The sequence below is a fragment of the Neophocaena asiaeorientalis genome, unplaced genomic scaffold (genome assembly GCF_003031525.2).
Source record: "Neophocaena asiaeorientalis asiaeorientalis breed wild unplaced genomic scaffold, Neophocaena_asiaeorientalis_V1.1 scaffold16, whole genome shotgun sequence".
Lineage (NCBI taxonomy): Eukaryota > Metazoa > Chordata > Mammalia > Artiodactyla > Phocoenidae > Neophocaena > Neophocaena asiaeorientalis.
In genome coordinates, this window is record NW_020175446.1 from 4,152,736 (window position 1) to 4,296,914 (window position 144,179).

At 44.1% G+C, this 144,179-nt stretch overlaps 2 protein-coding genes and 1 pseudogene across 3 annotated transcripts in view; 1 reads left to right on the plus strand and 2 right to left on the minus strand.

Moving 5' to 3' along the window:
• Positions 1-33,673: 33,673 nt before the first annotated feature.
• Positions 33,674-95,694, plus strand: AGPAT5 (1-acylglycerol-3-phosphate O-acyltransferase 5). 2 transcript variants are annotated; one of them, XM_024768076.1, is made up of 8 exons: positions 33,674-34,165; positions 51,359-51,428; positions 56,596-56,711; positions 59,839-59,928; positions 69,974-70,064; positions 84,201-84,362; positions 90,635-90,758; positions 93,161-95,694. In XM_024768076.1, the coding sequence occupies exons 1-8, from the start codon at positions 33,947-33,949 to the stop codon at positions 93,384-93,386; spliced, it is 1,098 nt and encodes a 365-aa protein (XP_024623844.1). In that variant the 5' UTR covers positions 33,674-33,946; the 3' UTR covers positions 93,387-95,694. The 2 variants fall into 2 exon arrangements, with proteins under 2 accessions (XP_024623844.1, XP_024623845.1); XM_024768077.1 differs by lacking the exon at positions 59,839-59,928.
• On the minus strand, positions 65,653-67,985 carry LOC112415207 (protein SEC13 homolog; annotated as a pseudogene).
• Positions 95,695-137,583: 41,889 nt separating the features above from the next.
• Positions 137,584-144,179, minus strand: part of XKR5 (XK related 5) — a 22,508-nt gene continuing 15,912 nt past the window's right edge. Inside the window, exons 6-7 of the mRNA XM_024768080.1 lie at positions 142,234-142,345; positions 137,584-138,713 (exon numbers count right to left, since the gene is read on the minus strand). Of these exons, the coding sequence (XP_024623848.1) occupies positions 137,584-138,713; positions 142,234-142,345 (1,242 nt within the window). The remainder of the gene's footprint in view (positions 138,714-142,233; positions 142,346-144,179) is intronic.

Genomic DNA, 144,179 nt, shown 5'->3' on the forward strand with positions numbered 1-144,179 from the left:
AATTGGACAATTCACAAATATGTGGAGATTACACATGTTATAAACAACCAATGGGTCAATGCAGAAACAAAGGAGAAGTTGAAACCTACCTTGAGACAAATGAAAACGGAAATAAATCATATTCAAACTGATGGGATGATGCTGAAGCAGCTTTAAGAGGAAGTTTATAGCAGTAAATGCTTATATCTAAAAACAAGAAATCTCAAATAAATGACTTAACTTTACAACTCAAAGATCTAGAAGAATAACAAAGAAAGCCCAAAATTAGGAGAAGGGAGGAAATAAAGGGCATAAATAAATTTTTAAAAAACAATAGAAAAGATCAATGAAACTAAGAACTTATTCTTTGAAAAGATAAACAAAATTGACAAATCGTCAGCAAGATTCACCAAGAGAAGGGACTCAAAATCAGACATGAAAGAGGAAACGTTATAACGAATACCAAAGAAATAGAAAGGATTGTAAGAGACTACTATGAACCATTAAATGCCAATAAATCAGACTACTTAGAATAAATGCATAAATTCCTAGAAACATGAAGAAATTATGTGAATTTGGAGAAAATATAAAATTATGAATTATGAAGAATAGAAAATCTGAACAGACCAATTACAAGTTAGGAGATTCAATCAGTAACGAAAAAACTCCCAAAAAACAAAAGTCAGGGCCCAAACGGCTTCACTGGTGAATTCTAACATTTAAAGAGGAATTAACACCAATCCTTCTCAGTCTCTTCTGAAATATTTAGGAGGAGGGAATGCTTCCAAACTCATTTTATGAGGCCAGCATTACCTTGATACCAAAACCAGATGAGACACCACTAGGAAAGAAAATTAGAGGCCAACATTCTTGAGAAACATAGATGCAAAAATCAACAAAATATTATCAAACTGAATTAACATTAAAAGGATCGTACACAATGATCAAGTGGGATTTCTTCCAGGGATTCAAGATGGTTCAACATCTACAAAAATCAATCAATGTGAGATGCCACGTATGACAAAGCCACTGTATCATATTGAACAACGAAAAGCTGAAAGCTTTCCCTCTAAGACCAGGAACAAGTCGGGATGTCCACCCTTACCACTTGTATTCAACATAGTTGGGAGGCCTAGCAAGAAAAAATAGGTAAGAAAAGGAAATAAAGTCATTCAAATTGGAAAGAAGCCAAATTGTCACTAATTGCGGGTGACCTGATGTTGTGTATATAAAACTCTAAAGACTCCACCAAATAACTGTTAGAATAAACAAATTCAGTACAACTGCAGAATACAAAATCAATATACAAATCTGTTGCATTTCAATACACTAAATAACAAACTATCAGAAAAGAAGAAAACAATTCCATTTATAAACGCATCAAATAAAATGCCTAGGAATAAATTTAACCAAGGCTGTGAAAAACCTGGACACTGATAAATAAGATATTAATGAAAGAAACTGAAGACACAAATCAATGGAAAGATATTCCTTACTCAGGGATTGGAAGAATATTGTTAGAATATCCATACCACTAAAACAATAAACAGATATAATGCTATCCCTATCAAAATTACAAAGACACTTCACAGAAATGAAACAAACAATTCTAAAATTTGTATAGAACCACAAAAGACCCCAAACAGCCAAAGCAATCTTGAGAAAGGAGAACAAAGATAGAGGAATCACACTTCCTGGTTCCAAACTATATTACAAAGCTAGAGACATTGTATTGGCATAAAAATAGACACATAGATCAATGGAACAGAATGTAGAGTCCAGAAATAAACCCATGCATCTGTGGTCAATTAATTTAAGACAAAGGAGCCAAGAGTATACAATGGGGAAAGGACAGTCTGTTCAATAATAGTAATGGGAAAACTGGACAGCCACATGCAAAAGAATGAAACTCAATAGTAATTTAAACAAACTTTTAACACAAAAATTAACTCAAGGACTTCCCTGGTGGCACAGTGGTTAAGAATCCTCCTGCCAACGCAGGGGACATGGGTTCAAGCCCTGGTCCAGGAAGGTCCCACATGCCGCGAAGCAACTAAGCCCGTGCACCACAACTACTGAGCCTGCACTCTAGAGCCTGCGAGCCACAACTACTGAAGCCCATATGCCACAACTACTGAAGCCCTCGTGCCTAGAGCCCATGCTCCACAACAAGAGAAGCCACCAGAATGTAAGCCTGCACACCGCAATGAAGAGTAGCCCCTGCTCACTGCAACTAGAGAAGCCCACGCGCAGCAACAAAGATCCAACGCAGCCAAAAATAAATGAATAAATAATAATAAAAAAAGATTAACTCAAAATGGATTAATGACTTGAAACCATAAACCTTGTAGAAGAAAACATAGGGAATAAGTTTCTTGACGGCAATCTTGCTAATAATTTTTTTTTGACACCAAAAGCAAAGGCAACAAAAGCAAAAATAAACAAGAGGGACCACCTCAAACTAAAAAGCTTCTTCACAGCAAAAGAAGACAAAGAAAACAAATATAAACAAAAAGAATAGGCACTCCAAAGAATGGGAGAAAATATTTCCCAATTATATAGCTAATAAGATTAGTATCTAAGGTTAGTATCTAAGGTATATTAAGAACTCATACAACTCAATAGAAAATAAAAACCCTATTACTATCTCTTTTTTTTTTGCGGTACGCGGGCCCCTCACCACTGTGGCCTCTCCCGCTGCGTAGCACAGGCTCCCGACACGCAGGCCCAGCGGCCATGGCTCATGGGCCCAGCCGCTCCGCGGCATGTGGGATCTTCCTGGACCGGGGCACGAACCCGCGTCCCCTGCATTGGCAGGCGGACCCTCAACCACTGCGCCACCAGGGAAGCCCTATTTTTTAATATATTTTAAAAAACGGGCAGAGCCTCATTTTTCTTAAAGATGTACTGATGTCCAAAAAGTAAATGAAAATATCTTAAACATCATAATCATCAGGGAAATACAAATCAAAACCACCGTAAGATATCGTCTGACGTCTGTTAGAATGTCTATCATCCGAAAGACAGGAGATAACAAGTGTCGACAAGGAAGTGGAGAAAGGGGACCCCTTGTGCACTGTTAGTGGGAAGGTAAGTTGGTGCAGCCGCTGTGGAGAACAGCATGAAAGATCCTCAAAAAATTAAAAATTGAACTACCATATGATCCAGCAACTCTGGGTATTTATCTGAAGAAAACATCACTAACTGGAAAAGACATATGCACCCTGACATTCATTGTAGCATTATTTATAACAGCAATAATTATTATATTATCCCCAATTATATAGCTAATAAGATTAATATCTAAGGTTAATATCTAAGGTATATTAAGAACTCATACAACTCATAGAAAATAAAAACCCTATTACTGTCTTTTTTTTTTTGTGGTACGCGGGCCCCTCACCGCTGTGGCCTCAGTGGTGGCCACCGAAACAATCTAAGTGTCCACTGATGGATGAATGAATAAAAAAATGTCATATATATACACATACACACAGACACACACAATGGAGTGTTATTCAGCCATAAAAAAGAATTAACTCTTGCCATTTGCAACAATACGGATGGACTTTGAGGGCATTATGCGCTAAGTGAAATAAATCAGGCAATTACCATATGATCTCACTGACTGTGGGCAAAACACTGAACTCAGGGACAGAACATAGATTGGTGGTTGCCAGAGGTGGGCGTGAGGCTGGGGATTGGGAGAAATGGGTGAAGGTGGTCAAAAGGTACAAGCTTACAGTTAACAAACAAGTCATAGGGATGCAATATACAGCGAGGTGACTACTGTTAATAAAATGTATGTTTGAAAGTTGCTGCGAGTGGCTCTTAAAAGTTCTCATCAAAAAAAATGTTTTTAACTGTATGGTGACAGGTGTTAACTAGACTTACCATGGTGATCATTTTGCCATATATACAAATATCAAATCATTATATTGTACACCTGAAAATAGTATAAGGTTTTATGACAACTATACCTGAATGAAAAATAAAAGGGTGTCTCCAGGATGACCCGGGGACCAATGAATCTAGTGCCTTTTATATGTATCCCATCTTTTATTCCCTACTATTTCTTTTCTCAGGTAATCGTTTGTGCACTGGTGACTATGTTTTGTTGTTGTTGTTAAAGATTTTTCTTCCCTTGAAAAAACCGCATTCTTCATTCTAGTTACGTTTACAGCTTGTGCATATCCTCCCACCTTCAGCCCACACAGGTCCGAAGACATTCTCCACAGGCACGTAAAGTCCTACTTTAAACATCTGTTAGGAAGTCAGAGCAATAAGTAGAGTAAGTCTCTGATTGATTTTAAGCAGAATGATTTAATTTTGAGCTTTATTAACCTATAATGAACGCTTTATTAACCTATAATCTAAACCATGAACTTTGCTGATGTCCATCTTATAACTGAGCTTCATTCTCCCCTGCGGGCGGTAAATGTTTGCTTTATGTTGTGTTTTTCTGGTGATTTTATGGTATGTGGCAGAAAATCAATTTCCACCAGTGTACTTTGGGGCAAAGGTATCTATCTACATTGGGGGAGGGGAGGGAGACAAGGAATGATCCTTCAGCCGTGCCTTATTTTGAGCCAAGTCCAAATGCAAAAGGTTTTGAAAGGAATGTCAGATGACTCTCCAGGTAGTCAATAGTCTATAAATAATGACAAATGGGAGACTGAAAGGAAAACCTTTCTGTGTAATCTGAGCCATCCACTGCAGAAGAATATATCATGACTTAATATTAACTATTTTAATTTGTCAGTGAATTCAAAGTATAGAAAACATCTTCTATCCAGAAAGTGATAACTGATTTGTATATGTCACAGGATGCATTGTCACTTAGACTGACAGTCACCCAAGCCCAGGTACAGACCAGGGGGAATCAGAGAACCTCATTATCATTGTCCTGATATAACATTAACCCATGGCTGTTAGGCACACACATTTTAAAGCAATGCCATTACATATTAAGTGGTAATTGAAAGTCAAAATTATAGATGCTCATTTTTCTAACTGTGATTTAGAGCTACTTGGTGGGTGTGGGTGTGTGTGTGTGTGTGTGTGTGTGTGTTCTTTTCTGTTGGAATTACTTGAGCCTTTTATCCATGCTATAAAGCCCAATTTGTTTCTAGAATCAAGGATTCCAGATAAATGGGAAATTTTTCTTCTAAAAAAATAGCAAGGTGGTAGACTAAACATTCCAATTAAAAGGGAATTGTCAGAGGGAATTTTTTTTTCAAAGGCTCAACTATGTACTATTTATGAGAGACATACATACTCTAAATATAAGGACAGATTGAACTGAAAAGGTAAGAAAATCAGCAAACATGAAGCAAAAGAAAACTGCTGGGTCTTCATGAATCTCAGGTAAAGTATCAATATTTCTAGAGATAGAGAGATGTCCCAGTAATTAGAGGAGTAAATTCAATGGGAAGATGAAACAGTTTGACTGCAACCAATACTATAGCTTTAAGAGATATAAAACAAAAATAGAATAAAAAAGAAATAGATACATCAGCAACCATAATTGGAGATTTTAAGACACATCTCTTAGTAAATCATGAATTGAGGAAACAAAAGAATCAGTACGGATATAGAATATTGGACCCGATACGCTAGTTAACCTAACTGACATATACAGGACATGATACCCAACAACCAAAGAAAACACGTTATTTTTGCCATTACTTGGAACATTTATCTAAATAGATTACGTGTCGCACCACAAAGCAAATCACAACAAATTCAAAAGATCACTATCATACAGAATAATTTACGTGGCAATAATTAAGTTTGAAATCAACAAAATAGCTAGAAATTTTCTGAATGTATGGAAATTAAGTAATGCAATTCTAAATTATCCTTGGTGATGAGTGACGTCACTAAGATGGCAGAGTAGGAGACCCCCGTCTCTGCCCTCCCACAGCAAACTACAATTAGACGCTCTCCGCAAATGAACATCGCTCGGGGAGAGCTCAGGGATTCACTTAAGAAGCTTCACCAATACAGTGGAACAAAAACCCTCAGAATAACGGCACAAAAAGGGTAAGAGGAATAGTTTCATTAGCCCGCATCATCCCACCCCTCAGGCTGTCACTGCTCAGCGCCACGAGGGAGCTCACCGGCTGGAAAGGCTTCCCCTCTATGGGAAAGGGAGAGCTGGATCAGGGACAAGCTTCCCCGCCTTTCAGGGCCCCTCATGAAGGACCTGCTTCAGTGTCGCCACCCAGAGACTGGCATAGCTGAGACGTCTAGAGATGGCCAGGAACAGGGAAGAAGGGCAGAGGTATCCATCACCAGCCGTGCGGTGTAAGTGATGGAGCCCCCACTGCGGTGCTCTGCAGAAAACCCAGTAGCTTTCACCGCGGAGCAGACCAGGGGCCAGCGTAACGGCAGCGGACCCTCTGCAGGGTCCGCTGCTGAGGGCCTCACAGCAGTGCACACGTGTAGACTCCAGCTGCCTGAGCTGACCCAGCTCGCACCACGGGGGGCACCCTGGGTGCGAGGCTCCAAGCCAGCAGGCAGCCCCGGCCTCTGGCGGAGTGCGTGCTTAACAGCAGTCTAGTCCCCTGTGGCTGCCTCACGGCGGTGCACGCAGCCGCCGCTCAGCCCTGTAACTGCACGAGCGCACACCAACAGCACAGGCTCCCACTGCTGCTGGGGCACCCAGCCTCAGCCCGCACCACCACTGGCACGTGAACAGGGCGAGGCCCTGCGGTCGCCCGTTTGTAAGAAGCCGCCCTGACGCCTGGCACAGATACCCACAGCTAGCCCTGCAGCTCCCAGCAGCTGCCCGTGCCCCTGGATCCAGCCCCAGTGACAATCCTGTCACTGGCCTACCCTGCCACGTGTGCCCAGTTAAGTCTTGCGTCTTTGTGCCTGCGTGCAGCAAGCCCCGATTCCCGTCACCACTTCTCACCGTCACGCACACACCTACACCTAGCTCCTCCAGCTGTGTGAGCGCACACCCACAGCCCCGGCCCCTGCAACTGCTTTCACATCCCCAGCTGGCCCCAGGCCTCACTGCTGGACCTGGCCCTCACCACAGCCTGTGTGCCAGCAGCCCTTGCCATGACAAGTCACCTGCCCTGATCCCACACCACTGACCTGGAGGCATCACTGAAAACCCCAACTGAAGCCATGGACCCTGGTGGCCTGAGCCAGCGCGACACCATGTCCACCCCCAACTCAGTGCTATCGCGTGCCCTCACGCTCGGTGCCCTGCACCACTCGACACAGGGCCACAGTATGCTAAAGCACGTCCCCACCCGCAGAAGGTGGTCTTTCCTCACTAAACTCAGCCCGTAAAGTCTGGAAGAGGTGACTGCTTCTTCAAATGTGCAGATACCCATGGAGGGCTACAGGGCTCATAGGAGTCACGGAAACAGACCACCAAAGAAACACAATAAACTACCAGTGACTGACCGCCCCCCCCAACATGGAGTTGCACAAGTTGCCTGATAAAGAGTTCAAAACAATTGATCGGATGAAGCTCAGACAGCTACAGATGACACAGATAAACAATCTAAATTTTAAAAATACAGGAACAAAGTAAGTTTGACAAAGAGATAGGAAAAGAAACGACACAAATTTTGGAGACCAAGAAGGCTCATATTAGAAGGGTAAGAAGAGCAGCTACATTCGGACCACGACGCCCCTCCTCCAGGCCGTTGCAGCACTGCCCCGAGACGGCATCCCTGGGCCTACAGATTCCCCAGTGGGAAAAAGAAAGCCCAAGTTGGACACCGAGTGTCGTGAGTTGCTTCCCAGGAAGCCCGTTCACGCCCACCTCTCAAGGGGAGTCCTGTGAGGCCTGGTGACTGCAGATCGGATTGTGGCAGAAGGAGATGGGGCTTTATGGCAACCGGCTCTCAGATCCTGACAGAATGAGTACCTACGCACTGCGCCCAAGTAGTCGTATGTACCAGCAGCTCCGCACATCTACACAGCCCAAGTGGTGGCTCAGTCTGACCAGGGAACTTCAGTCCTGCCTGGTTTAGGGCCCCAAATGGCTAGCCTTGCCAGCCTTGGAGGCTCTTCTGCTGACTTTCCCAGGTAGGGAAACTTAATTCATAGCCCCATCTACAGCTAAGTATACACTCCCTGTCCCACACGACCAGGAAGCCTGGTTGGGGCACCTGAGAAGCTACGTAACCCAGCGTACTCAAGCTGAGAGCCCGGCCAGCTGCTCTGCAGGGCAGCAAAGCCAAGATGGTGGCCCTGCCTGGCAAGGGAACTCAGCGCACAGTTCTGCCTCATTTGAGACTTTAAACAATGAGCATTGCCAGCCCTGGAGCATGTTCATTGCCACTGCCGTCTTGGGGCCTGTTCTGCCGGCCCGCCCCAGGCAGGAAAGCTCATTCATAGCCCAACTTATTGCTTGCTGCTGTCCCCAGACCTGCCTGGTAAGGAAACCTAGCCAGTGCACCCAGGAGGCTGAGTCGCCCATCCTTCAGCCCCACTTAAAGTGGCAAATGAGCAGAGAGCCGCCAGCAGCTCTGTCTGTCTGCAAAGTCGGCAGCCCCATCTGGCCAGGTAACTCAGTGTGTGGTTCTGCCAGATCTGAGTCCCCAGACAATGAGCCATGCTGGCCTTGGGGCCCATTCTACCACCCTCCCCCAAACAGTGAGGCTAATTCATACCCACCCAACTGGGAAGCCTGACCAGAGAATCCAGACAACTGCAGGGCCCATCCACACCCTGTGTGTGGGCAGGGAACCAAGCCAGCAGTGCTATCTACCGGTTCTCAGTCAGCCCCACCCACCCCGGCCCCCAGACCTCAGAGCTCAGGCAGCAGCTTCACCTAAAAATAGGTCCCAGCAGCAAACGCCATGTGCCCGAGGATGCTACCAGCTGCCCCGTTCAAAAACCCAAGCAGAGTGGACTGGAGAAGAACTGTCTCTGCCAAAGTGAACCTGTGAAGTCTGGTACAGGAGACTGCTTACTCAGATGCTTAGATACCAACGTAAGGAATCAAGAATCACACACACGGGCTTCCCTGGTGGCACAGTGGTTGAGAGTCCGCCTGCCGATGCAGGGGACGCGGGTTCGTGCCCCGGTCCGGGAAGATCCCACATGCCGCGGAGCGGCTGGGCCCGTGAGCCATGGCCGCTGAGCCTGCGCTCCGCAACGGGAGAGGCCACAACAGTGAGAGGCCCACACACCGCAAAAAAAAAAATCACACACACACAAAATCAGGTAAAGATGACACCACCAAATGAAACTAACAAAGCTCCCGTAACTGACCCTGAAGAAACTGAGATCTATGAACTGCCTAAGAACTCAAAAGAATCTTAGTTTAGTAAAATACAAGAACACAGAGACACACAAATAAAAGAATTAAACAATGCATGAACAAAATGAGAAGTTCAACAATGAAACAGACAAAATCAGAAATTACAGAGCTGAAGAATTCAATGACTGAAGAACTCAACAGAGAGCTTCAAAGGAAGATTCAACCACACAGAGAAAAGAATCGAACTCAAATACTGAATATATGTCATGTAAAATTATTCAGTCAGAAGAGCAAAAAGAAGAGTGAAGAAAGCCTATGGAACTTTCTGGACACCACACACACACTATATACATATAGCGCCAGCATGCTGAACTGCAAAAGCCAAAGTAAACGAATAATTCCTTAATGAAGAAAAGTGTTTCCTACATCAAATGTGAAGGCAAAGGTACTATTTCATCAAACATTTTGAAAAATCACAGTATTATGGCATCATAAAAAGAAAATAATTCTACAGCAACCGAACTCAAAGGCACAGAACATTGAGATCTAACAGATATTCAAAATAGCTATCATAAAGAAATGCAACAAGCTACAAGAAACTCAGAAATGCAATTCAATGAACTCAAAAATAAATGTACGGAAGGAGATCTTTACCAAAGACATTAAAATTATAAAAATAAACCAACAAATTCTGGAGCCGAAGAAATCAATGAATGAGAAGAATTCATTAGACAGCATAGGTAAGAGCACAGATCAGATGGAAAAAAGAATGAGAGACTCAGAAGATGGGAAGTTAGAAATGATTCAGTTGAAAGAGAAAAGAGAACTAAGATTTTTTTTTTTAAGTGAAGAAACCCTATGAGAGTGACGGGATTCAATCAGAAAAGCAAATCTAAGAATAATTGATGTACCAGAAGGACAAGAGGGCAGAGAGTTTATTTAAAGAAATAATAGCTGAGAACTTCCCAAACCTGGGGAAGGAACGGGACATTCAAATCCACAAAGCTGGTAGAACATCTTATTATCTCCATGTAAAAAAGATCATCTGGGCAGTTCCAGTTCAAGATGGTGACGTAAGAGGATTCTGAACTCACCCCCTCTCACAAACACACAAAATCTATGGCTACCTATTGAACACCTTCCTCTGAAAAAGCCTAACACCTGGCTGAGTGACTCCTACACACTGCACAAATGAGACAGCCCACCCTGAAGCAGGTGAGAGGGGCTGGGACACCATCTCGCCATAAAGCCCCACCTCCAGAGCCGAAACCCACGGTCAGAAGGGAACTCAGCAATCCCTGAGGAGCGAAGGGCTTAAACCCCACATCAGCACTCCAACTTTTAAGACCTGCCCCTGAGAGGCAAGCCCCCAAACCATCTAGCTTTCAAAACCAATGGGGCGGGCTTCCCTGGTGGCGCAGTGGTTGAGAGTCTGCCTGCTGATGCAGGGGACACGGGTTCGTGCCCCGGTCCATTGTGTCCCCAACAAGGCTATAGACAACCTGAGAAACAGCTCTTAAAGGGCATACACACCTGGATTCATGTGCCCTAGGGCCCAGCGTGGAAGTGGCTGATCGAGGGGTGCCCAGACTTTGTGTTGGGGAGACCCATCTGCTTGTCTTGGAGCATCAGACCAGGGCCGGCTTCTGATCTAACGTACACTTGGGGACTGCCTGGGGACAGAGGATTCTTGGGCGCCGTCTCTGGCTCTCCCTCTGCCTTGCTACAGCTGTGGGTGCCATTGTCTTTTAACTAGGCTTTTCTTTCCTGGGGGCACCGTCTCTATACTCTTTCTTTGACTTACTCTAGCCAGTGGGCACCATCTCCACAATCACCCTGCCTCGTGCACTAGCTGGTGAAGGCCTTTTTTCTTTTTTTCATTTCTGTTTCCCAGCAGATGCCATCGTGTTGCTCACCCTCTGCTCCACCCAGTGGTATCATCTTTGCACTCCAGAGCACAGATACTCCCAGAGGGGACCTTTTACGTGAATCTGGTGGGCTGGTTTTATGCCTGGTGCCTAGTTTCTGCAGCTGCCACCATGGGACATCTCTGTTTTGCCTGGCTCTGGTTTGTCAACGGGGCTTACACTCAGGGGTCCCACAGAACTGTAACCAACAGAGAACGGATTCTTTAAAGGCCACCACTGCTGTGGCACGACAGGAGTGAACAGACCCAGGAGCTCAGTCTTTCTGTGAAAGATTATTAGCTTATCATCATAGATGCATTAATTAGATTAATTAAACACACATCTAACTATAATCCTTCCCAGAGACCAGGTGCTATCTTCACACTCTCTCTGCTGTGCTACAGAATACCGATATCTCCTAAAGAGAAGCATTTACACTAATATGGTGCCCTGGCTTTTACATCTGGTGCCTCAGTCTTTGCAGCTGCTACCCGAGGATGCCCCAGCATCTTTTGGCACTGGTGGCCAGGGAGCCTTGTGATCCTGGGTCCCATGGGACTGTAACAACCTGAAAGATAGTTCTTGGCATGCTACCACCACCAGGGCGCTGTATAAAAACAAGACTGAAACACATCCTTGGTCTCTCTTTAAAAGAGGCCTATTTGCTTATCTTGGAGCTTCTGAATACAGGGCAGGCTTCCAGTTTAGCACACATCCAGGGGACTGCAGATGTGTTTTCAGGGGATGTAGACCAGTGCATGCCATCTGTGCACTCCCTCTCACTACAGCTCATTGGTACCCCCAGACCAGAGCCCTGACTTTTGTGACTGCTGCCCAGGGGACACTTCTAGTTCATCTGGCACTGGTGGCCAGAGTTGTGGTCCCATAGGACTGTATATATTGCATATTTAAAGAACTGCTGTCAGAGGGTCTGGCTTACAATCAGCCTGAATCTAGGTGCTGACTGAGATCCTGGGACACTGACAGGTCTTGGCATAGCCTCAAATAAAAATAAAATAGAGTGAACCATCAGAAATAAAAGAATGTTGGACACTCAGAAGGTCTGAGAGACAACCAAGTGTGAGGGTAGTGTTGAATGACAAGGTGTATCATCTATATGAAGCCACTCCTGCAAGACTGGGAAAGGGAGCTGTTTTATCTAATGCACAGAAACCAAAACAGAGAGTCAAGAAAAAATGAAGAAACACAGGGTGTGTTCCAAGCAAAAGAAAATAAAATCTCACTAAAAGAAAAACAAAATCTTTATGAAATGGAGAGAAGTAATTTACCTGATAAAGAGTTTAAAGTCATGGTCACAGAGGTGCTCACCAAACTCAGGAGAAGAATGGATGAACACCATGAGAATTTCAGCAAAGAGAGAAAATATAAGAAAGTACCAAATAGATGTCAAAGAGCTGAAGAACACAATAACTGCCCTGAAAAATACACTAGAGGGGTTCAAGAGCAAACTACATGAGGCAGAAAAAATGATCAGTGAACTCAAAGAGCAGTGGAACTCAGAGCAGCAAAAAGAAGAATGAAAAAGAGTGATTAATATTAAAAATTTAATTTAAAATTTTAAAAAATAAAAAACAAGACTATGCTGCCTACAAGAGACTCACTTCAGATGTAAGAACACACACAAGCTGAAAGTGAAGGGACAGAAAAAGACATTCCATTCAAATGGAAACCAAAAGAAAGCTGGAGTAGCTATACTTATATCAGACAAAACAGACTTTCAAATAGACTGTAATAAGAGACAAAAAAGGGCATTACAAAATAATACAAGGGTCAATCCAACAAGAGGATAAAACTGTAAATACTCAGGCACCCAGCAGAGCAGCATCTAAATATATAAAGCAAACATGAACAGACCAGAAGGGAGAAACAGACAGCAACACAATAATAGTAGGTGAGTTTAATGCCCCACTTTCATCAGTGGAGAATAAGTAAACATTAGCCTTAACCGACACAATAGACTAGACTTAACAGATACATATAGAACAGTCCATCCAAAAGCAGCATACACATTCTTCTCAAGCGTACATGGAACATTCTCCAGGATAGATCATATGTTTGGAGACAAGCCAGTCTTAATACATTTAAGAAGACATGTCATATCAAGCATCTTGTCTAACTACAATGGTATAAAACTAGAAATCAATTACAGAAAGAAACAGGAAAATTCACAATATGTGATTATACAACAAGCTCCTTGAAAAATCGGTGGGTCTAAGAAGAAATCAAAAGAATAAAAAAAATACCTTGGGACAAATGAAATTAGAAATACAGCATTTCGAAACTTTTGTGATGCAACAAAACAAGTTCTAAGATGGAAGTTCATAGCAAAAATACCTACGTCAAGAAACTATTTGAAATTAACTTCATACCTCAGGAACAAGGCAAAAAGAAGATTAAACAAAGGCCAAAGTTATAAGGGAGGAAATAACAAAGATCAGAGAGGAAATAAATAAAACAGTGTTTTAAAAGACGATAGAAAAGATCAGTGAAACTGAGAACTGGTTCCTTGAAAAGATAAAATTGACAGATGAGTAGCTGGACTCACCAAGAAAAATAGAGAGGACTTAAATGAAAAAAACAGACCTGAGAGAGGAAATGTTACTATTGATAACATAAAAATGCAAAAGATTAAGAGACTACTATAAAAAGCATTATACACCGACAAATATGATATTTAGAAGAAATGGGGAAATTCCTAGAAACATATGACTTACGAAGACTGAATTAGAAAGAAATATAAAACATGAACAGGAAGATTACTGGTAAGGAGAATTCAATCAGTAACGAAACCTCCAAACAAAGTTCAGCCTTTACTGGCGAATTCTACCAAACATTAAAAGGAGGATTAATACCAATCAATCCTCTAAAACTCATCCAAAAAATGGAAGAGGGAACACTTCTAAGTTCATCTTCAAGGCCAGCATCACCCTGATGCCAAAACCAGACAAGGATGACACTAGCAAATTACAGGCAAATATCCCTGATAAACATAGTTGGTAAAATCCTCAACAAAATATTACCAAACTCAACATTAAAAGGATCATACACCATTGCCTGTGTAATTTACTCAAGGGATACAATGATGGTTCAATATCTGTGAAATCAAGGTGATATACAACTTCATTAAAAAAAATGAAGGACAAAAGTTATATGATCAATATGATTTACAAAATTAATGTAAAATTGGTGCAGTCACTATGGAAAACAGTAGGGAGGCTCCTTAAAAAATTAAAAATAGAACTACCATATGATCCAGCAATTCTACTTCTGGGTATTTTTCTGAAAAAAAAGAAAAACGCAAACACTAATTTGAAAAGGTACATGCACCGTTAGGCTCATTGCAGCATTATTTACGATAGCCCAGATACGGAAACAATCTGAAGTGTCCATCAGCAGATGAATGGATAAAGAAGATGTGATATATATATATATTTATGTATATACAATGGGATATTACTCAGCCATAAAAAGCCATTTGCAACAACATGACTGGCTCTCGATGGTATTATGTTAAGTGAAATAAGTCAGAGACAGAAAGACAAATACTGTATGATTTCACTTACAAGTGGAATCTAAAAACACAAGTAAACAAACATAACAAAACAGAAACAGACTCATAGATACATAGAACAAACAAGCGGTTGCCAGAGGGGAGATGAATGAAATAAGTGAGGGAGATTAGATACAAAATAAACGAGTCATGGGGGTGTAATGTACAGTTGTAGGATACAGTCAATGATAATGTAATATGTCTGTGTGGTGACAGATGGTACTAGATTTATTGTGGTGATGATTTTGTAATGTATAGAGATACCGAATCACTGTTGTGCGCCAGAAAAGAAATCACATGGTCATTTTAATAGATGCAGAAAATCAATTGACAAAATTCAACATATGTTTATAATAACAAGTCTCAACAAGTGGGTATTGAGGGAATGTACCTCGACATAATAAAACCATACATGACAACCCATAGCTAACACCATACTCAATGGAAAGCCGAAAGCTTTTCCCCTAAGATCAGGAACTCGACAACGATGCTCACCCCTACCACTGCTGTTCATCATAGTACCGAAAGTCCTAACCAGAGTAATGAGGTAAAAAAAAAAAGAATGAAGGGCTTCCCTGGTGGCGCAGTGGTTGAGAGTCCGCCTGCCGATGCAGAGGACACGGGTTCGTGCTCCGGTCCGGGAAGATCCCACACGCCGCGGAGTGGCTGGGCCCGTGAGCCATGGCTGTTGAGCCTGCGCATCCGGAGCCTGTGCTCCGCAACGGAAGAGGCCACAGCAGTGAGAGGCCCGCGTACCACAAGAAAAAAAAACAAGAATGAAAGGCATAAGAATTGAAAATAAATAATTTAAGTTTTCTATATTTGATAACATAATTTTATATGCATATATATTCATATTCCTAAAGTCTCCAAATCAAAACCAGAATGAGACATCACCTTCAACCTGCTGAATGACTGTATTTTTTGTTTTCATTTTTGGCTTCACCACACGGCATGCAGGATCTCAGTTCCCCAACCAGGAATCCAACCTGTGCCCCTGCAGTGGAAGCGCAGACTGCTAACCACTGGACCGCCAGGGAATTTCCATGAGTGACTATCTTTAAAAAGATAAAACATAAGAAATGCTAGTAAGGATGTGGAGAAAAGGGAACCCTCGTGCACTGTTTTGGGGGATGTAAATTGGTACGGCCGCTATGAAAGACAATATGGAGTTTCCTTGAAAAGTTAAACGTAGATGGATTCTGGTTCAAGATGGTCACGTAGGAGACTCCTGAACTCACTCTCTCCCGGGGACACACTGAATCTACAGCTACAAATGAAAAGAATTCCCTCTGAAAGAAGTCCAGAAATGCCCTCGCACAGTGACATACATTCAGGAGGAACTCACAACTCCCAGCCCCTTTCTGAAGAGTGAAGGGCTCTGAGAGGGACGGAGTAAAGGGACAAAGGAGGTGATTAAATACTTAATCCCATGAGGGGATCATAAGTAGAAAGGGAACTTTGGGAGACCCCTGTAAGTTAATGATCACTCAAGAAAGCAGGCTTAACAACAGAAACAAACAACAAAACTGTAAATCAAGGCAATGACACCTGCACCCTGCTGGTTGAGGTCGCTCTATGCACACTAAAAATAAAAATACAGGGGAAAGGTGACATTATACTGAAACCTGAGATGATTTACCGTATTTTAGTATATGTTACCACCTTTTTGCTTATTTCCATAGCACCATGACAGTCCCGGTTGGGCCATATAGAGTCAAAAACTCCCCAACCCAAAGTGTAGGAGGAGTTAATGATGGAAGACTCAAAGAACAAGGAAGAAGGTGGTCTTTTCCCCCTCCCCACTTTTCCTTCGATTCTAAAACTGTAGCCCACTAAGTTCTCAGTACGGTACCCTCTTGCCTGCCCGCTTGTATCTCTCACAAGCATCCTATACTAATAAATGACTTCTGTGGCCTGTCAATTTGCCTCTTGGTGAATTCTTTCTGCACTGAGACAGAAGAACCTGGACTTCATTAAGTCCTGAGTTGAGTTCTGCGGTTTCAGACCAGGTGAATGGTTTTAATTAAAAGACAGTGGTTTTGAGTCCCCTCCTAAGTCAGGGATGGTGGGTTCAAGTCCCATCCAAGGAGTGTGGGTTCAGTCTGAACTCAAAATTTCGCAGCCCAGCTTTTAAATTTCCACCCAAGGGACAAGCCCCCAAATACCTAGCTCTGAAGGCCAACGGGGCTTGCACCCACGAGATCCACAATGTATAGGAAACCAATGGGCTCGCAGGACTCAGTGGTGATCCCCCCAAGTCTCAGCACAAAGGCTGCAGACTGGCACGTCCATCTCACGGTCTTTCCATGAGCTAGGCCTATTTATGTATCTTAAAAGCCGCAGTCTGATGGTCAGGCTTCTATTTAACACACATGTAGGGGCTGAATGGGACCGTCTCTGCTGACCAGCGAGGCTGACGGCACCATCTTGCCACTCTCCTTCTCCCGAATCCAGGTCACCAGTGTCTCCCTGAAAGGAGCTTTTGCACATGTCTGATGCCATGGCTTCTGCAGCTGCCACCCTGGGGTCACGCCCCCTGGCTGCGGTGGCCAAGAGAGCTTACTGTTCACCAGTCCCACAGGACTGTAACAAACGACAAAGCAGTTCTTAACCGGGTATTCCCCAGGGCTCAGTCCAGAGGGAGGAGACGGGAAAGGCCCACTTCCCGGTCTTTCCCTTAAAGAGGTCTATCTGCATTCTTTAAAAGCTGCTGCCTGAGGGTCTGGCTTCTCCTTTGGGACGCTTACAGTTCTTCAAAAACCCTCAAGTACTGGGGGCCAGAAACAAGGAAGAAACAATAAAAGAAGAAAGCTTGGTCACTCACACAGGTATGAAGGAATCAAGAGGTGGGGTTGGGAGGAAGGATAAGTTTCATTTCTTACACAAGACCACTCCCTCAAGACCGAGAGAGGTGGCTGTTTATCTAACGCACAGAAACTACAACAGATGGTCAAGGAGGATGAAGAAACAGAGGACTATGTTCCAAACAAAAAGATAAAACTCCAGCACAGACCTTCATGAAACAGATAAGTCATTTACCTCGTAAACAGTTCAAAATTGTCCTCGCCGAGGTCAGGAGGGAAAAAAATGCATGAACAAAGTGAGAATTTCAACAAAGAGATAGAAAATACAAGAAAGTACCAAACAGAAATCACAGAATTGAAGAATTCAATAACTGAACTGAAAAATCCCACAGAGGGGTTCGATAGCAGAATAGATGAAGCAAAGGAAGCATCGGTCAGCAAACTCCAAGAAAGGGCAGTAGAATTTGTCCAAAGAGCAAAAAGAAAAGAAAAACAATGAAGACAGCTTAGTCTTACAGGACTTCACCAAGGGCACCCACTTTTACATTGCAGAGATACCAGAAGCGAAGAGGGAAAGGGATAGAAAGATTATTCAGAGAAATAATGGCTGAAAACTTCTCTAAACTGGGAAAAGAAACAGACATCTACATCCAGGAATTCTAGAGTTCCAGAGAAGATGACTCCAAAGAGACTCATACTGAGACACGTTATAATTAAAATGTCAAAAGTTAAAGACAAGGAGAGAAATCTTAAAAGCAGGAAAACAACGTGTTACATATAAGGGGACCTCCGTAAGACCATCAGCAGAGTTTTCAGGAGAAACTTTGCAGGCCAGAAGTGAATAGCATGATGTGTGTAAAGCGCTGAAAGAAAAATATTGCCAATCAAGAATACTCCACCTGGCAAAACTGTCCTTCAGAAATGGAGAGATAAAGTGTTTTCCAGAAAAGCAAAAGCTGAAGGAGTTCATTACCATTAGACCTGCCTTACAAGAAATGGTAAATGGATTTCTTCAAGCTGCAATTAAAGGTGCCAATTACTATGAAAGTATAAATCTCACAGGTAAAGGCAAATGTATAGTTAAATTCAGAATACTCTAATGTTTTAATGGTAGTGGGTAAATTACTCAAAGCGAGAATAAGAGTTAAAAGACAAAAAAGTCTTAAAAATAACTATAAACAACTTGTTAAGGGATACACAATAAAATAAGATGCAAATTGTGATATCAGAAAGAAAATGGATTAGAGTAAAAATGTAGAGCTTTTGTATGCATTCAAACTTAGATTGTTAGCTGAAAATATACTATTATAGATACACGATATTTTATATACGCCTCATGGTAACCACAAAACAAAAATCCATAATAGATGCACAAAAGCTGAACAGAAAGGAACCTAAGCATACCACTACAGAAAATCATCAAATCACAAAGAAAGAGAGCAAGAGAAGAAAGGAACAAAGGAATTACAGAACAGCCAGAAAACAGTGAACAAAATGGTATTGTATATGTCCGCCAGAGGGCAAGTATAAGACTGTTTAACTGTATTCATGACAGTTCAAATCTGGACTCAATACAAATGCCGTCCACACAATAGGTAAATCGATTGTAGTCTATGCATATAATAAATTACTACACCACAATTAAAAAGAAAGAAGTACTGATCCGTAGAATGAGAATGTCCCCACCAGGAGAACAATAACATCTGTGTGAAGGGTACTTACTCTGGCCTCTCTCCATCTAATTGTTCTGAGGATGCAGAGAGCGGTTCTCCCCTAGATGTGTGACACCATCTCTCAGGAACCAAAAGACCTCTGATTTAGCCCAAACTTTTATAAAGTCTCTCACTAAAAAGGTTCTTTTAGCTTCTGAGAGAATTCTAACTTTGAGGACTCAACCTCCTCCAAAGTGCCAGGTGGGAAACATGTCAAACCATCCCCCTCCATTGACCGCAATCTTTCACAGTCACCCATGGGGCCCATGGACTCCAGCTTCCAAACAACATCCCCTTTTTCTCAGTTAAGATTAGCTTTAGCTATAATTCTCATACACACCCACACTCAGCAATGGCCCTAGAAGCTCCAAGATCCCAGCTCTTTCCATCTTACTCCTCTGCCCCCTGGCCCAAAGTAGCTCTTCAAGCTCCAGCCATCACTTTTTCATTCCACCACCCAGAAGAGATAAGTAGGAGAGAAAGGAAACACCCCTTTTTTTCTAAGGCCATTTCCCAGTGGTCTCACAACAACTATGCTTACGTCTCATTGACCAAAATGTAGTCAACGTGGCCACACTTGGCTACAAGTGGAAGTTAGGAAAGGCAGTCATCTAGCTGCACGGCAATCTTCCCAGATTGACTCTGGATTCGTTCTACAAAGAAGAGGAGAACTGATATCAGGGATCTCTGCTACTACCTCTAACCCAAAAATAATGTTTCCAAGCTGCTTGTGTGTGCGTGTGTGTGTGTGTCCTCTTCCTGGGAGTGGGAGAAGAAAAATGGTTGTCTACCTTATCGATGTGTAAATCACAGTTCAGCTGGCTCAGATGCCTAGTAAGTCCCCTACATACAAACGAGTTCCGTTCTGAGAGGGTGTTCGTAAGTCCAATTTGTTTATAAGTCCAACAACGTTAACCTAGGTACCCGACTAACACAATTGGCTATATAATACGGTACTGTGATAGGTTTATAATACTTTTCACATGAATAATACATACATAAAAAACAAACAAAAAATAAACACTTTTAATCTAACAGTACAGTACCTTGAAAAGTACAGCATGACAGCCGATCTACAGGGACTAGCAGGCACGTTTGCATCTTTCAAAGTTTGCAACTTGAAGGTTCGTCTGTAGGGGACTTACTGTACACCTGGATTTGGCAAGACCATTAAAGAGCCTTCTACTCAGTCACCACCCTGTACTGTGCCTGGTGACCATCAACTGTGTATATCAAGGGCAATTGTTGCTGTGTTACTTGTTACCTATTTATTACTATCATTCTCTAGTGTTAAATGTAAAGACGACTTGTAATTCTCTGTACTCTTGGCTCCAAAAGCTGAGAGCCTACTTCAGGATAAAGCTGTCGTCTCATCACGAAGAGGTCTGCAGGGCACCAACCTCATCTTGCAGTCAGGTACCCACCTCTCCTCAGCGTTCTCATTTTATTGCTTGTTCTGTTCTGCAGGCATCATTGTAAGCTGCCGCATAGTTTATTTGTAACAGACTGAAATGTACACACAGCTAATGAAAAGTTATCACCATATGTCGTTTAAATATTTCACTAACAGACAAAATTAGAAAAGTCACGACTGCAGCGTCCCGCCAAAAGCATGAGTCATATCTGAAATGGGGTCCAGGAGAAACAGGTGGCCGGACGTTAGCGTCTACAGAAGGGTTGCTGCGAGCAGGGCAGCTGGAAGGTGGCTGTAAGTCGGGCCACCGCTTGGGTGTAGAGCCAGCGACTTACATGGTGCTTGGTACAGATGCAGAGCAGGCGGGGCCAGACTGCGAAAGGCCTAGGAGCCCATGAAGAGTGTGACTTTAAGCTTAGAAAAGAGGAGTCACTGAAGGCTTTCCAGAAGGGGAGGAGTGAGATCAGACTGTTTTAGCGAGGTGGCACTGGCAGCAGCGTGGGGAGGATTTGAAGTAGGGCGGCAGCACAGCGGTCCAGATGAGAGGAGGTCAAGGGCTCAGCAAAGTCCCTGCTACCAGAAGACAGGAGAAGTCAAAAGCCATCTCCTAAAAAAGGAACTGGAATAAAGGAAGCCCGCCAGCCAGCTGGATAATATATAGGGTAGGGAGTGCACGGATGAAGCTGAGGGAAGATGGAAGGGTGACGTCAAGTCTTTTAGCAGCAAACTGAGAGGATTCAGGGAAAAGAGTGGGGTGGTGGTGGTGGAGATACTTTCTGCTAAGAACATTTAAAATTCTTGTAGAATTTTTAGGCTCGGATGTCAAGAAAGCAGATTTTTCTTTAAATTTATTTTTGGTCGCGTTGGGTCTTCGTTACTGCGCGTGGGTTTTCTCTAGTTGCGGCAAGCAGGGGCTTCTCCTTGCAGTGTCTTCTCTCGTTGCAGAGCACGGGTTCTAGGTGCACAGGTTCAGTAGTTGTGGCACACGGACTCAGTAGTTGTGGCTCGCAGGCTCTAGAGCACAGGCTCAGTAGTTGGGGCGCATGGGTTTAGTCGCTCTGTGGCATGTGGGATCTTCGCAGACCAGGGCTCGAACCCGTGACTCCTGCACTGGCAGGCGGATTCTTAACCACTGGGCTACCAGGGAAGTCCAAGAAAGCAGGTTTTTAAAAAAATGGTTGTAGCTCGGGAGAAGTAATCTGTGGATTTGGGGGCCATTAGCAAAGAGTGGATGAGCCAAACCCACAGATGAAAACTCAAGGACGTCTGGGGAACTAGAGTGCTTGAGTGCGGAGAGGCATTTTCAGTAGGCAAAGGCTGATCACAGACAGGCTTAAAAAGGTTGAGTGAAGAACTGAGCATCTGACATGGGGACAATGGTCTGGGCGGAGGCCACAAAGAGGAGGAAGAGATGGTGTCAAAAGCACCTTCTCGGGTAAGAGAAGCACCAATGGGTATTTCAACAAATTGCAATAACTTAGGGTAAGTTCTGTAATAGAGGCACCTTCAAGGGAGTGTTGAAGGTCAAGGGGCATTTACTACGGTCTGGGGGCCCTTTCAGCAGAAAGAAAACTTGAGCTAGGTCCGGATGGGTAAATTAGAGAGGAAGAACATTCCAGCAGAAGCAATGGTGCTTACAAAAATGCTAAGATACCAAACAGCATGGTTGTTTTAAACCATGAAAGGGGTCTGTGGGAATGCAGCTTAGTTTAGAAGGCGGCAAGCAATGGTAAACATTGGCAGAAAGGCAGGTCTGGACCAGACTGGGAAGAGCTTTACAGGTGTCCTTAAGAGCACGTACCCCAAAGAGACGTAAGAAGTCTTAGCAGGATTGTTCCTAAACAACGAACGCAAACCTACTCAGAGTGGATTAGGTAAAAGGGAATTTATCATGAAGAATCAAGGAACTTGCATGAAGCCAGGTGCTGGAAGTCAGCTGAAGATCATAGGAGAGACAGTGGGCAGCTTGCCTTGCTTCTCTCCCCTTCTTTCAGGGCACATGATCTGCATGCAACCTGCACTCATATCTCTGCACATTCATTTGTTCTCCCAAAGCATCAACACGTGTGTTTGGGGTTTCCACGGCACCAATTATGACTGCAATTCCTCATGACGTCTATGCTCTAGTGTTTAGTCCTGTCTGGCTCATAATCTGTACCTGATGGTCTGTGACTTCATTACCTCGGATCCAACACTGGAGGCTGGAGAGAGGGATTCCCTTGTACAAACCTGATCTTTTAGATCTGTCTCACTTAGTCTCGCCTCTGGGGAGCACTGCCAAAGAAGGGGGCATAGAGTAGGAAAGCACCCCCCATGTTTCTACATAGCTGCAGTGTGCTGGGGGTACTCAGTAAATCCTAGAGAAAAAACATGGCACATCTTCGTGGAGTGCAGATTTCCTGTTTAATTCATCAGCTTTTGATTAATTATTTCTATAGCCTGATCAACGCCTAGCGAATAAAGTAAAAACACACAGTCCTACCTCTCCAGGAGCCTCTACCTTATTACAGCCAGGGGGGCACAGATGACGCACACTGTGTCACATAGAAATAAATGTAATAGAACATCAAGCGGAGCAAGAAGGATTCTATTAGGATCAGATTTGCTGCAAATAACAGAAACCTGAAACAAGCTTAAACAAGTTAAAAGGCTTTTGTAGTTTTGGTTTTTTTGCTTTCGAGAAGCCTGGAGGTAATAAACCCAATGCTGGTATGACGCTCCATAGTGTCAGGAACTCAAGCTATTTTCACACGATTGTTCTGCCATGTGTGCCTGCCAACATGGCTGACGCTCCAGCCATTACATCCGATTTTACCCAGTAAGAAAGAAGAGTACACAGCGCATCTTATACCTCACATACACCACTTCCTTTTACATTTCATTGGATAGTCAAACCATCTAGGAGGAAGAAAAGCTGGGAAACAGTCTTTATTTTAGGCAGCCATGTACCTAGGTAAAAATTAGGGATCTAATTATTATAAAATGGGAGGTGGGTATTGGGGAAAAACTAGCAATGTCTGTTGCAAGGTAAACAAGTAATAACAAAAGGGCACACATGGTTAAGAGTTTCTTTGATGACATTTAACCGAGACTGGCAGAGAGAGGACAAGCATGTCCATATATGGGGAGGAAAATTCCAGGTTCTGGGAAGGTCTGTCCTGTTCGAGGCACAGGAAAGACAGCAAGAGGTCAGGGTGGCTGACGCTTTAGAATGACCAGAGTAACTCACGGATCAACTGAAACCAGTTCCTTACTGCAGTAAAGAATGTCACCCAGATGGGAGAAGAGAGAGCATTTATGGGTTTGGGGGGTCTGGGTTTGAGGAGGGCTCCGTCCTGACGGCCACTGCACAGCTGAAGCTGGGAGTCCCAGGCACGGCTGTGGTGCAGTGGGGAGGGTGTTCCTGGTGAGGCCTGGAGTTGGGGAAGCATCACAGGCAGGGCTTAATTTGGATTTGACTCCGAGATGGGAGTGCAGTTGACCCTTGAACAGCACAGGTTTGAACTGCAAGGGTCCACTTGTTCTTGGACTTTTTTCAATGGTAAACACTACAGTACTGGAGGAACCACCTTTACGTTACACTCGAATTTTTGATGGTGTGGAGCCCCAGAGCCCCAGAGCCCCTAGCCCCAAGTGGTTTAAGGTCAACTACCTCGAGCAGAGAATTAACAGAAAGATGGCCTTGGCTGCCGTTTTTGTTCGCTCAGGTTGCTCTAACAAAGCCCCACAGACCGAGGGCTTAAACAACAGAAATTGTCCCTCAGTTCTGGGGGCTAGAAATCCAAAAGCAAGATGTTGGCAGGGTTGGGTCACCCCGAGAGCTGTGAGGAAGGATCTGCCCCAGGCCTCTCTCCTGGGCATGGCGATGGCCGTCTCCTCCCTGTGTTCCTTCCCATCATCTTCCCTTTGTGTGTCTGTGTCCCAGTTTCCCCTTCTTCCAAGGATGCCAGTCATGCTGGATTAAAGCCCACCCTCAGGACCTCATCTTACCCCACCCGCCACTTTTAAGACCTTATCTCCAAATACAGTCACATCCCGAGGTGGGGGGCGGCTAGGACTTCGTCACATGGATTTTCAAGGGGACAAAGTTCACCCACAACAGCTGCTTGCAGAAGATACAGTGACTGGGAAGGGGGAGGGGGCTCGAGGATGGAAATAGGGAGGCTACATTCGTACAGGTGAGACATGACAGCACCTGGATGAGGGGGGGGGGGGGGTCTGGGTGACTGTGATGGTCAAACTAATAGTTTACTGAGGGATTGGATGTGGGGTGGATAGAGCAGAGTTAAGAATGACTAAGGGGACTTCCCTGGTGGCACGGTGGTTAAGAATCTGCCTGCCAATGCCGGAGACACTGGTTTGGTCCCTGGTCTGGGAAGATCCCACATGTCACGGAGCAACTAAGCCTGTGTGCCACAACTACTGAGCCTGCGCTCTAGAGCCTGCGAGTCACAACTACTGAAGCCCGCATGCCTAGAGCCCATGCTCCGCAACAAGAGAAGCCACTGCAATGAGAAGCCCCTCTCGCTGCAACTAGAGAAAGCCTGCACACAGCGAGGAAGACACAACGCAGCCACAAAAAAAAAAAAAAAAAAAAAATGACTGAGGATTTTAGCCACCAGTAAATTAGAACTGCTGCTTACTGAGCTCCTTCCTTCCTGCCTCAGGACCTTTGCACTTGTTCCCTCAGCCTGAAATGCTCTCATCTTCCTTCTGCTCATCATTCCAATTTTAACTTAAATGTCTCCTCCGTACAGAGGCATTTCCTGACCTTATGATTTAAAGGAACTACTTCACAACTCTCTCTCACACCTCCCTATTTTAATTCATTGCTTGCCCTTGTAACTGGATCCATCTCTCACTACTGACATTGAGACAGGGACCTTATCTGCCTACATGACCAGGTCCTAGACCAGGGCCTGGTACATAACAAGCACTCAATAATTGAATGAGTGAGCAAATGAATGAATGACCTAGTGCCAATGGGTGTAGCAGGAGAGGAGCAGGGAAACAGAATAACCTCTAGGTTTCCAGCAGGGAGGACTGAGCAGATGAGAGATGAAACCCACCTCAACCTGGCTTTAATAGAGGCTTCTTTGTTCGTTAACTAGAACGCTGAGAGATGGGCTGTTGAATCAGATCAGCTGTGAAACACACCCTACGGATTTCAAAGCCTTCATGTCCTATTTCTTAGCTCTGCCTTCAGGTTGAAGCTGACTTCCTGGCTGTAGAGTGCCAAGTTTCACCCTAATATTAATTCATCAGCCCAAAGAGAGGAAGGAACATTTCTGGTAGCATCTTTGGCAGAATCAACAAGCTTCATTTCCAGGACCCACAATAACCTCCACTTGAGTCTCAGAAGCCCTAAGGGGGTTAAGTTCATCCCTAAACAATTTTTGTGTGGAAACAGAAGTAGGGCTACTTTGATTGTCTTAGAGGAATGGTTCAGGAACCCATTACCCATTTTTTTACCTTGTTTTTTTAAACCCAGGTTATACTTACTGCTATTTACTATACTGGAAATTAAAGTGGAAAGTTTAAAATATTTAGTAAGTCCTTTTAGAGAACAGTAAAGTCCATTGTATGTTAATATTTATGGGGAAAATTCAAAACAAAGAATTTAGAGGAGTGGCATTGTTTTACATTTTTTGTTAAATCTCTTTAATGTCTGGCTTAATTGAATACAGCTGGATTCTCTGCATTCCATCTGCTGCCATGATTTTTTGGTTGAGGCATCTGAAGAAAATCCAGCCTCAATCAGATATGTGATTAGAAAAGGGAAAGAGTTTTAATAGCCTTCAGATAATGTGAATATTATTTCGTATCATTCTAAAACTCAGGAACTGGTAATTTCTTAAAGGTTGTTAGCAATGTGGAATTTGACATATCAAATTTTTGTACCCTGTTACATTAAAATCCATTGGTCTGTCTTGCACTTTGAAATAACCATTTACCCACACGTGATTTTTAGAGTCCAAGCACTGATTTATAAAATATTGGTTCACTGAGTTACGCAGATCTTCTAAATGGCGACATACAATACTGAAAGCACGATAAGTAATATCACCACAGAACCAAAGAAATCCAATTACTGAGAACATGTCAAGTTCATGAGAGCAAATCTAGGTTTTCCAAAATTCTGATGTTCATTGAAAAGCTCGAGGTTATTATCAGCAATACTATCAGTTGTTTTTCCTTGAAGTGACAGAGCTGGTTTATTCATTTTTGATAAAATATCTGCCAGAATAACCACAGCTTATCTGTTATTCAAGTAAAATTATGTTCTGTGAAAAAACTAGCTAGTTGAGCTCACAAACCCATGTTTCTCCTCTAGAGAACTACTGTACATTAATCAGGGTGCAGACATGCTTCACACATACTTACCTTTACTCACACATGTGAAAAGGATGTGTACTCAAGGGTCAGGATTTAATAGAATTCACGTGTATTGTTTTGTCAAGGGTATTCTTAAGTGAAATGAGTGGTTTTTCACCGAGAGTCCATGGCGATGAACGCGTGACCACCATGCACTTTGGTATCACTGCCTTGATGCCAAGGCGCTAGCAGGTTTACCCACCAACAGTACTCCAAATTCAATGCAAATAATGTTTCAGTGTCATTGTAAATATACTTTTGACTTTGGACCACCTGAAAAGGTCTTCAGGAGCTTCAAGGGTTCAATGTCCAGACTTCAAAATGAAAACAAGAAAACCCACAAGAAACCACTGCCTTACATGGATCATGGCCTCTCCTCAGACAGTGGATGGAATCAACTTTCCCCAAAGCACGAGTTCTGTTGGGGAGCGGTGGATATCTGGTCCAAATGGAAATCTTAGGGCTCTCAAGAGCGGAACAGGGCAGGGCATATGCACAAACATCCACTGACGGAAGCACAATAACTAGAAAGTTATGTTTATTACAACCATAACCTCTAGGTGCTCATTACAACCATAACCTCTAGGTGAGTAAGTCGGATTCGAGACAGCAGCAAGAACTTCATTCAATATTCAAAACAGTGTTTAAATCTTTTAGAACAAGAATGCCTTCTCTTGGGCTTCCCTGGTGGCGCAGTGGTTGAGAGTCCACCTGCCGATGCAGGGGACACGGGTTCGTGCCCCGGTCCGGGAAAATCCCACATGCCGCGGAGCGGCTGGGCCCGTGAGCCATGGCCGCTGAGCCTGCGCGTCCGGAGCCTGTGCTCCGCAACGGGAGAGGCCACAACAGGGAGAGGCCCGCGTACCGCAAAAAAAAAAAAAAAATGCCTTTTCGTTTTAGTTTTACAGATAAAAGTAAATGAAAGCTCGAATAGTGGCTGAACAAACACAGGCAGTGCTGGGCTACATTCTAAGTTGTTAGTGAAGAGAAGGTACTCTTGTGCCCGATTGTTCCATTCCTTCACACCGAGACAAGCTTCCCTTTGCTTCTACATTCAGATAGCACCCTTCTGTTCCCACTTAACGGTAGTCAGTTTACAGTACAGCTGATCATGTTACAGCTTTAATTACATTCCACACCTGAGTTCAGGTAGGATCAATTTGGGTGTTCCAAGGCCCTCACACATACTACGACCTCACAGCATTCAGGGTGAACGTTCGTGGTTTTTCAGAGACACAAGTTTATTCAATTCTGCTGTCAGATTGCTCCGTGGAGACGCCAAGATCACATGAGACTCAATACTTTGTCTTAGTATCATGCCAAGTAAAATCTCCTCCTCGTTAAGTTTATAAAACGATTACCCTGTATCTTTTCTAGTATTTTTTTACTTTTAATTTTAAATATTTATTTATTTTTGGCTGCGTTGGGTCTTCGTTGCTGCGCGAGGGCTTTCTCTAGTTGCTGCGAGCGGGGGCTACTCCTCGTTGCGGTCCGTGGGCTTCTCATTGCGGTGGCTTCTCTTGTTGCGGAGCACGGGCTTTAGGCACACGGGCTTCAGTAGCTGTGGCTTGTGGGCTCTAGAGCGCAGGCTCAGTAGCTGTGGCGCACGGGCTTAGCTGCTCCACGGCATATGCGATCTTCCCGAACCAGGGCTCGAACTCGTGTCCCCTACACTGGCAGGCGGATTCTTAACTACTGCACCACCAGGGAAGCCTGTTTTTAACTTTTTAGATGAAGTTTTATGTTTAAATCCTCCCGTCTGGCTTTTATTTGGGTGTAGGTTGTCGAGTTTGTTTATATAACATTTTCCCCAAATGTACAGAGGTACTAGCATTTTTTGACTAATTCATTCTTTTCCCTCAGATTTTAAATGCCACTTTCATGAGACACAATACAAAACACACATACACAGCAGCACCTGCGTCTCTAGACTCTTCCTTTTGCCCCGCTGAGCCGTCCGCTTCCACACTAGCAAGACACTATTACTGCAGCGTTACACTATGTGTCGGTACCTACCGGAAAAATCCCTCCCTCCATGGACCCGCTTCCTATTGTTGCTATCAAAAATCACCACCTACTTAGAAACTTAAATAAAACCAACATATCTTACGGTTTTGAGGTCAGAAGCTCAAAGCAGGTGTCACTGGAGTCGGCAAGCTACCGAGCAGAGCTGTGTCCTCCTGGGGCTCCGGGGGACAGTCTGCACCCGCGTTCCTCCCAGGCTCTGGAGCCTGCCTGCTTTCCCTCTCTAGCCCCCTTCCTCCGTCTAGGAAGCCAGCGAGGGCGGACGAGCCCCACCCTCAGCACGTCGCTCTCAGCTCCTTAACTGCCCCCTCCCACTTTTAAGGCCCCTCGTGACTACATTGGGCCCACCTGGAAAACCCGGCCTTCGCTCCGTAAGGTCGTGCGTTGGCAATCCTAAATCCACCTGTGCCCTAAATTCTCCTTTGCCAAGCAAATTAACGTATTCATGGGTTCCAGAAATTACAGGGATGTCTTCGGATGGCCGTCACTCCGACCGCCATGCTCAGTAGCCCTCCTCTTCAAAAAATTTTGAGTTGTTTCCCTACATGAATTTTACAATGCGTTTGTCAAGTTCCCTCTCCTTCGCACCTCCCCCTCTTCACGAAATAAACCTAGTTTTACTGAAAATGTACTAAAGTCATAGTGTGAGGTTGAATATCATGCATCCTGACACTGAACGATAAAAACCAAGTTTACATTTCTCATGCTAGAAAGGCAATTACTTTTCTGTAGAGAAAATGCAAAATGGTTTTCACAGTCAAAAGAAAGGTATACTTTATCGCTGATCTATGATAGTTACATAATAAAAGTTATTTTTCTGAATATTTTATTTTTGTGATATGTCAGCTTGTAAAAATTTATATACTTAAAAATTATTTTTCTCATTCTAAATAAATACCCATGTTCAAATCCAATTTTTTATTTGTAAACTTGTGTTCTTTTTTTTCCTTGAAGTGCTCTCTGCCGCACAGGCTGATTGGAAGCTCTGTGCTCCGCAGAACCTGTTTCCACTCCTCGTAGATGAAAGCAAATGCCACCCGGTTACTCAAGCCTGCAACTGGGGAGGCATTCTTCACCCTCCCTGCCCCTCCTTATCACCAAGGTCAAGACTCCCGTGGATCCCACCTTCTAGTTATCTCCTGCAAAAGTCATCTCTTATTTTTCTCCTTTATTTTTATTTGCCTCTGAAATAAATTAATCCCACTGCCCCACCCCAGACCGCAAGGGTCATGACCTCAGGGCCTTTATCTGTTCTCTCTCTTTACCTGACACCCAGCATGAAGTGGGACATGGAAAACTGGATACATATTTGTTGAATCAATATTTCTTTGTAAAAACTTGAAACAATACAGGAAGTCCAGCTGAACTTCATCTAATCTTACTTTCCCTCCCCTGAGAAGACCGCCTGCCGTCATCAGTTTTTAGACATTTGCATCTAGAAATATATTGTTTTATTTTTTACAGAAATGAGGTAATAGTGCATGTATTATCCAGCAACTTGCTTTTTTCACCTAACGTGCAGATCATTTGGGTACCTTTAGGTACATTTGGGTCTACTTGGTCTTTTTCTAACTGCTGCATAACATTTCATGTGGCATCTTTGTGTATTCATGTAACCACTCTGCTAAGTGGTTCATTTAAGTAGATTTCTTGATTCCAAAGTATCTGTCCATTTGATATGCCTGAGAAGATTCATGGAGTACAGACCACCTTGCATTTCACAACCGTCCTGCCCACTTGCTCCCCAGCCCCCAACCTTACCACACTGTTCCGCAGTGAGGTGGGAAAGGTGTAATAACTTTAGGACACCAGAGGATAATTCGCCAATTTCTTTTAATTAAGGTACCATTAAGACAAGCATTTCCAATCAAACTTTACCTTTATTTACAATAATTATCCGATTTTGTGATATACATGGATTAAATTGTATGTTGCTAACAAGAGTCATAGCTCAATCCAGAAGAAATTTTAACTCTTAGGACCCTGATGACATAGTCTGATCAATAAAAGACTTGGAAGCATAAAATATATTCCATTAAGATAAAATTATGTGGCAGAAGTGGAATGAAAATGTTTTCGAGGAGACAAAGGATCAATGTAAAATTCTAATTGGTAAAAATCTTTTTTACATGGAGAATGCTGGTATTAAATCACCACGGTATTTATAACCCATGGGGTCCACTTAAAAGATTTCTGTTATTTTAACTATTTTTAAATTCTGTAATTAATTTTAAAATTTCACTTATAACTCATCAGAACTTATTTCTTTTGTAACTAATTAAACTTATGATAAAAATAATTTTAGCTATTAACTTACAAATGTGTGAGGGAAATACACAGCACACTTCTAGGGGGCATCCGAATGAAAAACAGAGAAGAGCGGCTCATTACCATGCTGCACACAGGTCTCTTCAGCCTTGAGAACCTGTGGGCTCTTAGCTTCAGTCCTTGAGACTCGCTGTTCTCACTTGGAAGGCTCTTCACCTTCCTTCCCTTCTCTAGCTCTCATCTAACTCCAACCTCAAACTTCATCTCAAATCTCTACTTGAGAAGCCTTCTATGTGCCCCGACTAAATGAGATCTCATTGGTATACGTCCCCAGTGTATCCTGAATATCCCCCTTTATGTAAAGCTCACCCCACACCTAAGTCCCTGCTAAATGCGATCAGTCTTAGTTCACTGTTATATCCCAGAGCCATTGTATGCAGCCTGGGTTAGATGCGCTCTTTACAAGGAACCGTTTCAGTAGAGGGGTGGAAAAGGAAGTCAGACTGCAAGGGGTTAAAAAATGTACACCGTAACGAAGTAGAGGCAGAGGGTGCGCGCTGAGTACAGCTTGAGAGAGGGGAAGGCAGAAAGGAGGGTAAATCTGTGACCAGCAGGGAGAGAGGAGGCTGAAGAGCACAGGGGATAAGTGAGTGTGTCGGGCTGGGTTTGGATATAAACAGGGGACGAGAGAGGCTCACGTTCTCAGTGTCCCCATGTCAGAACCTGGCACAAAACTCTACAACCAGGTGACTAACAGTAATATGGGGGTAATTCACAGGAAGTAACACACTTACACATCACAACATTTACTGACTGCATGTGTACAGATTGTAACATTAACACTGAACCAGCTTTATCTCTTCATACATTTTCCTAATTGTAGGGATGTCTGGTCTCAGTTAGTTAAAGGAAGCGTGATTAGCATTGCTTGCGCACGGCATCCATACCCATGACTTTTTCCCTCCGGAATGACTCTAGCTCTCACAGGGCATTACTTTCCACAGAAAGAGGGGAAACCGCGTTGAAAATCTTCTGAGTGTTTAATGCTTCCTGTTGGCAATATACCTGTCCAAATAATTGTTCCTCGAGCAATCTCTATTCACCTGGACTTGTCCCTCAAGGTCACCATTTACCAATCACGTTACATGATGTCAATCACGTAGAGACAGTCAAATCAAGCAGCCACCGTCCTGGCCCTGATTAGAATTTTCCGCTAACATGTCTTCCTGCATAAAGCTACACCACAGGCTTGCATTCAGGCAAAAAAAAAAAAATTTTTTTCCACTTAAATCATTCGGCATTCTTCTGAAGTGCAACTATCCCTGGAAAGGATTACACAGTAAACCACACTCACTGTAGCCAAAGGGCAGTAGAAGGATTCAGAAGGCCTCAGAATCTGTTCTGACATCAATAAAACGGCTGCCCTGATTTCCCAGATTTTTGTGAAGGTCACAGAAGTATGTTAGTACTTTATCCCACATGTGCACTCAAGTACCTTCAAGAACTACTCAAAAACTGAGGCTCATCATAAACTATCAGAAGTTAAAGCGCCAGGCCTGGGGAAGTGAAGCAAGAGTGAATTTGATATAAGGCCTGATAAAATAAACCAGTGTGTCAAGAACCTTGTAAACAGGCTGTCCAGCTGTGCATAAACTTGTAGCGATGGGAAGGCAGGGGCCTGACTCAGAAACATGCAGGTGGGCGAGTGAAGGGCAAGAGAGGGGGTCCTGTGCACCTGGCTGGGAGAAGAGGAGAAAGCCAGGAAGGCGGAGGGGGTGAGAGCCACCGTGGAGCGGAAGGTGAGCCTGGCCCGATAACCCAGGGCTGACGCCTTGACAGCGCTTATCGCACTGCTGTCACTGCGGGCCTTCCCACAGCAGGCCTGACCAGTCTCCGTTGCCAGCAGGAATCCTCTTAGCCGCCCGAAGCCAAGGTCTGCAGCACCTGCGAGGTACCGCGGGTCACCGGTGCGCCCCTCGGAAGGGGACATCTCGGCTTAAGGGTCCATCCCGGGGTCCAGGGGCCCTCAGGTGTGCAAGCAGGAGGTGGGGCGTTCCCTCAAGCCAATCCAAGGGGCACAGAGCCGGACCAAGGGGCACAAGGCCGCCCGGGCCCCTCCTCCGCCAACACCCACCTTCAACCCGCTCCACCCGGAAGTCGCCTCTTCCCTTTGGAGAGGGGGCGGGGGGAGGGCAAGCTTTGGAGCATGCGCAGTAGCCAGAGCGGGCAGTCCACGCGTTCGGGCGGCAGTTGCGTGTCGACTGTCAGCACGACTCGACCAATCGGGAGACGAGTTCTTGCCGCTGAGCCCCACCCGCGGAGGGGGACTATGGTAACGGGCGACCAATCAGGAGTCGTGTTGTTGGCGCGGAGCCCCGCCCCCGGTAGGGGCATAGGGTGACGGGCGAGGGTCATGGAGTGTGAGTGATCCTGAGCTCTCGACCCCCCGAGGGCCGCGGCTTCCCCTTGCCCCGTGGCCGGGAGCAGCGCGCCGGGCCCCTCATTCTCCAGCCCTCCCACCGTCCAGCGGCGGCGCGGCCCATGCGGCTGGGGGCGGAGGCCGGATCCGGCGCGGGCTGGGCGTCTCAGGGGCGGCCGGCGGCGGCGGGGCGGGGAAGAGCCGGCGGAGCCTTCCTCGTGCGGAGCCGCGAAGATGCTGCTGTCCCTGGTGCTCCACATGTACTCGATGTGCTGCGTGCTGCCGGCCGCCGTGCTCCTGGGCACGGCTCCCACCTACGTGCTGGCCTGGGGGGCCTGGCGGCTGCTCTCCGCCTTCCTGCCCTCGCGCTTCTACCAGGCGGTGGACGACCGGCTCTACTGCATCTATCAGAGCATGGTGCTTTTCTTCTTCGAGAACTACACCGGCGTGCAGGTGAGGCCCCGCCCGCCGCACCTGCCGCCCCTCCCTGCGTCTGGGGCCCTGGGGGGTCGCAGGCGCATCCCCCAGCTGCCACCCACCCAGCGTCCGTCCAGCTATGTAGCCTCGCTCCGCCGTGGCGGGCAGATCCGGCCCCGGGAACACGTGCCATTACGCCGTCCTCCCACCGTGGGGGCAGTTTCACGTTCTCGCTTAGGGTTTGGCCAGGTGCTTCCTTGCGGGTACTCCAGGATTACTAGGTAGCTGCGGTAACGCTGCTCTGCGGCCCCAAGCGGGATCCACCGCCCGCCCTCGCCCTCTCTTGCAGCTGCCTGTCTTGATGCTGGGAGAAGTAGGTGCAGATGAACGTTTAAATAGGGCAAGCAGTTGACAGCTTCTGGCGTTTGGTCTAAGAAGATGGTAGTGGTTGAACTGAACAGTGCACTTTTAAAAATCGGAGACCTTTTCTTGAAACAGATTGGTGTTACTGTTTGGGCGAGAAGTACAACTTTGTTTTGCATTCTTCCGCAGTACAAGTGAAAGCTGGGCAAGGAAATTAATCCATTTGTTACTGTAGAAGCCTTACCAGAGATAAAATTCTTGCCAGCTTAGACGAGGCTTCCATGTGTGGCTAATCTTTTGTCTGCTTACTTTCTGTTATTTTCTTTCTCTATAGAGATTGGATTTGTAGATTAAATTTGTAAAACAAACAAAAGTAGAAGGCCCTTTTAACTCCATTTAATTATTTGAAGTCTCTTACACAGGAATAACCGTTGTGTTTTCCTTCTGTTCTCCAATTTGAAAAAAAAAAAAAGAGAGCTTAATTCTTGGTTTTCCTTATATTCAGTTAGTCCTCTTCTTTTCTTTTCTTGGTGGGGACGGGTTGGAGTGAATGGGATGGCATTATTTTGTCTTTTTGTCTTTTTTTTTTCCCCTAGAGCAGCTGCTTTCACCCTTTTGTCCACCAGCTACCATTTTGAATTTATAGTTGCATTGCTGTTGATTCCTGATGACTCTATGCGTTTGCCCCAGTTGGAGGTTTGGGGGAAGGGAACTAGAAGGCAGGGACTGTGTTTAAATCAGTATCTATAAGTGTTTCCTAGGAAAGAAAGAAAGATCGCTTTTCCAGATACTGGTTTCCTGATAATTGACTTTTTCAATGGGCCACATTTAAAAGTTTCACTAATTCAGACCAGTCATTTCCCCACTCTGTTCTTACCTCACCACATTTGTCTAAATGTATGGTTTTATCATGATAAGTATTTAATTTCACATCATATGACAACTGGCCTGGGCTAGGATACAGGATCAGAATATACGACAGTCATTTACCTCTTAGAAGAGTAATTCTACCTATGGCGGGTTTTAAAATTTTCGTTAAAAGCATATAATATGTCCCATGCAATGTAACATATACCATTGAAGTAATGTGTGTTTAGCGAGTTTCTTATTTTAAAAAAATGACTGTAAAATTTCACAGTATTTCTCAAATTGTGTATCTTACCTTATATTTGTTCCGTATGGACCTCCAATTTATTGTTTGAGTTCTCAGCACATGGTTTTTAAAAAGTTTAATCTGATGATGATCAACGGACACTCAGTTCTAGGATTCCTAACAAACTTCATCAAGGAACCTGCGTGAAATAAAACTTTGAATTATAATTGAGGGCCGTCAGGCATCCTTTTATAAATACATGAAGAACCAGTATTCAGTTATAATCTTCTAAATATCAGAATTCATTTTTCTTTATTAAAAAAATTTTTTTTGTTGCTCTTTCCCCTCCTTCTACTGGAATACAACAAAAACTGATCATTGATATTTGCAGGCCAAAATATCTAGTGATATTTATTTCTAGGCATATGCAACATGCCTCGTCATTAACACCCTCTAAATATTTTAGTCACCATTTTCTTCCTGCTGAAGTCAGTACTTTAAAATATATTTTACACTAATGGTCTGTCTGTTAATCCCCACTTCCCCAAATGCTAACATGATACATTATAACAATCAAAAGTAAAATTTGATATAAAATAAATTTAGTTTTTCAGCTGACCTGCTTCAAGTATAAATTAGTTCAAATAACACTGAAAGAAAAACATAGAATTTAAGTCTAAGATTTTAACGTTTTATATATATAATGTGTTCAGTTAGAATACCCTTAACTTCTCTAATAATTTATACACTTACTTGAAAGATTGTTTCAGTTTCCTCAGAAACCCTCAAGGCCTTCATGTCTAGCGGCCATTTATAACTAGTTCTTTCTTTTGATAGCACTGTATCCTGAAAAATAGTCCTAAACTCTTAATGAATTAAATTTGTATTCTGTATCTTGTTGAAAAAGCAGCTAAACTGTTGTATTTGAATGAAACATGTTTATTTAGAATCAGAGAAGGGACCTCACAAGTCCAACACCTTTTTTTTCAAGTCTGGATTCTTTCTGCATTTCTGCTAAAATGTTGCCCAGATTCTTCTCAAATATCAGTAGTTCTAGATAGAATATAAATTGTTGCTTGTATCCTTACTTTTTTTTTTCTCTGCTTATTTATCATTCATGTTAAGACCTTTAAAGACCTTCCTACAGTTTAACTGGGAGTAACAGAGCCAGGGAGATCTGGATGTGCTTCTGGGTTTGCTTAAGTAAAATGACACAAACCTTTAAGAGGAAATTAAACATTTCTCAATCAAATGTGATTCCAGTCTAACACAATTTAAGTCTGGCCAGGGAATAGACATATAAGAAACTCTTAGAGAAATGTAATTAGAACCTTGTTTCTATACTTTCTATAAACATAAATCCTGGACTGCGCAAGACAGTTATTTTAGTTTGCATTTGTGCAAGATTTTTAAAAATATCTTATTTTTCTGTTATGAGTCACAGGTACAATAAAATATTCAAACACTGCAAAAATATATTGAGAAAGTTAAAGTTCCCCTTACCTACACACACCTTTCCTAGGCCTGCAACAGTTTGGTGTGTAACTTTGGATTTCTGCCAAGAGCTTTTATATAAATGTATGAATTGTGGGAAGACTCCTTCTCCATTAAATTAACTTCTTGGATGGGTTTTATAGTAACACTAAATATACCATAACCTATGGGGACACCTCTGTGCCATTGTTATGGAAAGCAAAAGAAAATATGACTCTCTATACACAATTTACTTTCCCTCTTTCGTAAATTTGTCTAATTTTGTAGAACTGAATACATTGAGAGTGGGCTCTTCTTAAATGGAATTATAAGTTAATTTTTCCTTTGATATTTTCTCATTTTATTATAGTTTTTTAAACAGGTTAATATTAGTAGTTAGACGATCCAAAACTAAGTAGTAACGTCTCAGAACCCGCTCTTTATTCATTCATCTGATATTGGAGTGTGCCCTGAATTCCAGGTCCTGTGCTGGACTATATGGGATGGAATGAAGAAAAACATAGACAAGGTCCCTGCCCTCATGGAACTCACATTCTAGTGGGACACAAAATATAAGTACTCTGTGACTTTGTTAACCTAGTGGGTAGAGGTTGGGGGTTTGGGGAAATGTCCCTGAGCAAGTAACATATGCATTGAGCTCTGAAAAGGGCCAGTTTGGGAAGTATTGTATTAATCTAGGTGAGAGATTATGGTCAGAGTCGTGGAAAGAGTGGGCACGGAGAGAATGGAAAAAATCCCAGAAGTATTTTAAGGTAGCTGATGGGGCTTTGTAATTGGATACGGAGTGGAAAGGAGAGGATTGTGTTAGCAACACACCTAGCATTTAGTGAGCGCTGACTGTGTGCCAGGTACTGTTGTCTTATGTGAGTCATCTCATCCTTACCAGATAGGCGCTGTTTTTCCCACTTTACAGATTAGAGAACTAAGGCACCGGGAGTTCACACTTGTAATGGTCAAGCCAGGATTTAGTCCAAGGCAGTCTAGCTTCAGGGTCCATTTTCTAAATATGCTTTGCTAGGTGGTGTGGTTATATTTGTTGAGAGAACAGCCCCACTCTCAAGGTGTGCCTTCTAGGAGTGCCTTCTACTGTAACTGGCAGACAGTTACAGTAGAGGATAATACTGAAAGTGGAGTGTTTGTGTTTATTAGCTTTGTGCTGCAAAGGGAATGTGACTCTGCTGGGTTATTCAAGAAGCCATATCAATTGTTATGAACCTCTGTGAGTTTTTACTTCAAGCAGGAGTAGCATGGTGTGTTAAGGGAAAAGAGGTTCTCAACTGATAACTGAATGAAGATGAAGACTCCTAAGCATGGCATTCAAGGCTGTCTGAATTCTTCCCTGGCCAGCTTTCCCATTCACTGATTTCACCATAGCCCAACTACTGCTTCCTCACCAGTCCCTCCCCTAAATTACCAGTGCATTCTCAAGAATGTGCTTTTAGACTCCTCTGTACACTTCCTTCCAACTCGGGCAGCTTTTCCTCATCTGTCATGATCTCACCCCGTCTCCATGTCAGGATCACTTATATGTAATATTAACATAGCATTAGCTTATTTTAATATATATGTTATCCCCTTTACAAGATTGTAGCCCCACGGAGGTGGCAATAAAGTGGAGAGTGACTTGCCTTGATTGTTCCCTTTTAACAAAAGGGCAGAGCACTCTGCAGGGAACAGTGGTCTGTGTTTCTGTGGAAATGTGGATGAGAATCTCACTTTTAAGGCATGGGGGCTCTTGAATGGCCCTCTAGTTGACAAGTTTTGATCTAACAGGGTCAACAGGTGGACTGAGTCAATTTGCTTTCTTTACTTAATAGATGGGGGAGAAAACATGCACTCTACCCACAGAAGTAAGACTGAGAATAAGGTCAGAGACCTTATAAAAGAGGGGATTCTGGAACAGCTAGCAATGCAGAGAAGGCTTTGTTTACTTGTCAGTAAAAACCTGTACTTTTTGCAATTTTTAAAGGTAAGCAATTCTGTAAGCTTTGTTTCCTCTGCTTCTTTGCATGGTCTAGCAGTGAAAACCCCAAATAAGCAAGTGTTGCATGGGGATTTAGAGGGCTGTATGTGTGTGTAAGTGTAAGTGATAGTTGGAAGCAGAAAGAAATGAGACGGGTGGTACCTGGAAAGGGGAGTTATGTTAAGTGCTAACCACATGTGAGGCACTAGCATTTCCATTGATAAATTAGTCTCTACTCTCAGCGCACAGTTTAGCAGTTAGAAAGAGGTCAGTTTTTTAAAATTTATTTATTTATTTATTTATTTATTTGGTTGTGCCAGGTCTTAGTTGCGGCAGGTGGGTTCCTTTAGTTGCGGCTCGTGGGCTCCTTTAGTTGTGGCTCACGGGCTCCTTAGTTGCGACACATGGGCTCCTTAGTTGCGGCATGCATGTGAGATCTAGTTCCCTAGCCAGGGATCGAACCCGGGCCCCCTGCATTGGGAGCGCTGAGTCTTAACCATTGCACCACCAGGGAAGTACCCTTTTTTTTTTTAACTGAAGGTATAATGAGATGTTACAAAATGACAAAATGAGCAAAGAGCTGAGGAAATACAGGAGTACTACAACTGAATGCAAGTGGTTGCTTAACTGAGGGGAGGTATGTGAATATAAGGAAATGATTCTTCCACGTTAGATGCGATGCACTGAATGCCAGCTCTTCGTGTGCTTACATGTTGCTTTGCTCTCATTCTTAATTTGTATTTTTCTGTAGGAAAGTATTTTATGTCAGTTTTTCTCAAGTTTCTTATCTCCTTGTGGTTAATGTTCAAAGTGAAAGAATTGCATAAGCTTCTAATTTATGGGAAGCCTCATTTGACATTTGTTATTTGGAATTTTTGCAGATAATAATTTTGTTGTAGTCAAAAGATTTTTGGATCTTGGGTGAGAAACCTGGGTGTAATTCCTAGTTCTTTGCTGTTCTCTGTCAGCTTGAATAAATCAACTTTTCAGCTCAGCATTCTCATTCTTAAATGGAATACTTGTTGTCATGTTATTTTGTGAAGACTAAATGAGATAATATGTGAAACTGCTGAGCTCAGTGACATCATAGATGCTCAGGAAAAACACGCCCTGTAAATGAGGACAATACAGAGAGACAGATATGACGAATGTGTAAAAGGAGGCTTGTGATTTGTATGGTTCCATTTAAATGTTGCATAATAATTATTTTTGTGTACTGATTATTAGACAAATGACTATGTTTATATTTTAACATTGTTTCGGAGGGGCATCATACTTTTACTATTCAGGGAAAGGTTTCAAATTGGGCAGAAAAAGACCATAGTTTTGTGTGTATTACGGTGGAAGTCTTGTACTTGATCTTGAAGTGATATATTTCATTGGCACAGAAATACATTTAAAAATCATTTCAAATAATTATAAACGTCATAGAGTGTAAATTGTATCTGCAAACTTATTTATGCTGCAATTCTTTATGGCTGCATTTGTACGTAATCAGAGACCTTTTTTTAAGGAAGAGAAATTATATAGATGTTTCTCCTATCCATTCACCATTTAACACGATTTTGAGTAAACAATCTGACTTTGTTGGATAATAATAATAAGAGCAGCAGCTAACATTTTGGGGAACAGTTCCTATGATCCAGGAGTTGTGGCAGGTAGCTTACGTGGTCTTGTTTATCTCACCACACCTGTGGTGAGTAGTTACCATTATTACATTCACTCTACAGGTAAGGAAAAATAGGCCTGGGGAGGTTAGGGACTTCTGCTGCAGTTCACGTAGTTGGTGAGGGGATGGACTAGTGCTCAGGTCCGAGGCTCAGTTTAAACCCAGGGTTTCTGCCCGGGCCCTTAGTGACTGGTGTGCTGTGCATAGAGGAGATAGAGCTGTCTGTAGCTGGGCCCGCAGATCAAACTGACAAGGCCAGATCCGCAGGAGAAGAGGCACACAGATTTAACGGGCGTTGATACATTACGTGTAGTTTAATATTTTACACGCTAGGGTTTTTACTGGCCCCTCTCAGAAAAGAAGGGGAAACTAAAAGAGGCGGTTAGAGTCAGCACAAGGCAGTAACCTGCGGAGGCACAGCTAGGTGCAGGAAAGGTGGGTTTGGGCTCCTAGGGCTGGTACGTTGTGGGAAGGTCCCTAGGAAATGTATGGTAGATAAGGACTGTTAAGTAAGGCTTGCTGACTCATCTCGGTGCTGTCTCTGATTTTCCTGGTCCTCTAGGAAGGAACAGCTTTACGAGTGTTTTTGATGTCACCGTTACAAAGTGAAGTTTAGGCCTCCTTTAGGCGGAAAAGGGGAGGGCAGAGAGCTGTGTGTGCTGCTTCTCAGTTGCCCTCGGCTCAAAATAATCCTCATGTCAAAGTGGCATGTTTTGGGGCGGCGTGTTCTGATCCTCTTCTACAGCATCATCTGTATCTAAGGACAGTGAAAGAAGTTTTTTTAAAAAAATTTCAATGTGCATGTGGAAAGGAAATGAATATTATTGAGATAAATAATATCTCAATTTTTTTTTCTTTTTTTGAAGAGGAAGAATACTGTACCTTATGTACCCAAGGTGGTGTTGGTTAGATAGTCCACTGTGTTAGACACGTGATTACGTCAGCTTCCATTTTACCACGTCTTCTCAGGATACAAAAGAGGGAGTCTTCAAGTAGTTTATCAGATCATGGGAGCAAATTAAAAACAAGGTGAAGATGCGAGCCATGTGAGAGGAGAGTGTCTACATTTAAATCCAAGTCTTCTGAAAGGCGCTTTGTGCAAGATAAACAAGCTTGTTTGACTAAAGCAGAATTGTAACTAGTGTGTCAGTCGCAATGAAGATAATCATTCAAAGAGCATTTTTACTGAATTAATAAAATGAAGAGAGAACATTGTTATTTTTCTCCAGAGGGACTTTACATGAGTGTTTTAAAAATGGAGGACCCCCAACTTGAACAATTATGATGACTTAAAATTACTTAGAGAATGAGGAAGAGCCAAAAAGCCGTGTTTTTCACATGGCTTGTTTGAAGGAACAAATTACCTGCCGGAAAGTGGTTGTAATTTGAAATACATGTACTAGAGGATTCACAGAATGGTGCCTTTAAAACGTCACTGGTGCATTTAAAGTATTTGTTTATTCCCCGCCTCTTTACTGTTGAAAATGAGGTATAGCTTATCCACTTGTGAAAAATAAACGTGCAGTTTCTTGATTCAGTGAACATCTATCTGTTGAAAAGCATTTGAGTGCTGGGCTCTGGGTCGAACAAGGATGCAGTCCTTGCCCCTGAGGAGCCTGTGGGCCTTGAGGGGGATGTGATGTGAGTTGGAAATAAGGATGCACAGCGTGACCGGGTTCCTTGTAATGCAAAAGGGGGAGAGATTAATTCTGAGGTCTGGGTTAGAAGGCAGGGGGGCTTTGTGAGGAGGTAAACAAGCGGAAAAGCTGATCTAAGATGACTACAATGAGAGAGCGCAGGGGGCTTTTAGGTAATCAGAGTCGTTTAAGAATTTATTTGTAGGGGCATTTTGTAAGTTATTATTAAATTTTAAATTCAGAAAACACTACAGTTATCTTATTAATTATATACTTGTTAGTAAGATAGTAGTAACTGTCTTATTAAGTATTTTGAGAATCTGTACTCTTAAATGAAAACTTTTACTTGCCCTCCATGTTAGTAAATTTAAAAGCAAATAACCTTTTCACTTCAATGAACAGAAGTTTGATAATTTTAAGTTAGAGTGCAATGCTTTTCCATTGAAGCCTCGGAAATAAATTAAGTGAAGGGCCTTAAAAACTGCATATATGTGGTACATAAACATTGTAACCATGCATTCCTTTCTTTGGATAATCAACATTTATTTGAAGTACTTAATAATTTGCGTCTATTGCAATAAGATTTGCAGTTCATCATTTCATTTACTTTGCTTTTAGAGCTTGTAAATTTTTAAATATGAAGGGCTGTTCCTTGTAACTTTTTATTTCTGTTGAATTCCAAACAAGTGATAATGACAAATAAAAAAGAAACAACTTAAGAGGCAATCAATCCAAATATCTACGTTGAGATCCTAAATTATGTTATGTCAGAGGCTTACCATCTTCTTTTGCATCTTAATTGGAAATAGCTTTTATTTCAGCAAGATGCATACTGAAAAATAAACTTTAATAAGTATGAACTATGTATGTATTATTTTCCCTTCAATGGCTAGGAATTAAGATTTTGTTCCTTTCACATTTTGCCCATCTGTTTTGCCCACCAGAATTCATTACTTATCTTACTTTCTCTAGATAACCACTGAAGATCTATTTTTAAACACTGGGCATGTTTAACTTTGTTACTGAGATAAGCTAAATATAGAAAATGTCGATTGTTTGGAAGCCATTTAGGGATGGGGAAAATTAGTGAGTTTTACAGGGATTGCAGAGATGGCTTTCCTGCAAAGCTTTTCAGTTCATGTTTGTGTCTGTAAACAAAGTGGAAAACTGTGGCATTTTAAAGCCAGCGTGGTATGTAGTATATGGACTAAGCCCAAGTAGTGGAGGTGTGGCATCTTAAACTGGTGGTGCCCATTAACTGATCATGGGTCACTGAACAAAGCAACTTGGTGGTTCTGTGCCTCAGCCTGCTAAAGTGTGAAATCAGAGAGCCGGACCAGATAGCGGCCAGACGTTGTTCTGGTGGCAATGCATGTACTGATTATATTCACCGTTGGGAATTGTTTGTCATGACATTAGATGACTGTGCTTATTTTTGTGGTTTCCTTTTCACCCTCAACATGCTTGTTTTATTTTAAAGTGGGATATATTGGGTTTTATGGGAGATAAAGTTTGCAGCGCTATGTTTTCTGTATGATTGACACTGTAAATCCTGTGAGACATGCCCATTATTTAAATTTTTTAAAAAATAGATCTTTATTGGAGTAGAATTGCTTCACAGTACTGGGTTAGTTTCTGCTGCACAACAAAGCGAATCAGCCATATGCATACACGTGTCCCCATATCCCCTCCCTCTTGAGCCTCCCACCCCTCTAGGTCATCCCAAAGCTCCGAGGAGATCTCCCTGTGCCATGCTGCTGCTTCCCCCCAGCCAACTATTTTACATTCGTTAGTGTATATATGTCCATGCTACTCTCACTTCGCCCCAGCTTCGACCTCCCACCCCATGTCCTCAAGTCCATTCTCTATGTCTACCTCTTTATTCCTGCCCTGCAACTAGGTTCATCAATACCATCTTTTTTTAGATTCCATATATACGTGTTAGCATAGGGTATTTGTTTTTCTCTTTCTGACTTGCTTCACTCTGTATGACAGACTCCGGGTCCATCCACCTCACTACAAATAACTCAATTTCATTTCTTTTTATGGCTGAGTAATATTCCATTGTATATATGTGCCACATCTTCTTTATCCATTCATCTGTCAATGGACACTTAGGTTACGTCCGTGTCCTGGCTATTGTAAATAGTGCTGCAGTGAACATGGTGGTACATGACACTTTTTGAAATACAGTTTTCTCAGGGTGTATGCCCAGTAGTGGGATTGCTGGGTCATATGGTAGTTCTATTTTTAGTTTTTTAAGGAACCTCCATACTGTTCTCCATAGTGGCTGTATCAGTTTACATTCCCACCAACAGTGCAAGAGGGTTCCCTTTTCTCCACACCCTTGCTGTCATTTATTGTTTCTCGATTTTTTGACAATGGCCATTCTGACTGATGTGAGGTAATACCTCATTGTAGTTTTGACTTGCATTTCTCTAATAAATAGTGATGTTGATCTTCCGCCCATTTTTTTAACTGGATTGTTTGTTTTTTTGATATTGAGCTCCATGAGCTGTTTGTATATTTTGGAGATTAATCTTTTGTTGTTTCATTTGCAAATGTTTTCTCCCATTCTGAAGGTTGTCTTGTTTATAGTTTCCTTTGCTGTACAAGAGCTTTTAAGTTTAATTAAGTCCCATTTGTTTATTTTTGTTTTTATTTCCTACTCTAGGAGGTGGGTCAAAGAAGATCTTGCTGTGGTTTATGTCACAGAGCGTTTTCCTCTAAAAGTTTTATAGTGTCTGGTCTTACATTTAAGTCTTTAATCCATTTGGAGTTTATGTTTGTGTATGGTGTTAGGAAGTGTTCTAATTTCATTCTTTGACATGTAGCTGTCCAGTTTTCCCAGCACCACTTATTGAAGAGGCTGTCTTTTCTCCACTGTATGCTCTTGCCTCCTTTTTCGTAAATTAGGTGCCCATATGTGCGTGGGTTTATCTCTGGCCATTCTATCCTGTACCACTGATCTGTATTTCTGTTTTTGTGCTAGTACTGTACTGTCTTGATTGCTGTAGCTTTCTGGTATAGTTTGAAGTTGGGGAACCTGATTCCTCTAGCTCCCTTTTTCTTTCTCAAAATTGCTTTGGCTATTCAGGGTCTTTTGTGTTTCCATACGAATTGTTAAATTTTTTGTTCTAATTCTGTGAAGAATGCCATTGATAGTTTGACGGGGATTGCATTGAACCTGTATATTGCTTTGGGTAGTATAGTCATTTTCACGATACTGATTCTTCCAGTCCAAGAGCATGATAAATTTTTCCATCTGTTTATGTCATCTTTGATCTCTTTCATCAGTGTTTTATAGTTTTCTGAGTACAAGTCTTTCGCCTCCTTAGGCAGGTTTATTCCTAGGTATTTTATTCTTTTTGTTGCAGTGGTAAATGGGAGTGTTTCCTTAATTTCTCCTTCTGATTTTTCGTTGTTGGTGTATAGGAATGCTAGAGATTTCTGTGCATTAATTTTGTATCCTGCAGCCTTACCAAATTCATTGATTAGTTCCAGTAGTTTTCTGGTGGTATCTTTAGGATTCTCTTTGTATAGTATCATGTCATAGGCAAACAGTACAGTTTTACTTCTTCTTTTCCAATTTGTATTTCTTTTTCTTCTCTGATTGCTGTGGTTAGGACTTCCAAAACTATGTTGAATAAGAGTGGTGAGAGTGGACATCCTTGTCTTGTTCCTGATCTTAGTGGAAATGCTTTCAGGTTTTCACCATTGAGCATGATGCTTCCTGTGGGTTTGTCATATATGGCCTTTATTATGTTGAGGAAAGTTCCCTCTATGCCTACTTTCTGCAGGGTTTTTATCATACATGGGTGTTGAATTTTGTCGAAAGCTTTCCCTGCATCTATTGAGATGATCATATGATTTTTATTCCTTGATTTGTTAATATGGTGTATCACATTGATTGATTTGCATATATTGACGAATCCTTGCATCCCTGGGATAAACCCCACTTGATCATGGTGTATGATCCTTAGTGTGCTGTTGGATTCTGTTTGCTAGTATTTTGTTCAGGATTTTTGCATCTATGTTCATCAGTGATATTGGTCTATAATTTTCTTTTTTTGTGATATCTTTTTCTGGTTTTGGTAGCAGGGTGATGGTGGCTTCGTAGAATGAATTTGGGAGTGTTTCTCCCTTTGCAATTTTTTGGGAGAGTTTGAGAAGGATAGGTGTTAGCTCTTCTCTAAGTGTTTGATAGAATTCACCTGTGAAGCCATCTGGTCCTGGACTTCTGTTTGTTGGAAGATTTTTAATTATGGTTTCAATTTCATTACTTGTGATAGGTCTGTTTATATTTTCTAATTCTTCCTGGTTCAGTCTTGGAAAGTTGTGCCTTTCCAAGAATTTGTGCATTTCTTCATGGTTGTCCATTTTATTGGTATATAGTTGTTTGTAGCAGTCTCGTATAATCCTTTGTATTTCTGCAGTGTCAAGTGTGATTTCTCCGTTTTCATTTCTAATTTGATTGATTTGCGTTGTCTCCCTTTTTTCTTGATGAGTCTGGCTTTATCTTCTCAAAGAACCAGCTTTTATTGATCTTTGCTATTGTTTTCTTCATTTCTATTTCATTTATTTCTGCTCTGATCTTTATGATTTCTTTCCTTCTATTGACTTTAGGTTTTCTTTGTTCTTCTTTTTCTAGTTGTTTTAAATGTAGGGTTAGATTGTTTCTTTGAGACTTTTCTTGTTTCTTGAGGTGAGATTGTATTGCTATAAACTTCCCTCTTAGAACTGCTTATGCTGTGTCCCATCAGTTTTGGGTTGTCGTGGTTTTGTTGTCATTTGTTTCTATGTATTTTTTAATTTCTTCTTTGATTTCTTCAGTGGTCTCTTGGTTATTTAGTAGTGCACTGTTTAGCCTCCATGTATTTGTGGTTTTTTACAGTTTTTTTCCTGTAAACTGATTTCCAGTCTCATAGCATTGTGGTCAGAAAAGATGCTTGATATGATTTCAATTTTCTTAAATTTTCTAAGGCTTGATTTATGACCCAGGATGTGATCTATCCTGGAGAATGTTCCATGTGCACTTGAGAAGAAAGTGTATTCTGCCACTTTTGGGTGGAATGTTCTATAAATATCAATTAGATCTATCTGGTCTATTGTGTCATTTAAAGCTTGTGCTTCTTTATTTATTTTCATTTTGGATGATCTGTCCATTGGTGAAAGTGGGGTGTTAAAGTCCCCTACTGTTATTGTGTTACTGTCGATTTCTTCTTTCATGGTTGTTAGCATTCGCCTTATGTATTGAGGTGCTCCTTTGTTGGGTGCATAAACATTTATAATTGTTATATCTTCTTGGGTTGATCCTTTGATCATTATATAGTGTCCCTCCTTACCTCTTGTAACAGTCTTTATTTTGAAGTCTGTTTTATCTGATATGACTATTGCTACTCCAGCTTTCTTTTGATTTCCATTTGCATGGAATGTCTTTTTCCATCCCCTCAATTTCAGTCTGTATGTGTCCCTAGGTCTGAAGTGGGTCTCTTGTACACAGCATATAGATGGGTCTTGTTTTTGTAACCATTCAGCCAGTCTGTGTCTTTTGGTTGGAGCATTTAGTCCATTTACATTCAAGGTTATTATCGATATGTGTGTTCCTATTACCATTTTCTTAGTTGTTTTGGGTTTGTTTTTGTGGGTCTTTTTCTTCTCTTGTGTTTCCCGGCTTAGAGAAGTTTCTTTAGCATTTCTTGTAAAGCTGGTTTGGTGGTGCTGAATTCTCTTAGTTTTTGCTTGTCTGAAAAGCTTTTGACTCCTCCATCGAATATGAATGAGATCTTTGCTGGGTAGAGTAAACTTGGTTGTAGGTTTTTCTCTTTCATCACCTTAAGTGTATCCTGCCACTCCCTTCTGGCCTGCAGAGTTTCCACTGAAAAATCAGCTGATAACCTTATGGGGATTCCTTTGTATGGTATTTTTTGTCTTTCCCTTGCTGCTTTTAATATTTTTTCTTGGAATTTAATTTTTGTTATTTTGATTAATATGTGTCTTGGTGTGTTTTTCCTAGGGTTTATCCTGTATGGGACTCTGCTTCCTGGCCTTGGGTGACTATTTCCTTTCCCACGTTAGGGACGTTTTCAACTATAATGTCTTCAAATATTTTCTCAGATCCTTTCTTTTGCTCTTCTTCTTCTGGGACCCCTATAATTCGAATGTTGGCACATTTAGTGTTGTCCCAGAGGTCTCTGAGATAGTCTTCAGTTCTTTTCATTCTTTTTTCTTTATTCTGCTCCTCGGCAGTTATTTCCACCATTTTGTCTTCCAGCTCACTTATTTGTCTTCTGTTTCAGTTATTCTGTTATTGATTCTTTCTAGTGTATTTTTCATTTCAGTTATTGTGTTCTTCATATCTGTTTTTTTGTTCTTTAGTTCTTCTAGATCTTTGTTAAACATTTCTTATATTTTCTCAATCCATGCCTCCATTCTGTTTCAGAGATTCTGGATCATCTTTACTATCATTACTCTGAATTCTTTTTTATGTAGATTGCCTGTTTCCTCTTCATTTATTTGGTCTTGTAGGTTTTTACCCTGCTCCTTCATCTGTGACATATTTTTTTTGCCATCTCTCTCTTTTTTTTTTTTAATGAGTGGGGCTGTGTTCCTGTCTTACTGGTTGTTTGGCCTGAGGTTTCCTACACTGGGGTTTGTAGGCTGTTGGATAGGGCTGGTTCTTGGTGCTGAGATGAGGACCTCCATGAGACCTCACTCTGATGAATATTCCCTGGCGTCTGAGGTTCTCTGTTAGTCCGGTGGTTCAGACTCGGAGCTCCCACCGCAGGAGCTCTGGTCCGACAAGGGGCTCGTGAACCAAGATCCCGCAAGGCATCTGAGGCAGCAAAAAAACCCAAAAAACAAAAAAACAATAAAAAAATAGCAAAGTAAAAAATAAAATTAGACTAGGAAACTAACAGGTATGTTAGGAAGAATATAAAAATAAAAATATAGCTGAATCAACAACTGGAAGGTAACAGTGGGGCTTGAGCTCAAGAAACAAAGGGGCCCAGGCGCGCCCCCCATCCCTGGTCTCAGAGGGCAGGGGACCTCACCTGGGAGCCCAGCAGGCTTCCTGGGCTCCAGTGGGCGGGGCAAACACCCTCCTCTCCTGCTCCTTCGGTCTGGGAGGGCCCCTTCCACCTGCCTCTCCTGATCTGCCCGGCCTCCAACCTATGCCCCCAAGGACCTATGCAGCCTGGAGGGGGCTTTGGAGGGCAGGGGATCGGCCTGGGAGCTCACCCATTGTTTAAATTTTTAGTTTATTTTTCAAAAATATAAAATTATACATATTTAAGGTGTTCAATGTGATGTTTTGATATACGTATGCATTATGAAATGATTACCACAATGAAACTTTAAAAAATGCCTTTTAATAGCTTGTATGCCATTTACCTTCAAAGGCTGTAGTCTCTAAATGAAGCTCAGAGCAAGAAATGGGAAGGAGAGTCTCCTAGTGGTTCAAGTTCTGTCTTCAGCCTGGGGGCAGGCAGGTCTCCAAAGAGTGGTATTCAGATTGAATCCGTTAAACCACAGCCTTCCATTGTGAATGTCTCATCCACGGAAGTCAAGCCAGAAATACTCTGTGGTGTAGCTGCAGTACTTTAAACCCAGCGCGTGCCACCCAGTGGTCTCAAAGCAATTCTGGCTCATTGGTAGGAAGGGGTATTGCTCACACACCAGGGCTGCAATTTTAACCCTGCGTGGATCAAGTCATTGATTTCGTCCTTTTGTTTTGGCGCTGATAAGCTTTCTTAATGAAAAACTATTGAGGAGAAATCTAAACTCATATTACCTGCATCGCACTGTATAGTTTTCTGGGGAAGATATAAGAAATCTCAGTCTGAGTCCCTGGTCTCCAGAACTTTGTCATCTAACTCCGTTTATCTACCGAGAGGTTGGCTTAATGTCTTTTTCTTTGTTCTGTTGTTAAGATATAAATGAGTAGTGGTGTGATCAAAAGATAATCTCTGTGGCTATCTAAAAAGATTGCCATAATCTTGAATAATCTGTGATGACAAGATACAGAAACAAAAACGCCCTGAATAAAAAAATACCACTGTTAGGAGTCATTTCGTTTGAAGTCTTTAAAAATGTACTTCTAATTTCTTTAAATAATTTATTATGAAATATTTGAGACAGAGAGAACTACAGAAAGATTCATATAAGGAGCATCTGTGTACCCACCACCTAGCTAAAGAAAGGAAGCACGACAGCTGGAGTTGCAGCCTGCTGTGAACACCCCGCCCTGTTGTGCAGCTTCCCCTTCCTAGAAGCCACTGATCCTGAACTCCTTGTGCTCTGTGTAGAGATGTAAAGAGTCCCAATCATGGGACCAAGTTTCCCCGTTACTTACAGAATAAAGTTTTCATCTTTAGCTTGGTAGTCAGAAGACTGTACGTTCTGGTTCAGATCTCCTCCGGTCCACCTGCACCCCTCACCGTCTCTAGGTGCAGCCTGGGTGTGCCGGCAGCCTGCCAGGTGCACCCTTACTGGCCTCAGATGCTGCTGCTTCCATTCCTTTGTTCCTCTCTTCATGAACATCCCTTCCTTCACCTTCTCTGCTGAAACCGCACCTAATGAATGCTACTACTGCCTGCAGTTGACAGTTCTTTAAAATAGACTGTATTTTCATAATATTTGCATTATGTCTCATCACAGTTATTGTATGCACGCCTGTCTCTTCCACCGCACTGTAGACTCTTTGAAGGACGCCGTACCTTATGAACAGTGTTTCCGATGTTGTAAGCAGTCAGTAAAAACTCAGGAGGATACTGATCATTGCTTTACTTTATGACCATTAACCTGCCCTGCGCTCAACTGCTTTATAGACATGTGCTGTTTATGGTCTCTGAGACTCCTAAGAGAAGTCTAGTGGTTGTTAATCATGGATGGGACTATTCATGACATCACGTATTTGTCAATTTTTTGACATTGTCATATTTTGTATGTTACAGTAGTACATGTTTTAAAATATCAAAGTAATGTCTCTCTTTATTTTATCTTTTAGATATTGCTGTATGGAGATTTGCCAAAAAACAAAGAAAATATAATATATTTGGCAAATCATCAAAGCACAGGTTTGTATTTCATTTGCATGAAACAGGTTTCTCTACGCACAGTAGGAAAGTAATTCAAAGTAATGTTCTGATATTTTTAAATGGATTTGTTGGTGGTGGTAAAACATGAATTTTCAATGCAGATATATGTGACCTCGTATTTTTGTGATTTTAGTTTTTTGGAAAATCAGGAATGTGAAAGCTATGAATTTTCCTTTTCCCTCTGCTGGGTGTATATAAGCTATTTTCTTTCCTTTTTTTCTCTTTCTTTGAATATTCTTCCTTTTTAAGTCTTGTTCTTAGAAGTGGAATTTGTGGATCATACTGTATAAACATTTTATATTTTTGATTGTTAAGCTGCAGAAAGGTTGTACTGATTTGTGAGTACTCATTTCCTTGAACACAGTATTAATTACTAATGTCTGCAGTTCCTTTTGCTTCTTCAAATGTTTGGGTTTAATTATATCTTACTCTTCTATCAGAGGAATCACAGAAGACCCTGCTCTCCAGTGTAGCGCAGTATATACGTTAAATTAGCTCAAGGTACTTAAAAAAAACACTTTTTATATTGAAATAATTGTAGATTCACAAGGATTTACAAAAATACTATGTAGAGTCCATTGACTCCACCAAGTTTGTCCCAATGACGGCATCTTATACAGTAACCAAACTAAGAAATTAACAGTGGTTAAGGTACTTTTCAGTTCTCCAAATAATTCAGTCCAAGAAACATCCCACTTCATATTTTTTCAAAGCTGTAACTGCTTTTGATACACACTTCCTAAATTCTCTTTTTATTACTTTAAAAAATGTAGTACCCAGAAGTTCAAAGCTAAAAACAAGCTGATGAATGGTAACACCTGATTGAGAAAACACTAATGCCTGTGGCTGTCCTTTATCTTCCTCCTGTCAGCTGTGTTTCTTCACGGTTACTTTTATTACTACGTATACCTTCTGGAAGGTAAAGAAAGGTAAAGAAGTTGAGGTGCATCTTTCTCAACTTGTTACTGATTACACTCAGTTTTCTAGGTCAAGAGCTAATGCTCTGGAGGGTGAGTAGGAAGTTGAGGTATCTGTATTTCCCTGGCTTTGTTACCATGACTGCTAAGACTATTTGATTTAATTCCATTTGACTTTAGCAAAGCAACCAGCCCTGTGGTCAGGGTCTACTTCTAACTCTGACCTATAAAGCAGCCTGACTTTCTCTTTATTTTGACTGTTTCTCCAGTCATATCAGGCTTTTTACTGCTAGCACAGTCTTGCTATTCCTGTTCTGCTGCTGATGGCATATGTCTACCAGGGTTCCAATATCCAAATAAAAAGGATTTGTGGGTCTAGGGCAGGGAGTGGCTCATGATAGCCCAATTTCCTTTATATTGAGCCCCTGGTTAATTTCATTTAGCGTTTTCTTTCTGTTTAAAGAATTCTCTCTTAAAATTTCTTGTTCAGGTTCCATGCCAACTTTCCTTTTTCCAGGTTTCAATGGAAATAGTGTTCTGCTAACAGAGCTTTGGTACTAGCACGAACCTGTGGAATAAGTACTCCCTGAACATTCCTGGAGGTGGGAGTAGTAGCAATAAAAATAATAATACAAAAATTATAGCCACTGCTGTCATTTGTGTGCTTACTATGTGTTGGCCTTTATATCCAGAGTGAGGACTTCTGGGAAAACATTTGGAAGGACACAGAGTTTTCACGATTCTGTGTTTGGACCTGGAAGGGTAAAATGGGAAGTGTGAGCTCCTTAGGCAACCCACGGCTGACGTGAAAACGTTACCTGTCTCATCACAGAGAACCAGTCTGCATTCCCGTCCTCTCACCCGACCTCTGAGTGCCTGGACTTTTAGTACCGGCCCCGTACCAGTCCGTCGTTCGGGGTTAAGAAGGTTGCTTTTTGAATGCTTTAAAAAATCCATAATTTAGGAACATAACTAGATAGTGACTTTAAATTACTTTAGAATTATAGGCTTCAGTTAGAATATGATAGAAGATACGTAGCCTTTTCCCAGAAAAATGGGCACATAAAACTTTGCCTAGAGTTTGAGGTTCCAGAGGCCCCTAAAACTTATCCAGGGACATGGCTCGTTGGCCTGCTATGTCTAGGTACCCCTTTTAAAACCCTTTTGAGGTATTAAAAACCACAACCGAGTAATCTAAAAATGTCAGTAGCAGAAAGAACATGTCAAGGTCTGCTGTTCAGCTTAGGCTTCCTTGCTCTCCCTCTGCGAGGCCTGCCAGAATACAAGAGTCTTTCCTTGGCCGGGCAGCCAAAGAATTGGCATTTGAATTCGTCCCTCTGGTCCCCTGTTTTCACTTGATGTGCCCTTGCTGCCTCTGCATTCTTAGTCTCTGTTAACTTATTTATCTCCAGAGTCAGCAAGGCTGCAGTGACCACTATTCCTTCCTCTCGGCCTTCTTTAGCTCTCTGCTTTGGACACTCTGTAACTTTTTAATCTCACAAAGGTTCCCTTTTCTTGGTTTAGGTGACATTTGTCTTGACTAACAACATGTATGGTGAGGTCTGGGCTGTGGAGTCAGACCCCAATTCATAAGCTATTCTGCAATAGGCTGTGTGACTGTGGGCAAATGACTTAGCCTCTCTGAGCCTTATTGGTCAGGTGTGAGTCATGTCTACTGGTCAAGGCTTTTAGGCAGTTTCCATAGGCTAGCTCGTAATCTCACAGAGAGCCCGGCTCACACGGGCAGCGAACAGTAGGGGTGATGATGATGACAGCTAATCCCGAGGGCACGCCGGATCCGTGTTAGGTGAGTGCTCACATGCAGGGTCTCCTTCAGACCGCGCTATGCCCTTATGAGTTGGGAGCTGTTGTTACCTGATAGCACAGATGAAAACGCTGTCATCTAATCTTGCTGCCTCTCCTCACTGCCCTCCCCTCCTCTCTTCCCAGTTAATGGGAACAACGGCTTGGGCCGGATCGCCATAGAAGAATTCTTACACAGCTGCATTTCTTGATCTCATGCCAGAACACAAAATGTGTGAATAGTTATTATAAAGGTAATACATTAGCATCTCAGCCGTCAGTAACTCAGCTGTAGTCTAGTGTCTCCTATCTGAAACCTAGTTGAGAATTTTAAAAAGTAAAAAAGATAATTGAGTAGCAAAAATTGATGGCACAAAGCTTGTGTCTTTTGACTCCTAAATTAGTTCTTAAAATTTTTCCACTAAATATTTCAGAAATCTAAGGGTATAGCCAGGACAGTGCATTACAACATGACATACTTTGTAAATTTTACACTTTCTCTTATAAGTTATTGGAAGATGTATCCTAGGCTACCATATAACCATGTGTGTTTTAATATAAAAATGAATTTTCAAATTCTTCCACATTTTAAAAAATGATTGTTTCAGGAAAAGATACCAAATCTTGTTTTTAGCCTTGTATCCCAAATATGTTCCAGAATATACTGTAGCCTGGAAACCATACGCTAAGTTCTCAGAATTTATTGAGTCTGTTTACTTTTACATTAGGTATATTTATAACATTAGCTTGATTATTTAGTTTCCAAGACATGGTTAGAAAGAAATGTGTTTCTCAGTGACTGTTTAATTGATCTGAATTACAGGGAAGGGGATAGGGAGAGGGCTTCTATAGGGAGGTACATATTTTAGAGAAAAGTGATAATTGATAGTTCCATAGAGTAGGCGTCGCCAACTGATAGACACCACTGGTGGGGATCATTTACTACAGGGGAAAATCTTTGCATCACTCTATTTAAAGGAGCCATAATAGCAATTATAGATGTAATCATTGTACCTCTTAAATCATCAAGAAAGAGTTAATTATGAATGATAAAAAAGATTAAAAAGAAAGATTTATAATAATTGATAAAACATTTTTGCAAAAGGATAATTTTTAATGTTTAACTTGGCTAATATACTTCTTTAGGATATTCTGTCCAGTATGGTGCATTGCCTAAAGAATATCACACAGCTAAGAGTTAATCTTCCTGTAATCCTGTGGAAAGCTGTCCCTTTTGGTTGAAATTTTATTGTTACTCCGTTATTTTCTTGGTTTTTATTTCCTACCGGGTTTTTATTTTTTAAAAAAAAAAAAATTTCCTCTCGAATTTGCTCCTTTTGTTTTCATGTCCCTGGCCCTGAATACACTTGTGATCCGATGACTGAATCCTTTCACAGCTTCTTATTAATATTTTTTTCAAGTATCCCATCTTCAAGTTCATCTGTAGATACGAGAAAAGTCTCCCTCACATTTCATTTTTATCATTTTCATTCTTATGAAGAAATAGGGTAGTTGGCAGCCATTTATTTTCAAATCCAGATCTCTCTGGTCCTCCAGACCCTTTACCATTTGCTGGCTTAACTTCATTTTATTTCCTCTTGATCTCTTTAAATCATCTCTTCTGTTTGCCATCTTCTGTACAGTTTGCTGGTCTCCGGTCCTTTGCTTTGGCGGGAAGGCTAGTCCCAAGGAAGGGCTACTTCTGTTCAGAATTTGCTCTGCTCGAAAGATCAATTAACAACCTATTTCTTCTTATAGGTTTTTTGAGTTTTTTGTTGGCACCTCACTCGTGCCTTCTTATTTTTGTGTTTTTTTGAACTTTTAGTCATAACATATCTATGGAATTAGAGTTATTAGCAGCCTGGCTACGTGTCCTTTGATTATGTAAAGAACACATATGTGCCCAGCATAGTTGTAAGCTTTGAGAGATCTTTCTTTTGAATTCCATTATAACCTATTATTGTGTCCTGAAAGTCATTGGTCAAGATAAAATGTCCTTGCCTCTTGTTGAACATATTGGTATATACAGAATATTTACTTCCACGTGACAGCTTCATTTAGCCATTTTTTTGCTTATAATTTCATGTTTTCTAGACGTCAAGAATGAGAGAAGCCTGTTTTATTTTGTTCATGCTGCTTTTGGATTACTCTGATGGTTTGTGACTTTTGCATTTTATCCGTGAGACGAGAAGCTTTTCAAGAACCGTAAAAACAAAAACCAACAAAAAACAAATCTAAAAAACTCCACAGAATTTATATTTTGCAAATGTCTGAGGTTGTTTTATAGTAATTTAACAATTCTAACCCTAATATTTTTCAAAGCATATCCTCATACAGTCTTGTGAAGAGGCATTTTGTGTTTCTGTGGAGGGGATGCTGGAGTTCACCCGGGGCCGCTTATGCACTAATTGATTCTGTCTTTGCAGTTGACTGGATTGTTGCTGATATTTTGGCCATCAGGCAGAACGCTCTCGGACACGTGCGCTATGTGCTGAAAGATGGGCTCAAATGGCTTCCACTGTATGGGTGTTATTTTTCTCAGGTAACTTTCCCATGCTTCTTTCTTTATATATATGTAGCTTATGAAAATTTTAGATTTTAAAATTTTACATACATTTAATATGAATGTATGAGTTTTTTTGGTTTATTTTTATGGGTTTAATAGTTTATTCTAAATTAACATGATTTTGTCTGACATTTTTAATGTTAAATAGAAAAAATGCAAATGTACAAAAACCAAATAAATAGAAAAATTTAAAGACCTAGAACCTGATGGACACTTACCTTAAGAAACTAAAAAGTAATTATCTGTAGGATATAAAAAAATAGTGAGCTATATATGTAAAGTGCCTAGCATGAGTGTCAGGTACATAATAAATATTCAATATATGTTATTTTATGCAAATCCTTTAAATTACATAATAACCATCAGGTCATGGAACTATATAACAGGCTCTTTGATATTCAGAAGGGGATTACTAGCATTTTTCTATGCCTTTTCTGAATATATTATTTGATATGTAATTTTCTAAATATTAAGAATGAAATTTGTATGGAAGACAGACTTGTTAATAAGACTTTAATAATCGATTAAAGAAGAAAAGCTAAAGTTATGGTGATCTCTGAAAATATATAAATCTGAAAGTCATCCGCTGGGCACAAGACAGTGGTACCACCGATCCATGCTGCCCCAAGTCCCATGATCAGTGACCCTGTGGTGTTGGAGGTTAGTGTACTTACTGCCCGTCTCCTTTCCTCTTTTCCTGAGTCTTTTAAAGGGAAATAAAATTCATATATATTTTGACGAAAAGTATTTTAAACTACTGGGTGCATGTATAAACAGGAATAGATTAATAAGTAGTGGACTTTATGCCATGACGTAAAATTTTCTTTTAAAAGGATTTTTTTTTACAGTTTGTATGAGACAGAAATAATGCTATTCAAAAATAGTTATTTACAAGCAAAATACGAGGAAACAGACTCTCCAGTTTTATATTTCTTATAATTATTGTATTTATAAAATATTAAGTATTTTATATGTGTAGAAAAATGCATATTAATATATAGACATTCAGAAAACTAAATATTTCCAAACTGCCAGCTTGTGAGCGTTATAAGGTGCAGATTAACTGTAGCATTCAGAGCAGAGATCTCTTTGCTCCCTCATCCCAACCAGAAGCAGGTGTTTGGGGAACCTTACTGTTGGGTTAAATTAAAAAATAAATAAATAAAAAGGGCAATAGCGAGCTTTTGCTCATTTAAGCCCTGTGAGTAGAACTCACAGAGATATGTATGACAGCTGTGATTGACCTCCACACTCTTTCCTCCACTCTGCTTTCGTTTCTGGCTATCTTTATTATAACACTTATCAATTCTCTTTATATCACACACGTATACATATTTTGCTTCCTCACTAATCAAGGAGTTCCTAAGGAAAGATACCTGGTCTTCACTTCTGTAGCTTCCATATACCTGGGAAAGAACTCAGATGTTTTTTAATTAAAATAGACTTTAAGGGACTTCCCTGGTGGCGCAGTGGTTGGGAATCTGCCTGCCAGTACAGGGGACATGGGTTTGATCTCTGGTCTGGGGAGGTCCCACATGCCGCGGAGCAACTAAGTCCGTGCGCCACAACTACTGAGCCCACGAGCCACAACTACTGAAGCCCGTGCGCCTAGAGCCTGTGCTCCGCAACAAGAGAAGGCACTGCAATGAGAAGCCCGCGCACCACAGCGAAGAGTAGCCCCCGCTCACCGCAACTAGAGAGCCTGCATGCAGCAATGAAGACCCAACACAGCCAAAACTAAATAAATATATTTAAAAAAAGAACAAAAGATGCTCCTAGTTCTCTAAAAAAAAAAAACTTCAATAAGCAAATTAAATGACTGGGAAGAAATAGTATGTGAAGAATAGACGTCATGGCATTGAAAGCTTGGGGAAGTTTCACACTGCAATATATGCATTCTTTGGCTTTAATTCTAAAGAGTTAGTGAAGAATGAATTTATTCCCATCAGTCCTCTTAGTTTGCGTAAATAGTGACATACATTCTGTAGAGCATTCTGAGTTTCTTCTCCGTACTCGGGCAAGCCAGTTCATACGTGGAAGGAACCATGACCAGAATCTAAGACCACCCTTCCTCTCCTCTTTATCCTCTCCCCTCCTTGCTTCTCTTTATTTCCTTTTACTCATATTCTTGATTAAGACAAAATCAAATTCATCCAGTCAGTTAATTTTACAGATGCGTTCAAATTAGTAGAAAGGAGTACAAAAAAATAGCTGACCTGATGCAAAGTTTCAATGAAGTGCACTTATGAGGTTTAATTAAGGCTAGCTTAATTTTTATGAAGGTGCCTGTATTAGCCTGCTAGGGCTCTCATAATAAAGTATCACACTGTGTGGCTTAAACAACAGAAACTTATTTGCTCACAGTTCTGGAGGCTGGAAGTCCAAGATCAAGTCCTGGTGTCAGCGGGGTTGGTTTCTCTTGAGGTCTCTTTCTTTGGCTTGTAGACAGCTGCCTTCTCCCTGTGTCTCTCCTTTGCGTGCACTTTTCTGTGTCCTAATCTCTCCTTATAAGGCTCCATTCCTGTTGGATCAGGGCCCACTCTTATGACCTCATTTATTTTCCTAAAAGCCCCATCTCCAAATACAGTCACATTGGGGGTTAGGGCTTCAACATAAGAATCTCACGGGGGAGAACCGAATTCGGTCAATGACAGTACAACATAAATATGTAGCAGGGTCAGTTTCTAAAATTTCGAAGATAGTATTTGTTGAAAGGAGAATTTTTAGTTATTCCATAATAAGTCATTGGAGAAATTGAGAGCTAAGATCCATCTGATTGAATTTTTGATTTTAAAAAAATGTATTTTTAAGAAAGAAAGCATTTTTAACTGCCAACAGAACTAAATATTCATGTGTTTTCCAGTAAAATGTCGCACACAGTTTTATTTGAATTGTATTAAAAACGTAGGAGAATTTTCAGCTAGTGTTCTCTAGATGCTAACATATGAATGTATTAAATATAATTTAATTCCTAAAATGTAATTTTATTCTTCACTCTTTGGGAATAAAGTTAACCCTTTTGATGACTGGCCATTGGATATTTTAATAGTAAATACTTTTTTCCCCTCTTTTTTTTTCTTTTTTTTCTTTTTTTATGTGGCAGCATGGAGGGATCTATGTAAAGAGAAGTGCCAAATTCAATGAAAAGGAAATGAGAAAAAAGCTGCAGAGCTACATCAATGCAGGAACTCCAGTAAGATTACGCTCATTTTCATTATTTTTCTTATCAACTCTCATTTTTTAATTTAAACATTAAATTAGCATTTAAGAATTGTTTTGAAAATATAGTATCCCGTGTGTAATAAATAATTCAGAGTTTTCGAGGCAACAAAAACCCTCTAAATATAGGTAAGCAGTTATTTTTGGCCACTAGAAAGATTGCTCCAGGGGATTGGATCCTTTGCCGGTAGTTGTCAGTATTGACCTTAAAGAGGAGTAACAAGAACATTTGCTGTCTTCAGTCTATAAATAGAAAACAGAACTGGCTTGTAACCTTAGCTTCAGCCACTTCAGAGCTTCTCCAACTCCGCTTCTTCAGTCACATGGAGTTTTAGAACAGCTGTTTTCTGTCGGTATAAATTTGGATTTCTTGTATCTGTTGAGTTATTTGAAAAGTCAGGAAAAGTATGAATATCTACAAATGAAGAATCATTGAGTGTAAATGTTACTTATAAAACCTTGCTCCGCCCAGAAGGAATCTCAATATTCTCTTTGAAGAATGCCGATTGCTGCCCTATGGCTCTTCCCCGGCGCTCTCCGCTCTCCGAGGACAGAGCACCGTGACTGCAGTGACCTCCTGAGCTTTACTCCCCAGTGCATGGCATGCTTGTCTGTCCTGGTGCTCAGGGGCTCAGCTCCCAGTTACCAGTTCTTTTCTTCTTTCCTTCCCGCTCTCCACCTTCCGCGTCTTCTCTTCTTGCTCATGGTGCCTTCTTTCCTTGTGTGCTTGGTGATCTTTGTCTACTCCTGATTGTACCTGGAAAATTATTTGCAGAAATCAGCGCAAGCATAAGATGAAAGTGCCTTCCCCCAGAGAACGGTGGCATTTGTTTTAGCTGGGCCCCTCGAGGCTCCTCTCGCCCGGGCCTGCCCAGACCAAATGCTGAGCTTGAGGCTGACTGGACCACCCAGGCGACGCAACCAAGGTGGCAAGTGCACGTGAGGCCTGGATTGCCTGCTTTCCTTTTGTACCAGGAGTGAAGCCTGTGGCGCTCCCTCCACTTCTGGTTCACTCTCACTGTTTCCAACAGGAGGTCTGTGGCCTTCGATTTCGGTTCCCCTCACCTTTTGAATCTCTTAGAATGAAAGTTCTTTCCTGGGCTTACTTCTGCTTTACTGTGTTTGCTTTAATCTTGGTCTTACCATCTTGTCAGCTCTTGGATACTTTTAAGATGATGTTATATCCAGCTTTTTAAGTTGTTTTCAGTAGGAAAGTCAGTTTAAATAACCTAATCTTGGGCTACCGGAGAACTTTTCTGTTTTTCAAGGGCAAGAGTCTAGTGTTTTGATGTTCATGCAGTGATGCTGAGTGGCAGGCTCGTGAGGCAGTGCTGTGAGCCGCTGTCACTTCAGGTCACTACAGGTCTGAGGCCAGTTTTTTAGAACCTGGATGAATCGTCTTTTTTTTTTTTTTTTTTTGCGGTACGCGGGCCTCTCACTGTTGTGGCCTCTCCCGTTGCGGAGCACAGGCTCCGGACGCGCAGGCTCAGCGGCCATGGCTTACGGGCTCATCCGCTCCGCGGTATGTGGGATCTTCCCGGACCGGGGCACGAACCCGTGTCCCCTGCATTGGCAGGTGGACTCTCAACCACTGCGCCACCAGGGAAGCCCTTCATTTTTTAATATTAAAGGCTATGAAACAGATACATAATCTCAGACTCTTCATTATGCTCTTTTGTTTCTGAAAGTTAATCACATAATTGACAGGGTGGAATATATCAAGTCAACTTCCATATGGCTTAATTTTCCTCACAGAAATCTATGGTTAATCATTAAATCAGCTCTTACTATTCACTACTAGTATTATTTGAGAGACTGCAGAATTTTGTTTCCAAAAATATGTCTGAATTATCAATTACTAAGAAATACATCTTCTCAATAAATATTGCTGAGACAATATTTTGATAAGGTACTTATCAGTTGGGGGTGCAAATGAAACATTTATGATAAAAATAACTACTTCATCTATAGAAGTCACTTAGTCAGCATTGGAGCCATGCAGTTTACAGCACAAATATGGAATCTTGTGCTTTGTTTCTTCCCAGATTTAACTCAAGTTCCTTTTCAAATGTGAGGCAACCTAGTGCATAAGAGTATTGGCTTTGACATCAGATTTGAGTTTAAATTCCAGATCTGCCATTTAAACTTTGTTACTTTGTGCGTCACTTAACTTCTCTAAGCTTTAGTTTCCTTATATGGTAAATTTGTTAATAATTACTTAATTTGGTAGATAGGATTAAATAACATGTTTGAAAATTATGCTTATTGTATTTTCCTATCGCTGCTGTAACAAAGTACCACAAACTTACCAGCTTAAAATAACACAAATATTGGATATAACAGCAAAAGCACAGGTAACAAAAACAAAGATAAACAAATGGGACTACATCAAACTAAAAAGTTTCTGCACAGCAAAGGAAATAATCAACAAAATGAAAAAGCAGCCTACGGAATGGGAGAGAATACTTGCAAACCACATATCCTATCCAATAAGGTGTTAATTTCCAAAATATTTGAGGAACTCATGCAACTCACTAGCAAAAAACCAAATAACTCAATTGAAAATGGGCAAGGGACTTGAAAAGACATTTCTCCAAAGAAGACATACAAATAGCCAACAGGTGCATGAAAGGTGCTCGGCATTGCTTATCATCAGGAAAATGCCAGTCACAACCACAGTGAGAGATCACCTCACACCTGTTAGGATGGCTCTTATCACAAAGTCAGAAGATGAAAGTGTTTGTAAGGATATAGAAAAGTTAGCCGATGTTGGTGGGAATATAAGAATTCCATAGTGGTACAGCCATTATGGAAAACAGAATGGAGGTACCTCAAAAGATTTAAAAAAAGAACTACCGTATGAGCGAGCAGTTCCGCTCCTGGGTATATATCCAAAAAGAACTACCGTATGAGCGAGCAGTTCCGCTCCTGGGTATATATCCAAAAACATAAAATCACTATCTTGAGGGGACATCTGCATTCCCATGTTCATTCGCAGCAGCCAAGATACGGAAACAACCTAAGGCTGCGTTGACAGATGAGCAGATAAAGCAAATGTGGTGCACACAGACACACACACACAGTGGAATTGTTTCAGCCTTAAAAAAGAAGGAAATCCTGTTCTTTGCAACAACATGGATGAACCTCAAGGGCATTATGCTAAGTGAAATAGGCTTGACACAGAAAGACAAACACTGCATGGTCTCACTTATATGTGGAATCTAAAAAGGCTGAGCTCATAGAACCGGAGGGTAGAATGGTAGTTCCCGGGGCTGGGAGTTGGGGGAAATGGGGAGATTCAGTTACAAGATGAATAAATTCTGGAGATGTAGTGTACAGTATGGTGACTATACTTAATAATAACATATTACGTACCTGAAATTTGCTGAAAGAGTAGATTTTAAGGGTTCTACCATAAAAAAAATACGGTAACTCTGTGGTGTACACGTATAGTAAGGCATCGCGTTGTACCTTAAATATATACAGTTTTTATTTGTCAACCATACCTCAATAAAGCCAGAAAACAAAATAATACTAATTTATTATCTAAATCATTCTGGAGGCCAGCAGTTCAAAATGGGTCTCACTGGACTAAAGTCAAGGTGGCAGTGCACTGAGGTCCTTAGGGAGATTCCGAGGGAGAATCCATTCTCTTGCCTTTTCCAGTTTCTGGAGGTTGCCTGCCCTCCTGGCTCACGACTTCTTTCTGTCTGCAAGGCCAGCAGTGACCGGTCTGTCTCCTTCGTGCTGGCCGTGTCTGTGGTTCTGACTCTTCTGCCTCCCTCTTTCCTGTCCTTGTGATCACGTGATCGCATTGGGCCACCCCCACCCCCACCCCCGGCATTCTACGATCAGCCCTTACCCTGAGGTCCAGTGGCTGATAGTCTTAAATCCCCCTTTGCCGTAACCTGCCCTATTGACTGGTTCCGAGCATTAGGAGCTGGACGTTTGGGGGAGGGGCCCTTATTCTGCCTGCCTCGCCCATGTGCATCTGTGTGATTTTATCACTGTTTTCTGATCATACATAGGGCACTTGCATAATTAAGTAATATACTCTTTGAGGAAAGAGATAGATACTTTGTATCTTCCACATTTTTGTATTCTTTCCTCTGTAAATGTGCAGTGGAATTTTTAATGGGTTGAATGTTTCTGATTATAAATGTAGAAAACTTTGTAAAGAAGTTATACTGTGCTAGATTGGTTTAATTTGGGAGACAGAAGGCAGAGAGGAACCATCTTATTTATATTCTGTGCATCTCAGTATGAAATAGCTTTTTATATAAAGAGAAAGCAAGTAATTAAAAGATGTCTAGCTAATCAAAACTTATTACGTTCTGAGATATTATTTCTGTATAAATGCGCCTGCTTTGGAACTCTTCAGTAAACTAGGAGAATTTTTAAAAACCAGCGGGGGAGGAAACAATATGTTTGAAGAGCTGCCACACAGGGCTTGATATTCTCACATATTTCCTTTAATCCTCACAGCAAAGCCGAGTCTTCATTTGGGAGTGAGAAACTGAGGTTCACTTAACAAGTAAATTAACTTTTCGTAAGCATGGAGAAAAGGCTGTTTTTAGTAGAAAATCATCAGTTCAATAGTTGGTTACAATTTGAACGTATTTTAAACTCTTAAATAGCTCTTTTCTTTTCGAATAGACTGTTAACGTGAAATAACCTGCTAATTTTCAGGTAGGGGCCAAAGTGCGTGTGTTTAAAGTGGTATGTCACATCTTGAATATAGATTTTTCTGATGTGGAAGGTCATCACTAAAGAAAAACAGACTCTCTGGTTCCTTCCAAATGAGAATTAGCAGAATAAAAGAGTTATATGAACAGTAGCAAAAATCTTGTGCATAATTTGATTGGTTTGTGACAGTTTGTCAGTTTTTTCCTGTCCTCCTTGTTGCTTCCCTGTCCTTGAGCAGGGATTTCACTTATATTTTCCTTAATTGAGAAGCAAGTCCAGAAATGTCAGTCTCTGTGGCCATTCTTCTCTTGCCCTAGTGCTCTACTTTTAATCCCTCCACTTCCTCTGCTGCCACCTTCTCTATTTCCAGGGGAACTAAAGAAGGGAGCAGCCTTTTGGTCAGCAATTTGAAAGCCGTAGCAAGGAAGTTATTAGATGAGAACACCTCTGTTGTCCTGGGCTCTCATTCCTGAGAGAAGCAGAACTGCTTTGTCTCATGGCCTTTGGAGGGAGTTATTGAGAAGGCAACACACCAAGCTGGTGGCAGGGAAGGCAGGTCCCCTCGGTCAGGGTGATTAGCTACTCATGTCACGTTGTTCTTCTTCCCACCAGATGCACCGTCGCAGATTTCTAAAGCAGATCTGTTTTCACTGTAACAGCAAATTGCAACGTTATTTTGCACCAGGCACCGTATTGAGTAGATTATATGACTTACCGCCTTTTTTTTTTTTTTTTAAAGAAGCAATATGAGTTTAATTACTCTGGAAACAATCACCCCCCAAATGATGCCTGGACCTGAAAGGTACCTAAAAATGACCAAAAATATCTTAAAATAATAGAGCTGAGGGTTAATTGTCGTTTTTCCCTCAGAGCAAGTGTGTGTTCAGCTGGACAGTAAATTACAAACCATGTCAAACCATGTTAAGGCAGATGATAAATCTGGTTGCATTTGTTATGACTCCCGGGCAAGTGACCTTGTGGGAGCGGGGCGTTCTTCCTCCCAGCTGTGTGGTCAGTCGGCCCAGGACGGGGCAGCCCTGGAGGCAGCAGGTGGAGACCAGGCCCTGCCTGTCTGGCCGCTGCTCGTCTGCTGACCCTCTGTGACTGAAGTGGACACAGCACCCTGGCCCTTGTTGACATCACTGATGCACACCCACTGCCCGTCGACCGACTCCTTCCACAGGGTCACCCTATTGTCTCCCCTTGAGGCGGCCAGGATGTGGGCTGTGATGGGCTGGCTCCCATGCCGTACAACATCACTGAACTTGTGCAGCAGTTTGGGGGACCACGCACTGCCCGAGGCACCTTCACAGGCCCAGATGAACACTGGACCATCCTGGGAGCAGCTGGCAATGGTGCTGGTGGGCAGGCCGATGGAGGGGCCCCAGGCCACATCTCAAACCCAGTCACTGTGCGCTTCCAACTTCTGCCCTTCCTTGCACTGCCGCCCTCCTCCCCCGTGCACGGTTTGGTGAGGTTGTCACAGCCACAGCCACAGCGAATGCAAGCGTCTTGATGTAGCTGGGCTTCTGCCCAGATGGCTGGTCTGTGAGGCTTCCAGGTCCGACAGCAGGGGCCCAGCTGACGGCATTGCAGCCAATAGCGTGAGCACTGTTGGTCTTCTTCACTTCCCACCGGCCCAACCTGGTGTAAGTCAGCAGAGAAATGGCCCCATCCGAGCTCCCACAGGCTAGGATCGGGCCGTAGTCATGGGGGGCCCAGCACACAGAGTTTACTGAGGAGTCGTGTCCCGTGAGCTCATGCGTCTTCTCCCAGGTGCCATTTTCCTCTTTCCGGTCGTAGGAGCAGGATGCCAGGACATTGCCATGCACGGGGTGGGCCCAGGCCACTCGCCACACAGGACCCTCATGACGCCTGAGGTCGGCGACGAGGATCTTTCCTCCGCTGAGCACGTCGAAGGTCTTGACGGGCCTGTCGTCAGACGAGCAGGCTGCCCGGCGGGTGCCGCGGTGGTCCGCCTGGGCATCTCGCTGCAGCGGGAGGGCTGCTCGGGAAGCCTGCGGGAATCACGTCCTCATGGGGCGTGTCCGCAGTGGTAATGACTGACGCCACGGTCACGGCAGCTCCAGGCCTTGGACATGGCAGGTCCCGGCGGCGCGTCGACTTACCACCTTCTGTCGTTGTAACATCCCAGTGAGGCGTAGGTGCCACTGTCGCTTCATTTTATAGATGAGGAAACTTAGGTGCAGAGAGGAGGAGGTCATCCAGGGCCACCACAGGGCCTGTGAGGGGAGAGTCGGGATTGAAGTCAGTTATTCATACTGCTCTGTGCTTTCTCTAGTGACAGTCTGTGTAAATACAATTTCCTATAGAAGACCACCTACTCTGTGGCGTAATGGCCATAAAATAGCCTTATTTATTGTTTAGCCAGTGACCTTAATAATTTAATAATAATTCATTGTGTGACTGTCATATTTTACTTTTTTAATGTAACTTTTATTCTGTGTAATGATTAGTTTCTTTTACAGTTTGGAACCCATTCGCTGACTTGTGGAAGATAGTAATGGGCTTTGGCCTGTTTATTTGTTTGTTGAGCTGTAATTCACATACCGTGAAATTCACCATCCTAAAGCATGTCATTCAGTGGTTTTCCACGTATTGGCCAAGTTGTGCAGCCGTCACCACTATGTGATTCCAGAACGTCTTCATCACCCCAAGGAGCCTGTGCCTCTTAGCAGTCGCTCCCTGCTTGCTCCTCTTCCCATCCTGCGCCTAGAAAATCTGTACAACTTGTGTGGTCTGATTTTGCTTCATGCCGTTCTTCCACTTCCACATTGAGTTACATTGGCTTTTCCTTAGTCCTGCAGCGCCCGGCTCTTCCCCACCTGCGAGTCTGCACGCAGTGCGTCTTCTGTCTGGTGGCTGCCTCTCTCTCTTCTACTGAAGTTCTGTTGGTCAGGTGTGATTGATGTGCGGTAGGCTGCAGACGGTTACTGTGCAGAATTTGATGAGTTTGGGTGTCTGTATACAAACCATTGCCACAATCGAGATACTGCCCATATCCACAAGCTCCAGAAGTGTCCTTGTGTCTCTTTGTGCCTGTTCCGTCTCAAGGCAGTCACTGAGCTGCTTTCTGTCACTATGGATTAGTTTGTACTTTTTAGAATTTTATATAAATGGAATCATACAGTTTGTACTCTTTGTTTGGGAGTGAGTTTGGCTTCTTCCACTTAGCATAATCATTTTGAGATTCCTCCAGTCACTGTATGTATCAATAGCTTGTTTCTTTTTACCGCTGCTGAGCAGCCTTGAATAGAACTGGTGAGGGTGGGCGTCCTTGCCTTGTTCCTTGTCTGCTGGGGAAAGCACCCGTTCTTTTATCATTCTTTAGGCCTTAGACCCATCATCCATTCTAGTTTCCCTCGTGTCATTTTCTTTCATATCACCTTGTTCTTTTTCTTCGTAGTCACATAGTGTGTAATTATATATTTGTATTTGTTTAGTGTACTTTTTTCTCACTTGTCTCCAAAGACCATATTGTTTTGTTACTCTGTATATAGCACCTGGCACATAATAGGTGTACAAGAAATATTTCTTGAATAAACCCTGCATGAATAGTTCTTTCTTACTTTCTTGCTAACCGTCAGTGTTTTTTAAGTGAAACATCTGAGAGACAGAAAATAATACCACATGAGTTATTAACCATTCCAATCATGAATTGTTTTATTTATAAATCATTGAGTGAAAAGCTAATAAGCTTCAGTAATTGCTTTCATGGCTTTGAATACAAACTTTACTAATTTAAAATGTTTTCTCATGAGAATGAATTTGTGGTTTGGGGAACTAATTTTAGTATTTTTCTTCTGGTTTTTCCTTCTGGCTCCTGGAACAAAATAAGGAATTCTTAATTTAAAAAATTTTTTTACCCAGTTTTCTACATTTTTTTTTCTCTTTTTTTTTTTTCTCTCTACATTTTTTGACCACTCTGAAAAGATAACCAAACACAACCTATTAGTTTCTAAGTTAGGCAAAGATAGTAGCTTCTAAAAATTATATATGCAGATGGATAAAAAGCTTCTGCATTTGCATGGAAGTTGAAAACACAGAATTGCAGAGCCACCATTATACCAGCTTTTCAGGTTAAACTTTGGAAGAGAATGATCATATGTTTATCTAATGAAAAAATTCAGATTTTCACATAGGTTCATTTATATCTATGTGAAAACCATAGACCATTCAGATAAAAGAATATTTCTGTGCTGGACATCTAGGTAGATGGTCTTACCTGGGATCTGGTAAGGATGGATAAAATGAGCATACTTTTCTCTCATGAGCTCCTTAAGTTTAGACTAATTGATTACTTAGTAAACATCCAGCTTGATTTATAACTCATTTATAATTGCATTGTTTTAATTTATGAGGCCACCTGTAAATTGAGTCATTTAAAATGCATTAAGGGAGTCTTATAAAATAAGAATGCTGTGTGAATCTTTTGAAATACGAACATCTATTACCTTTTATATTGTGGAAATTTATATAGTTATGTATATAACTATATATCTCATCCCTCAAATGAGATGTACTTAGGGACCCTGATGTCTAAAATTTACACGTTTTCTTTTTATTTATTTATTCATTTTATTTATTTATTTTGGCTGCTCTGGGTCTTTGTTGCCACGTGTGGGCTTTTCTCTAGTTGCGGCGAGCAGGGGCTACTCTTTGTTGCGGTGTGCAAGCTTCTCACTGCGGTGGCTTCTCTTGTTGCAGAGCACGGGCTCTAGGTGCACGGGCTTCAGTAGTTGTGGCGCACGGGCTCAGTAGTTGTTGCTCGCGGGCTCTAGAGCACAGGCTCAGTAGTTGTGGCGCACGGGCTTAGTTGCTCCGCGGCATGTGGGATCTTCCTGGACCAGGGCTTGAACCCATGTCCCGTGCATTGGCAGGTGGATTCTTAACCACTGTGCCACCAGGGAAGCCCTAAAATGTACACCTTTTCAAAAGTCATTTTGCAGAATCTTAGGGGGAAAAAAACCTCTTTCATTGTTGAATTGAGGCTTTGTATGAGTCATTTATGGCCAGTTTTTAAATTAGTGAATATTTGCATGTAATTAGAAATGTTGGATTCTTAATGGCTGACCTACAAATGAATGTAGGACGGTATTTCACATATAGTCTATGTTAATATTAAGACTTAATTGAATTTGTGCATTTTGGTTGTTCTGCTTGAAATGAAGGTCATAGGTAACTGAATATACCTCTTTTTTCCCCCACCATGGGAAATACTCTTAGGAGTAATAGGGTTAGCATTGATAAGTTAACAGCAACAATAAAAACACTCACATAAAACAAACCAAATTTTCTTTATGGCTTCACAGATGTATCTTGTGATTTTTCCAGAGGGAACAAGGTATAATCCAGAACTAACAAAGGTCATTTCAGCTAGTCAGACATTTGCTGCTCAAGAAGGTAAGTAAAACATTACCTGTATTTGAAAATAAAATTTTTAAAGATAATGACCTTTTAAATTTTTGTTCCTAGAGAAGATATTTATGTTTTACGACAGATGAAATGAATGAATGTTTTTATTCCTTGAATGAATGTCTGTATTATTCCTTAGGAAATGAAGTTTCTTCTCATTAATTCACATGCATGTTATTACATATTAATTCATATGCATGTTATTACATATGTCTGCGAGATTAAATTCAGGTGCTTCCTACAGCACGTATTTTGGTACCGTGGCTTTAGGCAGAATCTATCTGGGCTCATGCTTATTTAGATGGAACCTTCTTCTGCAGTGTGGGTTCTGTGTGATGGGCAGAGTTTCTGTTTTGTAGGTTGACAGGCCTAGATTGGAATCCAGATTCTGACATTTATTAGCAGTGTGGTTGCAAGCTGCCTGGTGTCACTGAGCATGAGTTGCTCGTCTCTTAAGAAAGATCTGTGGGTTCTGCGTCCATGGATTCAATCAACCACAGATGGAAAACATCTAAAATACATTTTTTTCAGGAAGTTCCAAACAGCAAAACTTGAAATTGCCATGCTGGCAACTATTTAACAAAGCATTTACGTTGCACTTACAACTATTTACATAGCATTTGTGTTGTATCGGTTATTAGAAGAAATCCAGAGCTGATTTAAAGCATACAGGAGGATGTGTGCAAGTACTAGGCCGTTTTCTAGAAGGGGCTTGAGCATCTGTGGATTTTGGTATCCAAGGGGTGGAGTTGGGATTGGGGCTAGTCTTAGAAGCAATCCCCTGTGGATACCAAGGGGTATGCCTAAGTCTGTGTAAGAATTAGAGTAGAAGATGTGTGAAGTTCCTATTGGAGAATATTACACACAGTTGGTTCACAGTTCTTAAAAGCTATTAACGTCCCCAATAATGAGAATGTTCTTAACATCATATTTTAGAAAATTGGATAACTGATACACCAATAAGCTATACAATTTAACCAAATTGGCTGTGTTCTCAAAGGTGTCTCTGAAGATTGACCGTGGATTAGCATGTGGTCTGCCTGCTTTGATCAGCAGCGCTACCTGAACAGATGCCTTGTTGCAGCGCTCTGCCAGGGCCTCTGAGGTTATGAGAGCCTGCTGCAAGGGTGGTACTGTTCTGTGTCTGCTCTGACCCATGTGGTAGTGATCATTCGAAATGTGGTTGGTGCATCAGAGGAAATGCATGTTTAATTCTAGCTGGTTTGAGTCAACTCATCATGATCTGAGACGGAATTCCCCCCCTAGACTTCCATCTGGCTAGTCTCCATTTTCCTCCTACCCTCTGGCGCTTCGCGCTTAGTCTCCTTTCTAGCCTCCTCTTCTGCTTCATTCTTTCCTGTTTCATGTTATTTCTGGTGTCTGACTTTGGTCTTTCTCATTTATTTCACTTTCTGTGTTTTCATGGTGGCCTTCATCTAAAATCCAGAGCTGTCGCCACCACTTATTTCACTGCAGATGACTCACAGAAAGCTTTCTCCCATCCGCACCTCTCTGCCTGACTCAAGACCTGTATTCACAGTGGCCCAGGGAGAGCTTCACCTGACTGACTCAAAGGCACGTCCCAAACTTGGTGTGTCAAATACAGTATTTACCTTTCCACTCATACGCTCTATCAGCTGGGCCTCTGTCTTCAAGGTTCCTTCAGCTTTTCTTTACAGAATATGCACGTATCCCTCTTGAACTAGTATTTAGTCTTAGAGGAACATTACCACTAGCTTTGGGCTGCATTCCCAAGCACATATTAATTCCTATAACCTTAGGCAGGTTACTTTATTTTTTTTCGTCTATTTCCTTATTTGTAAATCAGGAATCATAATATCTCCTTCATAGGGCTTTTGTGAGATTCAGTGACATAATGTTTATAGAAAGCCTGGTATGTAATATATATTTACTAAGTCATTACTGCTAACTTAGAAAATGGAGGAGAGGTACCACCACAGGTAAATCTATTAATAATGGCAAAAATTGATAGCCGATCCTGAGGGATAAAACAGAAGGGCTAATAAAATTGGATGTAAGAACTCCAGTCATTACCATTTGGAGCTATTATGTAAAAGGCAAGCAAGGCTATGTCTTGTAACCACATTCCTTTAAGAAATATTTATTACAAGGCAGATACGAGTCCTTATCCAATCGAGGATAGATGAGAACACACGTATATGATGTACAAAGAGATAAGGTGTGAGAAGTACAGATAACATTCCTTGGGAGTTGAAGGAAAAGAGAACTAGTGACACACAGGGTGTCTGGATGACTGCCAAGAGGAGGTGACGTCGGAAATGTAGAATTAGGGCCGACACGTATGGGGAAGGGAGGGAATTCTAGGTATGAGAAATAACAATAGCAAAGACATGGAGTTAAGAGCAAAGAGTCTGACGTCTTCAAGCAAAAGATGAGTGAAGGAGAGCTGTGTGAGTTCGGTGCGTCAGGCTGGCGTGAGTATCAGTCACGGCAGGCGGCGAATTTTAGGCTTAGTGGTCTGGGCGTCACTGCAGAGTTGAATGGAAGTCATTGAACAGTATGCTTCGTAATTAGTTCATTATGTTTTATTTAAGAAGTCACAGCCTTAATTCCATTTTTCTGAAAGCGTGTTCTGTAACTGAGCCCACAAGATATTTTGGGGAAAAAAAGGGTTTCATGTCCAAATGGGTTTAGAAAATGTTGCATTTTATATCCTTTGCTCAGGGAGTTACAGTTCACGTTTGTGTATTAGTCTCAGAAAAGTACTGTTGTGAAAATGTCTTATTTTGTTGAAGGAACCGTTTTCTAGATTTGTATAAGAAAACAGTGATCTAAAATGGTTACACAAAATCTGGGGTTTTCATGAAGTAAATTTTTATGGTTTCAGAAAATTGCGGCTCTCCTGAATTATTCCTTCTCCAATGATTCTAGATTGCTGAGCCCTGACTTTAACAAAATATATATCTTACTCTTTGAAGCTTAAAATAGTTTATAGATGAATTAGTTTGAGACTCTTCATAAAAACTTGAGTTATGAAGGCCACAAACTATATAAATTTTCAGTTACACTTGTGTGTCACCTCTTATATCCACTTTAATTCTGTTTAGGAATTACAATTTTATGTTAGATGAGATGAAAGGGAAACAATAAACTTAATATTTAGGAATTTTTTTCCTGTTACTTTTCATGTGTCTTGTAAAATCTGATGCATTTTGTTGTCATTAAATAATCAACTACATCTTGGAACATGTGTTTTCAATGAGTTGAACAGAGAGCTGAACTCTGGAGAAGTTGACCTAGAGTGCTTTAAGTCCTCACAGACTGTGCTGATTTCATTTTTGATTTCTAACATGTAACACATTCTGCTAAGGTGGTACAACTAGCCATAATGTCTTCTAGGAGTTTATAATTTAAAAGGAGAGATAAACATGATTGTATTTATTATCTGTTGAGGTGTAACATATTATTCTGTACCTTAATGGCTTAAAATGACAAACATTTATTATCTCACGGTCTCTGTGGGTCAGATGTGTTTAGCTGGTGGCTTCGCGCTCAGGGTCGGTCTGAGGCTGCAGTCAAGGTGTCCGCCGGGGCCGTGGTCACATCCTGGCTTCCCTGGGGAGGAGCTGCCCCCGTGCTCATCACACGGCTGTCAACAGGCCTCGGGTCCTCTGTGGCTGTTGGCTGCAGAGTCCGTTTCTTGACACTTGAGCCTCTTCACAGAGCTCCTGACAACAGGACAGCTTGCTCCTCTAGAGCGATGGATCAGGGAGGGGCGGGGACAGGAAGAGGGAGAGGCAGTGACAGTGGGAGCATAGGGGAGGGTGAGCGAGCCAAGCATGGCCTTCTCAGAACCTAACCTCAGAAGTGACACCCCGTCGCTTTTGCCATATTCTCTTCGTTAGAAACAGTTCACTGGGTCCAGCCCACACCCCAGGGGAGACTGTACAGGGGTGTGACTACAAAGAGGGCCGTGCTAGAGGCTGCCGACCTCAGTGGTGCTCAAGTAGGAGTTTTGCGTAAATAGTGACATCGCGCTAGACTGTGCTGAGACACCGATGAGCAGAGTGCCCTTGAGGTTAACTCAGTTCCAGATGCGGGTTCCGTGAGGCTTCCTGGGAGAGGAAGCATCTGGGCAGCTGTAAAGAGCCTCGCTGGAAGAGGCGTTGGTCGTGGGGAGGCTGCCTTTCAGTAGGAAAGGGTGGCACGAGCCCAGGAGCACTGAGAGCTCTCTGCTGTCTCAAAGCACAGTCAGTGTGTGGGGCGTGGGGCAGAGTGAGAGCCTGGGGGGTTCCCGCTACTGGCAGGAAGGCCTGAGCGTGGCTCCGCAGGGGCAGTTGAGGTCCTCACAGTAGTAACCAGATGTCCAGAAACTAGTACGCTGTTTTCAACACCTTCACCTCTTACAACCCTTTCATAATGTGTGATGGACTAATTCATTATATTAAGCAAGTCAGAATTAGCCCTGGGCATTTTATTGTATCTTGTCATGGGTCAGATCACTAGTTGTTGTTGGGGTATAATAAGTTTGCATGATGGAATGAGTATAATCCCAGATTACTGTCTGTGTGGAGAATAACATAGAATTATTGTGTGTTTTGGCTTTGAAGGACTAATGATTTCTTTTGTACAATTTACATGTGTGTATGTGTGTGTGTGTGTGTATTCCTATTTAAATATTGGTGTACTTTTTTCAGTTGGGTAAGACAAATGGTTATTTGCAAATAGATTTATTTACTGTGTTATGTTTACGCAGATTTGTCGTTTCAGTCCAGGTTTTAGGGCCTGTGTTAGTCACCTCAGGCTGCCGTAACAAGCCACCACAGACTGAGTGGCTTAAACAGCAGACATTTATTTTCTCCCAGTTCTGGAGGCTGGATGTCCAAGATCAAGGTACCAGCAGGGTTGGTTTCTCTTGAGGCCTCTCTTCCTGGCTTGTAGGCAGCCACCTTCTTGCTGTGTCCTCACATGACCTTTCCTCTGTGGGCTCGCTCACAGAGCGAGGTCTCAGGCATCTCTTCCTCATTTTATAAGGACATCGGTCCTGTTGGACTAGAGCTCCACCTTTATAACCTCATTTAACCTGAATTACCTCCCTAAAGACCCTTTGGGGTTAGGGCTTCAAAATGAATTAGTGGGGCAGGGGTGGGGTAGGGACAGGGACAGACACTTCTGTCCATAAAGGGCCTTAAATTATTTTTCTATATGTAATTACATTTAATATTAATATTTCTTAATTTATCATTTAAAAAACAATGTATATAAATACATTAAATAAATATTATTACCTTATAAATTTAATAGCTTATATATAGCTACTAAAAGTTACTTATTTTTAAAAATGCACACTAATTTTGTAATGCTAAAACAAGTACTTTTTTTTTTTTTTGCGGTATGCGGGCCTCTCACTGTTGTGGCCTCTCCCGTTGCGGAGCACAGGCTCCGGATGCGCAGGCTCAGCGGCCATGGCCATGGATCACGGGCCCAGCCGCTCCATGGCATGTGGGATCCTCCCGGACCAGGGCATAAACCCGTGTCTCCTGCATCGGCAGGTGGACTCTCAACCGCTGTGCCACCAGGGAAGCCCTAAAACAAGTACTTTTAAGTAATTCTTAAAATAGCATAATAATGATATATACTGTAGCTTTTTAAATCTAATAGTACCCTAGTCACCAATAACTGACCATTATTGGTCTGTCATTTTTCTATGAGTTGTAGATCTTTCTCAAAGTTACCAAAAGGGGGAAAAGAATGAATAATTTGTCTCATGGATATAATTTTTAACCGCTAAGTATTCTTTCTTTAAATTCTGTAACTGGGAAAACTTGCTATCTATTAGAAATATATTTTCTTGTAACTATAAAGGTAATTATTTCCCACCACACATAAAGGAAATTGATTTGTGAACAGTATAGGTAGAAAAAGTGTTTCCTGTTTTCTTTCCTCTTAGGTCACAACTAAATGACATTGCTTGAAAATAAAAACAAATGAACTTGTTTATCCAGCTGTTAAGCTAATTTTTCTTCAGGAAAATTGAAACTTAGTAGGACTTGTTAGTCTGTGATATGTTTTGCTTCAAAACATTATTAATTTTGCTCCTAAAGTACACCTTCATTTGAATCTGACTTGATAAACAAATAGAAAAACAAACCAAAATGAACCTTTTTAATTTAGATTTTTAAAATTTGGTACTTGTTTACATGTTTAAGTCATTATACCATATACCGTTGACGGTGATGGCCGGTTTAAGAGGGAGGAGTAGTGGGTGTGGGTGTATCTGTTTGTCTGTCTTATAAACCCTAAATATTTCAAGCCCCTGGATAACACTACTTCCTAGAAGTATATGTTGCTTCAAAAAAATATTAACCACAAAATATGTTCATTTATTATTAGAGTTGTTGTTTAAGGTATGTCTGTGTTAGAGCGTCATGAATTCTTAATATAGTCCACTTCAAAGGTTGTCAGATTAATGATCTCTAAATTCCATTCTTACTTGAAACCAAATGTTAGTCATTCCTTTAAAAAAGACTTACTCATATTTCCAAATAAATTAGTCAAGATTTTGTTTAACTACAACCTCTCCAGGACAAAAATTAAGATTTTGAGAAGTCTGAAATATCGGTAGAGTCTTCAAGAAACTACTAAGCAAGGTATATATTGAAGGCTGCTCAATTTTGGGAATTGAGCAATCTCTCAATCCCCTACATTTAGGGAAAAGAGAGTTGTTTTTTCAGAAATGCTAACATAGAACTTGTCATTTCAGAAAACTATGGTAAAACATTTAGTAAGGAAAGCTTCAACATAATATGTAAATATAATAGAATTATATGGTATAACAGTATTATAGAAATGTAAATAAAATAGTATAAAAGAGTACTATACAGTATAATAGTATTAAATAAATATAAAGAAAATAATATGGCAGGTAAAAACGATCTTTTTGTGTTTCTAAATTGTTTATTTTGTTAAGTAACCAATTAGATTATTTTAATTTAAATCCAACAGCCTATCACACAGTGACCTCTTCCTCTTCCGACGTCCCGAGGAAGTTCATTTTCGGCCCGTTGTTGAGCGTTATTGCTGTTTTGTGTCGTTGCGCGTCTGTTAATCTTTGCCGCGATTTGTAGAACGCTCTTGTTCCTAGAAAGGTCACAAAGTAAATCTCATGGATCTCAATTACTGTTGAGTCAGAGATCATAGATGGTTCGGGATATACAAACAGAAAAGAATTATATTGGAAAACCACACTCGAACCTTATATTCCCAGTCTAGAATGTTTTGTTCTTGTATGCTGGTCATTTTTGAAAAAGAACAGGAGTGAACAAAGGGAGTTGAGAAGGCTTTCGAATTATATTTGTAGTGATATAGTCACCATCCTCCTCCACCGTCTAAATCGCAGCTGTAGTTATTTCACTTCTCGATCCTCTGGCCTCTTGCTTCCTTTTTCTGTAGCGTGGCTCCCACTGGCACCCACTCAGGTCGCAGTCTCAGGGGAACGGTGGCAGCAGGGAGCAGTGCTTGTAGATCTGGAAGAACTCGGCAGTGGGGGGAGACCAGGTCACCTGTCACAACATTCCTGTGGGGCTTTGGACATAGCAAACATTCAGGGATTTTGAGAGCTTTGGTTTGCCTCTTTGAGGTCATTTCCATACCATTTACTTAAATTTTTTTTTTTTTTTTTTTGCGGTACGCGGGCCTCTCACTGTTGTGGCCTCTCCGCTGCGGAGCACAGGCTCCGGACGTGCAGGCTCAGCGGCCATGGCTCACGGGCCCAGCCGCTCCGCGGCATGTGGGATCGTCCCAGACCGGGGCACAAACCCGTGTCCCCTGCATCGGCAGGCGGACTCTCAACCACTGCGCCACCAGGGAAGCCCTACTTAAAAATTTTTACCAGAATAAATATTGCTGTTTACTCCTCCTGCCTTTTCACAGTCCTTTCAGCTGCCCTTTTGCGAATTCTTGATCCACTCAAGCCTGGTCTGAACTCTCAGTCAGCAGTTCTCAGATTGGTGCCGGAACCAGCAACATCAGCATTGTCCAGAAACTGGCGTGAAATCCAGATTCTCAGGATCCACCCCAGACCCACTGCCTCAGAAGCTCTGGGGCTGAGGCTCAGCCTTGCAGATGACCCTGAGGCATCCCAAAGTTTTAGAACCACTGGTCCAAGTAAGATTAGTTGTGTGTTCAACAGGCTAGTTGGGTCAGATTCTGGTGTTTTAACTAGAACATGTGGATCTATTATTTATTGGTAAACTTCCATTTTATTCTTGTTTCATTAACAAAAAGAAAAAAATAATAGCAGTTACTTACCCATTGTAGGGAACAGACATGGGGAATAGGGAAGGGGCTTTCCATCTGGGTCCTGTAAACGTTCAGGTACTGCTTTCCTAATTTAAATCTTTCTCAGTTATGTGAGGTGTTTCATTTGAACTTATTTTCCTTAGAAGCGTTTTAGATATTTTGCTAGGAAAATTGGCTTCCAGCGGTTGCTAGGAAATTTGGCATCTTATGTATCTTAATCTTCCCCCTGCAGCTATTAAAGTGAGCTCAGAAGTCGTTTTTACCACAGCAGCCAGCAGGATGATAGACATAAACTTTTAGAACTCTAGTAGTAGAAGACAGAAATTTTAGTGACACACCTATAATGGCAAAACAGATACCTAGAATTTTCATGTTATTGAGCAAGTTATATTATTGAACAAGATCTTTGTAGTTTTAAAACTCTTTAGGATTTGTGGAATTCAGCTTTCATCCTTTGAATAACACTGCCTATTGTATAGGTTTAAGGGTCCTTTCAAAACATAAAAGCAAAAGGATTTTTTTTGGTAGACTTCACTCAGTAGAAGTTATTATTATATCTGGAACATCATATAAACAAATTTAAGTGGCAAATGGCAAGCTAATAATATTTGTAATATATGGCATATTAATAAACTTAGTATAGAAAGAGATCTTGCTAATTAGTAAGAAAAAGACAAATGAAATAATGGGGAAAAGGACATGAATAGGAAATTTAAGAGATATGAATGATCCACACCAGTGAACAAATGTCCTTCCTCCCTAATAAGCAAAGTAATACAAATTAAATGAGCATTGTGAAACCAGCTTTTGAAGGCCAACCTGGCAAACATTAAAAAAGAAAGTTACTGCCCAGTGTTGGCCCAGGTTTGATGGAAAAGACACACTTCTCTTTCTCCTGGGCGCTAAGACGACATACTTGTTTCCCGTGGTGCTGTAACAAATTGCCACAGATGTGTCCTCTTACAGTGCTGGCAGCTGGGAGTGTGAAATGGGTCTCACGGGCTGCAATCAGTGTGGGCATAACTGTAGCTCTGTTCGTAGGCTCTCGGTGAAAGTCCGTTTTCTTGCACAGGATCCAGTGATGGTTTAATGCTCTGCGTTTATAGTCTTGAAATTGCACTGGGTCCTGCAGATTATGTAGCTGGTTCTGCCTCTACCTCCTCCTTGCTGTTCCTTCCTCTGAACCTTTTTCTTTTTTGGCTTAATTCTGACCTGTCTTTCCTTGGCCCTGCTGTAACTCTGAAGGCCTTTGGGAGCTCTCCTGTGTCTCCTGGCCCTGCACTCTGCTCCCCTCACCTTGTACTTCCCGTCCCCTGGCCTTTTGACAGTCCTTAGCTGTCAGTAACCCGGCTTTTTCTACCTTCTCAGCAACTGGGAACGTGATAAAAATCCATGCTGATTGCCGTCTGCAACCAATCCACACCATCAAATCTCAGCTGAGCCAATTACGCTGTGTTTAGCGATTCTTTACATTTCTCTTTTTGACTATCTGTTCTATTTTTCAGATTTTCCCCCTCACATCTCAGGGTTTCTCTGCCTTGAAGAAGTTATGTTTCTCTGACAAGATCGTATCATACAATCACATTTATCTCTGTTTCAGAATCTTAATGTTGATGCTTCAGCAGTTGGCTTTTGCTCGCATTACCTCCACACTGTTCCCGCGGTTCACAAGCACAGCCTGTTTCTCACGTGGATGGATCGTGTGTGTGTGTGTGAGAGAGTGTGCACATATACCCCGCCTAAGGCTTTGCTGTTGCCTCCGTCCTTTTCTGTGGCGCTAGAGAAGTGTGGGCCCCATGCGTGCTCACGTTTACTCCGCCCAGCCTCCGGAAGCTAATCCCAGTGAGCTCTGACTCACGGAGTGTCACGTCACTTTGGTCACTTGTCGTATTTGTTAATGTTCACGTAATACACAAAGTCATTACTTACGCGCGCCTTGGCTTCTCTCCCTTTAGTATTCTCAGTCGCTGCCGTTACTTCAGTTGTCATGTCTAGTCAGATGATTCCCAAATGTTTACTTCTGCCATTTTATACACCATATTTTCAACTACTTGTAGAGGGTTCTCTCCAACTTCAGCTTCAGTGCCCCAACTTGCCTCACCTTTTCCTTGTTAGCTGCCTCCTGCTCTGCCACCTGTGCTCTTCCTGCACGATGGGTATCCGCACACACGCTGACACACACCCTCCCCCGGTGCTTCCTCATGCCCCTCTCTTCCTGTTCACGGCACAGCCTCGTCCATGTCTTCTAGGGCAGAAGCCTCGTTACTTTTTACTCCGTTTTTTTTTTTAACTGCCACATTTAATTTTTGCTGAATCGATGTATATTTGGTTTTCTGAACATCACTTGACTACATTTTCTCTTTCCAGTTGCACTACTTCAGTCCTAATTCAGGACCTCATTGCCTATGACCTGATGTCCTAAACTATTTCTGAAACCTAAACCGTTCTTCTTAGCACCTAGATATTATTTCTCCTTTGTCCTAAAATCCATGGAGTCCCACAGACCAACATAAGTACATCCGCCCATCGTTCTAAAGCCTTCAGCAGTGTCGCCCGGTGCACTTAGCAGTCTTAACTCCTTACTGGCTCTGGACATGTGCTCCACAGACCTTCCACATCCTGCCTCTCTTCCTTCATTCATCCGCTAGGCTTTCCCCCACTTTCTACCCTACTAGCCTCCATCCTGGCCTCGCTCCAACGTGCTGTTTTTCCTGAAGCCTATACCAGTAAGTTATGAGTGAGTGACAGTATCTTTAAGTGTGAGTAATATTTTTATATTCTGAGGATATTTTTAATCTCTTAAGACATTCTACCAGGTACTATAGCTATTTATTTTATTGTCTCATTAACCTCTAACCTACATGTTTATAGTTTTAGAGTAGTATCTTGTTAATAATTACTGAATAAGAAAGTACTGAACAAGCCATTATAAAGTCTTGTGAGTTGTGTGACTTTGAGCAAATGATTTTATCCCTCTGAACCTTGGTTACTTAATTTGTGGGAGTAAAGTGAGATGATAATACGTATGTGTGTGTCCATGTATATGTATATTATATATAGATAGATAGATATAAAATGTAGAATCCCCTGCATGGATCAATAAAGATTTTCTGTCCAATGAGTATCATTCATTTATGTTTCCAATATATAATACTAACAACACAATTTCAGTTATACCAAGCATCACTATAATGGCCCTCAGGGAGAAGCTTGGTCAAAAGGTAAGGTAGAGTATCGTTAGTACCAGCTAGAAGTTCAGGAGATCTAGAGATGGAAACAAGGCACAGCAGATACTAAAACAGGCTAGATATTGACCAGAAACAATTTAATTAGCTACCGTTTTCCTATTTAGGGCTCAGGGGTTTTCTCTTCCGTAGAGGCAGAGGCAGTCCTCAGTATGGTGAGCTCGAGCTCAAGCAGTTAATTATAAATGCCTGTTATCTGGCTCTCTCTGTACTGAAACTCTAATTGGTCTCTGTAGTGTTATTATGAAATTGGTTTTATTTTTTATTTTATATTTATTTCTTTTTGGTCGCGTTGGGTCTTCATTGCTGTGCGCGGGTTTTCTCTAGCTGTGGCGAGTGGGGGCTACCCTTCGTTGCGGTGCGCGGGCTTCTCACTGCGGTGGCTTCTCTTGCTGCGGAGCACGGGCTCTAGGCAGGTGGGCTTCAGTAGTTGTGGCATGTGGGCTCAGTAGTTGTGGCTCACATGCTCTAGAGCGCAGGCTCAGTAGTTGTGAGACACGGGCTTAGTTGCTCCTTGGCATGTGGGATCTTACCGGACCAGGGCTGGAACCCGTGTCCCCTGCATTGGCAGGCTGATTCTTAACCACTGCGCCACCAGGGAAGTCCCTATGAAATTGGTTTTATAATAATGACCCAAGGTTTGGAGCGGCCCCTAGTACATTCCTCAGTGAGAAGATTTTGCCTTCACTTTGTCTACACGCTAGTGATAGGTATTTCTTATTCATCTGCCACAAAGTTGATTTCTCCAAACCTTCACTGTAACTCATTTTTAGGGAAGTATTACTTTTCTGTCTTCTTATCTTCTTACTGACTTAACTTAGATTCTAATAATTGCTCTTACTGAATACCACAGTGTGATTCTGTAGAACTATGGACGTAATAAAACTGGGTGAGTTCCAATAGCAAAGAAGGAAGTATTAACTAATTTAATTGACAAACCAATGTTTCCCAGCCTGGTATACTATTCAGATTTTTGTTATAAGTTTGTGAATAAATTAAACTGTTTCTGCCCTAGGGACTCAAGTCAGACATGTGGTTGTGGGAATCTTTGTCTTTCCCACACCACTCTGCATTTTAAAAATTCTTCTGCGGGAAGATCCCAACATACTATAGCTGTTCTTTCTTACGCAGTTAATTTTCCCTGGAGAGAAGCCATAGAAAATCCAAATCAAGTTTTTTTCTAGTCTATTTTCATGTCACTTCTTCGGAGAGCTACACTTTTCTGTTGAATTGTCAATAAATATTCTAATCCAGGAAAAGGGGGACAGTAGGAAATAGGAAGGGGACAGGAACAAATTCTTAGCATTGGCAGGCACACTAATGAATGTGTGATTAATTATTCTATATAAATTGCAATATTGTCTCACTTAAAGAAGCTTTTGAAAGTATAGGTGTGGTATATAACTGATTCAGTTTGCTGTACCCCTGAAACTAACACACATTGTGAATCAACTATAGTCCAATAAAAACTTAAAAAATAAAAGTATATGTGTGTGTGTATATATAAATAATATACTCAAGAGAATTGAAATCGTATGTTCATACCAAGACGTGTTCGTGTGCAGCATTCATATGCAGTTTACATGAATGTTCATAGCTGCATTGTTCACATAGCCAGAGGGTGAAAACAGCCCACATGTCTGTCAGCTGGTCAGTGGATTTACAAAATGTGGCATATCCATACAATGGAACATTATTCAGCCAGAAAAAGTAATGAAGTACTGATGTATGTGCCGGACACAAACGTCCACATGCTGTGATTTCATTTACGTGAAATGTTCATAATCGGGAAATCCATAGAGACCGAAAGTTGATTTGTGGTAGTGGGGTGGGTGTGTGCCGGGGAGCAGTGTCTGCCGTGGCTGAAAGGTGTCTTTGGAGTGGTGAAAATGGTCTGGGATTTGTTAGTGGTGAGGGTTGTATAGCTCTTTGAATAAACTAAAAACCATTGAATTGTATACTTTACAATGGTGAATTTTATGGTATGTGAATTAGAGTTCAGATTTTTTTAAAAGTTTACCGAGGAATTAGATTCTTTGGTTACCCTAAAAGTCAGGCCAGTATTTCATGTTATATAGACCACATCAGCTCTTAGTTCAAATATTGTACACAGTGGGGGTCATTTAGGTTCCCACCGTACCTCTATTTGAGTAGAAATAGAACTGAAAGAATCAGGGACTTGGAGTCAAAAATTAGGGAATTGTTCCTGAATCTTGAGTGACCATGGGCAAGGTGATACCACCTTTATTCTGTTGCCAGAAATGAGGATCATATGTTTACTCTTGTCAGAGTTTTCCAAATCAAAGGGTTTCTGAGAGGCCATAAGCTTCTTGAGGGCAGGTTTTCCAACAGCTTCCCACCGGGTCTTATACATGTAGATGTTTAATAAATGTGTATTAAATGAATGTTGATTTAAATTGAGAAAGTCATGTGAGAGTGCTGTCTAAACTTTCTTAACGTCCTATAGGTATGAGATTTAACCGAAAGTATATACTGGTCTATTAGTGGAAACTTAAAAACAATTTAGATGTTATGTTCTATTTCCAAGGTGTTCTGTAACTAATTTATGGCCACACTGAATCAACTTCTTTTCTAGGCCTTCCAGTATTAAAACATGTGCTGACACCAAGAATAAAGGCAACTCATGTTGCTTTTGATTCTATGAAGAATTACTTAGATGCAATTTATGATGTTACAGTGGCCTTTGAGGGGACTGTGGATGATAAAGGGCAGCGGAAAGAAGCGCCGTCCATGGCTGGTAAGTTGGTTTCGAGTGAGTCATATATGTTTACCCAGGTAGAGTTTATTTTTTAAAAAAGGTAGGTGTATTCTATTACATTACATTGATATGGTTTCCAAGTATATATACTTGTATTTCTCACATATTTTTTATTAATCTGTAACAGTTGAAATTTCATTAGTCCTGCTAAGTTTGGTACTTCTTGGCTGTCCTGTTAGTCCTTGAACTTGCCCAATATCATTAACTCAGCCTCTTTCCTCCCAAGGTTTACACCAAGAAATGGAAAAGTTACATAAATCTAAGGAAGGAGTGAGGCAGGAGAGTGGAACCTAGCAGCGCCGAGGTGAATCTAAGGAAGGAGTGAGACAGGAGAGTGCAACCTAGCAGCGCTGAGGTGTGCACTGATGCTCAGTGTCTATCTTTGTATGTGTTTTTCATATAACATTGGTGACATCTAGTGTCACTGACAGTTACGTGACTTTTTCTTTTTTTCAGCCATGTGCTAGGTATTAGGGACCTTTGAGCTACTGTTTATGTCAGAATAACCAGGGAAAACTAGAATCGTAAGCAAGCAGAATGTTTTAGTTAGACATACCCACAGACACTCGTGATTGCGGTCGACGTTTGAACGTGGGGTGGGCGCAGGAAGCGTGTGGAGCTGCCGTCCGCTCCTCAGGGTGTCGGTTGCTGGGGGCCTCACGCTTCGCCTTGGCAGCTGCCGGCCGTGGGACTAGCTTGCTTGTCAGGGTGCTTCTCTCCATAGCAGCTCTTGAAGGCAGCTGTTCAGAACGTGTTCAGGGGCACAGAGGGTAGCTCCCAGATGTTGGGAGAGCGGACAGAGGGCTGAGGCAGGAAGGGACTAAAAGGTGGCAAATTTGATGGTGGCGGGAGGAGGTCAGACCTGGGGCAGCTGCACCTAAAGCAAGACCGACTGACCGCTCTCATGACCGCCTTCAACTCCGAGTAAAGCCGGAAGCTCACGCTTTCTAAATTTTATTTTAAGTGTAATTCTTTGGCATATATTATACATCATACAGTTTAAAAATCAAAAGTATATAAAGTGTACAGTGAAACGGCCTGTTTCCACCCTGTCCCCATCCACCTGGTCTCCCCCTTCCCCTCCGCAGCGGTAACCACTTTTCTTCCTTTCTTGTGTATCGTGTGTACAAATTTACTGTCCATCCCTCTTACAGAAAAGGCAACATATAATACTTTTTTTTCTTTTTTAACCATGGAAGGAGTCATTCACCCAGTTCTACATTTGAGGACAGTGCATTTAGTTATTCAGCAGTATTGCCATCCGTTTATCAAACGTTGTTCAAAAAGTAAGATTAAACACATTTTTATTGTTTATGAAAACCAGATCTAATTCCCATAATAACCTTTTAAAAATGCTGCTTTATCATGTCACCATCCAGTCCTAGGAACTCGTGGGCTGGGCCACGCCCACGGGATCAGCGCTGGCGTCCCGGGACTCAGCATCCTGGTCCCTAAGCCCCACCTTCACATCGTTTCCTCCTACTCTGTGCTGCTTGCTGGGTGGGACCGCTTTCCTCGCTGTCACTGAAACCCTCCTGCACCTCCACGCGGGCTCTGACCGAGGGCCGTGTGTAGGCCAGGCCACCTTCCCCTCTGTTGCTCTCATCCAGGTCTGCAACCTTGTCCCCATGAAGGCTTCCCTCGCTCCTCTGCTTGCTAGCTCACGAAGCTTCCTCTTGCTCTCCACTCCCGTGGCACAAAGTGCACGTAAGATTAGCACTTGGCATGTGGCTAATCAGCCCCCGCCCAGGTAGATCAGAAGTGCCTTTGGAGGCAAACCATTTTCAGCTGTGTCTCCCGGACTCCAGACCCGGCGCCCCATCTCGTTGCTCCACTTGCTCTGCACCGTAGCCGACGGGGCTTTGTGTATTCATGACGGAGGGTCTCTGTTTTTGAAAAGGCTGGCTTTCCTAGCTGTCACACTCAGAAGCCATGTGGAAAACAAAATGTGTCATTTCGTCAATTAAGAGTAAATATTTCCGCAAGGAAGACTACAGCAGAGTAAAACCAAAAGGCAAGCGGAGGGTTGCAGAGAAAAAGGCTGATTTCCTTAATGTACAAAGTGTTCCTATAAATTGATATGATCAGTAGTAACTCAGAAAAATGGGTAAAGGGCAAGAACAGACAGTTCACAGAAAAAAATTGTTCAACCTCATTCATAATAAGAAAAATTCAAATTAAAACGTATAATGAGATACCATTTTTTTACTATCAGACTGGCAAAAATCCCCATTAACAGGTTAGATAACAGGCCCTGTGGGTGAGATTAAAGTATCTCAGAGACTTTCATACTTTGCTGCTAGGAGTACAATACAGTACAACCTCTGTAGAAGTTGTCCAGACAATGTCTGTCAAAGTTACAGGAGCATTTGCATTCCCACTGCTGAGACATTACTCTACAAATATACCTGTGCACGTAAGAGATGACGTCTGTTGTGTGTTGATTTTGATTGTGAGTTGAGACCTGTAGCTTGAAAAACTCTCATTATTACATAAACTGATTGATACGCTGCTCTACTTAGTCTAGTATAAATTAAGATTCACTTTAAATTTAGGTGTAAGTAGGGTTAAGTATAAAATTCCATAACTTGGAATATTGTAGGTACCTTGTGGCTGAGTTGAATAAGTATTAAATGCCATCTCCATACACAGTGGGCTGTTATTTAATATTCATATTTGATAGCCCAATTAAAATTTTTTTTCCATAAAGTTGCTAGATTGTTCATAGGTATGCCGTAGACCGGTGTTTCTCAAAGCCCTGTAGGAGGATCGAGGTTCCATCAGAGTTACCTGGGTGGCCTCAGCTGCACTGCAGACTGCTAACGGGCTCGCTGCAGCGGGGCTGAAGCTGCGTGCTGGTGACCCTGCAGGGGTCCTTGCGGTGGCCAGCGTCTAGTAGCGTGGGTCTCATGAGGCCTCGTGTCAGAGAGGGCGACGGCAGGTAGTGAACCGTGTCCTTCCCATTTCGTGGTCTGTTTCATTGGAATGTGGGTATGGCTTAGAGCCATCTGCGCGTCCTCTTGTGATTCATCTGGTCTTTTCAGCAAAGTCTGAGCGCTTTCGTGGACAGCGTCCATTGGGCAGAGGTGAGACAGGGCAGTTTGATTGTAATTGATTTATAAATCCTGTTTTTAAAATGGGTGGTGTACCAGAAGAAATTGTGAGCTAAAGGACAACAATTGATATTCTGTTTAAGCGTTTTATATGGTTCTAGGTAACTTTTTTGTATTAATACTTTCTTATACGAAAAGAGAACATATTCAGAGGGAAAGAAGGGAAAAAACTCTACAAACTCACCTGTCCAGATGCAGCCCCAGACAACAAACAGTTCAGATGTTTCCCTCAAAGTCTTCTTTTCTGTAATGTCTGTATGTTGGCGTGATGTGCCTTTATGTATTTTTTTAAATGAGATTTTATATATGTATATATATCTTCATATCCTGCTTTTTTTCCCCTTAATAGTATGTCATGAACATCTTTACATGTCAGTATATACACTTATGTAATTTTTGTATAAGGCTACGTAGTGTTCATTGGTGTGAATATACAACAGTGTATCTATCCAGTTTTTGTTGGATTTAGGTCATATTGGTTTTTTGTTTTTGTTTTCAGAGGGAAGGGGGCAGTTGTAAGGCGGACGGTAAGCAGTATGGACACCACCCGCGGGCCCGGCGTGCAGAGGCGCACAGCTCAGCCCGCACACATCCTGGGCCCCGCTGTCTGTGCTCTGCCTTTCTCGCTAGGCTCCCCAGGCACAGGGCACTCGGGACTCGGTCTCTGCAGAGACTAGACCTTGTGACATGTGTGGATACTTGGAAGACTTTCTGTTTGGCCCTAGCGTATCAATATACTCTAGGGACCTGCTGGAAAAGCTATAGTTAGAAAACAGTTACACCTTAATTTGAGTACTTTCCTACATTCCCTAAATATTATGGATAATTGTTGCTCATGCCCTATGAAATGTGCCCCAACTAAAAGCATTTTTACTAATATAGACACAAAAGCTTTGTTGACTATCGAGGAAAGTATTCGCTACTCAGTTCTTATCTTTGGTGGGAGAACCTCCTGGGTGCGCTGAGAGTTGATCTGGTGCTTGCATGGTCTGTATCTGGATGCCTGACCACAGGGCCTGGGCCAGCCTGTCTCCACTGCTGACGACACTGGGCCTTGGTTCGTTCATCCCCACGGGGAGACAGCAGTCCTTGCCTAGAGAGGTGCACGACGGTCCGGTGAAGTGACCTGCACAAAAGCGTGGTGTAAATACCACAGTACCGTGTACATTTTAGGTGGGAAAACCTAAAAGCACCCATGCGAACTTCAGGGCCCTTTCCTCACGCCTGCATCTTACTAGAGGCCCTGCTGACACGTCCCAAACACTTGAGTTCACAAGCATTCGTTCCTGACGCTGGAAGTGCAGTCGGTTTCGTTTCCTTGTGGACTCTGTACGTCTGTGCATGGGACTTGGAGTATCAAGGATAAACGCAGTGTCAGTTGGATGAGCACTTAATTAACAGAAATGTTGAGGGGCAGGCGTAGGTAATTAAGTGAAGGTAGGAAAGTTGGTGTCGGCATCTGCGTTTTTATGTATCAGAAATAGAAATAGGAGGGTGAGGTGAGAAGTCACGTGCGGCCAGCAGATTCTGGTCAGTCACCTGGAGCGCACGCGTGTGTGGGGTCCTGTCCCACGTGCTCCCAACACCCTCACGTTGCAAAGAGGAATCAGAGGAGGTGGCTTTCCGTGGTCGGCTACGTCTTGTTTCCCTTCATAATAACGTAGCTCGTGACAACCTCAGGCAGGGGCTGCTGCTGTCACCTCCCTCGTACGGACGTGGAAGCAGGCACAGAGAGGCTGACAGGTATGCGCAGGGCTGGTGAGGGCTCAGAACCCAGGCCGCTGGCTCACTGGCTGTGCTCTTGGCCCATGCCCAGTTCTGCTCCTGAAAGCACTCCTTAAGCCAGTCTTTGATTTAAAGGGAAATGGAACTTGAGGAAAATTAAGAGAAAAATATTGAAAAAGTGAAATCTTCCCTGTGGCAGTGTTTTTGCACATTTATCATCAAAGCCAATTCACTCCTAAAAGTGTAGAAAAAATGAGAGACTTTTTGACGACCGAAGTGCAGCATGTTGCTCAGAGCAGCTGTGGCGAGCACGTGGCAGAAAGAGGTGTGTGTGGTCCAGAGGCGGAACCTTCTCTAAGGGTTAGCTTACGGTCTTCCTCCAACTCTGCAGCACACTAGTCACCGCTTCTCAGAACACGTCTTTGGACACGTATCGGCTTGAGATAAAAGGTCTCGGCCTCCTACTTGCGTACCCACCCAGGGAACATAGTCTTCCCTTAAGTCTCGTAGCAATATTTCCTTGTTCTCCAGGAATTTAAGTATGTTAACATGCTCATGTCTCCACAGAAAGCCACCTGCAGAAAAGGGTATTTCCGGACTCAAAGTTCTGTCTTATCTTGGAATAAATCCTGACCTTATCCCTTGTGCCATGTGGGCTGCAAAAAGGACCATCTGCTTTTTTCAGATTAGCATGTTTTGGGAGCTGTAATTATTGAAGGGCTCATAGCTATTCCACGGAAAGAAATTTGGTTCCCGAACCACGTAGAATACGTTAAAATACAGCAAGGATCAGGAAAGCAAGGAGTACCAGTGAGTAGAAACCACTGGCAAGTCACAGAGGAGCGGGGAGGACTGTGGAGCCGTGGAGGCAGGGCCCGGGCCGGCCCAGCACTAGGACCGAGGGGTTAAGTGCCCCTGTGCACCCAGTGCTGCCAGCGACACCCGTCCCTGCCCTGTGGGGCTCACCGCCCAGTGGGAGCAGCGAGGACGCGCAACAAGCCCGAGGCTTGGGACCGGAGGCTGGTGGCCCCGTGAAGGGGATTGGTGGGTCTGATGGCGGTTGGCATCTGGGGATCCCTTCGGAGGGTGGGTCCGTGCTTCTAGTAGAGGCCAGCCTCCTGACCCTGGGCTGCCTGTCGAATCTACTAAAGGTTGTTGTATGGAAAGTCACGGTTGGTTGATCTAACTCATGACCTAGTTAACTGTGGAAGACTTGGAAGTTATTACTACTTCAGCTTGAAACCCAAAACCACCAGTTTATGATCTTTGTTTTCTTCTTCTTTTTTTTTTTTTTGGCTAAAGAAAAAAATCTGTTCTTCATTGTTTTTAAACTTTTTTAAAGCTCATTTTTATCGTTTTATGTAACTGTGAATTCTAAAATAATAAAAATGAAATATTTTTGTTTCTTGTTAGAATTTCTCTGCAAAGAATGTCCAAAAATTCATATTCACATCGATCGTATAGACAAAAAAGATGTCCCGGAAGAACAAGTATACATGAAAAGATGGCTTCATGAACGTTTTGAAATAAAAGATAAGTGAGTAACGACAGTTCTAGCCCTTCAGAAACAGTGGCTCAACACAGTCACTACAGTAAACAGCGTGAGACGAATGTAAACAGTTTTATTATCTTAAGAAAGCCTTTTATGAACTCAAGTCAGATCTCATTCCATGCCTCCTGTCCATGTTTTAAACTTGACTGTTACAAGTCACTGTGAAAGATCTTGTTATGGGGGCTGTCCTTTGTTATTTACTGCATTTCGATAATTTGTGTATAAAGATATAAAATTTTTTAAAGAAGAGAGAGACACACAGAAAGCTTTGTACTGTTGAGATGCCCCAGGCCCACCCTCCCGGGTCCAGGGGAGTGTGTGCGTGCTGAGGGCAGGCCGGTGGTGTGTAGAGAATCGGGCTGTGGGGTGGAGGATGGTGTCTCACGTGTATGTGGAACTGACTCCAGTGTATTTGTTGGAAGAAGAAGGGGCAGTTGACATTGTCACGAAAAAAGTGTCCTTTTGCTTTTAGTATTTTGGGGCCTAAACCGTTTCTGGGGTTGGCCTTGTGTTTCTCCCACCAATAACATGACTTGGGAGCTAGTGCAGTGTTGGCCCCTGGCTGAGAGTTGCTGTGAGTTAAGTTCCAGGCGGGGCCTCTGGATGCCTCTGGCAAAGGCGGAGCTCGAGGTCAGATGAGGGTGAGCCTGTTAGTCTCCCTGTGATTTACACAGATTTCTAAAGGTAGAAATATTAGAATTTTCTTCTCTTTTCAGGAAGATAAAAACTGGGTTCTTAGGTTTAGATATAATACTTAGAAATTGAATTTCCGTGGATGAAAACTTCAGCATATATTATTTATTTACTATTCGTTTTGTTTTCAGTGGAACTTTTATCCTTATTGTTTTTTGAAAGATGTGTTTTAAACATCTATACTTTTTTTCCTCTTTCTGAAAAAAATGGATCTGTGAGTTATAGGATGCACCATTTAAATTTATTAAGACCACATTGAAAAGAATGGTTTTTAAAGGCTTTAGAAAATACTTCCAGGGCTTCCCTGGTGGCGCAGTGGTTAAGAATCCGCCTGCTAATACAGGGGACTTGGGTTTGAGCCCTGTTCTGAGAAGATCCCACATGCCGCAGAGCAACTAAGCCCGTGCGCCACAACTACTGAGCCTGCGCTCTAGATCCTGCAAGCCACAACTACTGAGCCCACGAGCCACAGCTACTGAAGCCCACGCCCCTAGAGCCCATGCTCCCCAACAAGAGAAGCCACCGCAATGAGAAGCCCGTGCATCGCAACGAAGAGTAGCCCCCGCTCGCTGCAACTAGAGAAAGCCCGCGTGCAGCTACAAAGACCCAATGCAGCCGCAAGAAAAAAATACTTCCAAAATTCTGTTTATGTTCAGAAATTTTACCTGTGTTTTAGTCTCCTAAAATGCTTCTTCTCAGGAAACTGCCATTGTTTCTCCTCTCCTTGTTGTATGGCAGTAAAATATTTCCTAATTAACCCTCCTCGATTAACTTTAACAAGTGAAAGCTATTAAAAATGTACTGTGTTGAAAATGAAACTATATGAAGTTTATAAACAAATTTCTGTATTTCATTGACTCTCAATTGTGCATGGCAATGTGTTAAACCAATTAATCAGCGCTACCCACTTTGGATATGGAAGAAATTTTAGAAGTACGATTTATGTGTTTTGACATGAAAATCTGTTATCAGAAAAAAAACCCTGAACAATATGATTAATATCCTATGTATTTTGTGTTATAGGTGTTTATATGTATATTTAGAATGAGTCTGGATGTTTTAAAACAGTGATTTTCTCTAGGGAGTGTGAGTTGAAAGGCAACAGAAAGACTTTCCCTTTTTGTACTTTGTGTTTCAGATTTTTATGTTGAGTGTATTCTGCTATTATAACTTTACATTTTTAAAATAAGGAAACTGCATTAGCTATGCTGCTTTTCCTTCTTTTACCTGCTGTTGTAATTCCATGCGAATAGGGGCGCTGGGGGGTAACTCTCCATCTATAAGAGCTGCTGGTCTTTTCTCTGACTTGTGGTAGAATAGGAGCTGCGCGGAGGAGTGTCTGGAGGGGTAAAGACGGCGGGGGGTGGGGGGGCGGGAGGCAGAGAAAAAGCCCGCGTGCGTGTCAGGACCCTGTGAAGTTTTAAAGATCTAAAGTTTAAAAAACATCCCCATAAAGTTACTTGAAACCATCTGTCTTTACATATTACATATAATTCCTATACATTAATCATAGAGCATATTAAAGATATTTTTAATGTCTAGAAACTCCACTTAAACCAACTCTCTGGGTGTTTCCTATAAGGACCTATAACTTCTCCAGCATATAATAGGCAGCCAATAAATATTTGTTGAATTACGATATTGAAATGGCTAAACCTGAAAGTTAACACTTTTTTTTTTCATTCTGGCCATAGATTGCTTATAGAATTCTATGATTCACTGGATCCGGAAAGAAGAAACAAATTTCCCGGAGAAAGTGTTAATTCTAAACTAAGTCTCAAGAAGACCTTCCCATCATTCTTGATCTTAAGTGGTTTGACTGCTGGTATGCTTATGACCGAGGCTGGAAGGAAACTATATGTAAAAACGTGGATTTATGGAACCTTAATTGGCTGCTTGTGGGTTAGTATTAAAGCGTAAACGCGTAGCTGTCTCCAGGCAGTGGGATGTGCTACGTTGTTTATTACTGGCGGCTGCACATTGCATCCGATTGTTCCTGAATTTAATAAGAAGTGTAAATAAAGCCTTGTTGATTGAACATTGGATGAAATAGAATTTCTGACTAAAGCCGATATGCAGTTGGTCTTGGGCAAACATACATGGTTTTACAACTTTAGTCCAGAAGCTGCTGGAAAGGGAAAAGATAAACAGAGTTTATGTTATAGTTGGCATTTCCTATGAACTAATGTCAACTCCAGAAGACTGTTAGGATTATATATTTTGTTACTGTTTTGTAATTCCGATAGCTGCATTCGTGAACATCAATTGGCAGTATATTTCACTGTATTTGTTTTCTTCAGTTTTTTACAACTTGACTGGTCCAAACTCTTATCACTGAAATATGTAGTGTCTTGCAACTGTGTAATATTCTGCCTTGTGTTTAATTTCTCCAAGTTGATGAAAGAAATTGTAGTTAAGTATGGAGAAGGACACGAGGAGAGGCTGAGGAATGCTGGTGAGGGGCGCTCTGGTTAGCGAGGACTTGTATTGTATTGTGTTGTTAGCTGAGTTCACTTTATGTTGGCAAAGTGATTAGCATCTCTGGTATTTACTGAAACAGCTTCATTTGCACACCCTGTACTCTATACAAAAGAATAATGTATAAAAATACAAGAATTAAGTTTAAGTTAAAATTGTGATCCTGATTCATGGTAGCAGAACTTTAAATTGCTCAGCTTTTTGAAGATTTAAGCTAAGCTCCTAGCACTTCATGACATTTGTGCCATAAGTACTTGAAAACCTTAAGATTTCCTGTTATTTTTTATATCGAAATAATCAGTGTGAACCTTTGTTGGACCTGAGTCCATAGATATTTGAGATGGTGGGAGCTCTCAAACACCTGACTAGGTTTATTAGCATGTGCCTTTTGCCTGTTACTCTTGGGTTTAGCAAACTATGTAATCCCCAAATCATTCTGTTTATGTCGTCGTGGTCGGTTTCCACTGTATTCGAGTTCTTTTCCTTTGGATCACCGGCAGGGGTGCTGCTCGGGGCTGGCACAGGGGCTCACGGGAAAGCGCTGTGTCGCCAGCCAGCGTCGGTCCTGATGCGGAGTTGAGCCTTGTAAGCTCTCATGACCAGCCCACCATCCACAGCAAAGGCATTTTGCGTTCGTCTTATGTCAAGAAATCACCTTCCTCAAGGCAGTGAAGTACAGACTTAATCCATCAGGACGGAGTGAATTTGTTTCATTCCCATTGGTATTAATGGGGCCACACAATTCATCTGTATCACCTGAAAAGAAGAGCTTTGTTTCAGGAACCAAATCACACAATTTTCAGTCATGGAACAATAAATCCCCTAGAAGAGGACCTTTTTTAAAGTGTGATCTGCTCTATTTTTAATGTTACAATTCAAGCTTGATTGCCTGCTGGTCATTTAAGATACCAATTCTGCTTCCGAGTAATGGATTTTTATCACCATTTAAATCATGATAAACAAAATGGAAACACAAATTAAGGGAAATTTGGTCTGATTTTCCAGAACCAGAGTAAGCCATTTCAAGTAACCCCTCTGAAGAGTTGGGTGGTGTGAATTGGTTTGTGTATGTTAGTATGTGTGTATGTATTGATACACACATTCCCACAGGACACAGTTGGCTTCATTATGAATGGGGGTGCAGGTAAAACTTGTTCTCATGCCAAACTGCAATTTTCTCTTACCCTGTAAAGTGCAGTTTAGATCAATCCCATGTCTTCGTTAAATACTCTTTTTAACAGTCCTAAACTTAGAAACTATTTCTAATTGGATCACAAGAAATGTAAGTTGTGTAACTTACTTTGAATGTCATGGATATGTTCTCAATTTAAATTTTAAGGAGCAATACCATTGGAATCATGCTGATGATAACTGATTTGAAGAAGGCCAGGTGACCTGCATAAGATCACTTGAACAGCATGTTTCCTGTAACTATCCTTATATTCTTGCAAAAGGTCTATAAAATATTTGTTTAAAATTTTTTTGTATCAAAATATTTGGAAAATTAGAAGCTTCTTTTTAACATGTATTGATATGACTTGAATTATTTTATGAAATTAAGAGCCCTGTATACCTGTAAATCTTTTCACATAATATCATTTAAGCTTTTGTTTGTGCTACTGTTGATTTACAGCTTAGTTGGTACTTGGTTTATCTTTAAAAGAATGCAATCAATGTGCATGCTTTTATGTTTTTCGCAGAAGGGTGTGTTGGGATGAAAGTAAAAGAAAAAATAAAATCTTTCACCGTCTCTAATGTCTGTGCTATTTTGTGACCCAAAAATTCACCAGCAGTCTCTTATTCCATAAAATAGGCTTCATGGCTGGCCTTGTGTTCTGAATATATAAAACTATAATAATTTTTCTTAAGTATTGGGCAAGTTTTCTTTTAATACATTAAAATCTTCAAACTTGTGAAGCAGTATATTTGGTTAACTCATCCATATACTTTATAAGATGTATGGCAAATATTAATTACTTAACAATTCTGTAATAATTAGGACCTCACAGAAACATGTCAGATGCCTGAAATTAGCCAGGTTGGTGAGTCAGGTGTGAATCTGAGTGCTCCTTACATCACACGTACCAGTGATTTCTTTCGTATGTATCATTTCCGTGGGATTTTTTTCTCATTTAGAATGGTACAGTTCTCCTTTACAGCCAGATTACGTAAACTTTATCGTTTCCTTAGTAATATTATGTGGTTTATACTTAATGTTCACTGAATATGTCCATGTCGATAAAATGATCTGAATAAATTGACCATTAAAACAAAGAAATAATATAAAAAATTTGCCCCTCAAGTAAAATTAAACTGTAACCTTAATCATATTTGTTCTTGAAGTGTCAGATGGGGAAGAGGTTTCCTTGGCCCCCATTCCAGATGTCATCTCTGCTTATAAGTAGGTTTTATTTTTTGGGTAGGGACGTGTTTTTATTATGAATCACACGTATTTTTAGATTAAAGATTGGCTAACTTGGAATATTATGTTACCATTTGGTATAACTGGCATTATAAACACACTGACTTAACCTAACACCTAAGCATTAGACTGAAGATCGGTACTTGGCCAAACTGATCATTGGAAATATTCAGATATTTGATGTTCTATAGGTAAAATCTGCATTGACGGAATCTAAAACTTTTCGTTCAGATGTTTTGGAGTGCCATGTCTGCAGTCACTAATTTATGTCAGTTTAGAGTAGTTATGATTTGACATAATCCCTAAGATTTCATTGACACCTTTTCCAATTTGTGGATGATAAAGTAAATCCATTACTTCTACCAACTGGGGGGTCATTTTTGACCTCATTCATGCCTGAGGTCAAAGAGACAGATTCCTGGTTTTTATCCTGAGCAGAAAGGAAAAAAAAAAAAAAAAACTTTTTCAGAAGGCCACTCTAAATAGAAAGCTCAGTACCTTCTACTGTGTGGGAGAAAATCTGATGTGGGCGGCAAACTCTCAATAAATGTTTACTGATGGGGACGAGACAGGTCAGTCATTCATCCAAATTAGTGACAATTCATGATCTTATATGTGAATATGTAAGAAAGACATGTTCTACAATTTTAGTTATATGAATCTTTACATCTGAAAAAAAAGTGGAAGAAGTTGCTATGGATGTTCTCCGCGTGCCCAGCAGGAGAGAATATTTACTAACAGTCTTGTCTCCTTACGGTATGTTCAGAATAAATTCTGACATATTCTTGGGCTTATTGGTGTTTCCTTATTTCAACAAAAAGGAAAATACAAATCTCAAAAGTTATTCGGTGATACATGGGATGGTAAAGGGTCTATTTGGTTACAGTTACTTCATATATATGTGATACGTAGGTATGTTTTATTGACAACTGTAGCGATAGAATACTGTATATTGCTTTAAAAGCTCATTTTGCTTTTATACTTGCCGAGACTTGTTGAGTGCTTACTATGCGTTGGGCACTGTGCTTACCCACAGGCATGATCTCCTCCAATCCTCATAATAGATCCCGTGCAGTGGGGATCTGTTGGCCTTTGAGAGTAACAAGTCTGTAGGCGGACTGCCAGGTTTGGGGTCCTGGTTTTACCACTTGATATCTGACCTTGGGCAAGTTAAAGTTTAAAGTTTCTGTGACCCAATTTTTTCATCTGTAAAACAGCGATACTAATCGTGTTTACCTCAAAGAGTTGCGGAGGACTCAGTAAGTCAGTGCGTCTGAAGCACGATATGTAGTGCATGGAATGTAACCGGTGCTAAATAAGTCTTGTTCTTGGAAGGTTCCTCCTGCCCCCAGTTTTACAGATGAGGAAACTGAAGCTCAGAGTTTGATTAAAATAATACAAAGTCACATAACTAATAATTCGGGCAGAAAAAAGTGCTCCCATTCTTTTCTGCTTAGTGACGATGTAACACAGTACTTCAAGCTACTTAAGTGCCTTTAAAGGTGGATGATCGTAACTATGATCACAGTTATTTAAAGATAACAGGTTTTGTTTTAAATCTAGATCAAATAATCCAGAGATCACAAAAGGAGAGATTCTCCATATTTTCATAGGAAAGTCTCATGGTCTCTCCAAACTGACTCCACGTTGGTCCTGAGAGCCAAGGAGGTGCCCGTCCTTCAGGTTGGTAGCACAGCATCCTTCCCACGTTGGTAAAGGAGGTGAACAGCAGGTTCAGAGGGCTTTCCTTACAGCGGCACAGAGGAGCGTAATGTTTGAAATTATCCCACCTAAGTCCCCTTACTAAGGGAAATCACAACTGTACAATAATCTGTGCTCTATCACTACATATTTATAATTTAGAACAATTGCCTTCCCTGTCCGAGCCCTCCTTTATCTATAAAATGAAGAGAATACTTACTTACCTCACAGAGTTTAGTAAGAGTCAAATGGGATAATAGTTGTAAAAATGCATTCTTACAGGGACTTCCCTGGCGGTTCAGTGGTTAAGACTCTGTGCTTCCACTACAGGGGGCCCGGGTTCAATGCCTGGGCAGGGAGCTAAGATCCCGCATGCTGCACAGCACAGCCCAAAAAAAATACGTTCTTACATAAAGTTCATTTTTATAATTCTTCCTAAATTATTTCAGCTTTACTTGCTGTATAATGTGTGACTAAATAATTATTTTCTGATGCACATAGGAATATTTATCATTAAACATTTTTGAGTCATTCAGGATCACGTTTATGTTGTGTTCTGTCCATGCATCCTAGAGTTACTTTCCATCTGCATCACAGGACAATTAGCCAGTTTTCATTTGTTCACGACTGTCTCCATCTTTTACGAGGTCTTTGGAAGTTCGTTTCGGGGAAGGTGCCAAAGAAAGTTGTGTTTTTCCCACTCCCCACCCCATCCCAGTGTCTTAATCACTGCTCAGAATGGGACATACCAGTAAGCGCATTTGGAGATCATTTCTTGCTGTATAATGGAAACCAGGATGAAGAAAGAAAGAACCCAACTTAGAAGGAAGAGCAGTTTCAAATTCAGGACCCGCTGAAGAGAACTAGAAGTAAAGGAGCATTTCCCTGTCGAGCTGCTGTGTATGGGGTGTGGGGAGCTGACGGAGAACATTCTGGAACCCTGGATGGTGTCTGAAGAATATCTACGGGGCTTTGTCCTGTGCCTGCTTTGGCTGATTTGATTTTATTCTTGGTGGTGGTGGTTACAGTTTGACCTTCTAGCTGAAAGGCGATCTCAAGAGCTAGCAGCACAGTTCCTGTCACTTGAAGATTTCGGGGGTGTGATTGTTGTTCCCCATATTTTCTGCAGCTGCAGCCAGCATTGCACAATCACCTCACAAAATATCACGGAGCACCTGCGAGGGCTGAGCTGACACAGCTATTTCCAAAGGAGCCTACTTAGGGTGCAAGGAGAGATGGTGAAGAATCCAGCAAAGCCAAAGACATCTTAGGAAGTAGGTGATACTGCTGGACACGGCCACCCTGCCACGTCCCTCGTTCAGGTTTTCGCAGAGCACGACGACGCCCCGAGGACCTACGCGGATGACAGCTGCTGGCATGTTCTTCCGAGAGGCAACTCACCTGGAACCAGGAAGATTAAAAGCACTTGCTGCGGGCTTCCCTGGCGGCGCGCAGTGGTTGAGAGTCCGCCTGCCGATGCAGGGGACGCGGGTTCGTGCCCCGGTCCGGGAAGATCCCACATGCCGCGGAGCGGCTGGACCCGTGAGCCATGGCCGCTGAGCCTGCGCGTCCGGAGCCTGTGCTCCGCAACGGGAGAGGCCACAGCAGTGAGAGGCCCGCGTACCGCAAAAAAAAAAAAAAATAATAATAATAATAAAATAAGTGATAGGGAAGTTACTATTTGGAAGGACCATCCAGGAATTGATGTTCAAGACAGTAAAGCGCAACCAAGGAACAGCAATCTGAGGCAAACAGGACAATATTGAAATGTGTTCATTGTGGGTTGGGCTTAGAGTGGATGCTACATCAAACCATTTTCTGTGCGGGGAGAGGGGGATTTTTTTTTTTAATCTGTAAGTTTTTCCAAATTAAAAAATGTTAAATTTTATCAATACTAGGCACATAGGTTATTTTGTTTAGCAATATTCTCTGAACATAATTCCATATGGTACCATGATGACTAGTTAAATGTCAACGCTTTTTTATCATTACTAACCAGTAAAGTCTTAAAATCTGCAGGAATTGAAAAATCCTCTATCTGGTGTATCTAAATGAATGTAATCGGTTAATGTTGTGTGGTACAGTGTTTCCAAATAGTTATTGGAAATAGGTGTGCGCTGTTGCGTTGGCTTCTAATGAAGAGCTAAAATCTTGTCACTTCTGTCTGCTCCTTTCATTCTTCCCAGAGGGAATTACTTGGGATGAATTGTGTTGAAAGGCAGTGTGTTTATAATGGCCTCAGAAGACACATGAAAAATGCTGACAGCAAAAGAATGAGACTTTTTAAGAAGGTTGCAGTTAATTTCCAGCAGTGGATAGGAAACAAGATAATTCCCCGAGTTGTTACAAGAACAATCTTGTAATCTCGTGAATAATGTCCCACTGTAGGTTAAGACTAATAGTCCCAATATCAGATCAGTTTCTAAATAGCTCAAGGCAGTGATACAATAGGGAAGCTTGAGTTGGAATAACCAAGGAGAGGGAGAGAGTCAAGCACTCTGGCTCACTTTACAGAAATGACCATGACGACCAAGGAAGCATGGGGACTGGATTCAGATCTCACAGGCAGAGGGGCGAGTGGTGATGCCAACCAGAGCCACTTTAAACTGTGATCATCAATGTTGGTGGGACTTTATTAGGAGTATAATACGTTCAAAAGAATGTACAGGATGTAGAAACCTGAGTTCATATTAATGAGATGTATGTGTGTATATACGTGCACATGTATAAAAAAATATGATTTACAATCGATCAGAATTCTCAGGCAATACTGAATTACCTCTCTTCACCTCTTTAATGTTGAATCCAGAATCTTGGGGACCTTCTCTGAAGAGTCCTTTCGCACTTTTTGAGCTGGTGACCTCCTATTCAATGGCATAATAAACTCTTTAACCAGCGTCTGCCCTGAAGCCTCCTAGTTAATTAGGAGACAGCTGACTTTGTTTTTTTTTTTTAATATATCTTTATTGGAGTATAATTGCTTTACAATGGTGTGTTAGTTTCTGCTTTATAACAAAGTGAATCAGCTATACGTATACATATATCCCCATATCCCCTCCCTCTTGCGTCTCCCTCCCACCCTCCCTATCCCACCCCTCTAGGCGGTCACAAAGCACCGAGCTGATCTCCCTGTGCTATGCGGCTGCTTCCCACTAGCTAGCTATTTTACACATGGTAGTGTATATATGTCCTGCCACTCTCTCACTTCGTCCCAGAGACGGCTGACTTTGATACATGACTTCTTGTGTTCTCTAATATCCATCCATGCCGTTACTGTCTCTCTTACCTCGTAGAAATCTTTCTTTCCTAAAACATGCATTTATATGCATAGTCCTGCCATGTGTATCTGTCTTCACTAAACTAGGGCAAAAATATTTAATCAATAAAGGGTTTCACAGGTGACAGAATTCTGAAATTATCAGCCATACCCATATTCAAATAAAAGCCCCATTCATAATAATTAGAATAGCTCCGTTATTATTTACTATCTGATAGACAACGTGCTAAGTGCTTTTCATACATTCTACTTAAATTCTCATGGTAACCTTGGGAAGTAGACAGGGGTCCCTAAAATGTCCTAGTTGTAAGAATGAATATTTATTACCTTTGAAAAATCTCATCCAAAAGCAGAGCTGGGTCCTAAGAGACGCCTGACATTTGCTCTTATGTCCATAGTGGATGAAACAGGTCTGCAGAGACAAGGCCAGCTGGAAAAACACCTCCCCTGCCTCTGGGAGGGCAGGGTTTACAGGGTAAAAGAAGTCACCAATAATTTCTTTTGGAACCGTAAACATGTAAGAAAAGAAATGGCCTAGTTCATAGACAGCATTGCACAATACCTTAGATTTTCACGATACAAGTTACTTTGAAGCCTACTTCCAGATACCCTGTGGGTAGTGGTGGGTTCCTCTAGGTTCACGGACTTTGGGGTAAAAGGCGGGCGTCAAGTGTAGACAGGGTGAGTGGGAACCCCGCCCTCGGGCCTTTGTATTCCAGCCCCTTCTCCATGATTGTTCGACCCCCACCTTGGTGGCCACTTGCCGGCAGGAGCCTCGGGGGAGGCATTTGCCTCATCCTCATTCACGCTGACGTCGGGGCAGGAATGGCGGCGGCCCCGTGCCTTGGTCGGGGTGCCTTGGACAGCACCTGGGGTCCTGTTAGGATAGGGGTGATCTCCTGCGGCCAGTGGATAGACTCGCCCGCCAAGGCTTCGGGGACCCAGCGGGGCCGCCTCCGAGCCGGGCAGACGGAGTGGAGGTGCCTCTCAGGTGAGAGCCGGAGGCCACGTGGGTGAGAACCTTCCCCGGCTCACCTCCTCCGGGGGCCCTGGACTCCGCGTCCCTGACTGTCCTGTGCCACGTGTGCCACGGGGACGGTGACGAGGGCACAGAGGCCTCAGCCTGGCCGGCAGGGAGGCCGCGATCGGGTCTCCCCGGATGCCGCAGCGGCCGAGGGACAGCCATCCCGGGGCAGTGGTCCCCCTGGACCCAGGTGGCAGGGTGAGGGGCACAGCGAGGGCGTCCCAGCACGACCCCCACCTGTGGCCCTGCTCGGGCCTGGGCCGGGGGGACCCTCGGGCTCTGTCTGCCGGCTCCGGGAAGCCCAAAGCCCGGCCCTTCCCGCGCTCGCGCCTCGTCCCCGCTTTGCACCGAGCGACCAGAGGCGTGGAACCCCCCGGGGCGCCTCGCTCCGCGGCAGGACCCCGGGCCCCTGGCCCGAGGCTGTGGCCCCGCCTCCGTCTCCATGGGGAGAGAGCAAGGGGGGAGACGGTGCGTTCTGCCTAATTCTCCGCGGCCCTCAGCCTGGACCTCGCCCGCGTCCCCCCGGCCCCCGAGGGAGGACCTCAGGCAAGACTCCCGCCAATTTGCAGCTGAGCAGGTGCTAGGCACGTTCCTGAATAACAGGAGGGACAGGGTGGTGGCCCCTCACGAGACTTCAGTCTCACTGGCAGGGACAGTGACGCCTCTGGTGACACTGCTGGAGAGCGGGCTGGCGGCCGGCGGCCACGACAGCTCAGCAGTGAGGGTCACACTCGGTCCTCCCGGGTTCTGCTGGGCCACCTCTGGCCCACGGGTGCCGTCACCACACAGCCCGGAGGTGACACATGACCAGCCCTGGAAATGACCCGAGACCTGTGAGGTGTCAACTGTTTCTCATTTCCAGGGGGCACTTAGGCCTGGCAGAGCAGCCGGGTCTTGAGCTAAACTCGAGGAATTACAGCAAAAACGACTCGCGTCTGTCGTATCTCGAGTGCCAACCGCACGTCTGTTGTTTGACATGTTTCATCCTCACCGTTTTATAAAGCAGGCATCACTGTTCCCACTTTACAGATGAGAAAACTAAGTCTCAGAGCTGGGAAGGGACACGCCCGAGGCTGTAGAACTGGTCATAGATGAAAAGCCCTAGGAGGCAGAGAGATGGAGAGGGAAGGTCGTTTCCGGCAAGGAGAGCACGTGAGGTCGGGCCCGGGCCTGCCGGTGGGGACGGCATGTGTAGCGGTGACACCACGTGGGGCTGCGGGGAAGGAGAGGATGTACGGCTCACATCTGGGACACAGCGGTGCCGCGCTGGGGACTTAATTGTACACTGTCCCACTCATTCCTTCCAAAACCCCAGTGACACAGAAGTTTGTCCTGTTTTAACAGCTGAGGCAAGTGAAGCTCACACAGATCAAATAACTTATGCAAAGTTCCTGAAAGAGTCAGGGGCTGAGCCAGGTCCAAATCGGTGTGTCTGACCGCAACACCAGGGCTTCCCCCCCACCCCCAAAGCCTCTGATGAAGCTCCGTTGTGAGGCCTCCAGAACCATCACTGGCTGGAAATGAGGAGAAGCAGCTCTGGTGTGGCCCTGGCCTTTGCTCTGCTTGGTCCGGCACCCGTGGCTCTGGGCTGTTTCCCTCGTGCATGGGAAAGTTGGTGGCTTGAGATCATCCACAAGGTCACTTTCACTTTAGACTCTAGAAAAGGTCAGTTTTCTAGAAAAGTCATCCCAACCAATGCCTAATTGAGAAGCTCTTGGCTGTGGACTGCACTCTGCCCATAGAGCGAGAGCCTGGGCAGGTGACCTGGGTCATAGCCCGCGTGCTATTGTGGAGCAGTTTTGTTTTTTTGGTTTTTTTATTTATTTTTGGCTGCGTTGGGTCTTGGTTGCTGCGTGCGGGCTTTCTCTAGTTGCGGCGAGCGGGGGCTGCTCTTTGTTGTCGTACGCGGGCTTCTCATCGCGGTGGCTTCTCTTGTTGCGGAGCACGGGTTCTAGGTGCGTGGGCTTCAGTAGTTGTGGCCCGTGGGCTCAGTAGTTGTGGCCTGCGGGCTCAGTAGCTGTGGCTCGCGGGCTCTAGAGCGCAGGCTTAGTAGTTGTGGCGCACGGGCTTAGCTGCTCCGCGGCAGGTGGGATCTTCCCGGACCAGGGCTCGAACCTGTGTCCCCTGCATCGGCAGACAGACTCTTAATCCCTGAGCCACCAGGGAAGCCCAGTGGAGCAGTTCTGATTGCGTTCTTCCCCTTTCTCCAGGATGGACCTGCCCGGCAGGACTGAAATCAGCCTTGACGAGGGTCTGATTCTTCCCAATGTCAGACATCCTGCTTTCTCATTGTCCTTCCTGTTCACAAAGTGTCTCCCTTCAGGGGAGCTGTGGCTTGGACCACCATGACCTCAATGTACCAACTCATCCAGAAACCCAGAGAGGACAGGCTGCGATGTGCACATCCTCCTTCAGGGTTTCTCAGCTTTTCTGTGCTTTGGTTTGCTTTCTTCAGACAAGCTCCTGCTGTGCGTGGGGGTGTGTGTTGGGGTGCAGGGCGGGGGGAGGTTTGCATGTACAGAGAGGAAAGCAAGTGAGGACAGTAAGGTGACACCAGGGCTGAAGAATAGACTTGGGTGGTTGGGGGGGCGGTGAGTAGATCCACATGCACTCTCGCTGGGCATCTGTCTGCCGGGTGGTGCCATTCCGTGTGGATGCTCGAGGTGAAACCTGGGGAGAAGTGGCTCTTTGGACACCAGGTAGGCATTTCCCCAAGAAGGAGCGTCTGCAGAGGCCCAGAGGCGCTCCTGACTCTCCCCTCCTGTGCACTCGACCCTGCCCAAATTCCCAGCCCAGCCCAGCTCTCAAAACGCCTGGGGTGTCCGGTCTGTGCAAATCCACTGTTGATCTGTCAGCCCTCTTTTCTGGGGCCTATCGGCGTCCAGTGGAAGCAAAGCGACCTGCAGGGTGAATGAACGGATATGTGTCCGTCCCCTCCGCCATCACAGGTGTGCCGGCTGTCTGTGTGTCTGTGCTTGATTGTGGATCATGGGGATTGTTATGGGCTGAACTGTGTCCCCCCGGATTTGTGTGTTTAAGCCTAACCCCCAGGACCTCAGAATGTGACTGTAGTTGGAGATAAGGTCTTAAAAGCGGTGATTACGGTAGCGTGAGGTCATTAGGGTGGAGCCCTAATCCCAGAGGACTGGTGTTCGTATAAGAAGAGGGATGTGTGTGCACAGAGGACAGGCCAGGTGAAGACACAGCAAGGAGCCGGACATCTGTAAGCCAAGGACTCAGGAGAAACCATCCCTGCCAACACCTTGATCTTGGACGTGCAGCCTCCAGAGCTGTGAGGAAGTACATTTCTGTTGTTTAAGTCATCCAGGCTGTGGTACTTCGTTATGGCAGCCGAGCAAACGAACACAGAGATCAACAATACATCACCGCTGGGCTCAGAGACTCCCTGTCCAGCAGAAGACACTGACACCTAAGAAACACCTGGTCCATCAGAAATGCAATGGGCTCCCCTCTGCCGCTCCACTCCCAGCTCCACTGCTGCTGGGGACGGAATACTCTCTCAGGTGGGTCAAGAATACACAGAAACTGTCTAGACAGAAGTGAACCGAGATGCCCTTGAGGCTTTTCCGTCTCCCTTCCATCCTAAAATTGCTGAGATCTATAAACGTCTTATTGTTGACATTCTAAAAGCAACTCAGCAATTCTCAGTCTTGAGATCTCTTAAGGTCCATTATAGGGGAACAGTCACTCTGGAGGTTCTCCAAGGACTGACTTCTGTGCTAGTCTCTGAGGGACACCCATAGGAGCTGAGGCAAATGCTTTTTGGAGGAGTGACTTATTGGATGGATTTTTTCATTGCTTCACTCTTTGAACAATTGAGAGAGATTGATACTACTTACACCCTTGGATGGGATCCCCTGTCCCCTGGCCTGTAATGTCCTTGGCAAACTCCTACACGTCTCTCAAAACCCAACTCAGGGGTTTGTCTCCCCCAAATTGAGCTGACTAGTACCTTCTTAAAACCATCCCTCCTTGTTAAACCTCTTAAAACTATCCCTCCTTGTTAAACCAGGTCCAGGTTGCTCTGGACTGAATGTTTGTATCCCCCCCCAAATTCGTATGTTAAACCCCTACCCCCCGAAATGTGATGGTATTTGGAGGTGGAGCCTTTGGGAGGTCATTAGGTTAGATGAGGTCAAGAGGGTGGGCTTTCAAAATGGAATTAGTGCCTTTAAAGGAAGAGACCAGAGCAGGCATGCTCTCTACCATGTGAGGATACAGCGAAAAGGCGGCCGTCTGTGAACCAGGAAGCAGGCCCTCACCAGACACCTGATCTCAGACTTCCGTCCTCCAGAACCTGGAGAAACAAACGTGCGTTGTTGCATTTTGTTACAGCAGCCCAGGCTGACTGAGATGGTCTACGGGGACCCCTGGGGGGAAGCAGTTTTCCTCTCTGCATGGGGCACAGGGCTTGGAAGGATTTCCATTAACATGAAGTGAATTAATGAGTCGCCAGGACTAGGGATCCCGCCCGCGAGCCTGGAGCAACTTAGGAGGTGATGTTATATAAACTTAGGGCCTCATTGTTTCTGTTCATTTTACTTCAGAGGCAGAAGCAAACAAACTGGTGATGTTTTAGGAGGCGAGGAAAAGCCTCTATCCCCTCCACGATAAGAAGACCACTCTCAAAGGTGATCAAGGTGAAGTTCAGGGAAGCTGGGAATGTTGCTTCTTCAGACCTCTGCGCAGGCCTTCCTGTTTCTCCTGGGAGGGCAGCATCCTGCGGGCGCTGACGGCACCGGATGCAGGAGTCACAGCTGCCTGAGCCAGTTCCCCTGCCGCCTGCCGCTCCCAAGGGCCCTACTCAAAAGTCACGGTCCGGAAAGGCAACTTCCACAGGACGGGCCACAAAGGTGGTAGCTTTCTGCTCATCAGGGGATGAGCCTGCCCGAGGTGCTAAGGGATTCACAACCAGCCTGGCGAGCACAGGAGGCCGGGGCCTGTCCTGTGGACGCAGAGGCACCGGCAGCTCGGGTTTCCTGCGGGGGATGGAGCGGCTAGAAGGACCAGGCTGATGGGAAAACAAAACCAACCGCCTGCTTCCGAGCGGAGCCCGGGAGAACGCAACAGCGGTGGAAACAGGGAGTCAGGGAGGCCCGTGGGCGGCCCCGCGGCTTCCTGGCGGTGGGGGGGGCCCCGTTTCTTGTAAGATTTTCACCTTTGGGGGCCTGAGACGACGCTTCCCATGGAGAGCATCCCGGCCTCTGTGACCCAGGAATTATTTTGGCTCCATACTCTTTCCCAGACGGGCTTCCAGATGCAGCACATTTGCCTTTGGCTCTTTTTTTTCCCGGATGCTGTCGAAATTCTCTCCTGGATTTGACTCCCCTGCCCTTTTCTCTCCTCTAACCTGCCTTCCCAGCCACGGTGGGCGCTGGCCCGCAGCTCCCGGCGGGCGAGGGGCAGAGACCGGGGTGGGGCACCATCTAGTGGCGAGAGGAGAGACGACTGTTCGGCCCCTCGAGGCGGAAGGTCTGCCTGAATCCAAGTCGTTAGGTAAATACGAAGGTGCAGAGGACAAAACAACAGCAGTGACAACAAGAGGCCATCCTGTTAACACGGAGCGACCCTGTGGCTGCCTCAGGTCTTGGGTTCTCTCCTGGGCCCTCGCTTGCCCCAAGGGTGACCTGGTCCTTTCAGCGTCTCCCTCCTGCCTCCCAGTTGCTGGGAGGACAGAACTGACCTTCTGGCAGGACAGCTCCCCAGCCCTTAGCAGTCACCCCTGCCTCGCAGTGTGGGGAGAGGTGGGGTGGGTCCCGGGAGGTCTGGTCCTTAAGCTCCCACGCCCATCCTCCAGAGACGGGGTCAGCAGGTCTGAGATAAGCCCAGAAATTCACTCTGTTCACCACCTGTCGGGCGATTCTGACACAGGTGGCCTTTGGATGTAGGAATGCGGCCCGTGGAGGAGGGGAAATGGCTCATATGATAAACGCCGAGGACAGAAGTTCCCCTGTGTACTGTGGACCTCGTACCTTGGGTCGGAACCTCCCACTTTCACAGTCTCGCACACCAGTAACGCGGAGCCCACTTTTCACTTAGGATGCAACCCCGCCTTTGGGTGGCTGGGGGCTTCCTTCTCCCAGGAGGAGAGCTGCTGTTGCTGGTAAGTGGTGGAGGCCCAGCTAACATGTGCTGGGGAGACTGATTTTCCCTCTGTGCAGAATACCTGTAAGTAGAGATGTCTGCTTTCTCTTTGGACACCAGAGGAAATATATTGACTGCAAGCATAGAGCAAGGGGACAGCTTCCAAGAGCTGCAGAGAGGGGAATCACAGAGAGCCTGGCCTCAGAGGCCTGCGGTGCGCGGGGATTTCAGAAGCCAGGAGACACAGAGGAAACACCCCTCGGTAATTCCCCTTCCACAGACTAGTGGAAAATCGTGCCCCTAAATGCACATGGCAAGGTTCTGAAGAAGGTCTTGGGAAGAAATGCATTGTGGAATGTTATTAAAATGCTTAGGGCCCCATGTCTAATCTGCAACAGATCCTAATTCTTGGGGTTACTGTTGAAATGCCTTCCTTTCCAGATTGAACGAAGCTGGCGTAGACAGGAGGGTCATGGAGTGCGGGCTTTTGCTCCCATGTCTGGTGTCCGGTGGTCATATAAGCCTGGGCCCCCTGCCGTTACTGAGTGGCTCTGGGGAAGAGTCTCTCTGAGGCCTGGTTTCCTCATTTGCAACTGCAGAAGGTAACACAGTTCCTTCCCCGTTGGATTAGTTGGGAGAATCAGATGAAACGGTGCATCGGGGCTGGCATATAAGTGCTTGATAAATGTTTGCAATTATGACCTGAAGACAGTATAACATTCAAAGAAGTCCATGGAAATCAAGGTAAATTTTAAGCTGGTGTGTTTTTCGGTGACTGGGAAGCTATCATCTTTAGGCTAAAAAAAAGAACCGTGTTATTTTTCTTTTTTGGTTTGGTTTTTCATGAAAAAAAAAGTAAAAAAAAGCTCTCCCCAAACTTAAATGAGCCAATGAACTGAAGGAAATTTACAACTGCATGAGCCATTAAATTTCAAGGCCTCCCTGGGGGCCGGGGAGAAGCCATTGCTCCATTGCTCCAGCTCATGGAATCATTCAAGAATGCCCTTCCCGGGACTGGACAAAATGATGCAGGCTAATTTTCCATCTGCAGTGCTGTGAGGACAGTTCCCACTGGCCACTGACCAGTCTGAGGCCTGTGACTAGGTGATGGCTTTCTTTCCGCATGGAAAAACCGCATTTAATGGGAGAGACCACATCACGGTCGTGGAATCCTTTGCATCTCACAATGGACAGAAGCATTTCCTAGCTCATTTCCCTGGAGTCCGACCGCCAGAAGGCATTGACCCCGTTGCAGACACAAAAGTCCACCTGATATAACGAGAGTTTTCCCCAAGCCACAGCCATCTGCCTCAAGTTGGGAAGCGTCCTTAACGTTATTCCTACGGGGGCTGCTGCCCAGGGTATTAACAGGAATGGCCTTCGCACAGGCCACTCGTTGAAAGAGGGCTGGATCCAGCGAATCCAGTCTTAAATCCTAACGGTTACTTACAAACTGTATGATCTTGAGAACTTCTTCTTTTTCAGCTCCTGTGTATTCATCGGTAAAGGAGGTGATTAAACCATCTAACAGAATAAAACCGAGGGAAGTGGCATTTTGTTATACAATGCTCGATGCATAGATATTAGTTGAATATGAGTATGTGGGAGGGGAAGGGTTGACGTGTCGGTGAGGCTCAGGTTAAGAGGGTTGTGGAAACCGTAAGAGCAAAAGCTTGTAGAACGTTCGTAACTAGAGGTCAAAGGCATATAGTCATTTATCCAGTAAGACAGGTCAGCACCAGGCAACACGGTCCGTATGGGTCCAGGAGGAGGAAGTCTGTTTCCTGGAGGCTTCCAGAAAAGTCTCTGCAACATTAGATGCATGTTATATATGAAAAATGTGTAAGTCCTGATTGTATTTCACGTACATAATGATAAACGCGCGTGCAGCAGGAGGGTGAAGTGAAGACACACAGGAGACACACACAATCCTCCACGTGAAGCCGGAGGGTTGGAGACTGGCGCCCACAAGCCAAGGGATGCCAGAGCTCACCAGCAAACCATCAGGAGGGGTCTCAGAGGGGGCGTGGCCCTGCTGACACCTTGAGTTTTGATGTCCAGCCTCCAGAGCTGAGAGACCCTACATTTCTCCTGTTTAAGCCCCCAGTCTGTGGTTCTCGGTTATGGGAGCCCTAGGAAATGCATACAGGTTTGGGGTGGGAGGTTTAACTGATTTAATGAGGAATTCTAACTCAGAATAAAATTAGGTGGAGAAGTTGAGGTTCCCTTGGGTCTGATCAACCATTCTTATACGTAGCAAAGTTGTTGGACCGAAGAAGGGAACAGGATTCGAACATACATAGTTTTCTAGATGAAGTAAAACTGATAAATTAGAAAATTATTGTTTGCTTTCAAAATACTAGCCAGCCCACTTAAAAGATATAAAGGATGCCTTTAAACATAAGTTTGCTAAAGAATCAAGATTACCTTGTTACAAATAGTATTTTATCTATATACAATATTTGGGTTGCATGTCTAGTATATTTTTTTAACATCTTTATTGGAGTATAATTGCTTTACAGTGGTGTGTTAGTTTCTGCTGTATAACAAAGTGAATCAGCTATGCATATACATATATCCCCATATCCCCTCCATCCTACATCTCCCTCCCACCCTCCCTATCCCACCCGTCTAGGTGGTCACAAAGCACCGAGCTGATCTCCCTGTGCTATGCGGCTGTTTCCCACTAGCTATCTGTTTTACGTTTGGTAGTGTATGTATGTCCATGCCACTCTCTCACTTCATCCCAGCTTCCCCTTCCCCCTCCCCATGTCCTCAAGTCCATTCTCTACGTCTGCGTCTTTATTCCTGTCCTGCCCCTAGGTTCTTCAGAACCTTTTTTTTTTTTTTAGATTCCATATATATGTGTTAACATACGGTATTTGTTTTTCTCTTTCTAACTTCACTTCATTCTGTATGACAGACTCTAGGTCCATCCACCTCACTAAAAATAACTCAATTTCGTTTCTTTTTATGGCTGAGTAATATTCCACTGTATATATGTGCCACATCTTCTTTATCCATTCAGCTGTAGATGGACACTTAGGTTGCTTCCGTGTCCTGGCTATTGTAAATAGAGCTGCAATGAACATTGTGGTACATGTCTAGTATATTAAGTGCTGACTCTCAGTGATTCCGTTCAGCAGGGATCTGTTGTAGCCCTCAAATGTGTCTGGTGACTCTTTCACCTGCTCTCATCTAGAGAAAAAAGCAGAATTCATTCAATATGGTAACTCTAAATTTTTCTATATCTATTAAGTGTTTATCTCAGGAAACATGTAATTGTGCCAGCTATTATGAGTACCAATAATCATAAAACTTCATTTTTAAAAGCATTTGATACAGACTGAGAAGAAATTCCATTAGGACAGGCAGTAGAACTGCTTGAACTTCCAGCTGGCATGTTGAATCCTTTCCTATAAATCGCAGAGAACAGAACGCTTTATCACTCAGTTATGACTTTTTCTGTGAAAACAGGATCCTTGTGCTAGATCAGAATTTGCCAACGTGTAGCAGGAAACCCCTTGGAAATAGCCCCCCTGCCCCCAGATCGCAAGCGTGCTTTGTACAGGCTGTGAAGTAGCTCCATACCTGGAGACGAAAGTGGTCACGATGCATCAATTTCTTGTTCGTCGTCTAAAGCAAACTGAGGAGACTCAGCCTTGCCTGTTCTCATCTGTGTCCATGTGGAGAGAAAAGTTGAAATAGAAGATTATGAAGCCAGATGTCTGCTCTTTCCACCTGCGTCATGTGCTGATAACTGAGCAAACACTAGGAGAGGATTTGTGGTGGAAAGCCATACTGTCTCTGCTTTGGGAAGTTGCTAATGATGTGAGTCTATTGATATGTTCACCTGACATTCACCCACTCATCCAATCATTCATCTATCCATCTATCCATTCACTCATCCATCCATCCATCCATCCATCCATCCACCCATCTGACCATCCAATCATCCATCCATCCATCCATCAATTTATCCATCCATCCATCCATCAATTTATCCATCCATCCATCCATCCATCCATCTGGCCATCCAATCATCCATCCATCCATCCATCCATCCATCCATTCATCCATCCAGTTGGCATTTCTTAAGCAATTTCTCTATTGTGCCTGATACTTTCTTACCTTCAGATAATTTCTTTCTCTTCATCAGCACGGAGGAAGTCCTTGCTGGGCACCCGTGGACAAGAGTGAACTGTCTTTTGGCCACTGAGTTGCCTGCCCACTATGGACCAGCCAGCTTCAGCAGAGATGTTTTTTCCTCAAGTTCTCCATTCACCACCTTAAATAATTCTGTCTGGATGAAGAAAAATGGAACCCCTTACGGGGTCCCCCAAAGGTGTCTGGCAAGGTTCTCTAAGTGTCGGAAGAGACTTGTCAAACTGCTTCCAGACTACTTGTCTCCCAAGGAAGGCACCAAAGGCCACAACATTTTTTATGAGGCAGCTCAGGAGGAGATGCAACTATTATGGAAAGATGGTCTAGAGGAAGATCAGAGAGATAAATGTTGTTCCGTGCAGGAAACTCTCAGAGAGAAGCTGATGGAAGCTGAGACAAGGCTGGGGTCCAGCTCTCTTGGAAGCAGGTCTCCTGGTGTCTTGAGTGCTATAGAGACCCTGCCATGTTGCTTCCAGGAGCATCTTGATGTGCCTTCTGATGCTGCTGTTTTGACCCAAAGGAGACCGTATTTTCTTATGATGTAAGCCAGTGTACAGAGGATAGACTGGACTTCACACAACAGCAGAAAAACTTTTTTTAAAACTCATTTCTTTAGCGTTCCCCGCAAGTGGTATAGGTTATCTCATTCGATTATCTTAGTATGTGTTACTCTTTCCCCCATCGTTTTTATTTTATTACTTTATTGTTAAATAACTTTATTGACATGTCATTTACATATAAAAATTGTTAATATTTAAGGTGTACAACTTGATGTTTTGACATATGTATGAATTTTGAAAACGTTCGAAATTGGCTGAATAATTTATCCATCACCTCTGCATAGTTACCGTGTGTGTGTGCGCGTGAGGTGAGATGACGTAAGATCCATCCTAACCATTGTCACCATGCTGGAGGATCTCAAGAACTCCTTCCCCTGCATAACTGAAACTTTGCACCCCTTGGCCAACACCTCATTTCCCCCTCTCCCCATTGTTTTAAGTAAATGACATCAGAGAAGCTGTGAGAGATTAAAGACCTTGCACAGAATCACAATGTTACTAACTCCTGGAGCTGCCAAAGCCCTATGCATTTTAGTGTAAAGGGAGGGTAACAGGTGAAACAATTTCCCAGTTTTTACCCCAACTCACATCCAACCATATACCTAAAAGCATTTGTCCGGAGAGGGTGGTAAAAAGGACTCAGAAACCACTGGTGCACAGACCTCAGGCAGCGGTGTGCAGAGCCGGCTGGCATCTAGCGTATACCCTGAATAAAGCTTCCAGTGTCCCCCTCTTTGCTCCATTTCCCGGGGCGGGGAGGAATGGCTCAGTAGGGAGGAAGGAGGTTGGGAGGGGAGGGACCACAGGGCATACACACGCCCAGAGGAGGCATGGTACCCAGAGCCAGGTAGAGGGTGGTGTGCGGTGAGCTGGGGCTGGTACCACTTTGAACTTTGCACAGCCTTCCGCCTGTGGTACCTGCTCTGGGAATGGGAGGAGGCCTTCCCCAAAGACCAGTAACCATGTACCTTTCTTTCCTTACTTACTTGAAAGAAATTATGGTAAGACATACACAACGTAAGATTCACTCTTTTAACCATTTCTAAGTGTACAGCTCAGTGGCATCAGTTAGATTCACATTGTTGTACGACCATCACCACCACCATCCCTCTCCAGGACTTTTTCATCTTCCCGAACAGAATCTCTGTCCCCATGAAACACGAACTGCCCTCCCCCTCCCCCAGCCCCTGGCCCCCACCACTCTGCTTCCTGTCCCTGTGCAACTGATTCCTCTCGGGACCTCTCCTAAGTAGCATCATACAGTATTTGTCCTTTTCTGTCTGGCTTGTTTCATTTAGCTTAACGCCCTCGAGGTTCATCCGTGTTGTAGCGTGGGTGAGAATCTTCTTCCTTTTTAAGCCTCATTAATATTGCAGTGTATGGACAGACCATATTCGTTCATCTGCCCATCGTTTGGTGGACACTTGAGTTGTTTCCACCTCTTGGCTCTTGTGTATCTTCCTTAAAGACCTCACTCACCCCAGGACCAAGTGCTCTAGGGTACGTCATCCTTTTCACAAATCATCACGTATAGTTACTAGTCAACTTGCCATTTATAAACAATGCTTTTTCCTTAGAAATGACTTTAGCTCGTGAAACTAGAAACAGATGCAAAGCAAGAGAATGATAAACCCAGCATTTGTGAGTGGAGTCCTGTCTGGGTGGGGGGCAGTGGGATGGGTGTTAGTGGGTAGCGATGACCTAGTTCTCGGGTGAAGCAGTGGCCTCACCACGATCACTATTATGTACACACCCTTGTTTTCTCTATCAAACACAAAAGCAGTAATATAGGAAATTTTTCTCCAGCCTAGTAATTTTCCACATTGGCTCTGAGGTGAGATGTAAATGGTACAAATGACTGGCGGACTTGGCTGAAGTTCACCTAGTTTTGCTTCGGGAAGGGACCACCCCGAGTTCAGTGGCAGGTGGGTGGAGCAGGGAGGTCTGTGGGGTCTCTTCCCTCCCAGCTGTCTCTCCCCTGGGGACCGTTGGGCCTCCAGGACCCGTGTGGCCAGGTTCAGGTTCAGTCGCAGGCTGGGGTCCTCCGGAAGGTCAGCTCCAGTCTCTGTTGGCTCCGGAGGGTGGCCTCTGGGGTCACCAGCGCCCACCTCATGAGCGCCCGCACGGCCCCGGCATCCCTCAGTCCCATCCCTCTCACCCTGTGTTCTTGGCCTCAGGAGAGAAGCGGGACCGCCACGGCCCTGGGTAGTGCTGAGATGAGCACATGGTCTCCAGCCCTGTCTTCCTCTGCAGCCCACGTGTCGGCCAGTGGGCAGGTGTGATGCTGGCAGGAAGCTTTCTCCTTGAGGACACCCCTTACTCCTGCTTCCAGCTCCTTGTACAGCGATGCCTCCTGCTTGCTACACCTTTCCCATATCTGTGGGCTGTTAGCACATGCCCTGCCCCCTCAGTCCCAGTGTAGTGAAATTCTGCAGATCTAGTCACTCCGTCTTCCTTCAAAAACCAGTCCCTCCTTAGATTGGGATTGACACATACACAGTACTATATACAAAATAGATAACTAATAAGGACCTGCTGCATAGCACAGGGAACTCTACTCAGTACTCTGTAATGACCTATATGGGAAAAGAATCTAAAAAAGAGCGGATATATGTTTATGTATAACTGATTCATTTTGCCTTATACCTGAAACTAACACAACATTGTAAATCAACTCTATTCCAATAAATTTTTAAAAATTAAAATTAAAAAAAATCAGTCCCTCCTTGTTGGTTATGTAGCACAGGGGACTCTGCTCAATATTCTGTAATAACTTAAATGGCCAACGAATCTGAAGAAGCATAGATACATGTATATGTATAACTGAATCACTTTGCTGTACACCTGAAACTAACACAACGTTGTTAATCACCTCTATCCCAATATAAAATAAAAGCTTTAAAAAAACTCAGTCCCTCCTGTTCACTCATCGTTGGGCTGTGCTTTGGACTATCTCCGCCACGCACACTCACACACACACACACACTCTCATGCACACACTAACATGTACACACACAGACACACTCCCAGTCACTCTCACACCCCATGGGGCATGCACTATCCATTATTTCACTTCTTCACACTCTTCTCTCCCTGTTTCAGAGTCAACACAGTTCCCTCACCAGCCGAGAAAACTGTGATTTGCCAATCCCGCTAGAACTCTTCTCGTCAAACAGATTTTTAAAACCACAATTCAGTCTCATGCCTTAACTCCTTTATTCTCACAGATGCTGTCATCATTAGGACGAAACAGTTATTCTTAGTGACTAATTGGTGATGCCGGCGGTCAAAAGAGGTTATTGGACAGCTTATCATTAGCCTGGGAAAAGACTACAGTTCAAAATACGAGGTGCAGTTTGTGCTCAATACCTATGGCTATTGCATCATCGTAAAGTCAAACACTTTTAAGTAGAGTTGGGTACCATCTCTGTACATATCTATAGATAGATAGATAAGTTTCTTCCTCCATTCATCCACTGACGGAGCCTTAGGTTGTTTCCACGTCTTGAATGTTGCAATGAACATGGGGGTGCGTGTATCTTTTCAAGGTCGTGTTTTCCTTTCCTTGGGATAAATACCCAGAAGTGGGATTGCTGGTACATATGGTGCTGTATTTAGTTTTTTGAGGGAACTCCATACCGTTCTCCATAGTGGATGCACCAATTTACATTCCCAGCAACAGCGTACAAGGTTCGCTTTTCTACACATCCTCACCAATGCTTGTTATCCCTTGTCTCTTTGATGATCCCCATTCTGACAGGTGTGAAGTGACATCATTGTGAATTTGATTTGCATTTCCCTGACGATTAGTGATATTGAGCACCTTTTTTATACCTGTTGGATATCTGTATGTCTTCATTGGAAAAATGTCTATTCAGGTCCTCTGCCCGTTTTAAAAATCAGATTGTCTGGTTTTTTTGCTATTGAGTTGTATGAGTTCCCTCTCAAACATTTTAAGGGTACAGCTCAGTGGTATTAAATACATTCACGTTGTTCTACTTCAATTATCACTATCCATCTCCAACCTTTCTTCCCCTTTTAAATAGACTTTATATTTTAGAGCAGCTTTAGATTCACAGCGAAATTGAGGGGAAGGTGCAGAGGGTTTCCATACACCCCCTGCCCCTGGACTCAGCGAGTTCCAAGTGGTTGCTTCCTCACTTCTCCTGCCGTAAGGTTTTTTTTTTTTTTAAACATCTTTATTGGAGTATAATTGCTTTACAATGGTGTGTTAGTGAATCAGCTATACGTATACATATATCCTTATATCCCCTCCTTCTTTCGTCTCCCTCCAACCTTCCCTATCCCACCCCTCTAGGTGGACACAAAGCACGGAGCCCATCTCCCTGTGCTATGCGGCTGCTTCCCACTATCTATTTTACATTTGGTAGTGTATATATGTCCATGCCACTCTCTCACTTTGTCCCAGCTTACCCTTCCCCCACCCCGTGTCCTCAAGTCCATTCTCTACGTCTGCGTCTTTATTCCTGTCCTGCCCCTGGGTTCATCAGACCATTTTTTTTTTTTAGATTCCATATATATGTGTTAGCATACGGTATTTGTTTTTCTCTTTCTGACTGACTTCACTCAGTATGACAGACTCTAGGTGCATCCACCTCACTACAAATAACTCAGTTTCATTCCTTTTTATGGCTGAGTAATATTCCATTGTATATATGTGCCACATCTTCTTTATCCATTCATCTGTTGATGGACACTTTAGTTGCTTCCGTGTCCTGGCTATTGTAAATAGAGCTGCAATGAACATTGTGGTACATGACTTTTTTTGTATTATGGTTTTCTCAGTGTATATGCCCAGTAGTGGGATTGCTGGGTCCTATGGTAGTTCTATTTTTAGTTTTTTAAGGGACCTCTATACACTTCTCCATAGTGGCTGTATCAATTTACATTCCCACCAGCAGTGCAAGAGGGTTCCCTTTTCTCCACACCCTCTCCAGCATTTCTTGTTTGTAGATTTTTTGGTGATGGCCATTCTGACTGGTGTGAGGTGATACCTCATTGTAGTTTTGATTTGCATTTCTCTAATGATTAGTGATGTTGAGCATCCTTTCATGTGTTTGTTGGCAATCTGTATATCTTCTTTGGAGAAATGTCTATTTAGGTCTTCTGCCCGTCTTTGGATTGAGTTGTTTGTTTGTTTTTTTGAGGTACGCGGGCCTCTCACTGTTGTGGCCTCTCCCGTTGCGGAGCACAGGCTCCAGACGCGTAGGCTCAGCGGCCATGGCTCATGGGTCCAGCCGCTCCGCGGCATGTGGGATCTTCCCGGACCGGGGCACGAACCTGCGTCCCCTGCATCGGCAGGCGGACTCTCAACCACTGCGCCACCAGGGAAGCCCTGTTTTTTTTTTTGATATTGAGCTGCATGAGCTGCTTATATATTTTGGAGATTAATCCTTTGTCAGTTGCTTCATTTGCAAATATTTTCTCCCATTCTGAGGGTTGTTTTTCATTTTGTTTATGGTTTCCTTTGCTATGCAAAACTTTTAAGTTTCATTAGGTCCCATTTGTTTATTTTTGTTTTTATTTCCCTTTCTCTAGGAGGTGGGTCAAAAAAGATCTTGCTGTGATTTATGTTATGGAGTGATCTGCCTATGTTTTCCTCTAAGAGTTTTATAGTGTCTGGACTTCCATTTAGGTCTTTAATACATTTTGAGTTTATTTTTGTGTATGGTGTTAGGAAATGTTCTAATTTCATTCTTTTACATATAGCAGTCCAGTTTTCCCAGCACCACTTATTGAAGAGGCTGTCTTTTCACCATTATATACTCTTACCTCCTTTATCAAAGATAGGGCGACCATATGTGCATGGGTTTATCTCTGGGATTTTTATCCTGTTCCATTGATCTATATTTCTGTTTTTGTGCCAGTACCATACTGTCTTGATTACTGTAGCTTTGTTGTGTACTCTGAAGTCAGGGAGCCTGATTCCTCCAGCTCTGTTTTTCTTTCTCAAGACTGCTTTGACTATTTGGGGTCTTTTGTGTTTCCATACAAATTGTGAAATTTTTTGTTCTAGTTCTGTGGAAAATGCCATTGGTAGTTTCATAGGGATTGCACTGAATCTGTAGATTGCTTTGGGTAGTATAGTCATTTTCACAATATTGATTCTTCCAATCCAAGAACATGGTATATCTCTCTGTATCATCTTTAATTTCTTTCATCAGTGTCTTGTAGTTTTCTGCATACAGGTCTTTTGCCTCCTTAGGTAGGTTTATTCCTAGGTATTGTATTCTTTTTGTTGCAATGGTAAATGGGAGTGTTTCCTTAATTTCCCTTTCAGATTTTTCATCCTTAGTGTATAGGAATGCTAGAGATTTCTGTGCATTTATTTTGTATCCTGCTACTTTACCAAATTCACTGATTAGCTCTAGTAGTTTTCTGATAGCATCTTTAGGATTCTCTATGTATAGTATCATGTCATCTGCAAACAGTGACCGTTTTACTTCTTTTCCGATTTGGATTCCTTTTATTTCTTTTTCTTCTCTGATTGCCATAGCAAAAACTTCCAAAACTATGTTGAATAATAGTGGTGAGAGTGGGCAACCTTGTCTTGTTCCTGATCTTAGTGGAAGTGGTTTCGGTTTTTCACCATTGAGGACGATGTTGGCTGTGGGTTTGTTATATATGGCCTTTATCATGTTGAGGTAGTTTCCCTCTATGCCTACTTTAGGATTCTGCAGTATACCTGGATCAATCAATGTGATACACCATATTAACAAACTGAAGGATAAAAAACCATATGATAATCTCAGTAGATACAGAAAAAGCTTTTGACAAAATTCAACACCCATTTATGATAAAAACTGCTGCAAGGTTTTAATGCAGGCAACGCAATGGCCCCTCCAGCTGATGCCATTCTTTCTAGAAGCTGCCATGTTCCCAGCTCATGCAGGGCTGTGCTCCAGCAGACACCCAGACCCCCACCAGCAGGAATTTTTGGTTAGGTTTTGTGAGGCGAATTCAAAGGCCTGTCTGTGTGGTTCTCTGGCAAAGATCCTAGGCCCCAGGGAGGCCTTTTAAACTGGGGACCTGGCGGGAAATGAAGCACTGAAAGCAATTACCTACTGGCAGAGAGTGAGACCAGTTGATTAGAGAACCGAACATACAAATCCATTTACACCTGGTCTTGATGCTGACCAGGTGGGGCTGCAGCAGTCAGGGCCGCTGGGGCGAGCATCACTGTGGAAGCTGTGTTTTGCAGCAAGCGTCTGGCTGGGGTGAAGGACAAGCTAAAACCCAACCAGACAGGGCAGACTTTCCTGCCGTGTAGGACGGGGCGACGGGAGCTGGTGGCGGTGAGGGCGGGGGACGTGGAACCAAGTTAAGGGCTGACAATCCAGAGAGAGGAAGAAACTAACATCGCGGAGGTTTACCGCTACAGTATTTCAATTTAGGTTCTCTCTTGCTTCCTTTTTTTGGTAATTAGTATGTACTGCGAGCCTCACATGCCAGACACCATGGTAGGCCCGTTCCTTGTGTGACCTCAAAACGGCTTACAACCTCCCTGCAAAACAGGCGCTAGCGTTCAGCCCACTTCCTGGAGGAGCAGACTGAGGCAGGAGGCAGGGACCCCGGCTGAGGTCACGGCAGGCCCGCTTGACACAGAGCCGAGCACTGCCCTTTGCATTTGCCTGCCCCTCCTGGAGGTCCAGGTCTTGCTGCTCAATGATGCATTTATTTTCCACCCTGAGTTTATAGATGTTGTGTACATTTTCAGATAAAAATAGAATCTTTCTGGGAGATGGCCAAAGCATGATGAGAAAGTATCTTGAAAATTGCCAAGTGTTACAAAGAAGGTATTTTAAACAACCTCATCACACATTTCTGCACAAAGTGTTATTGTTTCTATTATTAGGGTGTAGTGGACAAGTCCTAGAATTCTATTTTTTCAGCAGGACTGTCTTGGGGATATGTGGGGAGGGAAAGAAAAAAAAACAAACATTTCCCTGATTAGCTCTCTAAACAGAGGGTGTCTTATGCAGCAGGTACAGTGGTACTGCATCCAGCATATCTTCTACCGGACAAACGTACGGTGGTGCTTTAACTCAGGACTTGAGACAGATGCGAAAAGAATTTGTTGAGGATGTAAATCTGCCCTCTGGAAAGGGAACTATATTCTGTTTAAAGGAAATTATGAAAATATTCACACTTAATAAACTGATCATTGGATAGTAAATTATTTTAAAATGTCTTTTGCCTCAACCCTTTTCCCCACTGTCCAAGGAACACGGGCTCTGTCTGTTTACACTGTTTTCATCATTATTGCAGACACACAATGAGATGGGAGAGACTCCCCACCTCAAGCGCAGAGCCTGGAGAAGTAAATGCAGAGAACTGGTTCCCTGTGTTAAATCACAGGAGGAGAGGAGTGCTGGCATCAGGATGAAGTGTAGGGTTGGAAGGGCTTGCCAAGGGGGAGCTTGGGGGTTAGGGAAGAGTTAGTGTCCAGATGGCAGCATCTGTGGGCCAGTGGGGAAGGGGCGGGCGGGGGAGGGAACCAGCCCAAGCAGGAGCCTTCGGAGAGGCAGGAAGAGAAGCTGGTGAGCTGTGGAGTAGGAAGTCTGCTGTGCTAAAATGTGTGTGGTCCCGGGATGCGGAGCTGAGTGAGAGTGGAGAGCGCTCTGAACGGAAAAGGGGAGGTCAGGGTCCAGATCCTGAGTCCACCTTAACTCCTGCGACTCTGGGCCAGTAACGTCACCTCTGTTGTCTTTCATTCTTGAAAGGAGAGGGTCAGGTTCGATGGCCCCTGAGGCTTCTTCGAGACCAAATACATTCTCTGTGTCAGCTGGAGGCCATGCATCAGGTTAGGGTTAGGGTTAGCCTCAGGGAGATCCTGAGGATGGGGCTAGGGTTAGGTTTAGGGTTCCGATTAGGGTTAGGGTTAGGTTTAGAGTTAGGGTTAGGGTTAGGGTTAGGGTTAGCCTCAGGGAGGTCCCGAGGATGGGGGCTAGGGTTAGGGTTAGGGTTAGGTTTAGAGTTAGGGTTAGGGTTAGGGTTAGGGTTAGCCTCAGGGAGGTCCCGAGGATGGGGGCTAGGGTTAGGGTTAGGGTTAGGTTTAGAGTTAGGGTTGGGGTTAGGTTTAGGGTTAGCCTCAGGGAAAGCCCGAGGATGGGGGCAGCCTCAGGGGCTGGGCTGGACTTGGAGACGCAGCAGGGAAGGGAGAGAAGTTGGCCTGAGGAGGTGGCACGGCCGGGGAAGCGTTAGAAGCAATATTTCTTTGTGTGGACACTCAGGTGTGTTTTGAGTCTTAGCAGAAGCATCTAGAGAGAGAGGTGGTGAGGATAACTCATGGAGGGAGGTCGGGGGAAGCAGGAAGGGATGGAGGTGCCAGGGTGGGAGATGGGATCCTATAAGGAAGAGGACAGGAGATAGAAGAGAGGGTGCATGAAACTCCCAACAGTTTTCCAGGGGAAAATACGGGAAGTTAAGAGGCTCCCCTGATGGGGTCCATCTTCCAGCTCGGTTAGATTGCGGCACAGGGGAGGGTGTCAGGGTCAGTGCCGTGGGTGACATCGCAGGGAGAAGGGGAGGTGGGTCACGCATTTCCGAAGAAGAAGCACAAAGAGCCCCCCTCAGAGTGAAGAGGGGGGATTTACAGTGAAGCTGGTTTCCTGCTTTGCGGGTTTTCTCCCAGAGCCTGGATAACGGCTATCAGTGTTGGAGGGTGAGTTAAAGTTGCCATCAAATCTCTCGAACTTCTGGGCCACGGTCTGGCCTGTGGGGACCAAGGGGAGGTGGGGAGGGGAGCACAGGGACCCCTCAACAGCTGCTGGTGAGGGCCTTGTCTCTTCAGGCTCTGGAGATGCCCCTCACTCCAGACTCACCATGCCAAAGAGGACCCGCTAGGGTCTCCTTGCTATTTCACTGCACGAAGACATCGAAAAGTCATTTATTCAATAAATGCATATTGAGTACTTAAGGTGTTAGAACCAGGCAGGGTCCTAAGCCCCGGGGTGCAGTGCGGGGCGAAGCCACCCCGGGCCCACGTCTGATGGGAGCGATCAGAGGCCACGGTCACCACCTGTGCAGGGAAACAGCTCACAGGAAGGAGAACCTCCAGCCGCTCTCCTTCACCCGCCGCGCCCCCCGGCCCTGCACTGAGAGCTGGTTACCGTTCTGTGTGCAGGAGGAACAGATTCCAGGAGGCCAGCGGGTCCTCCCTCGCTCAGCACCTGGGCTCCGGCCAGGCTCTGCTCTCACCCCAGGCGAAGCTGTTTCCCGGCGGGTGAGGCTCCCGAACGTGCAGGTGCGGCGCCTTTGCCCTGCGTCCTGCTTTCAGCTCAGCCTTGTAGGTGAGGACGACAGGCAGGTGGTGGGTCACAGCTGTTGGAACAGACATGCCACCGAGGGTGTCCACGCCTTCCCTTGAAGAAAGGGGACCATTGCCCAGCCTCAGTGCCTTTGCTTTGGGCACAGAACCTCTCCAAATGTTGGGGAACTCTCTGGAGGAGGAAAGAAAGGAAGATACCAGGCACCCTCATCACCATAACTCCTGACAGGGCAATTGGTTAAAAGCAGGAGGCAGTGGACAGGGGGTCACCTTCCCGCCCAGACTGGAGCAGGGCCTTGGGGACGGGCCGCAGAGAGAGCCCCAGTGGAAGCCAGTTTGGAATCTCAACTGTGATGCCTGAGACCCCTTTGTCTGGGCAGCAGCAGTGCCATCCAAGCTGGGAGCGGGGACACGGGGTAGGCTGCAGCCCCAGCTGAGGCCACTTGGACTTATCATGTTTTCCTCTAACCCCGCTGTGGTCCCCACCCCCGGAAGCCTCTAATCTGGAGGCTATGCTCTCTGGAGCAGCTCCCAGGAGACCGAGCTTTCTCCCAGGGCTGGAAGACTTTCCTCTGTGTGTGATGCTGGAAACATCCCAACTGAGGCGGGAGGAGTCCCCCCCCCCACCCCCAGGGCCCGTTTGTCCTTCCTTGCAGACCCGTGGAGAGTGTGGTCCCTCAATACCTGCCACCCAGGCCCTCAGGCCTCTGAGGAAGGAGGGAGGAGAGACCATCTGCAGTGCTGGCTGAGAACAAAGCGTTTCCTGTGCACTTTGCTGGGCATGTTCTGTGAGACTGGTTTGTATTCAGTGGGTATTTTCCTTGGCTCGTCTCCAAAACACAGCTTGCCTGGAGGTGGAAGAAACCAATTTGTTAACAATTCTCAGAAAAAAAAGAGGCCAGGGCAGATAGCAGAGGAATCTAGAGGCAAAATCCCAGGGCAAAGACCACAGCCAGATGAGTGAGAGGCCCTGGTCCAGGCCCGGCTTTTGCCTCCTATCCAGCCATGGGCCCTCACGCCCTGCAAGGCCTCCTCCACCAGGAAGGCTTCCTGCCCGTCTCCATCTTGTGACCAACACTCTTTGCCCTGCAGGATGCGTCCTCCACAGCAATGAGCCGGAGTGCTCATTTTGATTTACTTTTATGCTTGTTAAGATGGTGAAACCCTGCTTCAGGGTGCCTGCTCTCAGGCCACTGGGGTCACCGTTCCCTGAGTCCAGGGCATCTTTGATCATTTGTTTTCTTTTTCTTAATAGTCTTTATTTTTTGAGAGCAGTTTTAAGTTCACAGCAAAATTGAGTGGAAGGCGCAGAGATTCCCCACAGATCCCCGGCCCCATCCACACACGGCCCCCCGGCCCCATCCACACACAGCCCCCCGGCCCCATCCACACACGGCCTTTCTCACCAGCTACACCCTGAACCACGTGCTACACTTGTTTCAATCAATGAGCCTCCGCTGACAGATAGATCACCATGACCCAGAGTCTGTAGTTTACACTAGGCTTCACTCTTGGGGTTGTACATTCTATAGGTTCGGACAAATAGATAACGCTGCGTATCCAGCACTATAGCATCCTACAGAGTATTTTCATCACCCTAAAAACCCTCTATGTTTCACCCCTTCATCCTTTCCAACCCCCAACCTGTGAGGATCTTTACCATCTCTATAGTTTGGCCTTTTCCAGAATGTCATAGAGGTGGAATCAGACAGTATGAACCCTTTTCAGATTGGCTTCTTTCACTTTGTCCTATGCATTTAAGGTTCCCCATGCCTTTTCTTGGCTTGACGGCCCATTTCTTTTTATCACTAAATAATATCCCATTGTCTGGATGGACCACGGTTTATTTATCCATTCACATACTGAGAGACATCTTGGTTGCTTCCAAGTTTTGGCAACTATGAATAAGCTGATATAAACATCTACGTGCAGATTTTTGGGTGGATGTAAGTTTTCGACTCCTTTGGGTAGATACCAAGGAGTGTGATTGCTGGATCACGAGGTAAGAGTGTGTTTCATTTGTAAGAAAGAAATTTTGCATTTCCACCAGCAATGAATGAGAGTTCCTGCCGCTTCGCATCCCCATCAGCATGTGGTGATGTCGGTGTCTGGATCCGCCATTTTCATAGGTGTGTCGGGTATCTCACTGCGCTTTTAACTTGCATTTCCCGTATGATGTGCAGAGCATCTTCTTTCATGTGCTTATTTGCAATCAGAGATTCGTCTCTCCCACACAATGACAGCATCGTACTGGGCAGTCATTGGGATCTGAGCACTGGCCTTGGTCTCACGTTCCTTATTCCTGAAATTAGGAAGAGAGCTTACTGAGGGCAGAGCCTACGTCTCCTAGGTCGGAGCTTGGTCCCGAAGAGTCTGGGCACCTCAGGGCAAGTAAGAGCATGTCTGCTTGTGTGATCACGGAGAAGCTACTTCACCCACCTGAGCCTGGGAGAAGCCTAACACCTTCTTTTTTTTCCTTTTTTTTGCTGCGCGTGGGCTTTCTGTAGTTGCGGTGAGCGGGGGCTACTCTTCGTTGCGGTGCGCGGGCTTCTCATTGCGGCGGCTTCTCTTGTTGCAGAGCATGGGCTCTGGGCACACGGGCTTCAGTAGTTGTGGCTCGCGCGCTCTAGAGCGCAAGCTCAGTAGTTGTGGCGCACGGGCTTAGTTGCTCCGCGGCATGTGGGATCTTCCCAGACCAGGGCTCGAACCTGTGCCCCCTGCATTGGCAGGCAGATTCTTAACCACTGCGCCACCAGGGAAACCCCTAGGACCTTCTTTAGAGGGTTGATTCCAGTGGTAAACCTGCTGATGTATATAGCGTAGCTCGGAGCCTGGCACATGGGCGACCCTAGGAAAGATTAGTGGATGGTGATGAGGATTATTCAGTTTGCATTTTGGAGGAATGACCGGATTCCATTAGTCCAAATAATAGCTGAGCTGCGATAAGGGAGCTGAAATCATTTTCCAGGAAATCTGAAGCCGGCAACCAGGGTTCCTTCTTGTGTTGTTTCATTATGAATATTTTGCTCTAAAATGGGTGCCTAGGAGTTTGGGGGTGATGAGTAGATAGAAAAGGTTAAGACAAAGCATAATTATGCCATGGCCACAGCTCAGTAAACTCCAACTCCTGAAGCACATATTTGGATGGAAAAACACAGTTATGACTTGAGAATGAAATCTAGAGGTTAAGAGAAAATACCTATTGGGGACTTCACCCAGGAGTCAAGCTCAGATATCAGTAAAGGGGCTAATAGAAGGGGTTAATAGAAGACTAGTTCCCGCATCCCTCGCTCACTTTCTCGACTCCAGCCAAGGCCAGTCCTGGCCTGGCGTCTTTCCTCACACCATCAACACACAATTAATGAAATGCTGGAACGGGCCCAGACAAAAACTTGTTTAGAACACTTCCTCCCCACTTCACCAGTACAAACATCTATTCTGGGTTTGGGCTATTTTCCAAGTTAGGTTACATGATAATAAACAAGTTTTTTTTTTTTTTTTTTTTTTTTTTTGGTGAGTGAAACTTTAACTGGGTACTTTGCAAAACACAATTTAAAAAATTATTTGGAGAAACTATTAAGTGGAACAGTTCGAGACGTAAAGAATTGCATGCAGTTATAAAAATGTTTTTCTCTAAGCTCTGTTTATTCCTTGGCATCTGGAAAGACCTGCTTGGACATACTTCTGACCAGGAATATGTGTTTCCCATAGATGCTGGGACTTTCTTATATAGGCTATCAATAATTACCTATCTTATTTTAAGGATAAAAATGGGAATTGAAAAGTTCAAGAAATCAACGAGCTGGCTTAAAGTTGCTGAAAAGTTCAGAATTCATGACTGAAATTTACAAAATAAATCAACACACTGTAAAGAAGTAAATTAACCCAGAATGACAAAATGAAAGGATGGTTCCCATGTAACCTCATAAATTTCCCACTTGATGCATTTCAAGTCTCTGATTTCTAATAAAATTCTCATGAGAACATAGTATTACTCCATAAAAACTCCTGAACTCTCCCCATGAGAACCGGCTGGTTTATAAGGGCACATGGGTTCAAGCCTGTGGTTTATTTATTAAAAATTTCTCAGTAAATATATCATGGTCCACTGGAGAGCACACCACGGTTATGGGGTGGCCGTGTGTCATTTCTGCTGTCCCCAAGTATGAAGAAAAACAAGAAGAAGCACATCAAAAACTCTGAACCATGAAAAAATTGTAATCTTTCTTTTCCCCCTAAAGAAAGTTCTATGTGAGCTACTCCTGGCCTTTATCTTTGGCCCAAAAGACCTTGTAGGAGTTTCACCTTGGCATTATGGGAGTCTGAATGGTTGACAGCGAGCCCGCAAGGCACAGGGTGGAGTCTTGGTGTCCTTTCCCTACCATGGGGCATCCCTCTTGGGCCACCCCCTCTTGGGGCATCCCTCCTGGGTCACCTCTCCTGGGGCTTCCCTCCTGGGGCATCCCTCCAGGGCACCCCTCCTGGGAGCACATGGCAGACAAAGTCTGCCAAGTGGGTATTGCACATTTCTAGGGATTTCAAACGTCTCAGAGAAAAGATGTAGTTTTAAATGTAGGCAAGAAAATAATGAGTTCGTGGCTTACTCAGCTCTCCCCACATGCCTACCACCTAGGAAAGTAATCTTTAATGACCTTGTGTTTTTCATCTGTGCCAAATGCTTGTCGAGAAGCTTGACGGGTCTTACCCCACTCGATTCTACACACGATCCTTTAACATGGGCTGTTACTATCACCCTTGTTTCAGAGTGAGGGAACGTCACACAGAAAGGTTAAGTTGCAGGGATCACACGCTCTCTGGGATGGAGCAGAGACTAGAACCCAGCTAGGCTGACTGCAACACTGACTGCTAACCACCAGACTGGACTTGGAGGGGATGCCCACCAAGGAGATGGCATGACTCCCGGGATACTTTCCAGGTTTTATCCTACTTGCCCCAAGGTCCTCTTTAAACAAACTGGCAGGTTTTCAGATCTAACATTTGCAAAGCATCTGTAATTGGTTAAAAATTTTGCTGACCTGTCCACGGGTGGGCTGCGTCCGATGCTCACAGCCTGCAAAGGAGACAAGCCCTCCGCCTTTTTGGTGACCCTCTTCACCTGACTCCAGTACTCGAGCACTTGGTGGAGGGCCTGGCACATACAGGTACTTGAGGAAACGTTTGGAGAGATAAAAATAGGTTCTGCTTCATGGCTGAGAAGAGAGAATAATTAAGAATTTTTAAAATATAGACTTGGAGAGACGGACTGGGGGTTTGGGGTCAGTAGATGTGAGCTTTTATATATGGAATGGATAAACGACAAGGTCCTACTGTAGAGCACAGGGCACTATACCCAATATCCTGTGATAAACCATCATGGAAAAGAATGTAAAGGAAGAATGTCTATGTATGTATAACTGAATCACTTTGCTGTACAGTAGAAATTAATGCAACATTGTAAATCAACTTTTGTAGATAAAAGTATTAAAACTGAAAAAGATAGACTTCTTTTAAAGAGCAGTTTTAGGTTCACAACAAAATTGAGAAGAAGGTATAGAGAGTTCCTATTTAACTCCGGCCCCCACCCATGTACAGCCCCCCGTGTTATCAACATCCCCACCAGAAGATACGTTTGTTACAACTGATGGACCTACGCGGGTCCATTATAATCAGTCAAAGTCTATAGTTTCCATTAGGGTTCACTCCTGGTCTTGTACATTCTATGGGTTTGGACAAATGTATAGTGACGTGTATCCATCATTACGATATCATGCAGAATAGTTTCACTGCCCTAAAAATCCTCTGTGCTCCACCTATCCATCCCTCCCTCTGCCCCCATCCCTTGGCAACCACTGATCTCCATAGTTTTACTGTCTCCATAGTTTTGCCTTTTCGAGAATGTCACGTAGTTGGAATCACACAGTATGTACCCTTTTCACTTAGTCATACGCATTTAAGGTTCCTCCATGTCTTTTCATGGCCTGCTGGCTCATTTCTTTTTAGTACTGAATAGTATTCCATTGCCTGAGAAAAGCATACTTTTCACTGCATACAAATGAAATGTCCTTTCTAGGTCCATGGGATTTAGCCTGAACCTGGGAGCTGGGGACACCACAGAACCGATGGCACATCACAGAACTCACTGTCCCTGAAGAGACACAGAAATGACTTTTTTTTCCTTAATGACCGTAGCAATGGGAGCCTGACTCATGGGTCCCCATGATTTGGCCCTGTTATATGAAATGCGGGTGAGGAATTGTGTACGTCTGTCCCATGAATGAACTCCATGAATAAGTCATTTCGTAAGTGCTGACTTCTAAGTTAAGGCCACTTGCTATTGACAATGGACATTTATTGTACTCCTTCTATGGGAAATGGCTCTGCCCTTAACACTTAATTATCTCAATAAACCCTCAAGCCTACAACTTACAAGGGCAGGGCCTCAGCTGGCTGGGAAATGCAAAGGTCCTGCATAGCCTTTCAAAGCTGCTGGTACCATCCAGGCGGGGCGTTTGTGTGCCTGACTGAAAGCAATGGATTAAAAAATCAACCAACTAAACTTACACTTAAGGGATGAAAGATGGAGCATTAAACAGAACAGGGTCTCCAGGCCAGGATGCGGGCTGATGGAGGGGCAAGGGCGCCACCTACTGAGCCCACGCTGCCCTGCAGGTGCGGGGAGCCAGCCTGCAGCTGCAGTTAACAAATCCTCTGTCCGCTGCCCCTTCTACCCGGCGTTGAGGATCATGTGAGATGACAAGAGCGTTCACTCTTAAAACAGAACATGGATGTACAGTGTGCTTAAATTCATAACATACACCTATTGAAACAGCCCGGCACAGCACGTGTTCATTGCAAAAGTCAGTAAGATCTATGGCCGCTTAATGCATTAACATGTCATGGGATGTTGATCTCTGCATAGAACGGGCTTCTTGCACCTTAGAATTATGGCTAAGCCTTGTCATGAATTAAGTGAGAGAAGAAGGCAGTTGGCCATTTATTTCAAACCCAAGTCAAAACTAAGCCAAATTAAGCCTTTTAGCTGATAGTTATTTAAAATAAATGACCCAAATCCTGAAAGTTTTTATAACCTTACAAAATGCAACTTGGACCTCTGTCCACCTCACTCTGTTACTCAGATTAATCACATTGCTTCCTGACTGCTGGGGAAAAAAATATTGACCTCCAAATTCTTCAGACGTTTGAGAAAGGAAGGTAGGGTCTGAATATCTAAGGAAAACTTTATCATTCACTTTGCAATGACTGTGATTTAAAGCAAACACAGGATTGGAAGCCAGAATCAATCTCTTTCCCTCCAGTATTCCTAGAAGTTCTGGGGTTATAAGAGGGGAAGGCTGGGACCTAACATTTTGGGAATTCCTGTTTTGTTTGTTAGTCGTTTCCTAAGGGCCGTTTTATCTTGGCCCTGACGATAACCCTATGAGCCTACAAGGCCTGAGAAGGGTCTCGGCCCCCACCCAGCAGGACTCTGTGGAGGAAACTTTTGCCCCTTGTGCCTTGCAAGGTCACGAAACCGTGGCAAGATGCCCCGAGATGCGTTTGTGGCTTTGGAGCAAGTACTGCAAAACTTTTTCGTAAAAACAAGCTTAAGCCTCCATCAGGATCCAGGATGCATTGGTTCTGGGGTAACACAGTATCCCAGGGGTGGTGGTGTCTCCCTCCTTCCACGGTCTGAGGGACAGAGGACCTCCACCCACACAGGGTGACTCAGGCTCCACTCTCTCTGGAGGGTGGCTGGGACACTCGGCTTGGGAAGTGGGACAAGCAAACAGAAGGACCCTGTCCCTTGGGTAAGAGAGTTCATCTCCCATTGGCTTTGAGGCCATACACAAGAACTCTGTAAGTTAGCCAGACCAACAGACAGTATCCCCGATTTACAGAAGAGGAACCTTAGCCTCAGAAGGATGAATTGATTTCCGTAAAGTCAGAGCGTTAGCTGGAAAGAGAGCCAGGTCTCATGCCCCCACCACCATCTCCCCAGCTCAATGCTTCCCTCAAAGGCACAGTCCGCCAAAGCTCGTCTCTTCAGCGACTGACCAAACTTCAGGTATAAGAAAAAAAAAAGCAAATCTCTATTCTCCTATCGAATGCTCCATCTTTTAAGGTGAACTAAAGACAAAATGTCACCTTGAAATCCAGAATTTTCAGATCTGGATGACCTCCTCAGTTGACACTGGGTGGTTATTTCCTTGTTGGTCTCTGTTCTCCTAGTTTCAGCTGAAAGGACACACTAAAAACACAAATCCATGTTGCTTATTCTCTTCCTCTCTCTCCCTTCCCCCATCCCCAGCCAATTTGTAAACAAATCAGAAAAATCCCCAATGGGCTGGAAGCCTGTCCACGGTTTGCTCCAGCCAGAATGCATTGCGTTCCACCAAGATTTAGACCCCATTTATAATGGAAACCCCGATGGGTAGTGTTGTAAGCACAGTCTTGCCATAATGAAGTGGTCAAAGTCATGGATTTTTCCATAGTATTTTTCCACTGGAGATTTCCTTCCTGAGAGATGTTAAATTAAAATCTGGATTAGAGCTTTGACTTCAGAGCAGGACGTCTCCTGGCATTGGCAGAGATTAAAGTTGACCATTATGTTGGCTTTGGTAGTCACGATGAGCAAGGGGGACAGTAGTCAAATTGATTTTTGCAAGATTGATGGGGGTGTGGGTTAGGGGTTTGGTGCTGGAGGACCTTATTTCGGCAAACTTGCATTGTCGCCCAGATTTTTAAGCAGGGAATGTTTTCTCTGCTCTCTGAGTGGCTACATAAAATAGAAAAAGTGACTAGGGTGAACAGGTATCAGGGTGACCAGCCATCCTGATCAGCCTGGGACTATCAGGTTTTAGCCCTAAAATCTCAGATCCCAGGAAACTCCCTGTCTTAGGGAAACAAGGATGGTTGGTCATCTTAAAAAGTATGGAAAATTGAATCAAACTCTGGAGGACAGAAAAGTTAACAGTCTATTTTATTTTTTAACTTTTATATTCTTTCGCCGCCCCACGCAGCATGTGGGACCTTTGTCCTCCAACCAAGGAACAAGCCCGCACCCCCTGCAGCGAAAGGGTGGAGTTTTAACCACTGGACAGCCAGGGAAGTCCCTATAGTCTATTTTAAAGAGAACAACCAGACTGAGTTTTAAAGTAAAGTCCTTTCTTGGTGCTTAAAAGAACTTAACCACCTAGAGGGGTGGGATTGGGAGGGTGGGAGGGAGATGCAAGAGGGAGGGGATATGGGGATATATGTATACGTATAGCTGATTCACTTTGTTATACAGCAGAAACTAACACACCATTGCAAAGCAATTATACTCCAATAAAGATGTTAAAAAAAATTCAATTTCAGTTTCAGGGAGTAAAGTCCTTTCTTGGTGCTTAAAAGAACTTAACCACCTAGAGGGGTGGGATTGGGAGGGTGGGAGGGAGATGCAAGAGGGAGGGGATATGGGGATATATGTATGCGTATAGCTGATTCACTTTGTTATACAGCAGAAACTAACACACCATTGCAAAGCAATTATACTCCAATAAAGATGTTTTAAAAAACAAAAGTATAAACCATAAAAAAAAGAAAAAACTTCAGTGTCATCAGCCTTTAGCTTGAGAACTGATTCAGGGCGGTCTCAGAAGCAACGTAGAAATCTCACGCTTGGCATAGCAGAATATAATATGAAAAACCAAAGACACTGCTGCCCTGCCTAGCAATTTCTTACGCTAGTCCATCCTCAGGTCTCTTGAGGCGTGAACAGAACACGGCAGTTCTTGGTGTGCAGGCTTTCCCAGGAGCTGCTGCCGGGGCCCCTCTCCTCCAAGCCTGTCCTGCAGGCCCTCGACTGCTTGGCAAACACCCTCCTCTCTGCTGGAAGACAAAAAGGATGCAGGAGAGGAGCACAGCTGGGGTGACAGTGCCCTGCCCCAGAGGGTGGCTTTCTAGGTCTTCTCTTTGGTCACTCTGATGGCCATCAGAGTGGAAACCTCCGACTTTCAGGAACTGGTAGGCTGACTGCGGTAGGAAGAGAGGAATGAGTATGGAATCAAAACTAAGGCCAAAATGGCCAACACAAAACCCCCAAACTTTAGACACTTCTGCACGGGTGTGAGGGGAAATGTGCGTCAAAGCTCTTTTTGGACTTGTAAAAACAGATGTCTCAGGGCACGAATATTAAATCCATCTTTGGAGTTATAAATGCTGAGACTTCTATGCATAGAAGCTGTTTCTGGATTTATAATTTCAGAGCCTTTGGTAGGTGTGTGTTAACTCTTTCTGCTGTTACAGATTCTGTAGCTATGAGGTCCAGGATCGTGAGATGGAGAAACGGGACAGGAGTGTAGGGAGGATTTTGACCTACTGGGGAGATGGCTACTCAACCCTCGCCCCACAGAACTTGGGTTTGGCCGTGTGGCCTGTTGAGGCCCTGCCCCTCTGGGAGTTCCTGGCTGGTGTGCCCAATGCCCCTCAACCCCAGGATGTGGAGCACACGTGACCTTGACCTGCAGCCTGAAGGGGGGACCCATAGATGACCCACAGACCTGAGTGACAGATAAGTGCTTGTTGTTTTATGCCACTGAGATGTTATGCTGTTTGCTTTGCATCCAAAGCTGACGAATACACCTGCTTTTAAAGAAGGTGTTGCCTCATTACGTCACGTCTGATTCTCTTCCCCTCGGACCAGTCCGTGTGTGTCAGGTCTTCAAAGCTGTCTTCATTCTAGGGTCTCTTCTAATGTCAGAGGTGGCAGGAGATGTAAAGCTTCCATTCTTATTTATCTGCTTCTGTTTTTTTTATTGAGGTATAACTGACAATAACGTTATATTAGTTTCAGGGGTACAACATCACAATTCGCTATTTGTACATATTGCAAGCTGACCACCACAGTGATACCCTCCATCACCACACACAGTTCCACATTTTTCTCGTGCTTTTCCTACTTATTAACAGAAGAACTTGCAATGAACTTTGTCACTGTGCCTGCAAAGGCCATAGAAAGATATTGACCAGTGATCCAGAGTCTAAGTAAACTAGACATATAAAAATAAATTGTTTTATTTTCTTTTGCATGAGGAGTGAGGAAAACAGCGAAAAGCAGACGCACATTTAAAATGGCCACGTCACAGCTCAGGGGTGCTGGGTTTAGAGGCAGGTGCTCTACAGCTTGTGAAAGAAGCTGAGGGCATTGCTGTGGGCAACCGGGCGGTTATGGTCGGTCCCCCCCAAGGCTGGCCTCCCTCGCTGCCGGGCTAGGGGCGCCCACTTTTAGAGACTGCACGGAGAGTCCGAGTCCGCTGCCTGCCCGGTGGGTCCGGCTCTGGCATTGCCAGCGGAGAGTGGGGACGGGGCCTTTGTCCCTTTGGCCTCCTCCTGCCTGGTCACTGCGAGTTGGCATCGGTCCTCACCCACAGCACAGCAGACCCAGGACCCCACTGCGGCTACAGGTCCCCCCTGGATCTGGTGGCAGCCCCCCTCTCTTGCCCTGAGGGGCAGCGACAGCAAGCTGGGGTGCCCTGCAACCCCTCCTTGGTTCCTGGAACTCCACCCACAATGCTGCCAACAGTCTCCTTGTCACTGTCAATCACCCTGTGAGCGGGACACAGAGGCGCTCAGGGGCTGAGATCTCAGAGACCTCTGCTAAAAAGGCAGGCATGTGCAATTGTCTTACAAAGACCCACTCCCCAAATGGTTATTAAGATGCTCTGCTTATGAGACGTAAAATCCCTAGTCATTCAGAAAAATCTAGAATTGCAATTCCACTTACGCGTCTTCACTGAGAGTTTGCTGTGAGCTGTCCGTCAGCCAGGCCTCACCAGGCAAACAGCTGAAGAAAATGGGCTGCCGCAAGGGGGGAAAAATCATTATAGAAACGTTCACGGAAACCGACCCTAATGTCCTGCAGGTGCTGGCCAGCCAGCCGGCTTTCCCTCTTTTGTGTCAATGGCCTGGAGGCGATGTGCAGACAGTCTGTAGCACTGAAGGATACTAGGAGTCCTTTTGTTGCCTCCTATGTAGCTTCATGGGAGAAGAAGGGAGTGAGGTAGCCGTTAAAAAAAAAAATTAAGAAAAGCAGGTGTGACAGCAAATATAAGATAAACGCCCTTAGAGTAAGTACCATGGGGGTAGCAGACACTTTTGAAGTTCTGGGTGAAGGCCACTTACTGAAGCAGTAACATCAATAGGATAGATCTGACATAATGATACTTAGCCTAACAGACAGCTATTCAGCTACTACTAATATTGAGGGGGAAAAGAGCAGCCCCTGACATCTGGGAACTCATCTGATGCTCCCAGCCAGGCCATGTGTTCTGTTGGACACAGAGGCTCTCGCAGAAGATCCTCAGAAGAGGCCACGTGGAAATGGTGATAGAGACAAAAGCAAGGTCACCTCGCATCCCACACCCCCTTCTACCCAAAGGGGCAATGGCTGCTGTTACCAAATAGGGCTTCCTTCTCACGCTGGTCCGCCCTCTCTGCAGGTGAGAATGACTGTGAGACTCAGTCACAGAATTGCACCCAATCCAGAGCGAGCCCCGGCTGCCTGAGGTCCTCTCCAATTTCACCCCCCACTGTCCCCATCCTCCGTCCTCCCTCACAGCCTCGTCCTGAGACGCCCCGTGGGTGCATTCTCCCTCGCTGTGATGTCATAAACCCAACTGGTTCAAGTTCAGTGGGTTCCCAGTGGTCACTGGCACTGTCATCTCCAGATGTCACCCTTGTGCTCCGAGGGTCCCGGCCATGGAGATTCAGACAAGGAGTAATGTAGATGCTTCATCCCATAACCATTTTCTCAAGGTTGCAGTGAGCCTGCAGTTCCTGGTGAGCCTTTGGCGTGGAAGGGAAAGGCCAGACGTCCTGGTCAGACAAGGCTCTTCTCCTGCCCTGGTCAGAGCCACCGATGCCGTTCTCCACGTCCTCCTGACAGAGTCTCTCCTTGACCAAGCCCTGCTCAGGCTCCCTTGAACTTTTCAACCAAGTTTACTTCCACGTTCCTCCCTGCATTGTCCAACTTAAGCAGGAATTCTGTTAAGTCAAGTTTAACCAGAAACCCTCACCCTCCGTATCTGATTACCTTCCATATCTGATCAGGTTCCTCACCCCTTTCCAGCCCACAGGTGATGTCTGACCTTCCTGGCCTGCCTTCAGAGAGAATCTGTTAGGTCAGTTTAGCCAGAATCCCCCTTTACCCCGATGCTTCTTCTTAGTAATTTCCATCCACTAAGATCCACCTGCTCCTTGGCTATAAACCCCTACTTGTCCACGATGAGTTCAGAGTTGTGCTGGTTTTATACTGAGGTCTCTTTCTCTATTGCAATAGCTCCTGAATGAAATCTGTTTTCACCACTTTAACTCTGTCCAGCTCTGGTTTTTCTCTGGCTCTCCTTCCACTGGGCAGAGGCCTGAGATGTCCTGAAGTTTACCAAGGAATTTCATAAAATAATGCAGTTAAAATACATTTAAAAAAACTGGATTAATAACCAGTGTCAGGAGCTTGGTGTATCATGAAAACCCAGAACAAAATAGGACTCTGGGTTTTACCTTTGAGTTTCCTAGGAACCACAGTGGAAGACACAAAAGGATCATAGAGTTTGTAAATGGAAGCAGTCACATTTTTTTTTCCGTTTTTTTTTTTTGCCGTACGCGGGCCTCTCACTGCTGTGGCCTCTCCCGTTGCGGAGCACAGGCTCCGGATGCGCAGGCCCAGCGGCCATGGCTCACGGGCTCAGCCGCTCCGCGGCATGTGGGATCTTCCCGGACCGGGGCACGAACCTGTGTCCCCTGCATCGGCAGGTGGACTCTCAACCACTGTGCCACCAGGGAAGCCCAGCAGTCAATTTTGATTGGAAGCTTTATCCCTACCACCTTCTACACTGTGTTAGAGAATGACTCCTGTGTATATGTGTGGCATGTGGTGTTTGCAGGGGATCTTATCTAATCTAATCTGGTTCTCTCATTCTCTAGCTGTGTGGACAGAAGTCCAGAGGGGATGTGATGTACGCAAGGGTGTAGGTGTCAGAAGCGGGATTCCTCCTATCCCGACGCCAATGACCAGCTTGATTAGCTGGTCTGTTGCTTTATCTCACAGTGACTGTGGTCAGATGAAGAAACTTGTCTCGGTCTTCAGCCTTTCCCTCCAGCTGCTGTCCCTGTGGGTGGACTCAGACTTGGGGGTGGACGTGAGGCAGGGCTCCACAGAGGGCCTCGGGCTCACCTTCGGCCATGGCATCTGTGTGCCATCAGTGGCAGAATGGTTCTGGTCCCTCGTGGATTCCTGCTGACCCCCATGCCCTGAGCCACCCAGGGCTCTGCCACTAGGATGGAAGCTTCTACCTGGGCCGGTGCCTAAGATCGGGCTGATGTTGGCCATGGTGGCGGGAAAAGGCTTGGTGGCCGGCAGAGGTGAGGCAGGCCGGGCAAGGCTGCCCTCCCCCAATCTCCTCCCAGAGAGGGACGTCGTCAGAGTTGCCCTCCCACCGTCTTGGTGTGAGGACATGGCCCCTTCAGTGGTGGCACTGAAGTAGAGTGTGGAGCTCTCCTGTCCTTCCCCTCCACCCAGCCACCAACCTGCACCCCTCCCCTGCACCCCAGAAGCAGCCCCGTCTCCCTCCTTCGGGCTGCCCTCCTGCTGCATAGCTGACGGCTTCTGGGCAGGAGTTTTGTCACGACTATCGCTGGCAAAAGAGACGTAATTTGAAGTTTCGTCAGCCTCTGCTCTGGGGACGACTCGGAGCTCAGAGCCTTCCTCTGAGGTTAGGGGTTTGCGGGGTGACGATGGGGGCTCTTGCTGGGAGGACGGGGGCTTCCTCTCCTGGTTGCAGTGTTGGCTCAACCTCCATGGAGGGGAACAAAAGAAGCTAGGATTGTCTTCTCCAAAGAGTGCGTTGATCTTTGACACATTTCCCGTTTTCAGGGCAAGTTTCACCAACAGCCAGTGGTGATGGCTGAGGAAAGAGGCCTCCCCAGCCATCTGGCTTTCCATCCCAGCCTGTGGGGGACCCCACTGTGGGCTGGGGGGCTTCCCCAGGCTTGTTAGCACATCACTTTCCTCTTGGCAGGTCCCCAGGCTCTCCGGCCCCTCACCAGCTGGCCCCGAGGCCCGGGGAGGAGAGTCTCCCTCTGCTTTATCACCCCCTGCAACGCCACAGGACTTCCTTACAAAGCCCTGCCAGATGTCTGTGGATTTAGGATGTAGCAGGCTGTAATAAATGACCAGCGAGACGCTGCCTGAAAAAGAAGAACAAGAGTACAAGGTTATCTTCCTTGAAGTCCTGCGTCCTCGCTGTGGTTTGCAGAACTCCAGGTTCTGGAATTCTGAGTGGAGTCGTACAGCTTGGGATCCAAAACAGGACTCGTTGGAGCATCAGAACCGGATATCTGGGGGGAATTTAAGTCTTCTCCAGCTCCCATAAGCTGCAACTGTGTCTACACTTGAAAATCTAAGAACAAAGTCTAAGTCCTGTGGATTCTATGGCTTCTTCCTTGAGGGATGCTCTAACTGAGTCCTCTAGATGTGTGTGAGAGAGAGAGAGACAGAGAGGTTCGGTAGAAATGATCATTTTACTCTCAGAAGACTGGGTCAGATACTCAGAATCCAACCATCTACTCACCGGTTGATGGATTCCAAAGCGAGGGGAGGGGGAGGTAAGGAATCATTTCGAAAACAAGAGCCAAGCAGAGGTTAAACATACGCATCAAAAACCTCGTATCAAGGAATTTCCATGAGCAGCAACAATACTTCCTTCATGCATAAACATCTCAATCACATTGTTGCCAGGTTCATTTATTTTGATCAGAAGTGTTGGCTACGGCAATAATTCATTTAACAGAGCTTTCCAGTAATCCTCCCACGTTATTTCCAGCTTCCTGTTGTACCGGACCAAGCGCCTGGTTTCAGGGCGCTGGGTATAAACAGCATGAAACCTGACATAGGCGGGGAAGGAGGGGGGAGAGCATCAGAGGGGCCAGTAAATCGCAGCAAGGATGGAGCTAGAAGGAGCCTAACAGACGTCCCCTCGCATCCTCTCAGGGTACCTTCGGGGGAATGGAGACAGAATTCCTATGGGATGTGACCGAGTGTTGTTTCTGCAGGGGGCACGGCTCCGGCTGTTTTTATACGTTGTTCCAAGTTCTCACAGCCAGCGTGAGGGAGGTATTGTCACTCTCCTTCTACAGTGAGCCACCCGAGGCCAAGAAATGGGAGCTGACCCCCTTCCCCCCCATCCTGCAAGTCCCAGGTACATGTGTTCAGCGAAGGTAGACTTTCCTTGAGGCAGCGTGTTTCACCGGGTTCCTGGTTGCAGCCCCAGGCTGGCATGCAGTAGGTACTCAATAAATGCTTATCAAGGGAGCTCAAGACGGCAGCCAGAGTTGCTGCTGTATAGCCTGTGCTCCGCTGACTATAATTCACGCCCCATGTTCCCACTGAGGACTCCCTCCAGCACCACAGGGGAATCAGTTCAGGCTGCCCCAGGAGCCCCACACATTTTAGGAATGGTGTCCGACATCTCTTTTCCAACTGGAGCGTGAAGCAGATTGGCCGGGGGGGGACCTTTTTACGTCCACCCCCGCTGTGCTCACAGGACTCAGTGAGAACCGGAAAATCCGAATGAGTGGTTGGGTTGCCCAGCTTCACCGTCCCTTCATCCCAGGTGTCACAGTGCCCACGCCCCCAGGAAGGATGGCTCGAGCAGTGCTGGGAGCTGCCATGTGAGAGAGCCCGGCCGCTTCATGCCTGGGCACCCCGGGCACTTTCCTGCACCCTGGCGCCTGGCGTAGATATTACTATTTTAAAAAGGACCAACCAGCTGTCCTACGATAGGCAAATGGTTGGCACAATGAGCTTCATCCACACCACGGACCAGTCCTCAGCAACAAAGGAAGGGATATTGATACACACGAGGGCTCAGAAGAACTGCCGGGGAATGGCGCTCAGTGAACCAAACCAATGCCCAAAGCCACACATTGTACAATTCCAGCTGCATGACATCGTTGCAGTGACCAAATCATAGAAATGGAGGACAGGTTAGCGGTCACCGGGGCTTACAGAGGAGGTGGAGATAAGAGGAAGTGGATATGCTTTTAAAAGAGTAACAGAAGGGTCCTTATGGCCACGGAAGAGTTCTCTCTGCATGTTGAATGTGTCACGTCAACATCCTGGTTCTGATGTTCTTGTAGTTTTGCGGGAAGCCACCACTGGGAGGACTGGGGAGGGATGCAGGGATCTCTCTGCGTTCTTTCTTTCCCCCCCCTCCCTCCCTGCTACCCGTCCTTTCTTCCTTCTTTCCTTCCTTCCTTCTATTCTTTACTCTCTCTTTCATGCACAATTTTGAAAAATTTCCCTGTTCTTTACTATAATACCTTCCATCCATCCTCCTAGATCCGACTCTCAAGTTATCTTCTCGGTGAGTTATTTTCATGCATCTCCAGCCACATTAGCCGTCCTTGCATCAATTCTCACTTTACACTCTTTAAAATGTTTTTTAAAAAACAGTTATTGATGTGGAGATCTCTGTATTATTTCTGAAAACTTCAATCATCTCAAAGGTAAAAGTTTAATTTGAAAAAGAAGGGCTGACTTGGCCACCGGCATCTCTAACGAGCCTTGGTTCCTGACAACGGAGGGGGTCGAGCTTAAAAGCCACCTCTGGTTCGTGGCCCTCAAATACTTGTTTTATGGCCACGTTTATGAATCTGCTCCGTCCCTGGAAGAGTCATGTCTCCAAACGCTGGAAGCTCCGGGGCGTTTCCTCTCCCTGGTCAGTGCTACCCCGACGGGCCAGTCCAAGCCCTGGCTGCTGGCCAGTAAAAGGACCCTACTCCCCGCCACCCATCCTCCTGCGTCAGGGGTCAGGGCTGCCCGGTGGTGCCCCGACCCCCACGCGCTCCCCCCGGGACGTGGGTGGCCAGAGGCAAGGCCTTGGGGTGCACGGGAGCTCGGGCCCCGAGTTGTTGCGAACAGCAGGAGAAGCCTCTGCCCTGGACCGTGTTTCAGAAGCGCAAGGACCCGCGTGGAACATTCAGGTGTTGTCCTGGAAGCTCTGGCAAATGCTGCAGAATGAGGGCGCCGCCATCGCCGGGCCAGCGCGTGCAGGGGCAGGAGGGCGGGGAGGAGGCCGACAGCAGGGGTGCGTCTTCTGTTATTTTCCAAGTGCAGGAGAGGAGCTCACACCCGATCTGCTAAGCCGGGTTAGCGTGGTGGGCACAGCGTGGACCTTGGAGCCGTTCCCTCATCACGAGACGTAACCGATCATCTTAAACCGCCAGGCCCCGTGGCTCTGCCACTCCCAGACCGCCTGACCTCGCGGCATCGCTTAACCTCGCCTTTGCCTCACCCCAGGCTGGGGGGAGCTCAGCCCCTCTCCTAGGGTTCACGTCGAGACACCGCACGTGTGTAGAGCCAGGAAGGCCCCTGCTCTGCCCTCTCCGCACCCAGTGCCTCGATGCTGGGAAAAGAGCGGGAGCTTACGTCCTTGACCCCTGCCAGCGCACCAGAGAGGGTCCCACCCCCGAGGCAGCCCCTGCCCCACCAGCAATTCCTCTGAGCACAGCCAAGCAAGGCAGACGGAGGCTGATCCGGTTTCTTGTGCCCCTATGGGAGCGGCCTTGCCGCCCGCAGGGCAGGGAGCTTCCCTGGTCTCCATCCAGCTGCTTCTGAGCACCATTTCCTACCCTTGGAGGGCGCTTATTGTAAAGAAGCAAGTTGGGGTAGGGAGGGAGGGGCTAGGAAGGAGATGTGGGGTCTTACCGATCAGAAATCCAGACAAGACTCCGGCTACCGTCCACAGGCTGGTCCGCGACACTCCCTGGAGAAAATCCGTGGCCAGCAGCACGAGGACGGTATTCTCAAGCAGCATGACCTAGGGCACCAGAAGGAGAGTCAGCACACTTGGTCGGGTGCAGGTGGCCTCGGGACGCTCCCGTCCTGCGATCTGCCGCAGCTCCCTTCAGGGCTGGGGGCTCTGTCCTCGGGCCCACGGGGCCCTCCTGGAAGCAGGGTCAGGGTCGAGTGAGCCTCTCTAGCAACGGGGTGTTCTCCCTGTTCTCAGTGCAGCTCATTAAAATGTCTGCAGAATCATAAACGCACAGGACATGTAAGGGCACAGCTCACGAGGCTTGGGGGATTCCCTTCGGTGAGTCAGGTGGGGCTGAGAGCGACTTTTATTTCCTACTTTATATGCTCACATTCTCATGTTAAATTAACTGTATGCAGCTGTTGGCTTTACCATGCAATAATTAAAAGTATCTGCAGATCTCACAGTGACACTGAATTCCAGTAAGCCACACTCAACACACTTTCGTAACAACTTCAGAATCTTTTTTTCGAATATTTACCTCTTTAAAGGTAAATCTGGCCCCTGGCCACCAGGTGGCAGCAGGGAAGGTACTCTTGCTGGCCGAACAGGGAGCCTTCCTCCCGGGCCTGAAATAAGGGCAGCTCTTACAGAAGGCTCTCCGTACCTCCCGTCCAGGCGGGCTTATTAGCTAAGGTTTCCAAAGCTAATAATTTTAAATATAAATTAATATAAAAATATTTTAATATAAAACATATCAATATAATACAAAGTATATTTCTTAAAATAAGTAAATAAACGGGATGTAATTCAAAGATGATGTATTTAAACACTGTGTAGGAGACATTTTTTTGAAACCCTGAATTGTCATACTATTATGCTAAAAGTCTTCCAAGGTTTGCCACAGCCGTTCACCGGCATCATTTTAACTCTAGAAAGGTCAAATAAGGAGAGAATAAAAAATGATATTAGGGGCTGCTTAAAAATCCTAAGAATACCCACCTCCCCGTGCCTTAGGCTCTGGGTAGCTGTGTTTCAAGGGTCCAGCAGGTGTTATTTCGGTTCTAAACGGCACTGCCCAGCAGCCCAGCCTGCAAAACTTAGAGGTACTCTCTCTCCTTAAATCAACCACATCTCATCAGCTGTCTGGCCCTCTTGACATATACAAACTCTTAAGTTTGTTTATGTCTAAACAAAACAAAACAAAAAAACTGGTGGTGCAGACTGTGGAAAAAAAAAAAAATCCATCTCCTTTTTCCCGTCCTTACTGCCATTTCACAGTTCTTAACTTGCTACTTCCTGTCAGGGTTCTACTGCAGTCTCTCTTCCCCATCATTGTCGGGGTGACCCGTTTCACCTGCACATCAGGCCTTGTCATCTTCCCTAACACACCTGGAAACAGCCCCACCTCCACCCAGCGTCGAGTGTCCACTCCTTGACAACGCAGCGGTCCTCTTGACAGTGTGTCCTGACTCTCCGGTCCAGGGTCACCTTCCTACAGGCTGCCCCCTAAAGGGCTGTGACTGTTGATGTTATGTGTCTACTTGATGGGGTCAAGGGATGCTCAGATGCTGGTAACACATTCCTTCTGGGTGTGTCCATGAGGTCGGGAAGAGATTAGCATTTGAATCAGTAGTCTGAGTAAAGATCACCTTCACCCGTGCAGGTGGGCTCCGTCCAATCTGTTGAGGGTCCGAATAGAACAAAAGAGAGGAAGAGGGAATTCTCCTTCTCTTCTTGAGCTGAGACATCCATCTTCTCCTGTCCTTGGACACCGACCTCCTGGTTCTTGGTCTTCTGGACTTGGACTAAATTACCACGGGCTTCCCTGGTTCTCCAGCTTGTGGCTGGCAGACCGTGGGACTTCTCAGCTTCCATAATTGCATGAGCGAATTCCTAT

Excerpts from the sequence above, each read along its gene's own strand:
- AGPAT5 (XM_024768076.1), top strand. The coding sequence starts at position 33,947 with ATGCTGCTGTCCCTGGTGCTCCACATGTACTCGATGTGCTGCGTGCTG. Across the intron at positions 56,712-59,838 it reads ATGGGTGTTATTTTTCTCAG|CATGGAGGGATCTATGTAAA; the intron begins GTAACTTTCCCA and ends TTTATGTGGCAG. Across the intron at positions 90,759-93,160 it reads CGTTTTGAAATAAAAGATAA|ATTGCTTATAGAATTCTATG; the intron begins GTGAGTAACGAC and ends TTCTGGCCATAG.